Genomic DNA, 144,179 nt, shown 5'->3' with positions numbered 1-144,179 from the left:
TGGGTTAGGGTGACACGTGGATGTAGTGACAAAAATAAGAGTTATAATTATATATATATTTTGAATGTGAAACTGAAAAGACTTACTGACAGATCGTGTGGTAGGTTAAAAATGACTACAAATTCTTTGCCATTTCTTCCGTCAAAGTGACTGATATGGTTTGGATGTTTGTCCCCTTCAAATCTTGTGATCCCCGGTGTTGAAAGGGCCTGGTGGGAGGTGTCTGGATCATGGCGGCGGATCCCTCATGAATGGCTTAGTACCATCCCCTTGGTGATGAGTGAGTTCTCACTCTTTTCCTCCATGCAAGAGCTGGTTGTTTTAAAATGTGGCATCTCGCCGGGCGCGGTGGCTCACGCCTGTAATCCCAGCACTTTGGGAGGCCGAGGCGGGCGGATCACAAGGTCAGGAGATCGAGACCACGGTGAAACCCCGTCTCTACTAAAAATACAAAAAATGAGCCGGGCGCAGTGGCGGGCGCCTGTAGTCCCAGCTACTCGGGAGGCTGGGGCAGGAGAATGGCGTGAACCCAGGAGGCGGAGCTTGCAGTGAGCCAGGATCGCGCCACTGCACTTCAGCTTGGGCGACAGAGCAAGACTCCGTCTCAAAAAAAAAAAAAAAAAAAAAAAATAAAATAAAATAAAATGTGGCATCTCCCCCACCCCTCACTCTCTTGTTCCCTCTCTTGCCATGTGATGCACCTGCTTCTCCTTCACCTTCCACCATGATTGGAAGCTTCCTGAGGCCTCACCAGAAGCAGATGTCAGCACCACACTTCTTGTACAGTCTGCAGAACTGTGAGCCAAACAAACCTCTTTTCTTTATAAATTACCCAGTCTCCAGTATCCCTTCACAGCAATGCAAAACCGACTAATACAGTGATGGAGTCTTCTTCCCTTCTCCTTGAATCTGGGTTGGCTCCATGCTTTGGCCAATAAACTGTGACAGAAGTGACACTGCATAAATTCCAAGCTTGGGCCCTAAGATCTGTAGTTTTCACCTTTGTTCTTGGAATGCAGCCACCAAGATGGAGAGGCCACCTGGAGCAGAGCCAGGGAACTCTGATTGATAGCCCTTGCTGAGCTCCCAGCCAGCAGCCAACATCAACTACCAGCAATATGAATGAATGTCCCAGCCTTCAGACAATCATAGCCCTCCCAATACTACGTGGAACAGAAGAATCAGCTGGCTAAGCCTAATCAACCCAAAGAGTCATGAGAGAAAATAAACGTTGGCTGTTACTTAACTATGGCAAGTATTGTCTTTATAGTTTACTAATGTAGAGGAGCAGCACCCAAGTAGCTTCCACCAAGGAGCCCCACCCACATCTGGACCTGATTTAGAGATGAGATCCTGGACCTCAAGCCTGAGTCTGACGCTATAATGGGATAGAATGAAAGGACTTTGCTTAGGAGATAGATATAAATAACTTGTGGCCATAGAGAAGACTGTGCTGGATTAAAGATGGCCCCACATTCTCTGACACTCTTCCCATAAAGAAGCCAAGCCATGTGGAAAGGTCATATGGAAGACCACCAGGAACTCAGTTCCAGCTGAGCCCCCAGCTGAAAGCCAGCACCAACTGCCAGCTATGAGGTGAACCATCCTGAAGATTCCAGCCCAGGTGATCCTCCAGGTGACTGCAGCCCCAGGCAAAACCACAAGAAGCAAAAGAACCACCCAGCTGAGCCCAATCAACTCACAGGATTCAAGAGATAATGAATGGATGCTAGGCTTTAAGCCACTAAATTTGGGGATAGTTTGTTGCATAGCAATGGGTAGTTGAAACTACAGGTGGGAGCAGAAAGAGGAGTCAAGATTGACTCCAAGATGGTGGGCCTGAGCACTAGCTGACTGGTGCTGTGGCTGGATCAAGGAGGAGAGAGTGGGGTTTTATTCAGGGGTGGAAATCAGCATTCAAGGTTGAATATTTTAAGTTTGATATGTCAGTTGGACATTGAGTTGGTGATGGAGAGTAGACAATTTAGCATCTGTTTGGAGTACTCAGGAGTCATCACTGTGCTGATGCTGTATTACACCATGGGCTGGGTGAAGTCTCCCAGAGAATGGACATAGCTGGATCAGAGAAGGGCCAAGGGCTGAGCTCAGGACACACTAACTTGGAGAGGTTAGAGGAGGAGGAGGAGAAGCCACCTGCATGGACTCAGAGGGGAGAGGGCAGAGAGGAGAAACTGCAGTGGGGGGTGTCCTTGAAGCAAAGGAAAGATTTCAAAGAAAGGCTGTGACCAAAGGTGCTGAGAGGGTGAGTGGGATGAGGTTGAGAATTCACACTTGGAGCTGGCAGGGAGATCATTACTGACCTTGACAGCAGTTTTAGTAGCCCTGAGGTTGTGGAAGCCAATTAGACTGGCTTGAGGAACAGGTGGGAAGTGAAGAAGTGGAGACAAGTGAGGAAGATCAGCAACACTTGCAAGAAATGTTGCTAAAGGGACACAGAGGAACGGTGCAGCAGCTAAAGGGACACGGGAATGGGGCAGCTGCTAAAGGGACACAGGGGAACGGGGCAGCTGCTAAAGGGACACAGGGGAACGGGGCAGCGGCTAAAGAGACACAGGGGAACGGGGCAGTGGCTAAAGGGACGCGGGGGAATGGGGCAGCGGCTAAAGGGACACAGGGGAATGGCGCAGCGGCTAAAGGGACACAGGGGGACGGGGCTCTCAAGGCCTGCATGGTGCCTCACACCTGTAATCCCAGCACTTTGGGAGGCCAAGGCAGGTGGATCACCGAGGTCAGAAGTTCAAGACCGGCCTGGCCAACATGGTGAAACCCTATCTCTACTAAAAATATAAAAATTAGCTGGGTGTGGTGGTTCGCACCTGTAGTCCCAACTACTGGGGAGGCTGAGGTGGGAGAATCGCTTGAACCCAGAAGGCAGAGGCTGCAGTGAGCTGAGATCACACCACTGCACTCCAGTCCGGCCTGTGCAACGCAGCGGGACGCTCTCGTAAACACACACAAAAAAAAAAAAGAAGAAAAGAAGTGAGGAAGGATGGTAAGCCCTTTGGAGACAGGGAAGTGACTGAGGAAGTGAGTGAGGGGAGACACCACCTGGCACAGGACACTCCAAAGACGTCCCTAAGAAGGGGAGGAGGAGAGAAAAGGACTGAGCACCTGGGAGAGAACGCTCAGGAAGGAGAGAACACGGCATGGAGACAGACAAGTGCGTGGAGGGAGGTGGTCCTGGACAGCTGGCATTCCGGGAATGTGGATCCCCCCAGACAGTTGGGGCACTGACCTAGAAAAGGGTGAGAAGGGGGCACCACTGCCCAGGAAAAAGGCATGATCAGGAACTCTGTGCTCTAAGATTGAGAAAGAAAATCTGGCCCAAGTGCTCACCATTGGGCAATCTCAGGCTTCACTGTTTCATTCTTTCAAACTTTCTGCAGGTTTGAAAATGCTCAACATGTAAGTTAGTGGGGCAAAGAAAAGGAAATTTTGCCCAATCCCTGCAGGCAAAAATCTTCAGGTAAGAAAAGGGACCGACTGTGGCTCTGGGTCCCGCTGCCCGGAGTTGACCTTCATAAGCCCTGGAGGATCAGGCTTGGAGATGGCGGGGTGTGGTCTTGACAGCACTGGGGACCAAGGTCTCTGGGAGCATCCGTGGGGGTGACCCTGACCCAGCTTAGCGCAGAGGGAGTGGAAAGCGCTGCCTCGACAAGACGAGGCCTCCTGGGAGCAGAGCCCGGGAGGCAGCTCGTCTCTGGGTGGGCCGGTGTGCCTGTTGGACACTAGACCACGAGCCCTGAACGGCGACCCCAGTGACAGAAGAGGCACGACAGAGGGGACTGACTGCAGCCCGTGTGGAAATCAGATACAACGTCCCCAGCGCTCAGACTGTGTAACACTTGGGTTCTTGGCGGGAGGGGCAAAGGACATTTCAAGAGAGAAAAATATAGCACTTCAAAAACGTGTGGGGTACCTGTTTCAGGGAGCAGAAAAGTTGTCTTTTTCAGGCATCAGGTAGGACGAGAAAAGCAGTAGCAGAACCCGACGGACCCACTGCTCAGCCAGCAGCTGGCGTTGGTGGCGCCAACAGCTTCCCCTGCCCATGCAGGCCTTGGGACAGCGTGCGAGCTGCCGTCTCCTGTCCTCTTGTGATGTCCAGCGCAGCGTGTAGCCGGCCAGGGGGCAAGCCTGACGCCGTGCTGGGGCAGGGTGGAAGCGGTGAGGGCTGGACCCAGGTTTGGCTGCCCGGGAATGAGATCCAATAAGCTCTGAAGGTGGAACTGGAAAGATGAGGGTGATGTAGCCAGAGGGAGCTGGTGGCTATGAGTGGGCAGGGTAGGGAGTGAGTGTGCACGGGGCACAGGGAGGCTGGTGGGATACTTCCGTCTCAGGGAAGGCAGGGCCACTCTGGGAGACCCAAAGAGGCTCAGCAGGGGGCCCTGTTGGACAAAGTACATCAGGCAGCCAATGGGGCATTTTAAGTAAAAAAAAAAAAAAAAAAAAAAGCGCTCAGACGAGCTTTGTGTATCAGACAGGCGGTGTGCACAGGGAGTGCAAGGGAGGTACGCCAGCAGGGAGATGTCAGTAGGGCCAATGATAGGCATGGCTACGTGAACTAAGTAACAGACTGTGGGAGAAGAGCCTTGGGATGAGGAGAAGCTTGGGAGCTGGGATCCAGAGCCGCCAGCACAGCTGCTGAGCCAGCCCCACCATTCACCTGCCCTTGGCATAGTGCTGTCATGGTGCAAGCCATTGGCCCTCAGTGCAGATCTCCGGCCAGGTCAGCTGGGGCAAGGGCACCTGGGGCAGGGGACATCAGCGTCAGGGTGCTTGCAGGTGTCTGCTGCTGCCCCTACTGGCCATGCAGGAGGATTGCACCTCCCTGCACCTGGAAACCAGGAGCAGCCGCTAACTCACCTTGACCAATGAGGTGTGTGCATGATCCTTCCTAAGGGCCCGAGAGTGACTCCGTCTCTCCCCCTCCAGCTGCAACTACAACCCATGACACACCAGGTGAATAACCATGGGTCAGCCTGAGCCTCTCACCAACATGTGAAGAGTGAATGACAGAGAGATCTCTGGTGTTTGAGCCACCGAGACTTGAGGTGTGTTTGTTACCACATGCAAACTAGCCCATTCCTGACTGATACATCCCCTCTGTCACTCCTCCACAGGCATATCTGCCTCTGCCTTCAAAAGGAAAGAGGGCACTGCTGGAGCAGTCAACCTTTATTTTTCTTCAAAACAGTGCCATCAGCAAGATTTCTTTAGCAAACACTTAAAATAGCATTTGCAAAGGACATGCCATGTCCTGTTTGAAAGGCTTTACTTACTACTGACTCCCTTAGTTCTCACCACAGTCCTATAAAGGAGTGCTATTCTTATCCCTATTTCAAAGTGGGAAAATTCAGGCACAGAGAGAAGTAATTTTCCCAAGGTCACCCAGCTAGTAAGGGGCATAGCCAGGATTTGAACCTGGGCCCTCTGGCTCCATACTTAATAGTGGTTCCACTTAACCACTGAGATCTGCTGTCTCTTGGGAAGTGAGAGCTGGTGGTAAGAATTTCAGGGAAAGGTAATTTCATTTTGTTCTTCATGAAACATGAATAAGTGCTTATCTGTCCACTGAATAAATGAGGTGACTTTGCAGGCCCGTGCTAGTCCCTGGAGGCCTCCCGCCTCCTAAAGAAGACAGGAGGGCTTCTGGTCTTCACCAAGGTACTCTCCTGGTGGACTCGAGGCAGGCAGGCTAGTGGGTTTCCTGTTTCGATGTGGTTTAGAGAAAAAGAACAAAAGCCCCTTATCAAGCTGTGGCTTTACGGAACTTCCAGCCAATCAGCAACAAAAGACCCCAGAAGCTCCTGCATTAGGAAGCTAGGGACTTCCCCGGGACCCACCCTGTGCAGTCACCCGTCCTTCATTTTAATGCGAAAAATCATGCCTGGGGTGGAGATTTAAAATGCAAATGTTACATGTGACGTATGAGGAAGCATGTAGAGCCGCTAGAGAAACCCCTCCTATGCCTGCCCTGCTGAGACCCTTCCCTGTGAAATTAACCCACAGACTACTCTCAGGGAGTGGCCGCCCGCCCTCTCCTTTTGTGGTACTGACTTCTTGTGCACAAGCTAAAATAAAGCTTCCTCGTCCTCTTTGCTGCTGTGTCTGGTGATCTCTCTTGATTTCTGTCCTGGGAGATTACCAGAACCCAGGGCAGCAATAACAGACTCAGATCCTACCAACTCCCAGAATGCTACAGCCAGGAGGGAGCCCAGAGACTCCTCTCACGCCTCGATAATTCAGGGATAAGGACTGTCCTGGGCCAGTCATTGCGTTCTCCGGGCCTGCTCAGTCCCTCCTACCTTGGCTGCTCATCCCAGGTGAGACAACCATAGCAACAGCTCCCAGCAATCTCTAGTCATCGGGCTCAGCTGCTGCTGTCAGAGTGGCCTCCACCCCACAACTGAGGGCCTCTCTTATGACACCTATAGAAGAGGACCCACCACCAAGCCTATGCCAGGGTTGGATGGGCCCCCAGAGGCTCTGGAGCAGCCCGCAACACAGCCCAGGAGCACAAGGCAGTCGATATATCGTGGGCCAGAATGGCTGATAAAATATGGAGGGCAGAGGGAGGCAAAGGGCAGTGGGCGGCCCCCAGCAGATGCACAGCCAGCCTTCGTGCCGCAGCTGCCAGTGCTTGGTCCTGCCATGATGCAGGCGTGCCCCAAGGACCAAACAGCCGGCCGAGGGTGTTGTGCAGCTAGGCCAGCTGAGTGAGGCAGCTCTGGCGTCTCCCATCATGGCTCACTTCTCTGTTTCCTCACTCTTTTTTCTTCCTCTTCTTCTTCCGAGACAGGGTCTTGCTCTGTCACCCAGGCTGGCATGCAGTGGTGCAATCTCTGCTCACTGTAGCCTTGACCTCCTTGGACTCAAGCAATCCCCACACGTAGCTGGGACTACAGGCACACACCACCACACCTGGCTAATTTTTGTATTTTTGCAGAGACAGGGTTTTGCTGTGTTGCCCAGGCTGATCTCAAGCGATCCGCCCACCTCAGCTCCCAAAGTGCTGGGATTACAGGCGTGAGCCACTGCGCCCAGCTGTTTCCTCACTCCTTTCCTGGGCTCACAATTCCACTAAAGCAGTGACATGGGAAGTCAGGTTTCCAGCTCTGTTTTCTGGAGGACCTGGGCTAAGAGCGGAGTCAAGAAAGATCAGGGGCTGCCCAGAGTCACTTCTGTGACGCCGACAGAGTTTGGCGGGCCAGCCTCCCGACTCCTGGTCCAGGCTCGTTCTGCTGCAGCACCCTCCCTCCCCAAACCCCTGACCCACATTTCCCAAGGGGCATTGCAAGACACACAAGGACAAGGAGACATGCCATGGAAACACAGCCATCTTGTTAAACAGTTTGAGAACCCCACACTCTAAAGCCCCCTGGAGATTTGCAACACACTCACATATATGACCTTCAGTTGACCCAGCAGCTCCCAAACTCACCACCTGCAGAAACCTTGGTGACATAATCCTTTGGAGGATGCCTCATCCAGGGCTCTGGGAACAGCTGTGGGAGTCTCTTCTGTGTGCCTGTGCCTCTGGTCTGCCATAACACATGGCTGCAAACGGGTGGCCTAGAACAACAGAGATTTATTCTCTCACAGTTGTGGAGCCCCGACGTCTGAAATCCAGGTGCAGACAGTCTTGCTCCCTCCAGAGGCTCTCGGGGGCATCCCTCCCGCCTCCTGCAGCTTCCCACTGCCCCCACATCCCTTGGCTGGTGGCTGCATCACTCTGAGCTGCCTCCATCTTCATGTGGCCTCCTCCCCTGTGCTACTGTGTCCCCTTCTGTCCCTTATAAGGGCAACTGTCCTCGGATTTAGGCCCCACCCTAATCCAGGACCATCTCCTCCCAAGATTCTTACCTTAATTATATCCTCAAAAGTCCTTATTCCAAACAAGGTCACATTCTGAGGTTCTGGATGGACATATCTTTTGGGGTCACTCTTCAACTCTCCACAGCCCCCATTTTCTTCCATCCCTTTTGAAGTTGCCTGCTCAGCCTCCTCCCCTGCTCTCCAGGGCATATGTTCAGCTACTTGTTCCCGTTACCTTTTTCTACCCTCTTTCCCCCTCTGTTAATAAAATCCCCTGGGACCTCCTCCCCCACCGTCCCTGCCATTCCCAGAGGCCATAGGGAAACTCTGGTCCAGCCACAGTGGTCTGGCCACACGGGGAGCCACGTGGTGACCTCCATCTCCAGCCAGGATGACACCAGTCTGCAGTGCCCAGCTCGTCGTCCAGACGGGATCATCCAGGCCTCACACCCCTGCAGCCCCTCACCCGCCCTCTTCCAGGTCCTCTTCAGGCCCTGGCATTTGCTCAGCGACAGTCCAGGCAGTTCAGGCTTCAGGGCACTGGGTGGGCCGCCAGGAGCTGGCTGCCACCCCTCGAGGTGTGTGCCGAGCAGAAGGTGAGAAGGCGCTGTGCTCCTGAAAGTGCCTCTGCAATTCCACTGAGCACGTCCTGGCAGGGGCCGCTACCTTCTGTTCTGTCCTGAGGGCCGGGGTTAGGCCACCGAGAATTCCAGCACTTACTCTTGGCCGTCACCGGCACTAAGTGGGGAGGCTCAGTGCACGGAATATTATTTCAACAGCCTTTAAGAAAACTAGCTCCACGTCATAAAACTCTTGGCTGGTACCTTTGCTCTTTAGCTTCAGACTTAAATGCCATCGGCGTGTTTCTCAGCAACATTAATTAAAATCCTTTTAAAGACCGGGCTGTTCTCCACACAGGAAGGCTCTCACCTGGGGAGCACTTTCACAGGTGAATTGGCTCCTTAAAAGCTTTTAAATTAATGTCATTCCCCATAATTCTTATTTTTCCAAAAAGTAAGTTTTTACAACTTCGCTGCCTTCCTCCCCAGCGAGCTGAGCAGTTGAGGGGGAAGTGGGGGCAAGGTGGCTCTGAAGAGGGGCTCTCCATGGGAGGCCGGCCCGGCCGCCAGCGCTAACGTGTGTGGAGTCTGCACGGGGGCATTGCTTCAATGACTCGCTTCCGGAAAGGGAGGGCTCCCCTGCTTGACTTCACACACTGTTTCTGTTCAGAAGCAATGATCCACAGAGGACTCCTCGGCCCCCACGTTTTGATCTTCCGTGGAGATACAGATACAGCCCAGGACTGGAGCTTGGCCCCCTGCTCAGCTCAACACGAGTGACACTCACCCCAGTAACTGGCACTGTGGGCACCACTGGTGTCCTGCGCAGGGCCAGAGACGTTTCATCTCACTCAGTCCTTTCAGCTGTACCGTGAGGCAGCTGTCGTCATTTCCTTTCAAAAATGCAGAGACAGGCTCAGAGAGGCCAAGTCATTTGTACCAGCTAACACAGCAAGTAAGTGGGAAATGAGAATTTTATTTCAATTCTTCTGGCTCCAAAGTCTGTTTTATTTTACCTAGGCTACTTTGTGAAAATTATGAAGAGCGAGTTAATTTCGATAGTCATTTAATAAAGATTAAAGGTAAAACAAAGAATGAGGGTGCCGAAATGCTTGGCTGGTGTTGAGAGCCCAGGCTCACACTGTCCGCCCCGCCCCGCAGTGGTTCTCAGCCACCAGCACCCCCTCTCCACCTGCTAGAGAGACCGTGAGAAAGGCAGGGCTCAGAAGGCTCTTGGGGACTCCGCAGCAAAGGCCTCAGAGGCTGGAGCAGAGTCCGGTGTGGCTGTAGCCCCAGCTGGCTCCAGGTGGATAGATCAGCCCAGGGACCTTCAGTGTCTGAGTCTGTGGGACAACAGGAAACCCAGGTGCAGCAGCCGCCAGGCACAGCATGCCCCAGGCACAGCACCCTCAGGCACAGCATCCCCCAGGCATAGTACCCCCCCCCGAGACACAGCACCCCCCAGGCACAGTACCCCCTAGACGTAGCACCCCCCAGGCGCAGCACCCTCAGGCACAGCATCCCCAGGCACAGTACCCCCTAGACGCAGCACCCCCCAGGTGCAGCACCCTCAGGCGCAGCACCCTCAGGCACAGCATCCCCCAGGCACAGTACCCCCCAGAGACACAGCACCCCCCAGGCGCAGCACCCCCTAGACATAGCACCCCCCAGGCGCAGCACCCTCAGGCACAGCATCCCCAGGCACAGTACCCCCTAGACGCAGCACCCCCCAGGCGCAGCACCCTCAGGCACAGCATCCCCCAGGCACAGTAGCCCCCAGGCACAGCACTCTCAGGCGCAGCACCCCCTGTGACGCAGCACCCCCCAGGTGCAATACCCTCCCCGCCATGGAGCTGCTGCTCTGCATCTGCTGAATCGAGAATGGCAGGAGGCACCACATCAGCCGGCTTCCATTGAAAGCAGAGCCTAAGATGCAGAGCTTTTCAGGCCATCCTCTGTTGGGGGCTGTGATCCCCACAAACAGGAGTAAGAGCAAGAGTAGGAGTGAAATGGGAAAAGTTCCCTCGTCCCCCTCGCAGGGTGTGCAATGGGGGTGTGACTCACTTCTTTATGCCCCGCTCTCAGACCTCTAGGGGAGCATATAGACGGGCAGGCTGTGGGGCTCTGACCCCAGGCAGTGTCTAGGGGTGAATGTTTTCAGCTCCTGAAGCCCCAGTGGGCATGCGTCAGTGTGCTCTTTTAGTTTTGCCATCTTTAGGCGGCTTGTGTTAACCAGCTCAATTACACCCTCTGCCTTGTCGCAAGGACAAAGGGCTTTCTGTATCCCAGGTTCTTCCTTGGTGTACCGGAAGGATCAGGTCACACGTGGGCTTGGAGAATGAGTGCAAGGTTTTATCAAGTGGAGGTAGCTCTCAGCAGAGGGGAAGCCAGAAGCAGGATGGAGTGGAAAGATTTTCCCGGGGAGTTGGGCTGCTCAGCGGCCTGGACTCTCCTCTGACTGCCCCAGCTAAACTCCACATCATTCTGCTTCTGCCCGTCAGTGGCCTGCCGGCATGCCGGTGTGTGTCAGGGCATTCCTCTCCACATCCAGCCACCCGTGCGTTCCTCCACTGATTTGCTCCTCTCGACATCCAGCTGCTTGTGTGCCTGCCTGCTGGGGTCTCAGGGCTTTTCACAGGCACAAGATGGGGGCGTGGCAGGCCAGGGTGGTCTTGGGAAATGCAACATTTGGGTGTGAAGGCAGGAGTGCCTGTCCTCACCGAGGTCCATGGGCACAGGCCCGGGGGTGGAGCCCTCATCAGGGACCTGCCCTTCTTCTCTACCCAGCACTTCCCTGCCCCTCTCCCATATCAGGAGGAAGAACCGGCACCAGGGCGTTTTGTCAGCTCACCCAAGACCAGCACTGCAGTGGGCCACAACCCAGGCGATGTACAGACGGGGCCCAGGGCCACCCGGCCGGGGAGGAAGGGTGACGGCTGACTCTATCTCCCACTGACCAGCACTTGCCAGAGGCCAGAACCCTCCAGTGGCACAAGTGTTGATTCCCAGGGGATTCCAGCGTCCTCACCCTGACATCAGTAAGAAGCCAGGGCCTGGGACAAATTACGGGACAGCAGGTGGATGCCCAGCAGGGAACCCAGGAGGGGGCTTGGCCACCACACTGTCACACCTTCCTCTGCATCCACGAGGACTCTCCCAGGAAGGTCTGTGCCGTGCACACATTACACTGCTGTGGGTTCTGAGGGGCTTGAGGAGGTGCTGGGCCTCGCATCTGCACCAACAGGGTTCAATGCAGATGAGGGGCAGGACGCAGGAGCCCAGGAAGGAGAGGGCGCCCGGAGAGGTGAACTTCCAGGGGCTTCAGGAACCCCAGGAGGCTCTGCACGTCCAGAGGCTGAGGAGTCAGCAGAGGCCTCAGATTCCTGGATCCCACAGGCCACAGACGAGGTCTCGCATGGAAACAGGAACCACTGCATTCCTGAATGAGCTGGCCTTGGAGGGGCGGCCCAGCCTGGGAGATGGGTGCTGTCCCCATCCCTGTACACTCTGATCTAAATTAAAACTTGAACTTCTCACCAGTTTAAAGCTTCTCTCCACCTCCAGCTCAGGCCTGACACACAAAGTCCTCGCACAGTGGTGCAGAGCAGAGGCGGCCGTCTCCTTCCACCCTGATGCTTCTCCTTCTCCACCCGCCACCACGGTTCTCTAGGGTGGGAGGAGTGTGGGAGGGGAGACAAGGGGCTGTTGTCGCCTGCACCGGTGACCTGCACTGACGTGTGCCCACACACTCACCATGGGGACCTCTGGCGCTGCCTGTCCTCATACTATCCCGGCTGACCGCTGCCCACCTGCCCCAGCTCACGCCCCCAATGGCCCAACTCTCCCATCTTTCCTGCCTTCCCCTTGGAAGGAGTCTTCAAGCTGGCTGGAACTCAGCCATTTTCTGGGGCCCCCACCCAGTAGCTTGGTCTCATCCCAGCTAGAGATGCAGAGAGATGTGGCTCCCAAGGTGGGCTTTGGAGGCAGGGCCTGCAGCCCAGCCAGGATCAATGCCAGCTGGCAACGGGCATGGCAGAGGCTAGCCGAGACCCAGAGAGGTGGGCCCGATGCTTCCTCCATCCACACCAGGCAGGGGCCACCCCGTCACAGAAGAGTCTGGACCCAGCCCAGAAAGACAGGGGGAAAAAACCCAGAATTGGCAGAGTTCACACAACTGGGCTGATCCGGAAGACATTCGGTTACGCTTGTGTTATCAGGCTCCGTGGAGCCTTGGTTCCAAAAATAAGCCTGCTTATGGAAAAATAATAATCATTTTTTGAAAGTTTTCATTAAAGTATAATACACAGACAGAAAAGTGTGCATATCATAAGTGTTGGGCTCAGTGAATTTTTTTCATGAACTAGGGATACCCATAAAAAATAGTTACTTTTTAAACTTTGCGTGTGTGGCCTCGGAGAATATTGTTCCACTGCACAGGAAATGAGGCTTCCTGCCAACAAGGGTCTTTAATCCCCTTGCAGAGCCCCTCACAGACACACACCGCCCAGAGAGGTCCCAGCCTCCAAGCGGAGCATTCGGGCCTCCAGGAGGAGAGCGGCTAGCGCGTTTCTTGATGGGGACCTAGGGGCCGATGTAGAACACACAGAATGGTCATGCATGAGAATTATCTGTGAAGCTTGCAAAGCCCTGGCTGCACCCCAGGCCAATTAACCAGAACCACGAAAACGGGACCCAAGCGTCGCATTTGTGAAAGCTCTCCAGATAGCCCCATAGGCAGCCCAGCCTGCGGACCATGACTTGAGTTCACTGTGTCATCTGTGTAACTGGTTTAAATACACTACACCTAGTTCCCATTCTAACGGTGGTTTAGACAATCTAAAGGAATCCTTTCATCTTATGCGAGAAGTTAAAGAAGGGCCCGAGGTCCAGTGGGCCCGTGTGGTAGCCTGCTCAGGCTGTCATGACAGCGTACCCCAGACGAGGGGCTTGAACAGCAGGTATCCTCACAGTTCTGGAGACCCGAAGTCCGAGATCAAGTTTGCAGCAGGAGTGGTTTCTTCTGAGGTCTCTCCCCTTGGTTGTAGACACCATCCTTCCCCTGTGTCCTCACTTGGGCATCCCTCCCTGGCTGCTGTGTCCTAATTTCCTCTTCCTATAAGGACACCAGTCACTGGGGCCCACCCCAATGACCTCACTATAACTTCATTACTTCTTTAAAGACCCTGCCTCCGAATACAGTGACACTCTGGGGTACTGACGTTAGAACTTCAATATATGAAAATATATGAATTGAGTGGGACACAGCTCAGCCCATAACAGCCAGACACATCTTACCTGGTGTCAGCAAAGGTGCCTGGTGTCAGGTCTGGAAATACGGGGTAGGGGAAGCCCCTTACAGGGGACGCTGTCTTCCTGAGAATGCAGTGTGATGGGCCGTCCTCTGGATGAGCTGGGCTTCCAGCACCCGGAAAACCAGACCTTACCAGCAGCCCCCGCTCTGGCTGGCTTTCCTTGGCTGCTTCGAAGGAATCTCCACACTTCACATGGAGGCTCTGCCATGCAGGTGAAGGTGAACTTCAGCAGATAGAGGCTGGGGAAAGGTTGGGGAAAGGTCGAGCCTGTTGCAATAGTCCTGGGAATAGGCCACTGGGAGACGCACTGAGGCGTGGGCTGTGAGGGTGTGTGTCATCCGTGGAGTCATTTGCAGATGTCTGCAAGCAGAAAGAGAGCCAGACTGCACGGAGGACTCACCATGGAGGCCTGAAGATGCCACACTTGACGTGCAAGGGGCAGCAGCCCAGCTCCAAGACCTTCTGGAAATGCGTCCCTGTCTGGACTCCATAACTGCAAAGGTGTTTTATTTCCTGGAACTTTTAGATCAAAGGACATTGTTTTAGGACTCTGAGCTGCTATTTCCATTTCTCTGGAGAAATTGTAAGAGGCAACAGCCAATTACTATCAGTGAGGGTCGAAGCAACAAGAAAGAAAAGGGCTGTTTTCCCTTCAACAGTGAGGCTCATCAAAGACCATAGAGTTTGCCAGTCTCACTCCTCAGGAAATGCATTGCTTGAAAGAAACTCTGCCACAATAGAAGGTACTGAACGGAAATTCCTTTGGCAGGAGGAAAAAGAATCAAGCCCTGTGAGTGAATTTGCACCAGGAAATATACTCTTACGTGCTCTTCGAAGCCACCAAGAAGAGAATATGCCCCACTTGCTGCTTCTAGGGAGGTGAAGGCCGTCTCTCCACTTACATCAGCTGGTGGGGGAGCCCCCTGGGTGACCTCACCTTGCCCAGACCACCCGTCCACCACTGCTTCCCTCAACCTTCTTCCTTAAGAATAGTGACACGGCTCAACTGGAATGTTCCGGATAAAAAGAGACGCTTCATGATCACTTCCACTCGCATTACTCCCCTTTCCCTTAAAAAAGAGTTAAACGTTGCCTGGGTTTTATGTGTAAGTGGATCCGAAGACCACCCACGTGTTGGGAAGCTGAGGTTGCCAGAAACATTCCCCGATTTCCAATATCTCCTTTCCTGGAGCTGAGAGCTTCATCTCACTTCTGGCGGCTTAGTGTTTTGCACAAAGGTATGAGTTCTCAAACATTTTTAAGCAAGAGAACCATTTGTAAAATAAAATTTTACACAGCAATTTCTAAAACGGGGTGGGGGGCACCCTCGTCAATCCCCAGTGCGTCGCTCCATCTGTCCATGGAGTCCCACCATGTGCCAAGCACTGCACAAGTCCCCTGTGTCCCTAAGGATACAAATATCTGAGACGATCTCATCGTGCACTTAAGAGTATTGACAGCCTCCAGCAGGAAAGATGCTGCAGCAAACAGAAAACTTTGATTCACTGAAATGAAATGTGTCGAAGGAGAAACAATGAGGAGAGATGGGGTGTGCCTCTGACCAACTACACTGTAAATGGGTCAAATTAATGCGACTCCAAAACCTTAACTAAATGATTCTGAAGATGAAAGAAGAAAGGGATAAAAATAATGCAACATTTCTGGAAAGAGGGGCAGTGGAGGAGGCTTGCCTTTGGGGATATTAAAACAAGTGAGAAAACAATCAAAACAGGAACTTCATGGTGTAGCCGACGACAGGTAGAGGATGCTCCTGAAAAAGACGCTTCTAGCAAAGGCTGAACACGTGGCCAAAGTCGCATTACGGACAATTAGACTGAGGATGGAATTTTCAATTAATAGTGCTTAAAAGTGTGACTCCTTGGGAAAAAAAGTCAGGTTAGAATGTCACTCCACACCATATCCCAAAGCAAATTCCAAATAGATTGACAAGCTGAACGTTGAAAAGAAGCCATAAAATCTTTCAAAGAAAATAGAGGTGAATATTTAACAGACTTTAGAGTAAGTCGGGTAAGATCTCTTAAAGTACTATATTGTCTTAGTCCATCTTCTGCTGCTATAACAGAGTACCTGAGGCTGGGGAATTTATTAAGAAAAGGAATTTGTTTCTGCCAGTTCTGGAAGCTGGGATGTCTCAGGCTCAGGGGCCACATCCGATGGGCTTCCGGCCAGGGCCTCGGGCTGCATCAGAGAATGGCCATTATAACAGCCCCATGCTCATGGTAACCAACCCACTCCTGTGAGAACCCATTGATCTACCAATCCACGAAGGGACTACCCACCTCCTAAAGGCCCCGCCTCTCAATACTGTTACCTGGATTCAGTTTCAACATGAGTTTCAAAAGGAACAAACATATTTCCCTTTGAAACATTTCATAGCAGGATAAAAACAAACAACAAAGGAAAATTTTATCTAAAATGGGAAAGTATTCATACCTCAAATAATAAAATTAAGCAAATAAGAAGTCAGGAAAAAATATGATCAACAAAGGTAACAGAGAGTTCATATCCTTACTGTAAGAAGGGTGCGTTCACACAATTATTTTTTTAAGCCAAGCTTTCCGTAGGAAAAAGAGGTAAAGACCTCATAGGCAACTCACAGAAGGAAAAAAGTAGAAATGGATGATGAATGTAAAAAGTGTATTAAACCACACAGACAAATATTTTCTTCTTTATACATTTTTATGTTTTCTAAATTTTGTAAATGACCATGTTATTTTCATAATCAGAAAAGAGTACAGCCAGTGTGAATTCATCTAGATAAAGCTCAAAGCTAATTTTGGAGCCAGGAGTCAGGACAGGGTTCACCTCCAGGGGCTGATCACTGCCTGGGGCGGGAGGATGCACCTGTGTTCTTTCTAAATCTTGATTTGCTGGAGATCACATGGGTGTGTTCAGTATGTCAACATTCATCACAGCGTACAGTTCTAAAGTATGTACTTATCTGTATTTGTATATGCTTTGATTGATTTTTAAAGCTTAGAAAACTCAAAACATGTACATGGCAAAAGATATCACCAAAAGTACAAAAAAAATGTGTATACATATATATTTAGATGGAGTCTTGCTCTGTCACCAGGCTGGAGTGCAATGGCATGATTTCGGCTCATTGCAACCTCCACCTCGTGGGTTCAAGCGATTCTCCTGCCTCAGCCTCCCGAGTAGCTGACAAAAAATAGTTTTAACGCAGATGACCAATAAGATGTTAACGCCTAAAATATACAGTAAGCATTTATGAAGCCACAGGAAAAGGCCAGACATCCAGCAATAGAGTGGGCAAGAGATATGAATGAGCAGAAGTGAGTCACAGCAAGTAAATCCAGCAAACCTGAAAAGATGCCTGAAGTCACAAGCAGTCAGGGGAAGGCATATTTGCACAACAGCGAGACATCATTACACCCATCAGGCCACGAAAAAAAATTTTAAAGAAAACTGTAACACACTTTGCTGGTAGGGAGATGGAGAAAGGTCTCTAACACACTGCTGAGGGGCGTGTTAAGATCCTGGCCTCTTTAGGAAGCTGCAACTGCTATTACGATTAAAATGCACAGAGCCTTCAGGTTGAATTCAAGCTAGTGGAGAAGCTGAGCAGATACCGCCACTTTGCATTTTCAGGGAAACATTTCTTCTCCTCCTGGTCTTCAAAGTCGTATGAGTTCCACTGTTGGATTTTCCTCATTTCTTCATCCTGGAAGGAGAGGCTGGCCCAGACCAGGGTCCATTCCCTGGTGCTGTCTGAGGACTCGTTCGGTCCTCGGGAGGCCTGGACCCATGCACAGGTCTCCTCTTGGGTCCCCTGGCTCCCACTCTGCCACTCTGTCCATCGTGTGCACTGCAGCCAGCAGGAGCCTCTGAAAACACATCTCAGATCATGACACCATCTCTTGGTTGCACTTGAATGAAACGTTCCTACCACACTGTCCGGGTCTGTCCCTACCAGCCCCTCCAACCTCCTTTCTCCAAACCCTCAGTGTCCTCCTGGCCCAGCTCTGCCCCTCCGACCTGTTTCAGTTTCTGGGCTGCACCGAGCTCTTGGCCACTTGGTGCCTCTTGTGGCCTCCAGTGCTGTCCCTTCCGTTCCCTGGGCGTGGAGAGGCCTCCATGTGTGCTCCCTGTCCCAGGAATATTCCCAGCACTTGCACGGTGATGATTCATGAGTCTGTCTCCCTGGAAGGCTGGAGCTCGGGAGCTGGGACCCTCCACCTCACCAACCGCCACACCCCAACCCCAACAGTGTCCTGCACGAGGAAGGAGCTGTAAGTACTGATGAATGGCACACTCGGGCCTCCTGCCCTCTGGCAGCTGAGATGTGAATGGTCAGCATTGTGTGCTGGGAGAGGGAGGGTGGGAGAAAGGAGGCAGCCCCAGCCATCCTGGTGTCTCCTGGCGGTGGCAGTGCAGGCCCAGGACCTCAGGCCTTCCCTCGCTGGCCAGGTGTCCTCCCAGCCCCTCCCATGCTGGGTGTCCAGACAACACCCTACAGGCCCAGAGGCCACTCTGGTCTTAGTCTTGGTCCAGGCCAAGCAGTGGGACTGTGACCTCTCCATCCCTCTGTTTCTTAACCTAGAAAATGGGCAAGGGGGAGGAAGAGGAGGACAATGACTCCCAGGGCCAGCTCCACAGATGTGAGACCTGGGCAGACTCACAGGGCCCGGCTGAGCCCACAGGGACCCCATGCTCTGTTGAACGCCTGGCCATCGCTGCCTTGGAAGTCTGAAGGCCTTCTGAACTGGGGGCCCCCACTTCCATTTCACCCTAGGCCCCAAAAACAGCACACCCAGACCTGAGAGCGCCTATGCAAGAGAGCTGTGAGCTGAGGGCTGAGGCGTGGGCTGCCAGGCTGCACCAGGCTTGCAGGGGCTGCTGGCCTGACTCCTCACAGTCTGAAGACACCTGAGGACTCCTGCGGCCATCGTCCACCCCCCGACTCAGGAGGCAAGTGGTGGAGAAGCCCAGAACCTTTTGCTTCTCTCCCCCACTGCTCTGGAGCCCCCTCTGTGCACTGAGAAAAGCCAGGCCACTCCAGGAACTCGCCCTGCAGCTTCCCATGGACACGCTACAGCTCCTGCTCCTCACGTTTGGTGAGCAGACTGTAAACCCCTCTCCTCTCCCAGGTGGGCCCTCACCAGGCAGCTTTATGACAGGGATGATGGGCCTCGAAGGGCAGAGAACTCTGTTGAATGTCAATATCCGGGCTCATTAGGAAGGAGATATTTCAAGAATTATATATGCAAACAGTGAAAAGGCAAATGGTTTTAATAATGACTTATTAAAAGGCCTTTCCCCGGACTGAGAGTCCCATAGCGCATAAAGCCCCCAGCACTTAGCGGGATGGATTTAAGCAGCAGAAGGCACACTCCGTGCAGTTCTCCCCACAGCTCTGCTGACACGGGTCCCCTCCTGGGGGCTCTGGTCTGGTTTGTTTTTCAGCCACCCGGGAGGCTCAGGTCTGGCTGGGTGCTGGGCTCCCATAGCTGCTTCTGGCTGCAGCTAGAGACGAAATGTGGACTCCAACTTCTTCCAGAGCCTTCTGAGGGCACATTATAAACCCAAGTCAGCCCTGGTGAGGCACCTCCTCTCTGTGCCTCAGTTTCTTGCGTCTGTGGCTGGGTAGGGGCTCAAGTCGTAGGCTGTGAGCCTTCTCCATGGTGGGTGCCCCCCTCCATCCAGATCGCTGCCAGCCATGCTTGGATGGGCCCAGGACATAAAGCAGAGGGCAGCACAGCCGGCTAAACCTGGTACTCAGGTGCCAGCCCCACAAGAGAGCCTCAGTTGAGGGATGAAATCCAAGATTATTTCGATACCTTCTGTTCTAACTTTGGAAAGCAGATGAGAGAAACACTTGAGTTGACCTCTGAAAGTACAGCCTCTAAAAGCGAGATCTTGAATTCACTTCACCTCCTTTCCATCATCTGCAACACTTTTTCTGCTGTGTGTTAATAGCTCTTGAGAAAAACGAGGTTGGCTCAGCTGGAGGTGGGATGGGCTCCCCTCGAGGACCAGCCATGGGAGGGCAGAGGAAACCCACAGGATACCGGGTGACTACCTGGGGAGTGGGGTGCAGAGGCAGGACACCAGCCCCGGGGCCCTGGAGGGGCCCAGAAGACCCTCACTCCTTGAGGGAGGCCAGGACGAGAGGCAAGGTGAGGGAAGCCAGCTCCTAGACACAAAGAGGGAGGCCAGGACGAGAGGCAAGGTGAGGGAAGCTAGCTCCTAGACACAAAGAGGGAGGCCAGGACGAGAGGCAAGGTGAGGGAAGCCAGCTCCTAGACACAAAGAGGGAGGCCGGGCAAGGTGAGGGAAGCCAGCTCCTAGACACAAAGAGGGAGGCCAGGCAAGGTGAGGGAAGCCAGCTCCTAGACACAAAGAGGGAGGCCGGGGGAGGAAGGGCAGAGTGCCAGATTGGAGCCCAGGTAACTGCCAAGGTGATGGAGCCCTGCAGGCGGCAGGTGTGGGCTCGGAGACCTCAGCTGGGCCAGAAAAAGACCCAGTGCAAGAGTCAGGAAGTGCTGATCTGGGCAGGGCCTTGGACAGCAGAATCCAGCGCCCATTCTACAAGGAGAAAATCAAGGGGCAGACAGGCGAGGCACGGCCCCCAACTCTCATGGGGAGTTGGGGCTGAGCTGGGGTCTGCACCCGGTTCCTATACCTCGAGGCAGAGCCCACTCCAGCAAGCCAATCTGCACAAGGCTGGACCAGTTAAGGAATGCAATGCAAGCAACTGGCCGCTCCCAATGTGAACAGCTTAGTGTGAACTCTGCTCCAAGCTGGACAGGGCAACGCCCAACCCTATTTAATCGATGTATAATGAAGTCGGGGTCCATCAGTAAGGCCCTCTGGGACCCCACCCTGACTTGCCCTTCCAGCCTGACCTCCTTGGGAGTACAACTTAGTCCCTGACTGCACCCCACACAACACACCCAACCCAATGGAGCCACTCCCCTGGGATCTCCCCGACTCCAACCACACTAGACCCAGCCCTGCTTCAGAGTGACCAATTCCCTCCCATTTGCCTAGGCCTCAGGGTGGAGAGGGGACTGTTTCCCTGAATGCAGGACTTTCCCTTTTAAAACCAATGAATTCCCAGTCAAACCAAGATGAGCTAGAGACCCTAGCCCTCTTATTCCAGCCTCATTCCTTCCTTCACATCCCCACAGCCCAGACCAGCCTGCCCCTTCCGGAGGGCCTTTCCCATGCACCCAGCCTGACTGTCCTCGTGGGACCTCCCTGCCGTTGACCACCTTCCTGCCTGACCCAGAGACACCCAGGCACAATGCTCCCAAATTACCCCATCTGCGAGCTCCTCTGTTGCCTGCTAGGCCCTGCGTGTTGCAGTGTGAAACATACAACCTAAAGGACGCCCCATGCCGGGACAGACCCTGGGAGGCAACCCTGCTGGCAGCGGGCCCTCTGACACACGTGAGACAAGGTGGAGGGCAAGGGCCTTCTGGGGGCATTTTGGGTCATTTACACTATTTCAGTATCCCAGCTCTGTGGGGAAGTTGTGGGGCCCGGAGCGAGGGTCTTCTCTTCCAGCAGGGCGACGGTTCAGAACGCAGTAGTTAAACAAAACATCGTGGAGACTTCTGTGAAGCATGTATTCATTTGAGGTCTCCTCCCACCCATCAGTTTGCTGCCCCCTCCGACCCCACAGACCAGCATTAGGGAGTGAGTGTACGATCCTCAGGAGCCAGTTTCCAACAGGCTGTCCTGTTCTGTGGGACCCTGAGCCAAACCTGTCTCAAGATCATGGTGCGCAGAGAAGGCTAGTGAACGACCTGAACTGTGCCACCATCAGCCAGCAGCCTGTGCTGGGAATCGCTGAGATGACCCTCCACAGTATCTTGGGACTGGCAACAGCTGGGAGGTACCACCCCTAGTCCTGAAAGGCAAGGGGCTGGGGGAGTAGCTAATGGCAGCTGGAGAGAGACCCACCTATCGTGGGTTGGGAGCGGAGAGAGGACCCACCTGTTGTGGGTTGGGTTTTTCAGAAGCAGGAGTTGAGACAAAGTCAGGATACAAGATGTTTATGAGGGTCCAGCACCTGGACAGGAGGGAGGGGGGAGGATTGGGTGGAGGGAGACGTTCAACTGTGGTGTAGGCCTGTCTGGAAGCTCCCAAGTGTGCAGTACCCATCCAGCATCCCACCTTGGGTCTCCCAAGACCCTCTCCCAGTCTCCGGGTGTGAGCTGGGCATGAAAAGCTTGACCCAGGCTGGCTGGGGCTCATCATTGGGAAGATCCTAAAGAGCTAACAGGTGGAAGCCGTATTCTGACCACTCCTCAAAGCTGCGAGCAAGTCCTTCCTGGCAGGGGCGTCTGGGTGGCACATCTCCAAGTCTGTCACACAGGCTGAGAGGAGCCAAGACCTCAGCAGAAGGGCAGAAGTTGAGACAACGTTTGGGTGTAGGTAGAAGTAGAAGGCAAATGACAGCAACAGACAGGGTGGGAGCCAGGTGGACTTGCCCAGCTCCTGCCCCCTTCTACTCTCTCTCTCCGGCTGCCAACCTGACCAGAAGCCAAAGAGCAGAGAAGCCACTGGGGTCTGGCCCATGCAGTCAGCCTCCTGCAACATGGAGCATGGTGAGGATGGAGGTGGGTCTGGACCAGCAGTAGACAGCCAGCACCCCGGTCAGCAAAGCATGGCACTGTCCCTAAAGATACAGGGCTTCACCAGTCAGAAAAGCATGGCACTGTCCCTAAACATATGGGGCTTTGTTTTCCTTTGATTATTATTACTTGCATTTGAAGGAGCGTGGAAAGCATGAGGAAGATTATAGAAGGCTAAAACACACACACATACACACACACACACACAACCATGCACACATGCACATGTATGCACAGACAGGCACACACACTTACCACATACACACACACCATGCATAATGCACATCACCCATACGTATGCATGTGCACACATGTGCACACATGCACACACAGGCACACACACCCCATAAATATGCACATGTATGCACACATGCTCATACAGGCACACACACACCATGCACTCACAAACAAGCTACACTTTGTTGCGCTGATTCTTTTACAGCTTTCTCAAATGTTTCTGTAGATGTTGGTGCATTTGAATATGTTACCACATCTTCAATTAATTTTAATAATATACACTTTTCGAAAATTACCTTCTTCAACTACATTTTCAAACTCTTTTAACTTACAATGGTAAGAATTGTTCTCTTCAAATTCTGGTTTATCCAAGGCTAGTCTTATGAGGAGCATTCGTGTTTTCTTACATTTCTCCTTGGTTAACGAGTTAGATTATCCATTCTATTTTTCTAGAGTCAGCTCTCAGGCTTCATTTATCAATTCACTTGTTTCCATTTTCAAATTCATTATTTCTGCTGTTATCTGTAGTCCTTACTTCTGCTTTCCTTGGGTTTGTCTTTTATTTCAAGTGATTTCTTAATTTCCTTTGACAGTTTTAAAACTGCGGAATTATTTTCTCAGTATAGTCCAAGCTATATCCAATAAGCTCTAGCATGTAACTTTTTCTTTTTTGTTCTTTTCGAAATACTGTGTCACTGCTGACTTGGTTTTTCTCTTTTATCCATGAGATGACTGTTTTAAGTTCCCAGGAAGTGGGTCTTCTGGTTCCAGTTTATTCCTGAATTGTTATTTTGACTGTCGTTACACTGTAGTTAGGAGATGTGACCTCTACAATCTCCAGCATTTAGAATGTATTGCGGATCCAGGGTCACAGGAAGTAAAGTGGGCTCTGTCGCAAGGATGGTTAAAACATAGACTTCCACATCAGTCTTCCATTATTTGCATACTCGAGACCCTGATGTGCTGGCTGATTTGCCAGGAAACCCCCGCAGCAGACTGCGTCCGCAGGGCAAGGCTGAGTAGCAGGGGCAGCACCTCTCATAGGAGCAGGGCTGCCTGCCCAGCCTTGAGGAAGGGGACCCAGACATTGCCTTTCTCAATACTGAGCCCCTGAACAGGATTTCTGGTGGTCTGGGGTCTGGGGCTAGGCTATCTGGACCGTCAAACTCTTCCCACTGCGTCCTCAGCCCCACTCGGAAAGAAAGGGGAGAAATGAGGGCTTTGCTTTAAAGAGTTCAACGGTCAGAATGTGTCCCCAGCAAACTGACACGCTGGAATCCTCATCCCCAGGTGAGGGCGGGGGTCTCACATTAGCGGTGATGAGGTCACAGAGGCAGAAACCTCACAATAGGATGGGGTCCCTTATCAAAGAGGCCTGAGAGACGACACCTACCAGCTGGAAGGCGGCTCCGCACCAGACACCGAAGCTGCTGGGCCTTCGACCTCGGACCTCCATCATCCAGAACTGTGAGCAACACATTCCTGATGTTCCTGAACCACCCCGGCTACGGTATTTTGTTACGGTAGCCCAAGTGGACCAAGATAGGAGCTAAAGGTAACTGACCATACCTCCAGCCCACCTGCAGAGCTAACGGACAGGTCCTCAGCTGCAGGCCTGGGGCAGAAGGGCTGCCAAAGGGGCTGTGGGAGTGAGGGGGGGACTGCATCCCTGTGTCCCCACTTGGCACAGGGGCTTTGATTCGCTGCTGGAGCTGCCAGGCTTTGAGTGGACAGGCCCGGCCTGGGGGCGGGGCAGCAGCGGCAGAAGCCACCTTGGACAGAGGACCAGGTCTCTCTCCTTTGTCCAGAAAGAAGTCCCTATGTCGGGTTCAAGGGAGGGGTGAGGCTTCAATTGAAAAAAAAAAATGTAATGTCAGGCTTGCTACCAGTCTTTGCATATGGATGTTTTGGCTAAATTTTACTTGATTTGGAGGGAAAAGTTAATGTGACATCATCCACGCTCTGAGTAATATGGAGTAATTATTAACTGTTAAGCCCACTTACCTTCGTCTCCAAAACCTTCCAGGGACTAGGAGATCGAGAGTGCCCACAGATGTAGTGCCGCCAGTTTCTCCTTGTGGTTCCAATCCCTCTTCAAATAATTTCTTTTTTTTTTTTGAGACGGACTCTCACTCTGTTGCCCAGGCTGGAGTGCAATGGTGCTATCTCACTGCAACCTCTGCCTCCCGGTTTCAAGCAATTCTCTGCCTCAGCCTCCCGAGTAGCTGAGATAACAGGCACCCGCCACCACACCTGGCTAATTTTAGTATTTTTGGTAGAGATGGGGTTTCACCATCTTGGCCAGGTTGGTCTTGAACTGCTGACCTCGTGATCCACCCGCCTCGGCTTCCCAAAGTGCTGGGATTACAGGCGTGAGCCACCGCACCAGGCCCGTCAAATAAATATTAATACTGTCTATTATATTTAGTTTTATGGAAGTGTATAACTTCATTATGGATTGAACATTTTATCAACAAAAAGAAATCCTCTTCATGCAGTTTTTCTTCTTTGAACTCAAAGTTTCTGGTATTAATATTGTGACTCCTATTTTGCTCTAGGTTTTATTTTCTTTTTTATTTACTTGGAAATATTCCCATGATTCTGTGTTCATTTTTCTTATTGTAAACATACAAAAAGTCTTTGGATTTACGTGCCCCCTGAGAGTCTTTTTCTTAAAATGTGTAAATTTATCCCATTTACATTTATAATTATAATTGATACATTTGGTCTTATGTTATAGGATCTTATTTCAATCTCCTGGTGGAATGCTTCCTAGGGTTTTCTCCTATTGTTGTTTTATATATTTTTAGGTTGTTTTCTTTCTCTCTCTCCTCTCCTATTCCTTGGAAGAATACAGTCATCATTGTTGTTCTCATTGCAATTCTTTTTTATATAAATATAAGGAAATGAATACGGGAAGAAGTTAATTCTGCTGAGTGGAGTGGGATGTCGAAAGGATCATGAGAAAGCTAAAGTGCAGTGGCCCCATCACAGCTCATTGCAGCCCAGAACTCCTGGGCTCAAGCAATCCTTCTGCCTCAGCCTCCCAAGTAGCTGGGACCACAGGTGCACAGCCCTACACCCAGATAATTTTTTTTTTTTATTTTGTAGAGATGGGATCTCTCTATGTTGCCAAGGCTGGACTCAAGAACTCCTGGCCTCAAGCAATCCTCCCAACTTGGCCTCCCAAAGCACTGGGATTCCAGGCATGAGCCACTATACCCAGCCTTAATTATTTTTACAACTTTAAAAATACTTCTTATCCTGTGTTTCTGAATGTTGTGATATACTGTCACAAAACAAAGTGAATAAATTAGCAGAATTACACTTATTCCAACTTCCCCAGCTACCTATTTTTGGTTGGTGTTCTCTGCACATTTTTTGCCATTTTGGTTAATCTGTTGTGATTTTTATCTTACTAAAATTATTAACATTTATTCAGAAAATACTTATTGGTTATTCCCTAAGTTCCAGGTTCTGTTGCTGCTGGTGGCTCAGTCATACACAAAACAAAATATGTACTCAGAATAAATAATCTGTCCTCACACAGATTGCAGTCTAGAAGGGAAGAGAGATGTTAGGTGACTAATTCCACAATAGACATGTAGTCTGCCTTGGTCTGCTCGCTGCTATAACAAAACGCTATGAACTAAGTGGCTTGTAAACAATAAAAATTTATTTCTCACAGTTCTGGAGCCTAAAAGGCCAAGATCAAGGCAGACTCATTGTGTGGCGAGGGCCATTTTTCTGGCTCATAAACAGTGTCTTCTTCCTGTGTCCTCACATGGTGGAAGGGACCAGTAAGCTCTTTTGGGTCCCTTTTAGAAGGGCACTAATCCCATTTATGAAGGTGCCATCCTCATGACCTACTCACCTCCCAGAGGCCCCATGTCCTAATAGCATCACCTTAAGGGTTAGAATTTCAATATATGAATTTGTAGGGGCCAGGGGGTCACAAACATTCAGATGGTAATATAAAACTTTTCAGTTTCTTTGAGAGCAACATATACCTTATCATTGGTGGCACTTTACAATCTCCATCAGCCATATGGAAACCTGATTAGATTAGTGATTAGGGAAACGTTTATGTTCTGATGTGTGTCCAGATTCAAGATTATTATTTGGACTTAATTTCACATTCAAATGAATTCCCTGCTCACCATCTGCCCTTTCTTTGTCCAATCCATGTTTAGCTTATGATTTGGATTCATCTTTTGGTTGGTTGAAATAAATCTTCATGTAGTAGTAATAGCTGTTGCTGCTGATGACATTAACTGAGAAAGTGCATACATGGGAAACAAGTTCTCCTACATGAGATATTATCTTCTGCTGCATTATACAAGCCGGAACTTTGGCTAGGAGAAAATCGTGGGTTCACAGACTCTTCACCTGAAGAATTACAAATATTGGCCTTTCTAACACAATGCTGAGATAATTCTGAGGCCAGCCTCACAAGTTCCTTTACTAAATGATCCTTTTCTTATCACTAGGTGCTTGTGAGGTTCCACGCATCATACTAGAGGTGTGAACACTGCACCCAAGGGTGCCTTGGATCATCCCTGAGATGCAGGCTCTGCACCAGCAGGTGTCTTGGATCATTCCTGAGGTATGAGCACATCATCAGGAGGTATGTTGAATCATCCCTGAGGTAAGAGCACTGCACCAAAGGGGTCTTGACTCATCCCTGAGGTGTGAGAGCATGGCACCAGGAGGCATCTTGGATCATGCCTGAGTTGTGAGCACTGCACCATATGTCTTGGATAATCCCTGAGGTAAAAACACTGCACCAGGAGATGTCTTGGATCATCCCTGAGGATCAGGCACTGCACCAGAATGAATCATCAGAAGAAGGAGCACTGCACCAAGAGGTGTTTTGGATCATACCTGAGGCATGATCCTCCTTGAGGTGTGAGCACTGTAACAGGAGGTGTCTTGGATCTTCCCTTCAGTGTGATCACTGCACCAGGAAGTGTCTTGGATCATCCCTGAGGTGTAAGCACTGTAACAGGAGGTGTCTTGGATCCTCCCTGAGGGGTGAGCACTACACCAAGAGGTGTCTTGGATCATGCCTGAGGTGTGATCACTGTACCAGGAGGTGTCTTGAATCATCCCTGAGGGGTGAATACTGTAAGAGAAGGTGTTTTGAATATTCCTGGAGGTAAGAGCACTTCACCAGGAGGTCTTTGGATAATCATACCTGAGGTGTGAACACTTCACCCTTAAATGTGTGAACCTTATATAAAGTGTGAACATTTCACACATTATATCATGCCTGAGGTGTGATTCATGCACCAGGAGGTGTTCTGTATCATCCCTGAGGTGCAGGCACTGCACTAGTAGGTCTCTTGGATTATGCCTGAGGTGTGAACATTGCACCACAAGGTGTCTTAAATAATCTCTGAGGTGGGAGCACTCCACAAGGTGTCTTCATTCATCCCTGAGCAGGGACTACTGCACCAGGAGGTTTTTTGGATAACCCTGAGGCGGGAGCACTACACCAGGAGGTATCCTGGATGATAACTGAGTTGTAACCACTGCACCAAGAAGTGTCTTAAGTAATCCCTGAGGTGGGAGCACTACACCAGAAGGTGTCTTGGATCATCCCTGAGGTGCAGACACTGCACCAGGAGGTCTGTAAAAGTATGCCTGAGGTTTGAGCACTGCACCAGGAAGTGTCTTTTATCACCCCTGAGTTGGGAGCACTGCACCAGGAGGTGTCTCAGATCATCACTTAGGTGGGAGCATTGCACCTGCAAGTGTCTTGAATCATGCCTGATGTGTGAGCACTGCACCAGCAGGTGTCTTGGCTCACTCCTGAGGAGGCAGTACTGCAAGAGGAGGTGTCTTGCATCACACCTGAGGTGTGAGCACTGTACCAGGATGTGTCTAGGATCATCCCTGAATTGAGAGCAGTGCACCAGGAGGTGTCTTGGAGCATCCCTGAGATGGGAGCACTGCACCAGGAAGTGTCTTGCATGTTGCATCATCCCTGAGGTAGGAGCACTACACCAGGAGGTATCTCGGATCATTCCTGAAGTGGGAGCACTTCACCAGGTGGTGTCTTGAATCATCCCTAAGGTAAGAGCATTGCACCAAAGGGGTTTGAATCATCCGTAAAGTGGGAGCATTGCTCCAGGAGCTGTCTTGGATCATCCCGGGGAAGAGAGCACTACTCCAGGAGATGTCTTGGGTCATCCTTGAGGTGTGAGCACTGCACCAACAGGTGTCTTGTATTATGCCTGAATGTGAACACTGCACCAGGAGGTGTCCTGGATCATTCCGGAAGGTTGAGCACTGTACCAGCAGGTATCTTGGATCATCATACCTGACATGTGAACATTTCACCCAGAAGTGTTTTCTTATATCATGCCAGAGGCGTGATTCATGCACCAGCAGGTGTTTTGTACCATCCCTGAGGTGCAGGCACTGCACCAGTAGGTCTCTTACATTATGCCTGAGGTTTGAGCATTGTGCCAGGAAGTGTCTTTTATCATCCTTGAGGTGGGAGCACTGCACAAGGAGGTGTCTTCATTCATCCCCGAGAAGGGACTACTGCACCAGGAGGTTTTTTGGATAACCCTGAAAAGGGATCACTGCACCAGGAGGTATCTTGAGTGATAACTGAGTTGTAACCACTGCACCCGGAGGTGTCTTAAGTAATCTCTGAGGTCGGAACACTACGTAATGAGGTGTCTTGGATCATCCCTGAGGTGCAGACACTGCACCAGGAGGTCTGTAGGACTATGCCTGAGGTTTGAGCACTGCACCAGGAAGTGTCTTTTATCATCCCTGAGTTGGGAGCATTGCACCAGGAGGTGTCTTGCATCACGCCTGAGGGGTGATCACTTTACCAGGAGGTGTTTAGGATCATCCCTGAGGTGAGAGCACTGCACTGGGTAGTGTCATGGAGCATCCCTGAGGTGGGAGCACTGCACTGGGAAGTGTCTTCCAAGTTGCATCATCCCTGAGGTAGGAGCACAACACCAGGAGGTGTCTTGGATCATTCCTGAGGTGTGGGCACTTCAGGAGGTGTTTTCAATCATCCCTAAGGTAAGAGCACCACACCAAAGGGGTCTTAACTCATCCCTGAGGTGGGAGCACTTCACCAGCAGAGGTCTTCGATCATCCCTGGGGAGACAGTACTACTCCAGGGGGTATCTTGGGTCAACCTTGAGATGTGAGCACGGCACCGAAAGGTGTCTTGTATTATGCCTGACATGTGAGCGCTGCACCAGCAGGTGTCTTAGCTCATCCCTGAGGAGGGAGTACTGCATGAGGAGGTGTCTTGCATCACACCTGAGGTGTGAATGCTGCACCAGAAGGTGTCTAGGATCATCCCTGAATTGTGAGCACTACACCAGGAGGTGTCTTAGAGCATCCCTGAGGTGGGAGCATTTCACCAGGAAGTGTTTTGCATGTTGCATCATCCCTGAGGTAGGAGCTCTACACCAGCAGGTGTCTTGAATCTTACCCAAGGTGGGTGCACTTCACCAGGAGGTATCTTGATTCATCCCTAAGGTAAGAGCAGTGCACCAAAGGGGTCTTGGATCATCCCTGGGGAGGGAGTACTACTCCAGGAGGCATCATGGGTCATCCCTGAGATGTGAGCACTGCACCAAGGGGCATCTTGTATTATGCCTGAGTGTGAGCACTGAACCAAGAGGTGTCTTGGATCATTCCTGAAGGTTGAGCATGGTACCAGCAGGTATCTTGGATCATCTCAAAGGTATGAGCACTGCACCACGAGGTGTCTTGGATCTATGCTGAGGTGGGATCACTGCATCAGGAAGTGTCTTGAATCATCCCTGAGGTGTGAGCACTGTAACAGGAGGTGTCTTGGATCCTCCCTGAGGTGTGAGCACTGCAACAGGAGGTGACTTGAATCATCCTTGAGGAGTGAGCACTGTACCAAGAGGTGTCTTGGATCATGCCTGAGGTGTGAACATTGCACCCAGAAGTGTCCTATGCCTGAGGTGTGACCCATGTACCAGGAGGTCTCTTGTATCATCTCTGAGGTGGGATCACCACACCATGAGGTGTGTTGAATCAGGCACAACACCAGGAGGTCTCTTGGGTCATCCCTGAGGTGGGAGCACTGCACCAGGAGGTGTCTTGGATCATCCCTCGGGTGTGAGCACTGAAACAAGAGGTGTCTGAAATCATGCCTGAAGTGTCAGCACTGCACCAGGAGGTGTTTTTGATCATCCCTAAGGTGCAGGCACTGCACCAGAAGATCTCTTCGATTATGCCTGAGGTTTCAGCACTGCACCAGGAAGTGTCTTTTATCATCGCTGAAGTCTGAGCACTGCACCAGGACGTGTCTTTGGACATCCCTGAGGTGTAACTGCACGAGGAGTTGTCTTGCATTATTCCTGAGGTCAAAGCACTCCATCGCAAGTGTCTTGGATCGTGCTTGATTGTGCCTGACCCGCAAGTGTCTTAACTCATCCCTGAGGAGGGAGTACTGTAAAGGGGGTATCTTGGATCATCCCTGAGGTGGGAGCACTGCACCAGGTGGTGCCTTGGATCATCACTGAGGTGTGATTACTGCAGCAGGAGGTGTCTTGGATCATCCCTGTAATGTGAGAACTGCACAAGGTGTTTTCAATCATCCCTGATGTGGGAGCCCTGCACCAGGAGATGTTTTGCATCATCCCTGGGGAGACAGCACTACTTCAGGCGGTGTCTTGGGTCATCTTTGAGGTGCGAGCTCTGCACCAAGAAGTGTCTTGAATTATGCCTGAGTGTGTGCACTACACCAGCAGGTATCTTGGATCATCTCAGAGGTATGAGCATTGCACCAGGAAGTGTCTTGGATATCCTTGAGGTAGGATCACTGTACCAGGAAGTGCCTTGAATCATCCCTGAGGTGTGAGCACTGTAACAGGAAGTGTCTTGGATCCTCCCTGAGATGTGAGCACTGCACCAGGAGGTGTCCTGAATCATCAGAGGAAAGAGTACTATACCAAGAGATGTCTTGGATCATGCCTGAGGTGTGATCACTGTAACAAGAGGTGTCTTGAATCATCCTTGAGTGAGCATTGTACCAAGACATTTATTTGATCATCCCGGAGGTGTGAGCACCTCACCAGCAGGTCTTTGGATCATCATACCTGACGTGTGAACATTTCACCCAGAAGTATCTTATATCATCCCTGAGGTGTGACCCATGTACCAGGAGGTGTTTTGTATCATCTCTGAGGTGCAGGCACTACACCAGTAGGTCTCTTGGATTATGCCTGAGGTTTGAACACTGCACCAGGAAGTGTCTTTTATCATCCCTGAGGTGTGAGCACTGCACCAGGAGGTGTCTTAAATAATCTCTGAGCTGGGAGTACTGCACAGGGCGGTGTCTTCATCCATCCCCGAGAAGGGACTACTGCATCAGGTTTTTTGGATAACCCTGAGGAGGGAGCACTACACCAGGAGGTATCTTGGATGACAACTGAGTTGTAACCACTGCATCAGGAGGTGTCTAAGTAATCTCTGAAGTGAGAGCACTACACCAGAAGGTGTCTTGGATCATCCTTAAGGTGCAGACACTGCACCAGGAGATCTGCAGGATTATGCCTGAGGTTTGGGCACTGCACCAGGAAGTATCTTTTATCCTCCCTGAATTGGGAGCACTACACCTAGAGGTGTCTTGGATCATCACTTAGGTGGGAGCATTGCACTTGCAAGTGTCTTGAATCATGCCTGATGTGTGAGCACTGCACCAGCAGGTGTCTTGGCTCATTCCTGAGGAGGGAGTACTGCAAGAGAAGGTGTCTTGCATCACACCTGAGGTGTGAGCACTGTACCAGGATGTGTCTAGTATCATCCCTGAATTGTGAGCACTACACGAGGTGACTTAGAGCATCCCTGAGGTGGGATCACTGCACCAGGAAGTGTCTTGCATGTTGCATCATCCCTGAGCTAGGAGCACTACACCAACAGGTGCCTTGAATCTTCCCTGAGGTGGGAACACTTCACCAGGAGACATCTTGAATCATCCCTAAGGCAACAGCCCTGCACCAAAGGGGTCTTGGATCATCCCTGGGGAGGGAGCACTACTCCAGGAGGTGTCTTGAGTCATCCTTGAGGTGTGAGCACTGCACCAAGAGATGTCTTGTATTCTGCCTGTGAACACTGCACCAGGAGGTGTCTTGGATCATTCCTGAAGGTTGAGCACGGTACCAGCAGGTATCTTGGATCATCTCAAAGGTCTAAGCATTGCACCAGGAGGTGTCTTGAATCATTCCCGAGGTAGGATAACTGCATGAGGAAATGTCCTGAATCATTCCTGAGGTGTGAGCACTGTAGCAGGAGGTGTCTTGGATCCTCCCTGAGATGTGAGCACTGCACGAGCAGGTGTCTTGAATCATCAGAGAGAAGAGTACTACATCAAGAGGTGTCTTGGATCATCCCTGAGGTGTGAACATTGCACCCGGAAGTGTCTTATCATGCCTGAGGTGTGACCCATGTACCAGGAGGTCTCTTATATCGTCTCTGAGGTGGGATCACTACATGATGAGGTGTCTTGGATCAAACCTGAGGTGCAGGCACTGCACAAGGAGATCTCTAGGATCATCCCTGAAGTGGCAGCACTGCATCAGAAGATGTCTTGGACCGTCCCTCAGGTGTGAACACTGCACCAGGAAGTGTCTTAAATTGTGCCTGAGGTGTCAGCACTGCACTAGGGGGTGTTTTTGATCATCCCTAAGGTGCAGGCACTGCACCAGGAGCTCTCTTGGATTATGCCTGAGGTTTGAGCACTGCACCAGGAAGTGTCTTTTATCATCCCTAAAATGTGAGCACTGCACCAGGATGTGTCTTGAGTCATCCCTGAGGTGTGTGCACTGCATCAGGAGTTATCTTGCATTATTCCTGAGGTCGGAGCACTGCATCACAAGTGTCTTGGATCATGCCTGATCATGACTGACCAGCAAGTGTCTTAACCCATCCCTGAGGAGGGAGTACTGTAACAGGGGGTATCTTAGATCATGCCTGAAGTGTGAGCACTGCACCAGGAGGTGTCTTGAATCATCCCTGAGGTGGGAGCACTGCACCAGGAGGTGTCTTGGATCATCCCTGTGGGTTGAGCACTACACCAGGAGGTGCTTTGGATCATCCCTGAGGTGTGTGCACTGCACTAGGAAATGTCTTGTATTATGCCTTAGTGTGAACACTGCACTAGGTGGTTTTTTGGATCATTCCTAGGTATGAGCACTGCACCAGGAGGTATCTCGGATCATGCCAGAGTTGTGAGCACTGCATCAGATGTTTTGGATCATCCCTGAGGTGTGAGGACTGGATTAGAAGGTGTCATGGGTCATGCCTGAGTGTGAGCACTGTACCAGGTGGTTTTTTAGAATCATCCCTAGATGTGACCACTGCACCAGGAGGTATCTTGGATCATGTCTGAGTGTGATCACTCTACCAAGGGGTGTCTTAAATCATATCTGAGTTGTGAACACTGAACCAAGAAGTGTTTTGGAGCATCCCTGAGGTGTGAGCACTGCACCAGGAGGCTTCTTGGATCATGCCTGTGTTGTGATTACTCACCAGGGGGTGTTTTGGAACATCCCTGAGGTGTGAGCACTGCACCAGGAGGTGTCTTAGATCAACCCTGACTTGTGAGCACTGCACCAGAAGGTGTCTTGGATCATTCCTAAGATGCAAGCACTGCACCAGCAGATGTCTCAAATCATGCTTTAGGTGGGAGCACTACACGAGGGGTGTCTTGGAGCATCCCTGAGGAGGGAGCACTACACCAGGAGGTGTCTTGGATCATTTCTGAGGTGCAGGCACTGCTTCATAAGGTGTCTTGGATCGTGGCTGAAGTGTGAGCACTGCACCAGGAGGTGTCTTGGATCATCCTTGAGGTGTGAGCATTGCACCAGGAGATGTCCCAGATCATCCCTGAGGTGCAGGCACTGTACCAGGAGGTGTCTTGAATCATTTCTGAGGTGCAGGTGCTGAACCAGGAGGTGTCTTGAATCAGCCCTGAGGTGTGAGCACTGCAGCAGAGGTGTCTTGATTCACCCCTGAGGTGTGAGCACTGCACCAGGATCTGTCTTAAATCACTTCTGAGGTGTGACCATTGTAGCAGGAGCTGTCCTGTATCATCCCTGTGGAGAGAGTACTACACCAGAAGTTGTATTGGATCATCCTTGAAGTGTGAACACTGCATCAAAAGGCATCACAAATCATCCCTAAGGCTTGAGCGTTGCACCAGGAAGTGTCTTTGATCATGTCTGAGGAGTGAGCACTGCACTAGGAGGTGTTTTGGATCATCCCTGAGGTGGGAGCACTACACCAGGAGGAGTCTTGGATCATCCCTGAGGTGGAAGCAGTGTACCAGGAGTTGTCTTGGATCATTCCTGAGGTGTGAGTACTGCACCAGGAGGTATCTTATAACATCCCCGAGGTCGGAGCACTACACCAGGAGATGTGTCAAACTTGACAAGTAGGCACTGCACCAGAAGGTCTCTTAGATGATGCCTGAATTGTCAGCACTGCACCAGGAAGTGTATTTTATCATCCTTGAGGTCAGAACACTGCACCAGCAAGTGTCTTGGATTGCGCTTGAGATGTGAGCACTTCACAAGCAGTTGTCTTGGCTCATCCCTAAGGAGGGAGTACTGCGCCAGGGGGTGTCTTGGATTATGCCTGAGTTGTGAGCACTGGACCAGGAGGTGTCTTGGATCATCCCTGAATTGTGAGCACTGCACCAGATGTCTTGGATCATCCCTGAGGTAGGATCATTACACTAGGAGATGTCTTGGGTCATTCCTGAGGTGTGAGCACTGCAACAGGAGGTGTCTTGGATCATTCCTGAGGTGTGAGCACTGTACGATGAGATGTCTTGGATCATCCCTTAGGTACAGTGATATGATTTTGTCATGTCCCCACCCAAATCTCATCTTGAATTGTAGCTCCCATAATCCCCACATGTCATAGAAGGGACCTTGTGGGAGGTAACTGAATCATGGAGGGAGTTACCTCCATGCTGTTTTCGTGACAGTGATTGAGTTTTCAGATCTGATGGTTTTATAAGGAGCTTTTCCCCCATTTACTTGGCACTTTTCCTTCCTGCCATCCTGTAAAGAAGGATGTGTTTACTTCCCCTTCCACTGTGATTGTAAGTTGTTTGAGGCCTCCTCAGCCCTGTGGAACTATGAGTCATTTAAACTTCTTTTCTTTATAAATTACCCCGTCTTGGGCAGTTCTTTATAGCAATGTGAGATCAGACTAATAAACACCCTCATGATTCAACTACTTCCCACCAGGTCCCTCCCATGACACATGGGGATTACGGGAACTACAATTCAAGAAGAGATTTGGGTGGGACAAAGCCAAACTATGTTATTCTATTCATGGTCTCTTTAAAATACCATGTCCTCACACTTCAAAACACAATTATGTATTTCCAACAGTCCCCCAAAGTCTTAATTCATTCCATCATTATCCCCAAAGTCCAAATCTAAAGTCTCATCTGAGAAGGCAAATTCCTTCTGCCTATGAGCCTGTAAAATCAAATATGAGTTAATTACCTCCAAGATACAATGGAGGTACAGGCATCAGACAAATACACCCATTCCAAATGAGAGAAATTGGCCAAAACAAAAAGGGTCCAGGTCCCACCCAAGTCCAAAATCCAACAGGGCAGTAACCAACCTTAAAGTTCCAAAATAATCTCCTTTGACTCGATGTCTCACATCTAGGTCACGCTGAATCAAGAGATGGGCTCCCATGGCCTTGGACTGCTTCACCCCAGTGGCTTTGCTTTCACAAGATGGCATTGAGTGTCTGAGGCCTTTCCAGGTGCATGGTGCAAGCTGTCAGTGGATCTACCATTCTGGGGTCTGAAGGACGGTGGCCCTCCTCTCACAGTTCTACTGGGCAGCATCCCCGTGGGGACTCCCTGTGGGGGCTCCAACCCCACATCTCCCTTCTTCAATGCCCTAGCAGAGGTTCTCCATGAGGGCTCTGCCCCTACAGCAGACTTCTGCCTGGACATCCAGGCATTTCCATACATCCTCTGAAATCTAAGACTCCCCACAGGTCCAAGACTGCATGTAAGCCACCAAGGCTTGGGGCTTGCAACCTCTGAAGCAACAGCCTGAGCTCTATGTTGGCCCCTTTAGCCACAGCTGGAACTCACTACCACCAAATCCCTACACTATACAAAGCAGCAAGGCCCTAGGAAAAAACCATTTTTTCCTCCTAGGCCTCTGGGCCCGTTATGGGAGGGGCTGCTGTGAAGAACTCTGACATGCCCTGGAAAGAGTTTCCCCATTGTCTTGGTGATTAACATTTGGTTTTTCATAACTGATGCAAATTTCTCCCGCTGGCTTGAATTTCTTCTCTGAAAATGGGTTTTTCTTTTCTATCACATCATCAGGCTGCACACTTTCCAAATTTTTATGCTCTGGTTCCCCTTTAAACATAAGTTTTAATTCCAAACCATACATTTGTGAGTACATAAAACTGAATGCTTTTAATAGCACCCAAGTCACCTCTTGAAGGCTTTGCTGCTTAGAAATTTCTTCCGCCAGATACCCTAAATCATCTCTCTCAAGTTCAAAATTCCACAGATCTTTAGGGCAAGGGCAAAATACCACCAGTCTCTTTGCTAAAACGTAGCAAGAGTCACCTTTATTCCAGTTCCCAAAAAGTTCCTCATCTCCATCTGAGACCACCTAAGCCTGGACTCCATTGCCCACATCACTATCGGTATTTTGGTCAAAACCATTAAACAAGTCTCTAGGAAGTTCCAAACTTTCCTGGAAGATATCTTCCTGTCTTCTTCTGAGCCCTCCAAACTGTTCCAACCTCTGCCTGTTACCCAGTTCCAAAGTCACTTCCACATTTTTGGGTATCTTTATACCTGCGCCCCACTACCCAGTATCAATTTACTATATTAGTCCATTCTCATGCTGCTATAAAGAACTGCCTGAGAATGGGTAATTTATAAAGGAAAGAGGTTTAAATTACTCACAGTTCTGCAAGGCCAGGGAGGCCTCAGGAAACTTACAGTCATGGCAGAAGGCAAAGGGGAAGCAGGCACGTCTTCATGTGTCTGGAGAAGGAGGAAGAGAGCAAAGAGGGAGGTGCCACACACTTTCAAACGACCAGGTCTCCTGAGAACTCATTCACCATCACAAGAACGCAAGGGGGAAATCTGCCCCCATGATCCAATCACCTCCAACCAGTCCACTTCCCCAATACCGGGAATTACAATTCGACATGAGATTTGGGTTGGGGACACAGAGCCAAACTATATCAGTGCTTAACCTCATTTGAGTTGTCACAGGCAACCAGGAGGCTTGAATAACCCACTGCTTCCAGACTAGATGGCTTTCTGTGTGACCCCAAGAGAGACTCACAGCCTCTGCTGATTCCTATGTAAAGTGTGGGTTGGAACTGGATGGTATTGTAGGCTCCTTTAGCTCCATATGATTCTCATGTAAAATTCCACCCAGCAGTCAGGCAAGAGGTGCACTGGGGACAGGAGGTGGAACCTGCAGGTTGTTGATAAAATCCTGAAATCCCTTGGCTCTGTGCTTCAAACAGGCACCTTCTCAACATCTATGACTGTCTTTGAACTGCTCATAAAGAGCGCTGATTGATGTGACACTTCACATGCCCACCATGAAATTAGGAAGGCCCTTAGATCTCCTTCAAACCCGTGGTGCCGGTGCCTTTGCCCCATCAATCAGAGATGAAACTGTGATTGCATTGCAAGGAGACGAGGCCATCCTGGAGTTCTGCCATGAAAGAATCACTGGGACTCAAAGGAGGGGAAAACAAGGGAAGGGGAGAAGGAAAGAGAAGCTGCTTCCAGAAGGAATAAATTTGTGTGTGTACTTTGATCCTGCTATGATTTTTATTTGTTTTAGCCACATCCTTTTCACTGCACCACTCAGCTAAAGGTGCTTTAAATTAGATGGCGCTAGGAAACCCTCTTCCTCCCCCCTCCTTCCCCTGCCTGCCACACAGGCCCATGGTCTTCAATCAGTGTGAGATGTATAATCATGTCATGCTCAAATGTAACTGGAATAAATTGAGACAAATAAACTCAAAGGCACCACATGCATTTAGAATGCTCTTTGCCAGGGTTTCCTAAAGTGCTTGCAGGCAGCTAACTCTCAATGCAAACAAAAAGTGGCAGTGTTTACCCAGCTTTGCTTTGGAGCATGTTGAGAGCCTCTGACTCACAGATTGCTGCTGACTGAATCTGCACATACATCGGTGTTCACTGTCCCCCAGCTAGCTTTCTTTCCTCTTCCACACTCCTCCCTTTCCCAGGTGTCCAGGCTGAACAGAGACTTGTTTGGGGTCCTCTGTTCTTCTCCTCTATCTGTCTTCAATAGGATAGCACAAAGATCACAAGGGCCTTGAGAGCAGAGATGGGAAGTGAGAACTGTGTCTCACTGTAAGGACCCCAGGACCTTTGTTCAAACAAAGCAAAGCAGCGCCTGGCATGGCCGGCCTGTTCTGCTCAGCATTCAGGAGAGAGCTGCCTACCAGAAACCTCCTCTTTGGTGCTCTTGTTAAAGAAGAAGATGCCTCAGGGCACCTTTAAGGGAAGATCTGAAATGAACCTCTTACCTTCCAAAACCTTTTTTCTTGGTCAGTCTTGTTCCATGACCAGTCGCGTGACTGTGGATTTACTGGCTCTCTGGACCCTCACCCTCCTGTCAGAGTGCCATCTTATCCGTGTCTCTGCTTGAGGGACACCCATGTCAGCTCTCTGCTCCTGCATTGCCAGGCATAGCCATGATGGTCTCAGAGCCATTGGTCCCCAGCATAGAGGTGAGCTTCAAACAGTAGCATGATGATGAAGGCGGTAGGTGCCTAGTAGCTACGGACTAGTAGCTACGGATTATATCCGTTTCCAATGATTAACAAGAAGCCTCTTTAATTTTAAGGATGTACTTTTTTTTCAGAAATAAGGTCCCACCCTGGCACCCAAGTGGAAGTACAGTGGTATAATCACAGCTCATTGCAGCCTCAACCTCCCAGGCTCAAGCGATCCTCCCATCCCTGCCTCGCAAGTAGCTGGGACTACAGGCACACCATCATGCCTGGCTAACTTTTTAAATTACTATTCTAGTAGACATGGGGTCTTGCTATGTTGCCAAGGCTGGTCTCAAACTCCTGACCTCAAGTAATCCTCCCACCTCAGCTTCCCAAAGTGCTGGGATTACAGATGTGAGCCACTGTTCTGGACCAAGTATGTACATTTCTAAATGACACCCGTTTTCCTGTGATTTCGTTAGCTTGGCTCTATGAACTGCTAGCTTGCCATGCCTCCCTGTCATATCCTGACAGTTTTCACAGTCTGATGCCCCATGGGTCTCTCTCTCTCTCTCTCTCTCTCTCTCTCTCTCTCTCTCTCTCTCCTTTCTTTGGCTGCCAAGAGTTCATTTTCTCAGCCTGTGACAGCACCTCAGGTTCCCCAGTTTCTTATGGGGCATCACACCTCCCCTGCTACATTTAGTCTGTTGAGAGCACAATTCCAGGTAATCAACTTCTACGGCAGAAGTGACAGAGCCTGAGCAGCCTCTCACTAGATTTGGAAGAACTAGAAAGCAGGTCTTGGTGGCCCACCGCCCAACCCCTAACGCCATGCTATGGCACTTCCTGCCCCCTGAGTTTCATTGACTCCACACCCGGCACCCAGCCCTCAAGTCCATTCTGGGAGCATCCTGTCCCTCCCCCAGACAGACACATGCACTGGATATCCTTTCACTAAAACCATCTGGGACGGGATCCAGTCTGGAAGGTAAATCTTAGAAACCTTTCCCTTGTCTTCTTACACATCTCTTTTGAATTCTTACATCTCAGATCAATTCTGCTAGTTAACACTTCCCAGGAAAGTCACCATCGCCTCTGACATCAGAATGTATCAGGAGAGAGTCTGTGGCAGGGAGAGTAACGTTCCTCAGCGTTCGACCCAGTCTCCACATTGTCCTGTCTTCTTGCTACGTAGCCAGAGCAGGGGCATGTGACTGGTTCTGCACCAATCTGGGCAAGTGATGTGTGTCACCTCTGGGCCAAAATATAGAAGAAACAGTGCGTAAGCCTCCAGGGGTCCCTTCCCCTCCCCTACTCTCCCAGATGGTGGGGTCTCGATCAGCCTGGGTCCTGGGTGTCTCGGTAGAGCAGAGTCCCTGCCGACCTCCACAAAACATGTAGCCTGAAAAAGAAGTAAATCTGTGCTGGGTCAGTTTCCAGGACACCAGGATTGGCTCCAATGTGTTCCTAATATCAGTGATTTCCATGTCGTGGCTAAAAATACCTTGCCCTCCCCGAGGATACAAAAATACTCTCCTATATGTCCTTCTGGAATTTTTCAGTCTTTCTTTATTACACCTAAATCTTTAATGTAGTTGAAATGTATTGTATGTACGGAATGGCAGAAGGATGTAACTTTTTAGGTGACATTGTTTTCCCTGTGGATAGCCAGTGATCTAAAATCCTGTATTCAATTCTCCCTACTTATTTGAAATGCCCCATGGATCAAATGATAAAGTCTGCCACATACGTTCTCCAGATCTGGAATCTCTGCACTAACTGGAATTACCTGCCTGTTGTCAGTGTCAGTCCTTTTGGGAAAGTTACTTAGCGTGTTCACCAATTCTCCTCGAGCCAGTGCCTACTCGGGACGTGCATGACACAAAAGGGCAGGGCTGTATTCCAGTGAGTGTGTGTAGGAAGGCACGAGAACCCTTGCAGGGAGCAGACACTGCGGGCAGGTCAGGGAGGGCCGGACGGACCAAAGTTTTCCTGACAAAGGTCAAGGGGACTTGCCAAGCCCACCTGATGAACAAAAATTGAGAGCAGAAGAGGGCAGAGCCCATCAGCCCCTGAAAATCTTCAGCTCTAGGACCAAGAAGCAGAGTCCTGGAGGCACCATCCCTCATGCCAGACAGCACTTGAGAGTGTTGACAGGCACAAGCCCAGGGTCTAGGCGCGGTGGCTCACACCTGTAATCCCAGCACTTTGGGAGGCCGAGGCGAGCGGATCATGAGGTCAGGAGATCGAGACCACCCTGGCTAACACAGTGAAACCCCATCTCTACTAAAAATACAAAAAAAAAAAAAAAATTAGCCAGGCGTGGTAGGCACCTGTAGTTCCAGCTACTTGGGAGGCTGAGGCAGAAGAATAGCTTGAACCCAGGAGGCGGAGGATGCCATGAGCCAATATTATACCACTGCACTCCAGCCTGGGCGAAAGAGCGAGACTCCATCTCACAAAAATAAAAGAGAGAGAGAGAAAAAAAAAAAGAGCAGCACAAGCCCAAATCAGACCCGCACTGCTCTCCAGCACCTTCCAGACACTGATGGAAGCCTGGGCCATGGTCCTCGCGGGGGACTGGGCATGGCAAGAGCAGCTGCAGGTGCAGCTGTTTCTGGCCAGTATCCCAGGAAACCCCATGCTGGCAGCTCACAAAGCTGACAGTATGGACTGACGACTTTCCTTTTCAAGATCAGCTGTGTCTTCTCTTCCTCAGGCCACCACCCTTTCCAAGGGTAGAAAAAACCCTTGATGAGAACAGGCAACAGGACATGCTGGGCAAGTTAAATCACTTAATATTTCAAAATATTATTCGACCACAATAATTGTAGTTGTCTAAGAGAATCTGCATTTGTGTGGTTCCTTAAATTGTACTTTTTTTTAATGTAATTTTTTTTTTTGAGACAAGGTCTCACTATGTTACCCAGGCTGGTCTGAAACTTCTGGGCTCAAACAATCTTCCTCCCTTAGCCTCCCAGAGCATTGGAATGACAGGCACGAGCCACCACGCCCAGCCAAATTGCAGTCTTTCTTCCTGTCTTTAAAATTCACTTGACTTCCCGTTCAAAATGGCAGACTGAAGCGTTTACATCTTCTGCCACAAATCCCATTAAATTAACAAAGTAAATATGGAACTATGAATACATTTCCTATAGCACTAGAAATAGAGAATGGTGCCTAATTCTGGAGGATGTTAGTAGAACCCATCACACCGATGCCAGAATAAAACGGAGGGAGAAGCCAAGGGCAGCACCAGCAAGCGACGGGTTTTCCCTGAGAAGCCTCGGCAACAACTCATGTGTGGCAACATTGGCGGCTTTCAGCAGGAAGGGCCATGGGGCTGTGATGGGACTCACAGCAGAACTCCTAGAATAGATACAGAGAGCTTGGCTGAACCACCCACCCCGCCCCCGACCAGGCTTCAGCTAGCTCCCTAAGTCATGGGGTGATCTGCCTGGGAGCCACAGTAAGAACCTGCGGCCACAAAAAGACACAGGGAGTGCCCCCAGTCACCAGCTTGACAAAGGAAGGAAACAAAGGCGTGGGAGGGTGGCAAAGTCACACCAGGATAAAGCCTCCTAGGACATCCTAACATCCAGGACATTCCAGTAATTTCACTTAGTAAAAAGCGACACAAGAACTGCAGTTCGGGAACCAGGGGATCCCACAGGGCCAACCTCCCCCTTGGCCCCACTGAGCTATTGGCTGAACAAGCACAAGCCCCAAGCTCCATTCTAAGCAAGGGGAAACACATCCTGCTCCTTGGAAGAGCCTGAAAATGTACTATGTGTCCAGCGGAGCCCAGGGCAGCTCCCGTCCACGAGGCTCGAGTGGCACCCATGAGCCAGGTGTCAGCGCTCACTTCCTTCCCCTGGCCGAAGCACCTTCGAGACAGGGCAAACTGATCACTTGTGCCCAACAAATGAAGGCCAATGGGTGGCCTGAGCCCCCAGTCAGCACCACCCAGGAACCTGGACACTCAGCTGCTGGGGTTCATACACCTGCTCAGGACGGAGGGCACGCATGCCCATTGGTACTGCCCGCCTGCCCTTGGGGGCTGCACTGTGACCAACTCCAGCCTCCCAGGTCATCTGCCACTCCAGCCATCCAAAAGAACCGCCAAGAAAGGGGAGCTTCCGCCAGCTCTTGAGGTGGGAAGTGACGGGTTCTGAATTGCCTTTGAGGAAAATATGCACCAAGAAAGGATTGGAGTAGACTGGCTAATTCCTTTGCTTGGGCTCTCAGGCGACGAGGGGTTCTGGAAAGTCTGAGTTGTCAGGGAGGTGTGGATTCGAATCTCAGCACTGACTCTGACAAGCTGTGTGACTTCAAACAAGAACCTACCCGCCGTCTGTCCAATAGGGACAGAAATGCCACCTGGCCAGGCCCTTCAGGGATGTGACCCCAGTGGGCCCGGCCTGGAGCAGATGCTGTGAGATGGCACCGTGTCACGTTGGCATGGGCTGCAGCCCCTCGTGAACATTTCCTTTCGGTCCTTGTTAGCTGGTGTCTTTGGGTGAGTTTCATGGTGCTGTCTCATGGTGAGTGTCAAGCACGGCAGCAGGGAGACCTCTCCACCCACCCCACTCCCCAGGATGCCAGGCTCCCCTCCCACCAGTTGTACAGAGAAGACGTCAGCCCACAGAACCATGTGCTGTGTAAGCTCCTCACTGCAAACACCCCCAAAGGTCAGAGACCGGGGGACCCACAGGAGAATGAGAGGCCTCCACCTCTGAGGTCAGGCCTCTGACCATGGCTCTGTGTGCTGTGATGCCCTGCATGGCTCTCCTCCCCCAGGAGGCCCGCCCGGCTCAGTTCTGTCTATGGGGAAGGCCACAGAGCTCTGGGGGCTGGCTTTCCTCAGCCCCGAGTAATTACAGACATGTGTCTGCACATGTCACCGGCCAGACTCCCACGACCCTGCAGTAGATCCTCATTAACCCGGGAACTCAAGGACTCTGAGAGGAGCAAGGGGCCGAGAGGAGCAAGGGGGACCGGGGCACTGGCAGGGATGGGGAACCTGCAGAGAGGCCCAGCCAGCCTGTGCCCACGCTAATGGGCAAGGTATACCACCTGCCCTGCGAATGATGAAGGGGGAGCCTGCTGCGGGGCCAGGGATGGCTGCGGGGCCAGGGATGGGCGCGGGGAGCCTGAGCAGAGCAGGTTGGGGAGCCAGAGAGAAGAGTTTATGAATCGGCATCCAGCCCCCTCCCCTCTCCCTCCTGAGCACGGCTATTAAACCCCTTCTGGCCTCCAGATGCGCAGTCTGCAAGCTATTTCCCTTTTGTTATTTCAAGCTCAGGGCCTTGATCTTTTGCCACTTTGGAAGAAGCGGAGAAACAAAGGGATCTGGTGCTGTTGCTTAATAGCGCGCGGGCTTGGCCCTGCTGGGCCGGCATGTGTCTGATGCTCTGTGCCGTCACTGCAGAGCCATCCCTTTGATGGGAGCAAGGCAGGGACCGAGCCCAGGAGCCCTCTAAGAGCCGCTCAGCAGCTCCCTCTCCCGTTCCCGCAGGCCTCACCTCATGCAGGGGGAGCTGGCCCACTGTCTTCCTCCTTGCCACGGTGGTGGCTGCTTAGAGACAAGAGATTGATAATGGAGAGCCCTCAGGGTCCCCGAAGGATCGGAGCACAGTGCAACCAGTCACCAGGGCTGCTGGGCCCTCGACTGCACTTCACTCAAGCTGAAGGTGCAGCGTCCCCCGCAGACTGTGTCAGTCCCCCACCCCCTTGCAGCATGTCAGGAAGAGCACTGAACTAGAAGTCCGCAGGCCTGCGTTCCAGTTGCCTGCATGTCCCGGACAGGCTGAACCTCTGCTTGCCTGGTTGGCCTCTGTGGCACTGGCTCTGAATTCAGGGCTGGGCCCAGATGGGGACGCAGCAGACACTTGCTGAGTGATGAAAATCCCAGCACTGCCATGAGGAGCCATGTGACCGGGGCCCGTTCCATTCATTCTTCATTCCCTCCCTCCTGTATTCACACACCCCATAAGCACCCTGACCGCCTGCTCCATGCCAGACAATAAATGGATTCCACCCCGACCTCAGTTGTAATTGGTGTAACAAGGGCTGTGACAGACCCTGATGGAAGGACGTCAGGGTGTCCCACCAGACGGAGGAATGGGCGTCAGGATGGCAGCTTCCCCGGCTGACACCCACCCTGAGCCCAAAGAACGGAGGGAGTTTCTCAAGTGAAGGAACAAGGAAGACCGGTCCAGGCAAAGGATGAAGCCTGGGGGTACCTGGAGACACAAGAGATTGAGGACATTTGGGGACCACTCAGGAGCCCGTGTGGCTAGAGCAAAAACCTCAAAGAGACAGAAAAGAAGATTTACTAAAGGGGACTGTGCATCCCCCTGAGAGCCCAGGAGCCAGGCAGGGTAGACAGTAAGGAGGGGACCCACCTGCAAAGTGTAAGAGGCTGACCGGCCAGCTGGGGGGCTGCAGGCAGCAGCTAGTGCAGAGGCTGCTGTACCCCAAAACGGGAGGGGGGCCACAGCTGAAGAGGAGAGGGAGGCAGCTCTGAGAAGAAGAGGGAAGAACAGTCACCAGGACCTGGGACTGCACACCCCTGAGCAGACAAGGTGCCTGGAAGGAACACGAGCGCTATCTGGGAGGGGCTCTGCTTTGGGGGCACTTAGTGTGCCATGACTGAAACAGGTGGCAGGAATGACCAGGCAGAGCGCAGGCGGATACAGCCAGCCAGTATCAGACGTCAGGAGCACTGTCTGGGCCAGAGGCAGGGGAGGAGGCCACAGCAAATGCAGGGAAGCGAGGCCTGGGGATGGAGGGACCCAGGGCAGCCTCCACACTTGAGGGTCAGGCTGCAAAGTGGAAGGGTCCGCAGAATGCCAGGATACGGTCCTGGAGACCGGCGTGGCCCATCCTGGGGAAACACAGTCACCTGTCCCCCTGCTGCTGCTGCGTGTCCCATCGTGGGGAAACACAGTCACCTGTCCCCCTGCTGCTGCTGCGGGAGGGGAAGGTCTCAAGACACACGACCATAGGCTCCCACCACAGAAACACTCTTGCCTACACCTCGGTCCTGCAAACCTGCTCCTCACCCCACACTGTCCCAGGCCTGAGGGTGCAGGCTGTGGCTACATTTTCCTGAGCCACAGGCTTGTGCGGTGGGATCCACAGAAAATGCCTGTCCAGATGCCTTTGGTTTGCACAAGGCGCTGCCACTCTCAGATCAAGGAGGACAAAGCCCTGGGCTGGGAGTGAAAGGCCTGAGCCAAGTGTGAGCTCTGTCTCTGGTACAGCAATGACCGTATCTTTCAGCCTCATTCACTCTGCTGGGTGTTAAAACACTTGACCACACCCACAGAGGGCTGATGCAAGTATCAGTTGGGTATGGAAAGGAATGCTTTGTTCATTGTTACAATAACACGAACACTAAGGATGTTAAGAATGTTTAAGTTCATTATTACCACCACCATCACTATCATCGCCATCATCATCACCATCACTATCACCATCACCATCACCACCATAATCACCATCACCATCCCTGTCAACCATCACCATCACCACCATAATCACCATCACCATCACTGTCACCATCACCACCACCACCATCACCACCATCACCATCACCACCATCACCACCATAATCACCATCACCATCCCTGTCAACCATCACCATCACCACCATAATCACCATCACCATCACTGTCACCATCACCACCACCATCACCACCATAATCACCATCACCATCACTGTCACCATCACCACCACATCACCATCACCGCCACCACTATCACCACCATCACCATCACCACCAGAACCATCATCACTCTCATCATCGCCACTATCTACCCTGCACTTAAAGCCCTGCTGCCACCCTATCCTCTCAAATAGTCTTCCTGTGACAGAGCATACGCAACTCTCTGAGTCAGCCCATCTCATTTACAGACAGTTTTGCTAGTAGAAAGCTATTTGCTTCTTTTGTTTGCTTGTTTGTTTGTTTCCATTGTAACTGGCCTTCCCATCTATATGGTCTGTTGAGTGTTGCTAGAAAAGAATACCTGAGGCTGGGTAATTTAATTCTTAAAAAAAAAGAGGTTTCTTTAGCCCATGGTTGTGCAGGCTAGGAAGTTCAGGGGAATGGCAAGCTTCCCTCCACCTCCCTCTGGGAGTCAGGGCAAGGAGACCCTGCCTCCCTTCTCCCCCTGTGGTCAGGGCACAGGGCGATGTGACGCAAACTCCCACTTTGTGTCTTTTCAAACACAGAATAGAGAAGGGGGAACAAGTGTTCTGGAGTCCCAGGCCTGGCTATATTACTTAGACTTGTACCAACCTGGCCATATCATTTAGCTTTTCAGAGTCTGAATTTCCCCAAGTGGTTATGATGAGAATTAAAGGAGGCCATGTGACTGCCAGATACACAGCCTCACCCCCAAGAAGAGCCTAAAATTGTGCATCTCCCTGTGAGCTCCACTGAGAGACAGCAGGCTCCAAGGAGGAGGCCCACAGGGAGAGCAGTGCCTACTGCTAGGGTCGCCTCTGGGGCCCAAGGTTGCCGGTGGCTGGGCCCCCAGATGGCATGGCCACAGGTGACTGGGAGTTCTGTGAGGTGGGGTGGGTGGGACCCCTGGGACCAGTCGTACCTGGCCTGAGTATAGCCTCCCCACAAGCTGTTGCCAGGGGCCCAGCTGACCCTCACTGGGTGCCAAGCCAGGCCTCTTGAAACGGCAGCAAGTAAAGAATCATTCAAGCTAAGAAGGAAAGCCAGGGCTAAGAGACGGCAGCCCCCGTGTGCAAAAGGGCAGGGTGTACAGGTGCCTGGCCAGCTGGCTTCCAGTCCAGGCCACATCACTAAGTACCAAGAGATTGACTTACCCACCCTGGGCCTTGACTTCTCCACTTTAACAGCAAGCCCAGACCAGCACTGCCCATGTACCAGAAGTAGTGTGTGCCTGCATGTGTGAGGAAGTGTGTACACAAACCTCCAGGGAGGGGCTCTCTGATTTTCAACAGGTCACCAGGGACCCAGCACTGAAAACTGAACACAGACTCCAGTGGTAGATAATCCCCAAGAACCTCCAGGTTCAGTGGCCCAACCACCATGGCCAGTGCAGAATCCCTGGGTGTGAGGGGGTGAGGGGGCACCTCCAGAGAGCAGATCCAACCCCCAAGCAGCAGGGCCCCTGCAGGACGGTAAGAACACCCTGACTTCTCCTTTGCTCGCTCTGGATAAGAAAGGCTACAGGATCTTTGTCTAAATAGCACAACGAGGCCAAGGGTGGAGATGAAAGTGCTGAGTTGGCATTGTAGGAATAGTTCCTGATAGGCCAGATCTCAAAGTTGGACGTTTGATTGATGAATTCCTCCATGTAAAAATAAATAGCATGACGACCCAGCTCTCCACAAAGAGCAGAGTGGGAGGAGAAGCTGCAATGTGCCCCCCACATGACGAGCCCAGGACAGCATGTAGGTCTGCGTGTGTGTGCAGTGCGTGTCTGTGTAAGTAAATACACCAGCGTGTGTGTGAAATGTGTTCTCACATCAAGCGTTCCGACCCTCCGTTTGCCTGAGGAGGCAGAAGTGCTCAGAGTGAAAATCAGATGCAGACATGTGTATGACAGCAAGTCCAAGTCTAATTAAAACAAGCTTCCCACCTCCCCTCTCCAGGAACTGAGATGACCCCTGCTGGATTCTCAGTAGCTTCTGTAGGTTTGGTGCATTTTTAAAAGGAGCTAACCATTATCCCATCAAGTACATCGGACGAAGTGTGTATGTTTCCATTTAAACCCCCTGAGTCTAACATGGTATTTAATTCTGTGAAAACCACTGAAATCCTGCAGGATTCTGAGGAAACAGTCTATTGATTCACGTCAGTCCTTCCCGAACCTCAGACAAAACGAGAATTCTTTCCCGATGAGCCTCCCACCCCCGTAGCAGGGCGGACGCTTAGATGAAGCAAGAGCTTTGATGTGAGAGAAGTGCCGTCGCTTGAGCCAACAGACACAGCTGCCCCTCGAAGGGACCAAGGAGATTTCCCATTAATGAGCTCTGGTAAATTCCAGGACTGAGGCAGGGTTTTATTTCACCCTGGATGGTGAAAGAAAGAAAGAAAAATGGCATAATACTGCACACTTACCAACATGTCATACATTCTTACACAAATCGCACCGCAGAACATACTCCCTCTTATCCGCTACTACCAAAAATAAAGACAAAGACAAGGTCAAGGATGCTGAAATCACCAAAAACCGCCAGCCCATGACAGATACTCTGGAGAAAACCCGCTGTAGGGGTGCACAGAGAACAAAGTCTGAACTAAAAGGAGTCGCGGGGCCCAGGCATACAGGACAAGGACTTTTGCTCTCTCTGGTTTGGGGCAAATGGAAAACCCATATGAAACTCCTATCACTCCAAGATGGGCAAATAAAAGAATCCCAGCACCTTAAGCTATACAAAACTTCAAAATGAAAATACAGCAAAGTAAAAAAGCAGATAAAGAGAGCATTTCAAAAGATGGTAATATATTAAATAAAAGTTGAGACAAAAATTGTTCCTATATTCTCAAGTAAATGAAAGAAAGCATTTTAAAATTTAGACATGTAGGTATCTTTTTCATCTGGCTAATTTTGTAAGTACCTTATATATGTATATATGTTTATTTATATACACAAAGCACATATAGTTATATAAATATGTTTATATAATCATATAAATACATGTTAAGTACTATATATATATTATCTTACCTAATCCTTAAATTGAATAGCCTTATTTCCATTTTACACATGAAGAAACTGAAGCACCTGAAATTGAAGTCAATTGATAATTATAACAATAAATATAAATGGGACAAATACACTATTCCAGTTTCTATTTGCTGGGTAACAAACCACCTTAAAACTTAGCAATATAAAAGCCATTTTATTTATGCTCACAATTCTGCAGGTTAGGAGTCAGGGCAGGCACAGACAGGAAAGCTTCTCTCTGCCCTACCACGTTGGCAGTCTCACTCTGCTGAAATAGGAGATAGCAGGGACAGCTCAACTGGTGCCACATGTGTGGGCCTTGATTCTTCTTGACATGGCATCCTCTGGGGATTCTCAGTAACCTCTGTAGATTTGGTGCATTTTTAAAAGCAGCTAACCATTATCCCATCAAATATGTAGGATGAACTGTTTATGTTCCCATTTAAACCTTCTGAGTCTATGAGGGTATTTAATTCCATGATATCCAGCAGGATTCTGGGGAAACAGTTTACTGGTTTACATCAGTCCTTCCTGAACCTCCAACAATGCAGTTCTTTCTCGACGAGTCTCCCAGTCCTGTAGCTCTGGATGGATGTTTAGATGAAGCAAGAGCTTTGATGTGAGAGAAATTACCAAGGTGACTTATTTTACTGCCAGTCTAGTAGTGATCCTAGCACCTGGGATGGTATGGGTGGAAAAGCTAGGAGCTGGACAGCACTTTCTCTCCCTCTCCCTCTCTTTCCCTCTTCCTCTCTCTCTCTCTCTCCCTCCAAGTGGCTTCTTGACATGGCTATCTTGGGTTCATCATAGAACTGTGGCCTCAAGGTAGTTGGACTTCTCACATAATGGCTGCCTACCCTCATCCCCTTTCAAGTGAGCACCAAGATACCAAAGCAAAAGCACCAAAGTTTCTTCAATCTAGCCTTAGAAGTCATGCAGTATCAAGTATCCTGCATTCCATTGATCAAAACAGTCATAGAGCCTGTCTAAATTCTGAGGGAAGGGAACCATAGACCCCAACTCTTGAAGAGAGGACTGTCAAAGAAGTTGTGGCCATCTTTAATCTGCCACACTTACCTTTTACAAGAAAAAAGTCACTCAGAAGTCAGGAAAGGCTGTAATGCTCTAGAGGAAACCAACTGAAGAAAATAAACAATGCACTCCTAAATAACTAATGGGTCAAAGAAAAAATCAGAAGGGAAACTAGAAAATACTTTGAAGTGAGTGAAACAAAAACACAACATACCAAAACTTATGGGATACAGCTAAAGCAGTACTTAGAGGGAAATGTCTAGCTATAAATGCTAGAAAAAGAACAAAGATCTGAAATCAATAACCTAACCTTCCACTTGCAAACCCCAGTGGTAGATAATCCCCAAGAAAATAAGAAAAATAAGAGCCAACCCAACTGAAAACAAGCAGAAGCAAGGAAATAATAAAGATTAAAGCAGAAATAAGAGAAACAGGGAATAGAAAAACCAATGGGGAAAACCAATGAAACCCAAAAGCTGGTTCTTTGAAAAGGTCAATAAAGCTGACCAACCTTTAGCTAGACTGACTAAGAAAAAAGAGGAATGACTCAAATGACTAGAATCAGAAATGAAAATGGGGACGTAACTAACAACCCTGAAGAAATAGAAAGTGTTGTAAAGGAACACCATGAACAATTACATACCAACAAATTGTATAACTTAGATGAAATGGACAAATCCCTGGAAAGACACAAACTGCTGGAGCTGACTCAAGAAGACAACATGAAAAGACCTATAACAAGTGAAGAGATGGAACTAGTAATGCAAAAATTACCCAGAAAGAAAAGTCCAGGCCCACCCAAGCTTTATCACTGAATTTTGCCAAACATTTAAAAAATTAATACGAATTCTTCACGACTCTTCCAAAAAATAGAAAAACCACAGGAACATTTCTTAACTCATTTTATGAGGTCACTATTACCCTGATGCCAAAACCAGAAAAGACATTACAAGAAAAGAAAACTACAGACCAATATCTCGTACGAATATAAACAAAAAAATTCTCAGCAACATACTAGCAAACTAAATCTGCAACGTATAAAAAGAGTTATACACACACCCATGGCCAAGTGGGATTCGTCCCAGAAATGCAAGCTTGTTTCAACATCTGAAAATAAAGGAATATAATACATCATATCAATAAAATAAAAAACAAAAGTCATATATTATTCTCAATAGAACCAGAAAAAGCTTTTGACAAAATTCAACACATTTTCACGATAAAAAAAAAAAACTCAACAAACTAGAAAGCAGAAGAGAACTTCCTCACTTAATAAAGTGCATCTACAAAAAACTTACAGCTAAGTTTGTACTTGATTGTGAAAGACTTAATGTTTTCTCCCTCGTATCATCAAAAATGATACCTTTTGTGCTTCAAAGGACACTATTAAGAAAGTAAAAATAACTCAGTGAACTGGAGAAAATACTTACAAATAATACGTCTGATAAAAGACTTGTATTCAGAATACATACCCTTCCAACTCAGTAATAAAGACAAATAACCCAATTTTAAAATAAGTTAAGAAGATTAAATAGACATTTCTCCAAACCAGAGATACAAATGGCCCATAAGCACATGAACAGATATTCGGTATCACTTGTCAGGGAAACACAAATCAAAACCACAAGGAGATACCACTTCACACCCACAAGGATTTCTAGAAATCCAAATGTTCATCAACTGACAAATGGATAAACCAAATGTGGTCTGTCCATACAATGGAGTATTATTCCACCATAAAAAAGAATGAAGTATTGATACATACTACAATATGGATGAACCTTGAACACATTATACTGAGTGGAAAAAGCCAGACACAGAAGTCTGTATATTACATAATTTCATTCATATAAAAGGTTCAAAACAGGGAAATCTATGGAGACAGAAAGTAAATTCGTGGTTGCCTAGGTCCATGGGGAAGGGTGAAGCTAAGGAGATGGTAACTAAGTGTTGGGGGTGGGGGTGGTCCTTGTTCTTAGAGCTTCCAAGATGGTGGCGGGCTGCTCCCAAGATGGTGGCAAGCCTCTTGTTCGCTAACCTGGAGTTCTTGGCCTCACGGATTCCCAGGAATGGAATCTTGGACCATGTGGTGAGTGTTATAGCTCTATCAGAAGCCGTGGGTCACGGAAGAGAACCATGGAACCCAGTGACTAGTGTTCAGCTCGATTAGGACAAACCTAGGCACTTAGCCATGTAGGAACAATGACAAGCCTTTAGCCCGATCAGGAGCGGCAATGGGTGCCTCGCTGGGTCAGAAGCACAGCGGACACCCTGCTGGATCCAGAGGGGTGGAAGTCAGCAGCGGGTCTGCAAAGGCGGCAAACAGCAGTGATGGACAGCGAGCGAAAGCTCAGCTCGAGCCGTAACAAACACGGACCAGAAGAGTGTGCAGTTGCAAGATTTAACAGAGTGAAAACAGAGCTCCCATACAAAGGGTGGGGACCCAAAGCAGGTTGCCATTGCCTGCTTGAATGCATTGGTTTATATCCCGATCATTGTCCCGCCCCCTGTGCTTTCAGGCAATAGATGACTGGCTATTTCTTTACCTCCTGTTTTTGCCTAATTAGCATTTTAGTGAGCTCTCTTTACTACCTGATTGGTCAAGTGTGAGCTAAGTTGCAAGCCCTGCGTTTAAAGGTCACCTTCCCAGCTATGCTTAGGGATTCTTAGTTGGCCTAGGAAATCCAGCTAGTCCTGTCTCTCATAAGGAGGATCAAAATGTTTCAAAATGAACCATGACGACAGTTGCACAACTCTGTAAATGTACAAAAAACACGTAATTATATTATTTAAAGGGGTGCATCTTAGTCTGTTCAAGCTGCTATACCAAAATATCAACAACTGGATAGCTTGAAAACAACAGAAATTTATTTCTTACAGCTCTGGGAAGTCCAAAATCAAGGCACTGGTAGACTCAGTGTCTGCTAGGGGCCCACTTTCTGGTTGATACATGGCACCTTCTAGCTGCGCCCCCACATGGTGGAAAAGAGGAAGAAGAAGCTCTCTGGGGCCTCTTTTAAAGGGGTACTAGTCCCATTCACCTAATCACCTCCCAAAGACTCCACCCCTAACACCATTACCTTGGTGATTAGGTTTTCAATATATGAATTTTGGGGACAGACAGACATTCAGACCACAGCAGGCTAAGTTGTATGAGATAGCCGCTTAGACATATGTATGTGAATTATATCTCAATAAAGCCATTATTTTTTTAAAGTCACAGAACCTTTCCAGATTTGTGGGGAGCTGGGAGTTGACCCCACCTCCTGATAGAAGGAATGTCAAAGACTTTGAGGCCATCTTTAATCTGCCACACTAAACTTTTTAAAGAAAAAAATCACTCAGATTCAACCTTCTTGAAAATCAGTACTGTGATTTAAAAATTACAGCCCCTGCCGGGCGTGGTGGCTCACGCCTGTAATCCCAGCACTTTGGGAGGCTGAGGTGGGCAGATCACCTGAGGTCAGGAGTTCAAGACTAGCCTGGCCAACACAGTGAAACCCCATCTCTACTAAAACTACAAAAATTAGACAGGCGTGGTGGTGGGCACCTGTAATCTCAGCTACTAGGGAGGCTGAGGCAGAAGAATCGCTTGAACCAGGGAGGCAGAGGTTGCAGTGAGCTGAGATCGCACCACTGCACTCCAGCCTGGGTGACAAGAGCGAGACTCTGTCTCAAAAAACCAAATAAAAGAAATAAAAATAAAAATAAAAATTACAGCCCTTAAACAAGGCTCAGCAAACTGCCTTTGGTCCAAATCCAGCCTCACTTCCTGCTTGTGTAAATAAAGTTTCACTGGAACACAGCCACACCCACTGTGGCTTTCTCACAATACAGCAGTGTTGAGTATGTGTGTCAAGGACCGAATGGCTCACAAGGCCTAGAATATTCACTATCTGTCCCTTTACAGGAAACACTGCTGATTCCTGCCCTAAAACAAAACAAACAAAAAAACTCAGAAACGCTGAAAGTAAAAGAGTGAGCAAAATGTGTGGCAGATTGAAAAAAAAAAACAAGTCTCTGCCCACATAAAACCTTCATCCCTCACCGGGGCTGGTTCTCCTCCAGCACCTTCACTGCCCCCAGCCAGCAGCCACAGTGGGATGGGAGCAGCTCCAGACGCGAAAGTGCAGGGCTTGGCACAAGGCGGGGACGGGCGTCTGTGCATCAGTAGAACGATGGGCCTCGCCCAACCGTCAGGCAGACCACTTCAGCCAGTGGTCAGAAGCCCACCCTACCTTCCGCAGTGTGGTTCCAGCCCTAAGCCCAGTTACAGCCTGTCGTGAATTGGGTTCCCCAGAAGTGGTCCCTGGCCTGGGGATGACTGCAGGTTTGCAAGTGAGAGCACCGCTGTGGACAGGGTGCGCCCTGCCGGGGAGCTCCCGGGTGCTGCCAGCACTCCTGGATGTGGCCCCATCTTTCCCACACCCGGCATTGTCCTCACATCGCCTTCTCCTCGTGTTTGTGCCTGTCCTCTTCTGTCTCTTACAAGGACATTTGCCATTGGATTCAGGGCTCACCTTCATTCAAGATTATCTTAAGATCCTTAATTTTATCTTGCAGACCCTTTTGCCCATGAGGTCACATCCTCACGCTCTGGATACACATCACTCTCGGGGCCGCCATTCTAGCCGCCTCACCTGCGAGCAGCAGCCTGGACCTAGAAGCCGTGTCCCCTGTGCTGCCCAGTGGAGTCCAGCACCTGGCACCCAACACCCAAGCAGGGTGACCACCAACCTGGCTGAGGAGACTGCCCTCAAGATGATCACAGCACATCAGGCAGGGCTCCTGAGCCAGCCCCGCAACACTGCCTCGCTCCCAGTACGGCCAGAAGCGTAGTTGAGGCCAACCCCTGAAGCAGCCAAGGCGTCCTCTAAGCCCAGAAGTGCCAGGGATCGGGGGCTGCCCAGTTCCAGAGAGGGTCATTACACTCCCGACCCTCGGAGGGGCCCCCCGCCTCCCAGCTCCAGACAGGGCCGTCACACTCCCAATCCACAGAGGGCCCCCCTATGCCTCCCAGCTCTGGACAGAAGCGACTGCCCAGTTTCACCGACCTCCACGCCGCTGCCTGGGGTCTTGCTCGAACACAAGAGAACACGGGTCTCATTGAGGGCTCCTCTGTCCCACGTCTCCTGCTCCTGGACACCCAGGCCTGCCCTCACCACTGCCGCTGGACACCGGGCAGGGATCCTGGCCACTCTTCTGGAGGGCCAGTCTGACATTGCAGGTGCAGCCACTTCACTGTTTGTCCCTCACAGTGTGCCAGAGGCCCTCCTCCCTGCAAGAGCCGCTCCCAGGGCCCAGCCCTCCCCTGAGAGGTGCTGATGACAATGGAGTGTGGAACCATCTGCCAGCCAACCCCAGGTGGCCTCTCGGGGGTGTTCTGCCCCCTGGGGCCATGCATGGTGTGGCCCTTCCCAGTGCTGTCATGTCTGAATGTGGCCCTGCAGACCTGCCCCCACTGGGCCTGAGCACATCCCCCGGGGCCTGATCCCAGGAGCTCCGGGAGCAGCTCGCACACACCTCCATGGATGCCTCCCACAGCGGGAGGGACAGGAAAGGCCAGCTCCATGTCCCACATCTCACTCTTCAAGCTGGGAAAACGATGCTGTTACCTTGGGAGGTGAGACCCTCCAGATGGGAACCTTGAGGCTGGGAGCCGGTGCGTTCCCAGAATTTGGGGGAATATTTCATTCCCTGCGTACAGTGTCTGGACTTACATATCACCTCCTCCCAGGCACCCAGGCATCACTTCACAACCCCATGCTCAGCAAGCCCCAGAGAAAACTCCTCAATAAACTATGAGTGTTAATGCCGGATGCAATAAGATGTGATTAAATTTTACACAAGGGAGGAGTGTAGGTACTTCAGAATCGTAAAAATAGCTTTTCCACAAAACTGTCAGCATTAGACACAAATATGGGAGCAAAGGGGCACTCGGGCTTATTCAGATTGCTCAGTTTGCTTATACTAAGTGTGCACAACATAAAAAAACACCTGCTCCACTTTTAAAATCGGTCTTCTCCGTTGTGCACAGGAAAGTTATAGTTTGCAGAGGTTTTTTGTATTTTAATAATGCCACCCATTTTGTGGTGTTTAAAGAGTGAGAAGATACAAGGCTTATTTAAAAAGTAAAAGTATCTAGGCTCCTCCCAAAAGAAATCAAGATGAAAAAACACCCAAAGGAGGGCAGCCAAGTGAGGATTCCTTCTGGAATCTTCTGTGCTGACCCCCACTTCAGCAGGCCGTGGCAGAGAAGGTCCTGGGGTGGCGGGGAGGTGGAGGGTGGGCACAGCCCCTGCCTCTCTCCGCTCCCTGAGGCGCCCACCTCCAGAGACCCCTTTCTAGTAGGTTAAATGGGTGCTCGCTCTCCACCACCTGCCCCAGCAAGCAAGCCGCAAAGCCGGCACCGGGCAGGCCCACCCAGCTCTGTTATCGGAAACTGAAGAGAACCCACTGCCCCAACCAGAGCGAACTAACAGAGACTCTCAGAGGGGCAGCAGGTCAGAGGTCAAGTGCAGGGGCCCTGCACCCACTCCCTCACTGTGGGACCTCGGGGTGTGACTGAAGCCACGGACTCACTGAAGCCACTTTCTCACGTAAAAACTGGGGACCTGGGTCCTACCTCCAGGGTGGCTGAGGGAAGGGCCTCAACACGGCTGCGGTTACTGCTGTTCAGAGATGCAGCTGACGAAACACACTCTGGGAAGAGCAGGCCAGCTTAGGGATGAAACCAGGGTGGGCTCCTGCAGAAGACGGTGGAAGGAACAAAAGCATTTAATCACCCGCCCCAGAAGCCCAGTGCAGGGAGCAGCAGGGGACTTTTAACGGCATCAATCCAGAAAGATAAAGAGCCAGGAGAGGCTGCGGCAGCCGGGGTTGCACAAGCGGAACTCCCAGCAGATTCAAGAAAGCTGACTCCTCAGCCAGGAGCCCACGCGGCCCAGAAGTGGCCCGGCTACCTGCGGGAGGCCTGGGAGGTGCAGGCGCGAGTGGCTTCACTGCCTCTGGAGGTCAGGAAGGAGGCCACGCGGAGAGGTGGTCAGAGGCCTGTGTAAGGCGCTTCAGGCTCGCTCCGTCCTGACTGTGTCCAAGCAGAAGATCAGCTGTTTCATTCCCTGGAGAGGGTGACACTGAGGGTCAGCGGACAGGGCGAGCAGAGTAAACAGATCTCACACACACTGTGCACAGACCCGCACCTCCAACCCAGCGGGCTCCGCAGGGCTGGGTCAGACTCGCGCCTCCAATAAAGAAAGACCTAAAGATGGGGCTACATCCGCAGCCCTCCGGCCCCAGGCGCTGCTCTAACACCCCACCCAGAACAGCACCCCTACCTAGGGTGGCCAGGGCAAATACAGGACCCAGATAAATGTGGATTTTAGATCAACAACAAATCATTTTTTAGTATAAGTATGCCCCATGTAATATTTAGAACATACACTAAAAAAAATTCCAAATATAATTGGGCTTTCTGTAATTTTTGTCATTGTTAAATCTGGCAACTTTACCCCTACCCAACACACACACACACAGACACGCGCGCGCACACACACACACACAGACACACACACACACAGACACACACACACACAGACACACACACACACACAGACACACACACACAGCTTATACATGTTTTTTTCCCATCTCTCTCTTAGGTGAGAACAGACAGCCAAAGAGCACCCCAGTTTTGAGAAAAGCTCTGACAGAGAACAAAAGCGGGGCCAGGAGCAAGTTACAGGAAAGACAAAGCTGGAAGAAAAGCCGAGGCATTTTTTCCAGCATCAAAGGGCTCAGTGATGCCCTGTGGGCGGCGTGCAGAGACCCACTCAGAGACTCGTCCTGTGGCAATTCAGGTCCCTGGGTGCAAACACAAACTCCTACAGTTTCCAGAGAAAAACAAGGAGGTTTCACAATGGATTGGGAACTAGGAAGATACTGGGACCTCTCAACCACAACCTCAGAAGCCAGAAACCAGCCAGGCACGGTGACTCACGCCTGTAATCCCAGCACTTTGAGAGGCTGAGGCACGCGATCGCCTGAGCTCAGGAGTTTGAGACCAGCCTGGGCAACGTGGCAAATCCCTATCTCTCCTAAAAAAAAAAAAAAAAAAAAAAATACAAAAAAATTAGCCAGGCGTGGTGGTGGGCCCCTGTAATCCCAGCTACTTGGGAGGCTGAGGCATGAAAATTGCTTGAACCTGGGAGGTGGAGGTTGCAGTGAGCCAAGATTGCACCACTGCGCTCCAACCTGAACGACAGAGTGAGATTCCGTCTCAAAAAAAAAAAAAAACAAAAACGCCAGAAACCAAGGAGCAATGCCCGCAAAATTCCAAGGGAAATGATCTCCAATCTGGAACTCTAAGCCCAAACTGTAGAAAAGAAAGAAATTTTCAGAACTGTGAGATCTGCCCAAGTCACCACCTATGCATCCTTTCCTTTCTCAAGAGGTTCCTGGAGGATAGGAGCCGCCAAAGAGCCAACAGGTCAACCAGCAGAGAGGGAACCTGGGGGGCGGAATGGGGACCACTCAGCCCCAGCCAGCAGCAGAGGGGCTGCGGGGGGCAGGGACATCCCCAGCCAAGACCACCACCCAACAGCCTCCTTCCCTGGAACAGGGTCCATGGCGTCAGGAGTGCACTCTTCACGGAGAGGAAACGGAGACGTGGTTTGTAAGGACATTTATACAATTATGGGAGAGGCTGGGTTTGTTGTGGTGATAAACACATAAAAACAATGCAAATGAAAACATAACTAACTCCAGAGAAAACAAAAAGTTGTTCAGGTAAGGAGAAGTAATATTATTCTAATGGCTTGGCTGTGAATAGTAAACACCAACTATTCATCTTGGTGAAACGGTGAGATGCTGCTGGGAAAATGGAGGGATGGGATGTGTGTGTGTGTGTCTGTATGGGTGCATGTGTGTGTATATGTTAGAAAGAGACACACAGAGTGGCCGGGCATGGTGACTCATGCCAGTAATCCTGGCACTTTGGGAGCCTGAAGCAGGCAGATCACCTGAGGTCAGGAGTTCAAGACAGCCTGGCCAACATGGTGAAACCCCGTCTCTACTAAAAATACAAAAATTAGCCAGGTGTAGTGGCACGTGTCTGTAATCCCAGCTACTTGGGAGGTTGAATGAGGCAGGAGAATTGCTCGAAGCCAGGAGGTGGAGGTTGCAGTGAGCCGAGACTGCGCCACTGCACTCCAGCCTGGGCAATGAGAGCACAGCTCCATCTCAAAAAAAAAAAAAAAGAAGAAGAAAGAAAAAAAAGAAAGAGACACACAAAGAGACAGATAGAGAGCAGAGGACAGAATGTGGGTCAAGGGTGAAGAGAAAACTGGAGCTTGCCCTGAAGGAAGCCAACAGACGATGCCCAAGGTGAAAAATCAGAAGTGGCAACATGAACATGTTATTCTAAGATATCCAGGCAAACATGAAAATAATTGGCTGAAAGACTAAAAGCGTTTGCCCCTGGAGAAGGAACTGTAGGACATCCCTGTGGAAGGGCTGCTGTTTTGCCTTTAAATTCTCTGCATGTATAACTGATTAAAAGAACAAGTAAATGTTTAAAGAAATAAAGTTTTCAAAAATGTAGGTAGGTGTGGAGTGAGAGCCAGGATAAGGATTGAGCCTTTTCAGCAATGGCTATGATTTAATATATGCCTTGGCAGGAAAGTGCAAACGTCTGGGGGTGGGTGTTGGCAATTGCACTGGGGAGGGCATTAGCCCTGGACCTTCATCTCACACACACACAGCCCTAGCACCCTCAATCACACAGATTCGCAGTGAAAATCGTTTGTAAGTACTGGCAGCTTCAGGCCAAAACCTCAGCGGCCTCCCTAAGTTCCTCCTATGTGGAAGGCTGAGGCCACCTGTTCCAGTTTCTTTTTGCTGCTGTAACAAATTACCACAGTTTAGTGGCTTAAAACAATAGGAACTTATTTTCTTACAATCTGAAGCTCAGAAATAAAAAATCAGTCTCGCTGGGCTACAATCAAGTTGCCAGCAGGGCTGGATCCTTGTGAAGGCTCCGAAGGAGAATGCGTTGCCCTGCCTGTCCCTGCCTGGAGGGCCTCCGCAGGATAATCTCCCCATCCCAGAATCCCTGACTCAGTCACATCTGCAAAGACCCTTGCTATGATCCCACTGTCTGTGTCCTCCCAGAATGCACGTGTTGAAACATAAACTCCCAATGTGATGGTGTTAGGAGGCAAGACTCTGGGAGGTGACAAAGTCACAAGCGTGGAACCCCATGGATGGGATTAGAGCCTCATTAAGGGGGCCCCAAAGCACCGCACTGGCCCTTCCACCGTGTGAGGACACAGTGAGAAGGTGTGTCACTAGCCTGCGAAGCAGAATTGGGGTCCTCTCCAGACACTGCCTCTGCCAGTGCCTTGATCTTAGACTTGCCAGGCTCCAGAACTGTGAGAAATACATTTCTGTTGTTTCTAAGCCACTCAATCTGCAGTGTTTTGTTATAGCAGCCAGAATGGACTAAGACAGAGGTCCCCAACCCCCCGGCCGTGGACCGGTACCCGACTGTGGCCTGTTAGGAAGCAGGCCACACAGCAAGAGGTGAGCGGCAGGTGAGCGAGCATTACTGCCTGAGCTGCCTGAGCTCCACTCCTGTCAGATCCTTAGATTCTCATTGGAGCATGAACCCTATTGTGAACCGCACATGTGCAGGATCTAGGTTGTCTGCTCCTTATGAGAATCTAATGCCTGATGATCTGAAGTGGAACAGTTTCATCCCAAAACATCCCCGTTCCCCTCGGGTCTGTGGAAAAATTGTCTTCCATGAAACTGGTCCCTGGTGCCAAAAAGGTTGGAGACCACTGGACTAAGACATCTTTTGCCATCTAAAGTTATGGTCACAGGATCCAGGGATTAGGGTGAGAATATCTTTGGAGGTGGCCACACAGCCCACCGCAGCCCTGCTGTTGGTGACGTGGCAACAGAAGCCAGAGGTCAGAGTGACTCAAGGAGTGGGAGGTCCACGGATGAAGGAACACAAGGCATCTGCAGAAGTCAGAAAAGATAAAGAAATATATTTTCCCCTTAGAACCCCTAGAAGGATCCACTGTGGACTCCCGACCCCAGAAGCGTAAGAGAGAAAATGAGTGTTGTTTTAAGCCACTGGCTGTCTGGTAATTTGTGGCTGTAACCCTGGGAAGCGACGTGGCCTTGGGGTAGCGCCTTCCTGCAGCTGCCTTGGGGCACTAAGGGGCCTGGGAACCGAGCAGGAACCAGGAGACAGGCTGGGCTGTGCCTGTGGGTGGTTCTGGCTCCTGAGTCCAGGGGTGGCTCTGGGTGCCAAGCAGGGTCACGTGTCCGAGTCCCAGAGTCCACCAGGAGTGTCCAGGCATCTGGGACACCTGGCAGCGGCGGGAGGCCAGCTCCTTGGAAGCCACAGTGACCAGCGCACACAGGTACTGCACAGAGGGCAGATGTGAGGGGCACTCAGTGTGGCCTCGGTCAACACACTACCTGGTCTCAGGCTCTCAAAAGTCATTTTAAGCTGAAGGGGGTCAGTGAATCACATCTGAGGGTGCAGGGGCCTTGGACCCTCCTGGCTAACAGAGTTCCTTAGGAGGGCAGAACCCCAAACAGAACCGCCTTGGAAAGTCCACCCAGTCACTGCGGGGTCTGGGCAGGGGTGGAGGTGCAAGGTCCCCAGATAGTCTCGGAGATTTTCACGCCATCTCAGCAGCACATTCAGAACTCAGCCTGCACCGGCTGCAACAAGAAGAAAGAATTATGACTTGTGACTTTGGAAAGCGAGAAGCTGCCCGGATTCCCCCTCCATGAGACATTTGGGGTGGGAAGTTCAGGGAGAATTTCAACTGCAAGACCAAGGTGATTTAGAAGGTAAAACATTTGCGTTTGTGTCAAATTTCCACACCTTCCCCCTCTGGATGCCGCCGCCCCTGCTTCCCACACAGCACGGCTCCCCCCACGGCCCGCCTGATGACAGCCGGCTTTGGGGGCTCACGTCTGCAGGTTAGAGCCCTCCCCACCCCGGCAGCCCCCTAGCCCCCTCGGGGCTCCACCCAAGCCCTTCCTCAGGCTGGATCAGATCCCCAGGCCACCCCGGGGTGGAAACTCGCCCTCCCGCTTGGCCCAAGCGCTCACACTGCCTCCATTGTCCGGGCAGCCCAGCTGGCCCGAGGCCAGCCTCACCCCAGCTATTACAGATTTTTCAAATCCTTCCATTTATGTATTTGGTTTGGTAGCTTTAGGTTGATGATGTACTTAATTTCACCACTATATTGAGTTTGAATGAGCTGAAAGGAAAAACATGCAAATAGAGAACAATGCCTGGCCAGCCCCCGCGAGCCCAGAAGACAGGTGTTTCCCATCGACAGTCCGCTGCGCGCCCTTGGCCATTTTCCTCCTGGAGCTAGGTGCACCCCAGGCATTTTCTTTTAGGCAGCTTTGTGATCAGTGCAGGTCCCAGGGCCCAGCGGGACTCCCTTTGGGACTGCTCTTTCTTGGGATTTTAAATACAGCAGGGTTAGCAGGAGGTAGCAGGAGGGTTCCTCTGTCACATAAATATCTGATCCTCAGGGGTGGCAGCCTCCAAGTTTTTCCCACTCCTGGCAGACACAGAATAGCACGAAGATCTGTGGACAAAGAGGGCAATCTGCTCCTCAATCCACCCCTCCCTCAGTTTAGAATTTGACTCTGTCTACAGTTTTGCAAAAGTGGTTTTGTAAAGGTTGTAAAAGGATAGAATAGCAAAATAAAATGGTCCAGTAAGTAAACCCAGGTATTTTAGAGAAGTTGCTTCTCTCTAGGCTTCCTTTGATGGGGGGCCTTGCTTCAGGCCAGTGACAGACGCTTGCCTCGGTGGAGGGCCGAGGCGGTCACCTCTCCAGGTTCAAGACCTGAGCGCACTCCAGCCACACCAATGGCCTGAGTTCCAGGGCACTGTGTCCACACCTCAGCCATAGAGCCAGCTGCCTGGGTGGGTGACCACACAGCTCCACAGTGCCCATGCTCGGAAGGGACCCCGCACATGGTGGCCATAGTTCTGTGGTCACTGTCTTGAGATTCTTCATAATTTTCTTTGAATTTGTGTTTCGTAAATAAAGTCTGATGGGCCAGTAGAGCTCGCAGCTCCCAGCAGCCCCACCTTCACAGGATGTGTGCTCTGCCCTCACCTAGCACCTGGGCGGGAGGGTCCGGATCAGGCGCACACAGCCTGCCTCCCACCCTGAGTGCCAAGTCACAATATAGGCCGGGCTCCTGTGTGGGCCATGCATTTGCACAGCTCTGCTGTGGGGGTGGGGAGAGGGTCTGCCACCCAGCCCAGAGGCCTCTGCGCTTGGAAACAGCCACAGAAATCCAAGCAAGCCCTGGCCTCAGGACATATGTCTACAAAGCCCAGCCTAGGCTCTGCCACCTCAGCCCAGAGTCCCCTGCACTTGGAAACGGCCCTCCCATCCAAGCAGGCCCAGAGAAGAACCACCGAGAAGACCTACAAGACACCCCATCCAGACCATCCGCATCCCTGTCTCCACCCTGAGCTGCATGGCACTGCATCGCACCCCTTTGTGGCACTCACTGTGATGAAATGGTGCACACTGAATTTTTTTTTTTTTTTTGGCACAGGGTCTCCCTCTCTCACCCAAGCTGGAGTGCAATGGCACAATCTTGGCTCATTGCAACCTCTGCCTCCTGGGTTCAAGCAATTCTCCCTCAGCCTCCTGAGTAGCTGGAATTATAGGCACACGCCACCACAGCCCAGCTAATTTTTGTATTTTTAGTAGAGACACGGTTTCACCATATTGGTCAGGCTGGTCTTGAACTCCTGACCTCAGGTGATCCACCCACCTTGGCCCCCCAAAGTGCTGGGATTACAGGCATGAGCCACTGCGCCTAGCCCGAATTCTTTACAGACACATACGGTGAGAGAAGTCCAGCTGCATCCAGGCTCTGCTAGTCACTTGCTCAGTGACCACAGGGAGTTTCTTAACCTCTCTGTGCATCGGTTTCCTCACCAAAAAGACAGAGGAGACAGACTCTCTGCGTCAATGGGACAATGCATGTGAAGAGCCTGGCCCAGCACCCAGCTGACACCTCATGGGACTCTGGAGCGACTTGTTCCTCTCCTGCACCTGCATGCACACCTGTGCTTGGCTGCACACACACACACTCATGTACACACACACGCATCACACTCATGCACACACATGCACACATGTGCACACACACACACATGCACACGGACACACTCATGCACACACACACACATGCACGTGCACACAGAGATGCGTGTGCAGACATGCACACACACTCATGCACATGTACACACTCCGTGCACACACACACATGCACACAGAGATGTGTGCAGACATGTGTGCACACACACACCCTCTCGGTGAACACAAGCCATACTCTACACTTGTGTTTCTTACAAAGTCCAAACGTGGGCCTTGAAAATCCCAGGCAGGAAACAGATATTTGTTAAATAAATAAATGAATAATACACTCTTTACATCATGATTTTCTTCCTTCTGATAAGAGGAGATTCTACTCTTGTCCTGCTTTGTAACTGCATCCTTTACTAATCTGAGACTTAACATACATATTTTTGTTTTATTTCTAATACAGTCTAACTTAACCAACAACCCCAGGCCAGAAGCTGTCCACAGGATATTTGCTGTATGCTCAGAGGTGGGTGACCTCTGAAGCCCCCGCAGAACTGAGCATACAGTAAAGGTGTCAGAAAAGTGGTTGTGCCAATGAATAAGTGAATGGATGAGTGAATGGATGAGTGAATGAATGAGTGAACAGGTGAGTGAATGGGTGAGTGAATGGATGAGTGAGTGGGTGAGTGAATGGATGAGTGAGTGGGTGAGTGAATGAGTGAGTGAATGGATGAGTGAATGGATGAGAGAATGGATGAGAGAATGGATGAGTGAATGGATGAGTGAATGTAAGAGTGAATGGATGAGTGAATGGATGAGTGAATGAATGAGTGGATGAATGAATGGATGAGTGAATGGATGAGTGAATGGATGAGAGAATGGATGAGTGAATGGATGAGAGAATGGATGAGTGAATGGATGAGTGAATGGATGAGTGAATGGATGAGTGAATGAATGAGTGGATGAGTGAGTGAATGGCCTGGTGTCTTCATGGCCAATAGGATTTGTCTCCACACCAGCTTGGAGCTCTGTAGAGGGTGGTCATGAGGCTGTCTGTCCTCCATGAAGAGGGGTTGCTGACAGGCTGATGGTGTCTGCCCTGGTGTGAGAGGTGGCTGTTGGGTCATTGATGGGCTGGTGGTCTCTGTCCTAGCGTGGAGGTGGCCGTGGGGTTGTTGACAGACTGACAGTGTCTGTTCTGGCATAGGAGGTGGCTTTGGGGTCACTGACGGGCTATGGTATCTGTCCTGGCATGGGAGGTGGCCGCAGGGTCACTGACGGGCTGGTGGTATCTGTCCTGGCATGGGAAGTGGCCGTGGGGTCACTGATGGGCTATGGTGACTATTCTGGCATGGGATGTGGCCAAGGCAAGAGAGGGCTTCACGTATGCCAGCCCAGAGAGCCCTTCTAATTTTAAAGATAAGAAAACTGAGGCCCAGAGAGAAGAGCGAGATCCTAAAGATGAGCCCAGATTGGTTTGAGTGGAGAAAGAAGAACGAGCATGGCACGCACTCCAGGAACTCCATAGCCCGGGGGTGAGACGAACATCTCCAATCTGAGCTCGGTAATGCAAATAAGAGGCAGCGGATCTTGTACGGCCTGGGCCGGTTTCCGCCACCCAGTAGTTACCATATTGCAGGGAGCTGGGTTCGATATGAAGGAAACGGTCAATAGCTCTTTCAATACCCTAAACCCACTCAGGCTGCCAACACCGCATTCTGCAGGGTAGTTTCCATTCCCTTAGTCAAAAAAAAGAAGAGAAATCACTTCATGTGAAACTACAAATGAGATTAATATAGATTTTTAAAGTTTATTTTGCTCTGACTAGGACCCCAATAACTATATATATCTGTTAAATAAATGCAGCCCCGGAGTATTATTTCATGAAGCTTCGGAGTCCTCTAAATTCCTTGCCAGCCCCAGCCCTGTGAAAAGAACAGAATTCAAGAACCACAAGAGCATGCACTTGGCGGGGCAGCCACGCCGGTCACAGGGCCCTTTGTGTGACTGCACATACTTTGGCTTGGGGCGGAGAAAACACTTCTGCCAAAAGGGTTATTATTACCTGAACCGTGATTCACGCGAGTGTTTCCCGGGAGGGGTGTTTTATTATGATTTCTCAGCTCTCAGCTCCTTCTTGCCCCCGAAGTGGGGCTGGGCTGCATTCCTGTGATACTGGGCTGTTCATAAAACACAAACGGTCCATTCACTGTGCCCCAGGGGCCGCTGGAGGATGACTCCTACCTCCCACCTGGCCCTCCAGCCACAGTCCTCGCCCCAGGGGAGCTGGCCTGGGGGTCCCCATAGTGAGCCTGGCTGCAGCGGCCGCCTCCTGGCATCAAACCTCTTTTCCATCTGTCCTAAGTGGCCGACCTTCCACAGTCACAGAAAACAGCCATTATGGATGGCACTGCAGGACCCTCATTCCACAGGAAGGAAAGGAGGCCACCTCTGTACCGGATTCCAGGACTGGGCACATGCGTGTGGTCAGGTCCCCTCAGTGTGTCCTGGCTGTGCCGACGGCACCATCGGGCTGGGCTGCTTCCGCCTTGCCCAGCCCCTAATGATGTCAAAGGAGGACACGGACCATGCACTGAGAAAAGGAATCTTACTCACAAGTAAGGTTTGCAGGAGGGTCAAACTGGAGAAAGATGGCTCACAAGGAAACATACACCGGGCATTTAAAGATGAGACACAGACCTGGCACAGTGGCTCACTCCTGTAATCCCAGCACTTTGGGAGGCCGAGGCGGGCAGATCACGAGTTCAGGAGTTCAAGACCAGCCTGACCAACATGGCAAAACCCCGTCTCTACTAAAAATACAAAAATGTAGCCGGGCGTGGCGGGCGCCTGTAATCTCAGCTACTCAGGAGGCTGAGGCGGGAGAATCGCTTGAACCCGGAAGGCAGAGGTTGCAGTGAGCTGAGATGGCACCACTGCACTCCAGCCTGGGTGACAGAGTGAGACTCTGTCTCCAAAAAAAAAAAAAAAAAAGATGAGACACAGACAAGATTCCATAGCTATCAAGTTTACAGCAGGTCTACTCCTGCTTTTTGGTAGAAAAATGGCCATTTTTAACATGATTCTCCTACCTGGACGGTCAAGCAAACGTTCCTACACCCAGCATTGCAGGCGTCAGAGAGACTTACAGGAAGGGTCCAGGTTTCTTTATTTGGGGGCGTGGAGCTTACGCCCCTGGAGCTGTGTGGGCCTCCAGCCTCACCCACCTCCACAACTCACTTCTCACAGCCCCGTCTCTCTGCCCCACAGGAGCGAAGCGAGACCCACTTTCTTCCTGAAGCAAGAACCCTCGTGCAGGAGCGCAGAGCCCAGTGGGAAGGGGCTTCCTATGCGGCTGCGGGCTCTGGGGAGGCTGAGGTGGCTCCCTCGAGTTCTGCCGCTCTCCCCAGAGATGATGGCTTCTTCCAGGAAACACGGCCCCACAGCTAGCTCGCCCAGGAGGAGGCCACTCATCCATCCGAAACACAGTGCCCTCCCTCTCGGAGGAGGCTGGCCTTGCTTCTCTTCATCAGGACCACACCCTCCCAGGAGCCACCTGAGCATCGCTGCCCCTCGCCCAGCCCCATCTCACCCTCAGACCTGCATGTCCCACACGGCGGCTGCCAGTCACAGGAGGCCACCAGGCACACGATACAAGGAAGCTGTCACAGATAGGCTACCAGTGTCAAAATCATACCACATGTCAAAGACTCGGGGTGAAAAGGAAGCACGGTATCACATTCACAATTTTACATTAATCATAGATTGAGATAGCATTTTAAACAGAGAGTTGAATAAAATACATTGTTAGAATGGATGGCCCCTGTTTCTTTTTCCTGTTTTAATGCAGCATAGACACAGTAAGAAGGAGCCACAGCAGGTGCCATTAACAGACGTGGCCTGCATGTGTGTGCAGTGTTCACCACTGTCCTAGACCGTCCCGGCCACACTCAGCTCCGTATTCACCCCCCAGCTTGGCACAGAGCACCTGCCCCTGCTGGTGACTGGGTCCAGAAGGTCAGAAACTCCCTGAAGTGAAGATTGGCCTCAGGGAGCCTGGATCGGAGGCCTCATGTCCAGCCAGCCTCCGCCCTGGGACAGTCCTGAGACCTCCTTGGTCAGCCCCTCTCCTGGTGCACTTAGGGACCCACCTTTCCCCCAGTCCCCACGCTGCCAACCCAACTTCCTCCCCAACCCCCTGCCCCCCCTTCATCAGAAAAACAGGAGCCTCTGCTGGAACCCCCTTCTGAGTGGCCCCTTGAGGACTAGGCCTTGCCTGGAATTTCCCAGTCCTCTGTAGAGCCGCCCCTCCCTGAGTGCAGGGCTCAGAGGGGCTTCCTCCACCAGGCCTCCAGACAGCACCCCACTCACTCCATCTCTACCCCGTACCCTGCTTCCTAGCTCTTAACCCCATCTGATAGTCAATCTTCAGTTATTTTTCGTGACGCCTCTGTCCTTCCACTAAAATACAAGCTCCCTGCAGGCCCAGACTTTCACTGCCCTTCACAGCCTGGAAGATAGACAGTGAGAGCCCCATGTGGCCCGTGTCCCCACATCCCCATGTGCAAAGGTGCCTGTGTCTCAAAGGCCAAGGGGCTTTTCTGTCGCAGGCCTCCACCCACACTCACCAGTCTCCCTAAGCTCCATCCACTCCCCTTCCCGTCTCCATGCTTCCCCATCCTGGGTCTCTCCCCCAGCTCACTCAGGGTCTCAGCCCTCTCTGTGTCTGCCTCTGCTGCCTTCTCCTCCATCCTCCCGTCTTCTGAGTGAAGCTCCCTAAGTGGCAGTGTCCCCAGGGCCCACCCACTCCCTGCGGCTCTGTCCGGGGAGCTCGCTGATGTCCATACTTGAGCCCCTGGGATCCTGAGGAGTGTTTCTGAGGATATTAAACTGGATTGGGGTGGACACATTATCATGAGCTTACGGGACAGGCTGAAGTCAGCAGGTATTTCAAACCCTGCTCTGGCTGTGGCTTCTCCCGCCTGGACAGGTAGTGTCAGCTCTCCAAAAGCTAAGGTCCTCACGCATCAGGATACCAGCTGCCTCTAGGGTGCCTGGGCCAGCACCACCCTCACAAGAAGCCAGGAGTCCACTCCGGACCAATGGCCACATGAGACTCTTGGAGAGCCAGGGGAAGGGTGGGGACAGGCTCACTGTCTCCTTCTCTCCGTAAATGCCCCCGCCTTTCTGTGGGATGTTGGTGGTTATGGTGCCAGGAAGGGAAGCACGTGGGATCTGCCACCTCCTTGACACCCTCTTCCTTCCAGCTGCATGGAGAAGCAACGCACCTGTTCCCAAGATGCCAGTGAGCACACACAAGGTCAATAAGCTCACCCAGTTCTTGATTCCACACAAAAAAATCCACACATTAGCCTCTCTGCCCCCCACTGTTCAGAACCAGCCTGGTCCTCTGGAGCAGAGGCACCCGAATGTCCCGTGGGCACCACAGCAGGACCCGCACGCCATTCTCCATCATCCCCCAAATCTGATCCTCAGCAACAACCCCTCTTCTGTCTGCTTTGCTGTCCAGTCCAGAACCTTCTCTTCTTCAGCACCTCTCAACCCTCAGTCAGACGGTCTCCAGCCTTGCTCACTTAGCTCCTACATATTTCCGGAATCCCCCGCCCAGCCCTCTTTACTCTGCCCTATCCCAAACCTGGCATCTCACCACGACTGTGGCAGCCTCTCCCCATCTGTCACTTCTTTTCAGAGGCTCCTCCCCAAAGGGTCCTCACAGAGACCTATGTCCAGGGTAAGGCACCGTGAACGTTGTCAGAAGCAAAATGGAGTTGCTTGTGTTTAAAAAAAACCCTGACAAATAGAGCCAGGGAAGGGCATGGAGAGAGGTTTCTCATGCACAAATGCCTGACAACAGAAAGTATCACAAAAGACTGCAAAAACCACCACCTAGGCCGGGCGTGGTGACTCACACCTGTAATCCCAGCATTTTGGGAGGCCCAGGAGGGTGGATCACTTGAGGTCAGGAGTTCAAGACCAGCCTGGCCAACATGGCAAAACCCTGTCTTTACTAAAAATACAAAAACTTAGCTGGGTGTGGTGGTGCACACCTGTAATCCCAGCTCATCGGGAGGCTGAGACAGGAGAATTGCTTGAACCCCAGAGGCGGAGGTTGCAGTGAGCCGAGATCACACCACCTCACTCCAGCCTGGGCGACAGAGTAGGACTCTGTCTCAAAAAAAGAGAAAAGAAGAGAGGCGAGGAGAGGGGAGGGGAGGGAGAAAAAGAAAAAGAAATGAAACCCACCAAGAAATCCACCACCTTGCACAAAGGCCGTGGCACAAAAAAATATCTGTGAGGACATCTGCCCAGCAACTGCCTGACCAGCCGTGGACTGGCATCACCCTTGTGACTGATCTTTGTAGCCATGGATAATTATCCCAAAACAATGACATGATCCTCCTCGTTTTAGTGGCCAGTGTCTTCTCCCTCCCTGAGGGCGCACATGGCTTACTCTGGCACACATGCTCCCGCTGCAGTGCTCCATTCCCAGACACATTCCATTTTCTTTCAGAGTCTCCCTCTGTGCGTTATTTCGGTTAACAGGGCCTGGTGCTTTTGGGGCTATACCATCCTGTGAGCTCCCGTTCACCCACAGGATAAAAGTCCAAATGTTTAGTTAGTTTTTGAATCAGAAACAAGTCTCTCAATATCTCAAGTCAGGAATTTACTATGAATCTATGTACCACAGAACTTGAAGTATAATTAAAAAAAAAAAAAAAAAAAGACTTTGTCTTCCTTGAATGTCCTCCTTGCTAAGTAAGCTCAGATTCCCCCAGGAATGAGATACATCAGTGGAGAAGAGAACTTCTCTGCAAGGAACCAATGGTAAGAAAAGGCCCGAGGCATCAGCTCCAGCACCTTCCATCCAGACACTGTCCTCCAAGAAGACACTTGGCTACTCATGCCAAATTGCACAGATTAACGCCCACCACCTCTGTCTGGAGCAGTGGAGAGCAATGTTCTTAAAACCTGCATGAAGAGAATCTGAGTGATTAAAAGATATTCTATGCACAAGAAAGGGTCTTCTAAGTGTTCAGTCCGAGCCCTGGTGAAAAGAACAAGATCTGGACTGATGCCCAGCGTGAGAGCCCTTAGGATGTGCTGCCTGGAAGGTCCAGCCCTTTAATCATAACAATTAGGAAACTGAGGTTCAGAAAGGGCAGCTGGTTTTCCCAAGCCACTACAGCTGCCTAGTGGCAGAATCAGATTGCAGCTGGGGCTTGAGGGTGATTCCCTTTTGTCCTCTATTTCACTGGGTTTTTTAGTAACATAGGTGGAGGCAGAATGGAAGAAACTGGAATATTCATCTGCTTTTGCTCAGCTTGGAGCAAGGGAAGGAGGAGGACGCCGAGGAGGAGGAAGCAGACATGGACATGCCGGCAAAATAGAACCCGGTTCCTTGATTTGTACGGATATGTGGTAGGGGTAATAACCAGGCACATATTTTTCCCCCAGTTTTGAAAGAGGTGGTAGGACAATGGCCCGGGATGTGGAGACTGCCATGCATGAATCAAAACCAGTGTTCCCTGGAGCGGCCCAGTCTGGGGAAGGGCTTGCCTGGCCTTTCTGTGTCATCACACAGTCTCTGCCTCCCTTTGACCCCCAGGTGGTGGAAAAGACCCTCTCTGTGAATATGATGTGGGCAACTGTATGTTTCCCCACGAGAATGTCACTAGAGGGACAGAGAAGAGCCGAGAATCTTGTGAGAGCTGCTCAGGCACGCGGAGTTTGTCTGCGAGTCAGCACCCTGCACATGTTTGACGTGTGAATGAATGGTGTGAGAGCATCCAGGAACCCAGACAACATCATTGTTCCCTAGAGGCAAATGGCAGGGATTGTCTTTGTGACAGCAACAATGAGAGGAGAGCAAACAGGGATCCCCTCTCTTCACCCATGTGGCTGCGGCCTGTGTCACAGACAGACAAGCACTCAGGAGCAGAAATGTATGTGGGCAGAGAGAGGGCCAAGGGTTCAGGGACTCTGCAGGTCTTGCCACCTCCACATTTCATCTTCAGAATACACCGACCGAGCCTCCCCGCTGTGCGGCACAGAAAAGGAAGTGAAATAAAAAGGGCTAAGGTCGTTTTCAGCTTCCTTCTGCACCTGGAAACCTCATCGCTGCCTCCCTTCCTAGGATGGCTCAGGTTAGATGAGCAGAGACAGGAAGCCTGCGGCCTGCACGGGCTGCCGGGAGAGCAGAGCCTGCACCTTGCCCACCTGCACGCTCACCTCCTGCGCTTTCCCCATCTGCTTGGACACTTAAACAGACCTTCTGGGAGGGACTTCCGGTACGAAAAACAGTCACTGGACCAGCTCAAAGCCGGAGCCAAATAGGAAGGGGGACGCACAGGTTGCATTTTTCGGGTATTAATTGTGTGAAACGCACAGGGTTGCGATTGTTCTGTTCCTTTCCTCGCATCAGCCCTCCTAGGGCTGAATGAATGTAAACATACAAAGCTGCATGGGAAATTCTGGCCAAAATATTTACATAGAGGTTTATGAGCAAAAGAGCCGTGGTATGGCTCAGATCTGTTGCCACTGGCCCGTTGAGTCCTTGCTCAGATTCATTTCAGCTTTAAGGCAGCCTTCTGCTCATTCTCTAATTTCTTCAACCTAATTACTGTGTAGCACTTGGTGAAACACGATTGCATTTTAATTTTTCTGATTATCAAGGCAATGCATGTGGATATTAGCTTCCAGAAAGGTGAAGCAGACCTACGTTCCCTTTTCCTCTGCTAAGTACAACTAAAAGCCCTGGACATTATATGTAAACCGAACATGATAACACCCTGGGCTGGGTGTGGTGGCTCATGCCTGGAATCCCAGCACTTTGGGAGGGTGAGGCAGGAGGATCGCCTGAGCCCAGGAGTTCCAGACCAGCCTGGGCAACACAGCAAGACCCCATCTTTACGAATAACAAATAAAAAATGAGCCAGGCATGGTGGTACACTCCTGTAGTCTGAGCTACTTGGGAGTTGAGGCAGGAGGATCACTTGAGCCCAGGAGTTCCAGGCTGCAGTGAGTTATGATCGTGCCACTGCACTCCAGCCTAGGTGACACAGCAAGAATCCATCTGAAGAAAAGGAAAGGAAAGGAGAGGAGAGAAGAGGAGAGAAGGGGAAGGGGAAGGGGAGGGGAAGGGGAGGGGAAGGGGCAGAGGGGAGGGGAGGACCCTGAAAGGTAGAGAGAAGAAGGTGGACCAGCTAGGAACCTTAGGATCCAAGGAAGGACACAATGGTGGGTTCCCTGGCTTTTCTTTTTGTCTCATATATCCCAGACTTAGAGATAAAGAAGTCTGCCACCCAGAAATGTCAACAGGCACAGACCACAAAAACTCCAGCAAAAGCTTGCTCTCTTTAGCCAAAGAATCAAGAAAGGTGCAGTCTCACAGGGCAGAAAACTGAGACAATAACTGTTCTCCAGCCAAACACTGCAGGGAGGACTGTGGACCCACCTCACACTGAGAGCAAGGGCCGAGTGGGGAGCCCCAGACTTCCACCCTCAAGAAGCTTTAATGAGGCACACCTCTCCCTCCCCAACCAGGAAGGGGAGATCTTTAACATAACCCAGGGAAAACAAGGCCACCCCCACCCTAGCATCAATGGTGCCAGGGCAGTGTCAAAAAGGGCCAGCTAAGAAGAAGGATTAGATAAGATCGAGACCCTCATAGCATAAGATGAAATTGTCCAGGTTGCAAGTAAAAATCCCTCATCATACCAAGAACCAGGAAGATCTCAAACTAAACAGGAAAAGACAGCCTGTAGATGCGGACTCTGAGGCAACAGAGATGCTAGAATTGACAAAGATTTTAAAGCAACCATGATAAAAATGCTTCAAGGAGCAATTACAAACATGATTGAAACAGATGAAAATTGAAAGTTTCAGCAAAGAAACAGAATATACCTTCTAAATGGAAATTTATGAATTAAAAAGTAATAACTGAAATATAAAGCTCAGTGAGTAAACTCAACAGCAGAGGGGAGAAGTCAGAGAAAAAGGTCAGTGAATGGAAAGACAGCACAACAGAAACCACCCACATTAAACGGTGGAGAGAAAATGAACTGAAAGACAGAGAGGCAGAGTCTCAGGGGCCTGTGGAATAGTAACAAAAGACCTCCTATTCATGTCACTGAAGTCCTGGAGGGAGAAGAGAAAAAGGGAGAGGCTAAACATTCCTATTTTTTGAAAATGTAATTGCCAAAAACACCCCCAATTTGGAAAAAGACATAAACCAACAGATTCAAGAAACTGAGAAAACCTCAAACTGGATAAGCCCAAAGAAATACATGCCAAGATACATCATAGTTCTGAAAACTAAGGACAAAGAAAAAAATCTTGAAAATAACAGAAGAAAAATAACGTCTTTTAAAATTGTAACCGATTTCTCATAAGAAACCAAGGAGGCCAGAAGGAAGTAGCAAAATATTTTTCAAGTGCTGGGGAAAAAAACAAACTGTCTGCCCAGAATCCGATACTCGGGGAAACTATCCTCCAGGAAAGAAGGAAAAATTGAAAATAAGGAGAATACGTCATCAGCGGACCTACCTAGAAGAATAGCTAAAGAAAATGCTCTAATCAGAAAGAAAATAATGAAAGACGGAAACTGAGAACATCAGGAAGGGAGAAAAACACACATAAGAAAATATATGAATCAATACAATAGGCTTTCCTTCTTTTGAGTTTTCTAAATTATGTTTGATCGTTGAAATGAAATCATAACACTGTGCAATATGGTTCTAAATAGATTTGAAGGAAATATTTTAAAGCAATTCTTTCAAAAATGGAGAGTGGTAAAGGAAAATACAGAGAAGCAAGGCTTCTACCCTTCATTCGGTTTAGCAGAGAGAAAGCAGTTCAACCATGTCTGAACTTGGCATCCAGTGCCAGGACAACAGTGGCCGCACTCACACACTACGAAGGGTCAAAATCTCCATCCTAGGGGCTCATCAGGCCCCTCTCCACCAGAGGAGGCAGAGCCCACATTGCTGGGAGGAATCCCTTTTCCTGGCAGAGGGTTTTCTACCACCTCTTCAAATCAGGCGGAAAGCCACATGCCTCTTGCTGAACATCGCCTGGGAAACAAGAAACTAGGGCCGCCTGAAATTGCCCCCTGAATCTAAGAGGTGGAGTCTGTCTGGGAAATGACTAGGGAACACGTAAAAGAGTCATCTCTGCCTGCCTAGGCTTTGTATTAGCCAGTCACTACTATTAGCTCCTCGCTGGCCTCACTGAGGCTATCCTGACACCACGGATTCATGGGCCCCTAAGCTGAGGCCAGGGTATGGGTTCAGGGTATGGTCAGTCGAAGAGTTTCCTGTGCAGGTACTGCTGTGGCGGGAAGCAGAATCATAGTCCAAATGAAGAACAAGAATGTGAGAATAAGGAAGAGTCAGTGCCCCAGAGTCATGAGTAGGAAGGAGGTCATGTGAGGCATGGATGTCCTAAAGGGATTCAGAGTAATTGTATGAAGAGGGGTCTTGGGAAGTTAGTAGCTGAATGGGAAGGGAAAGGGTGCAGAATCTTGGGTGAGCCCAGTCAGTGGCTCCCCAGCCACCAGCTGGCTTGTGTACAAAACAAGATGGCTACCTTGCCTCAGAGAGGTGATTTCTGAACTCACACTCTTCCGCTATGGGGATGGGGTAAGGCGGGATCAGTTTCAAAGACTCTGGTGTTCAGACAGCAAATTCTCTTTTAAAATAGGCCGGGCACAGTGGCTCATGCCTGTAATCCCAGCACTCTGGGAAGCCGAGGTGGGAGAATTGATTGAGCCCAGGGGTTCAGGACCAGCCTGGGCAATGTAGCAAAACCCTGTCTATTCAAACAATTGTAAAAATTAGCTAGGTGTGGCGGCACATGCCTAGACTCCCAGCTGCTCCAGAGGCTGAGGCAGGAAGATGTCTTGAGCTCAGGAGTTCTAGGCTGCAGTGAACCATGATTGTGCCATTGCATTCCAGCCAGGGTGACAGAGCCAGACCCTGTGTCCAAAATAAAATTGTTAAAAATAGGGGCCATGAGGACAAAATGAATCTGAATTTTTAAGAGGTGAGCTGAGAGAGGATGCTAAATCACAAAGCATCCCTGGGTTTGATAACAGGTCTGAAGACAAGATTTCAGAGGCGGGGGGGGGACAGCGGGAGGAAATACGGCATGGAACCACAGATCTGTCTGTGCTGGGAGAGCACACCTGGAAGGTGAAGCCTGGTGTCTCCTGGACATCCCCCCATGCACCTTTTCCCCTTGCTGATTTAAATCTGGATCTTTTCATTGTAATAAACAGCAACTGTGAGCATCCAGCTTTTCCTGAGTCCTGTGAGCCTTTCTGGTAAATCACTGAGCATGAGGATGGTCTTGGAGGCCCCCTGTACCCAGAGGTGGTTTATGAGGTCCCAGACTGGCTGAGCTCTGTCAGTGCAGAAGCACTTCCTCTGGCTGCCCCCACTGTCACCTGCTGAGAGGTCACATGTGCTGCCCACTCGTTCATCCAGGACTGACCTCCTCCAGTGGGCCAGGTGATCCCTTCCTGCCCCTCCACAGCAAGGTCTCACCCTGCTCAGGATCCTGGGCCTGCAGGGGAACCTGAGGCCGCAGAGGGAAATAGGGCTGAGAGGGCTTGAGAACCACTGCTGTAGAAGTATTTAAACAATTGTTTATGTCCAGCTATTTTCATTTCTTTACATCTACTTTTGTTTTATCAGAGTGGTACACGCACACACACATGCACCACAAAAGCCAACTTCCCAGAGGTACAAATGAAGAAATATCCCAGAATGCAGTCAAGGAGCTTCAAGTGGGCAGATCTGCAATGGACCAGAGCTCAAGGCAGTGACGCCCCCACCATGCCCAATGCACAGGGAAGGCGGGCGTCAGAGAGGACTTTAGCTCCACATGGAGGTCTGCAAGCCCAGGCTGAGCAGGACTGTCTCCGCTCCGGCAGGCTCACTGTGGTGCCCGAGCTGCCTCTGAGCTTGGCCTCCACCCTGCAGATTCTTTGGGGAGGCCCTGGAACAGCTGGGGGGCTCTCATCCTCTCTCACCTAACAGGCCAAAGAACCATCCAGGCCCCAGTGTTAGCTTGGGGTGGCCCGGCAGGTTGAGGGGCTCCCATCCTCCTGCAGAAGAGTGGCATTAGACCTGGACGTCAGACACAGGGCAGGGGCACATTTTCCACCACTGGGTCTCCGGCAGTCTTTGAGGGCCCTGCCACAACCACAGTGTCTAGAGCAAGGCTTGGCACACAGAGATGCCCATCCAACCACAAACAGAGGAGGCCACTGCAGAGAGAGGAGGCAGAAGATGCCCAAAAGAAAGAGGGCTCAGGAATCCCAGAGCTGGTCGTTCCTATTTCCTGTGGCTGCAGGGAGCCCAGCCAGCCTCCTGCAGAGAGCACAGCTCTGAACGCCTGGGCACATCACAGCCACTTCATTTTTGGTCCCACAAGACCGTATGTTTTTAAAATCTCCCTGTGCACACGGAGGGGACTGAGACATTTTGAGAACTTCCTTCAAAGCAAGCAACTTCCTCCAGGCTGGGACAATGCAGTGAAGGGGCTAAGCTCAAGTCTGTGAGGACTCCAGGCATCGCGGTCAAAGTCATGAAGAAAAAACCGATTTGATTTAGTCCCCATCCACCTGTCACTCACTCACTCTTTCATTTATTCACACCCCTTCGAATCAGAGGACCTTCCGGGGCTCCAGCATCTACCCAGTTCCCGTGGCTGGATCGGCCGCTGGAATGGGAGTCACACCCACACCCCCCTTTCAGATGGGGGTCAACCCTGGGACAGAGGAATTCCCCATTCCAAATCCTCCTACAAAATGCTGCAGGCAATGTATCAGCAGGCAGGTCCTGCCAAGGGGGCATCAGTGCAGTGGGGGTCCGTACTCTCCCGGGTCCATATGCTTCGGGAAACATCTGGAGGCTGACCGGTGCGAGGCTGTGATGGGAGCCACGGGGGCCAAGGGCGCCCAGGAGGAACAACTGCCCGGGTCACTGCCTTCCTCCAGGACTTTCTGAGAGGCGGCACTGGGGCCCCGGGGGAGGGAGGGAGTTGGCAGGAAGGAGAAATTTGTCAAGACTGACGATGGCCAGAGCGAGTAACCCTCAAACTGTGGTCAAAGTGCGGCCTCTCTCACCTTTCCATAATTCTAGACACTTGGTAAGAATGTGGACTCCACCTCAGGCCTGTGCCATGTAAGCCAAAGGTGCAGCCAATTGGAAGCAACTTCTGGACCAAGCAGCGGCGGGGAGGGAGGCCCCTCCTAACAGAAACCAGCCCCCTGGACTGCACGAGGCACCCCTGTCCTCTGAGAGTTGACTCAGACCATGTGCAGGATGCTAGCGTTCAACCTGAACCGTACACCAGGAGCCCTTGTGCAGGGAGTCATCTGTCTACCCTTCCCATCCCTGGCCCCCTAGAATGCTCTGGAAAAAATTCTAGCATCCAAAGGTACCTCCTTGATGAGGCCCAGCCTCCTCATGAGGGCTGTGGGCCCCAGGACACTGACACCTCACCAAGGGAGCCAGAATCCCTGGCCCAGGGCTGAGCCCCGCTCAGGGACCTACAGGACAGCCCAGCAAGATACTTGCATGGTACATCTCCTTATCTTTCCGTGGGTCCCTGAAGGGAAAGTCCCAGGAAGGCAGGATCGGGGCTGTCCCTTTTGCCCAAAGCCTTCTGCTGTGGCTGGCGCTCGGGAGGTGCGTATGGGGTTGTGCCAGCTTCCTGGAACTGCCATTACAGGTTGCCACACACCAAGGGGCTCCAAACAGCATCCTCTCACAGTTCTGCAGGCCAGGTCCAAAACCCAGGTGTCAGCAGGCCTGCTTCCTCCCGGAGGCCCTGAGGGAGAGCCTGCTCTGGCTGCTCCGACATGTGGGGGCTGCCAGCAGCCCTCGGGGTACCAACCTCGGCCTCATCCTCACAGGGTCTCTTCCCTTGTGTCTCCAGGTGCCCTCTCCTTTCCCTTTTAAGGACACAGACACTGGACTTATGGCCCACCCTACTCCGGCATGACTCTAGCTTAACTTACATCTGCCAAGACCCCATTCCCAAAAAAGGTCACACTCACAGGTAACTTGGGCTAGGACTTCACACACCCTCATGGGGCCACAGTTCAACCCCCTACATGATCGGCTGAAGGAAGGAACGTGGTCCCAGCCCCAGGAGGAACCTTCTCAGGTGCTCAGCCTCCCTGGACCTTGCCAAGGCCGCCTCAGTGGCTCCTGTGCAGGAAGAGTGAGTGCAGAGGGGGGCGCTGAGGAGGCTGCAGGGGCCGTCCCTGAGCGTCCGTCCACTCCCCGTCTGTCCACTGCCTGCACCTGCACTCAAACAATGGAAGGAAGCGCTTGGTCACTATCCATGACCGTGTCCCAAACACAGTGTGGGAATACATGCAAGGGGTTGGACGTGCCTGTGAGGAGTGGGTATGCGGAGGTGTGTGCATGGGGTGTGATGTGTGTGTGGTGTGTGTGTGTGGGGTGTGTGTGGGGGGTGTGTGTGTGGCGTGTGTGTGGTGGTGTGTGTGTAGTGTGCAGTGTGTGTGCTGTGTGGTATGCGGTGTGCAGTGTGTGTGCTGTGTGGTGTGCGGTGTGCAGTGTGTGTGCTGTGTGGTGTGCAGTGTGTGTGCTGTGGTGTGTGTGTGTGGTGTGTGTGTAGTGTGCAGTGTGTGTGCTGTGTGGTGTGCGGTGTGCAGTGTGTGTGCTGTGGTGTGTGTGTGTGTGGTGTGCAGTCTGTGGTATGTGTGTGTTGTGCAGTGTGTGCACTGCGGTGTGTGTGTATACTGTACCAGTGTGTGGTGTGTGTGTGTGTGGTGTGCAGTGTGTGTGGTGTGTGGTGTGCAGTGTATGCGTATGTGGTGTGTGTGTAGTGTGAAATGTGTGCGGTGTGGTGTGCAGTGTGTGTGTGGTGTGTGTGCAGTGTGCAGAGTGTGTGGTGTGCAGTGTGTGTGGTGTGTTCTGTGTGTGGTATGTGGTGTGCAGTGTGTGTGGTGTGTTTGTGTAGTGTGCAGTGTGTGGTGTGTAGTGTGTGTGGTGTGTTCTGTGTGTGGTGTGTGATGTGCAATGTGTGTGTGGTGTGTTTGTGTAGTGTGCAGTGTGTGTGGTGTGCAGTGTGTGGTGTGTGCTATGTGTGGTATGGGGTGTGCAGTGTGTGTGGTGTGCAGTGCGTGTAGGTTATGTTGTGTGTGGAGTGTGTGCAGGCATGAAAGCTGAAGTTCTGCTGTATTCTGCTTACTAGGGGAGAAGTTTGCAGTCAGTGGACTCGCTGGGTTTTATAAGACGAACCAGAAAATAACAGGTAGTTTCCCCAGCACGAGCAGGGGAAGGAAGAGCTCTATTTTTCGGGATTCTGAAGGAGAACCCTTCGCTGAGAATTGCAACTACTTCCATTGAACCAGATATTGAGCGTTCGTTTCTCAAAACAATGTCAAATATCCCACTAGTTTCATGTTGTCCTCTTCTTTTACTTTTATAATAAAAGTTATCAAAAAATTAATGACGTTTTATTACTTAGATACGAGTGGGTCCTGAAGGAAAAGTGGATTAGTTAGCTCGGCCTACCATGACCTAGTGCCCCAGCCTGGGAGGCTGACACACAGAAATGTATTTTCTCACAGTTCTGGGAGCAGGAAGTCTGAGCCCCAGGTGCCATCAGGCTGATTCCGATGACAACCTCTTCCCGGCTTACAGGTGGCTGCCTTGCTGCTGGGTCCTCCCACGGCCTCTCCTTTGTGAGCACATGGAGAGGCACACACAGAGACAAAGACCTCCCTCATCTCCTCCTCTTAGAAGGGCACCAATCCTGTCGGATCAGGGCCCCGCCTTTATGAACTTATTTAACTTTATAACCTCCTTACAGGCTCCATCTCCAATACAGTCACATGAAGGGTTTAGAAACTCAACATATGAATTTGGGGGACACAATTCAGTCCATAACAATGTTACCCAGCAAAAGGGGCTCGCTGCCTATGTCAGTCCATTCTTGCATTGCTATTTTAAAGCAGGGGTGTCCAATCTTTCGGCTTCCCTGGGCCACAATGGAAGAAGAATTGTCTTGGACGACACATAAAATACACAAACACTAATAATAGCTGATAGGCTTTAAAAAAAAAAAAAAGTCCCTGCGGAATTTTCGTGATATCCGCCACCACAGATGAGCAAAACGGTCCTCACACCTGGCAGTCCTAACAATGTGCTTGTCCCTTTCAGAGGGTCTTTTAAAATCGGCAAGCAGATCCCAACTTTGCAATCACTGATATAGAAAATGCACGTATCTAAGTAATAAAATGTCATTAATTTTTTGATAATTTTTATTATAAAAGTAAAAGAAAAGAGGACAACATGAAACTAGTGGGATATTTGACATTGTTTTGAGAAACGAACGCATCAATATCTGGTTCAATAGAAGTAGTTGCAATTCTCAGCGAGTTCTCAAGGTGCTCCTCAGATATTTTGGTTCTAATTTTATTCTTCATGTGCTTTATCCTTGAAAACAGCTGCTCACACACACACCACACACACACACCACACATACCACACACACACACCACACACACATACCACACACACACATCACACACACACACACCACACACAGCATACACCACAAACACATTATGGTGCTGCCAAAAAGTGACGACATGAGTAAGACATGATTGTGAAGTGAGGGATATTTGTCTCTGGGAAGACAGGTCTATAAAAGTCCAATAAAGAAGCAGGATGAGATTTTTGTTTAAGTTGAATGTCACATTGCAGCTCTATGCATTCCATTTGAAAATTGGCAGGTAACATATTTACGTCGGCTGAAAATGGAGTTGCAACTATACCAAAATATTATTTTTCCAGAAATCTTAAAACCTGTTTTCAAATTCCTTTATCAAATCAAAAACAAGGCAGAATATTTTTTGCTGTTGACAAGACCGTGTTTAGCAAACATGTTGAAATCTGTAAAATTGTTTGCCTTAATTTGAGCTTGCCATAATTTCAGTTTTATTTGGAACACTGTTATGGTTTGAAACATTGTATTGATAAGTTGGTTTTCACCTTGAAGAGTCATGTTTAACTCATTTAAATGAGTGGTCAAATCCACTAAAAATGCTAAATCTGTAAGTCAGTTCTCGTCATCAAGTTCTGGCACAAACTTTGTTTTTGATGCCATAAATAACTTGATTTCATGTCGCAATCATAAAATCTTTTCAACATTTGTCTCGACTTTACTTCCGAAAAGTAAATGATGTTGCCGTAGTCAGCATTCATACTTTTAAGGAATTCCTGGAACTGGCGATGTTTCAATCTCTTGGCCCCTATGAAATTCACAGCCTTGATGACAATTTGCATGACGTTATCCATTTTTAAAGCTTTTGTGCCTAAATTTTCTTGATGTACTACACAATGACACTTCATCTAATGTGAGTTTCGGGCGGCAACGGCATCATTTTCTATTAATTGTGCAAGTCCCTCTCTTTCACGTACCATCGCTGGGGCACCATCAGTAACTATACCAGGTATGTTCGCAATGGACAAAGAAAATTGCTTTAATGCGTCTTTTACTGCTTCGCATAAATCTCTTGATTTAGTTGTGTTTTTTAATGGCACTAAAAAAGTCATTTCTTCATTATATGGCTTTATTATTTCTTCATTATACGGCTTTATAATGATGACATTATATTCGTCATCAATGCCTCTAATAAAAATGGCAAGTTGTGCCACATGTGTAGCATCAGTGCTTTCATCCAGTGCCAAAGCACAAAATTTAAAATTAGCAGTTTTACGCTCTCTTTTGATACACTTTCCAATTTCTCCAATTCGCCTGGCTACATTCTGGCAAGACAAACTGATTTTATAAATATCTTCTTTTTTATCAGGGCAAATTATATATGCCATGCCTCCCATACGTTGCTTAATAAACTCACCATAAGTAAATAGTTTTGATTTTTTGCTATTAAATTTGCTATCGTATAACTACCTTTTACAACAGACTCCTTTTGAGTTGCAACTTAAAAAATATTTTTTTTGAGCAGACAGACATTTTTTCAGTTCTGTTATTTTTGTCCTTACGACACATTCCTCGATACGCACCAAATTTGGCAGCATGTCTTTGCATATAATGCCTTTTCAAATTATAGACTTTGAAAACTGGCACAAATTCCCTACAAATTGAGCAGAGTGCTTTACTATTTGCCTTGACAAAAAAGTCGTCATCTGTCCACTTTTCGTTGAACAATCTTCCCTCATCTGTATTTTTTTATTTTTGGGGGGTGGGTTGTTTTCTTTTGAGACATTGTAGAAGCCATGCTGGAATTTTAAAAAATAATAATAGATAAGCAATTCTATTTACTTTTATTATAAAAATTAATAGACAGGAAAATAGAAAGCAAGGTTTAATAACCAAATAAAATACTAATACTTACAGGTCTTCTAACTAATATGAAACACCTATCATTTACAAAGGCAGGTTGAAATATTATCAAAAATCATTGCTCAAGTCGCCAGAAGCACATACAATGCCTGATGGTGTCAATTCAACTGTCCGTGCTTGGAAGATAACACACTGGAGGCCACACATCGCCATAAAACTGAAGCCACACTTGCGTGCAGAGAGTGAGAGCATATGGTGCACGCGGCCTATGCCTAGTACAGAACACACACTTGAGTTCTTAGGCACAATTCATTTTACACGACATTGCAACAGAGTCCTCTTGTTCTTTATTAATTTTAACGTTGTTTTTTGTTTGTTTCTTCTGACCAAAGTGTTTGCAATTGTAATGTGCATTAGGGATAACACTCCAGTATTTGTGGACGTGATATACTCTCATTATTCCATTCTGTTCCGTTGTCATCTACAAAGTTCATGCTTGAGAACTGTGCAATAGGGTTTAAAAAAATCGCAAAAAATCTCATCATGTTTTAAGAAAGTTTACAAATTTGTGTTGGGACACATTCAAAGCCATCCTGAGCCACGTGCGGCCCATGTGCAGCAGGTTAGCCATGCTTGCTATAAAGGAATACCTGAGGCTGGGTAACTTATAAAGAAAAGAGGTTTAACTGACTCACAGTTCTGCAGGCTGCACAGGCATGGCCCCAGCATCTGCTTGGCTTCTGGTGAGGCCTCAGGAAGCTTTCACTCACAGTGGAAGATGAAGTGGGAGCAGGCAGGTGGCATGGTGAGAGCAGGAGCAAGAGAAAGAGGGAGACATGCCACGCCTTTTAAACAGCCAGATCTCACAAGAACTCACTCACTATCTCAAGAACGCACCAAGGGGATGGTGCGAAACCATTCATGGAAAATCCACCCCATGATCCAATCACCTCCCGCCACGCACCACCTCCGACACTGAAGATTACAATTCAGCATGAGATTAGAGGGTACAACATCCACACTGTATCACTGCCTGATGCGCTAGAAGCCAATACTATGACATGGGATTTTGAGAAAAGAAAAGCTTTTGATTGCAAGTCAACTAACAAGGAGATAGGAGTCGAGCTCAAATCTGTCCCTCTGTGCTAGCTTTAAGACAGTACTTTTCTTAGAAAAAAATTTCCAATAAACCTTTTCTGGTTTATTGAATTCTAGGATTATCAGAGATTGGTAGAGGAAAGGGGAGTGCTGGACAGTCCCCGGGCATGCACAGTCATCTCTTCATGCCTCCTCATGGGTCTCATGTGCAAACTCTGCGGTGGATGCCAGCAAGCTGCTTCTGTTCAACCCTAGCTGCCATATTGCTTCCAGGTGATTTCAGCCAGTTTTGTTATCTTACAAGCAGAGAGAGTTTCAGCGTTTCAGCAAGTTGTCTCTTTTCTTATCTGCCATTCTGCAAACTCAAGAATTTCTGTTAGTCATTAGTTTAACTCTTTGGGGCACGGTCTCAACAAGAAGTAATTTACGGAAATATATATTAAGGCAGATATTACTTTTTTTTTCTTTTTTTTAAGACAAGAGTCTTGCTCTGTTGCCCAGGCTGGAGTGCAGTGGCATGATCTTGGCTCACTGCAACCTCTGCCTCCTGGGTTCAAGTGATTCTTGTGCCTCAGCCTCCCACATAGCTGGTATTACAGATGCCCGCCACCATGCCCAGCTAATTTTTGTATTTTTAGTAGAGACGGGGTTTCATCATGTTGGCCAGGCTGGTCTCGAACTCCTGACCTCAGGTGATCCACCCGCCTTGGCCTCCCAAAGTGCTGGAATTACAGGCATGAGCCACAGCGCGCGGCCAGACATTACTATTTAAAAGGACGTAAAGCACTGCAGAGAAAGAGACCTGAGGAGCTTGGAAAGAATTCAGAACATGGCACACCCTAACTCCAGGATGCTGAGGCGGGGGGTGCGACCAGCTTCTCAGTAGCACTCGGAACGGCCTGGAAGTGTGGCTCCTGGGTGTGCACCTGCAAGAAACACCAAGGAACTTCCTGGCTCCCTGTCAGGGCCCCGAGTTCTCACATGAGGGCTGTGAAGAGAGAGTGTCTGAGAAACAACACTGGCCTGGTCCCTCTCACAGTTTCCCTCCCAGGGCATCCCTCATGGCCTCGGCACCACACGCTGAGCGGCTGAAGGAGGCTCCCAGGAGTGCACAGGCAGACTCTAGGAAGCCCAGAGCCGAGGGGACCCCAGGCAAGGAATGGCAACCAGGGGACCCAGTGCCGCCTGTCCTGAGTGTCCCACACTCCGCGAATGCACTAATGCAGCAAATGCGAAAGATGGCGGAGGGAGACTGGGTTCCATCAGGCGGTCACCCGGGTGCCAGCCATCCACCTACACTGCGAGCCAGCTGTCCACCCATTCAACTTCCTTCCCTGTCAGTTAGCATTTCTCCCAGGAAAAGTGGAGCAAATGGTATTCTGCTGGTGAAACTGGTTTGCAAATTGTCAACGCCAGCCAAGGAAAGTCCACAATTCACCCCTATGCTGCCCCTGGCATTTGAAGAGCGTTCCTGACGCAACAAACCAGTATAGGGCACCTCCATGGCCCCTGAACCTCTGGTCAGTGCAGGCGGGCTGGCATCTGCAGCTCGGCTTCTCAGCACTGCTGCTTGAAGGAGGTGGTGATGGTTCAGTTTGCTGAACATGGAGCAGGTTTATTTGCTGCTGGAATTTCCCAGGCACTTAGAGCTAAAATAATTGCATTTACATGGTATTTGTTTACAGAGAATTCCACTCATGTTTCATTGAGTGCCCTCCTTTTAACCCAGTGGCTGAACCACCACCCACCAGGCTCCTCTTCTTCAGTTAATGCTGTTTCCTCTTCCCTGAGTACAGTTTGGGTCCCATAAGATGGCATCAGGTACAGTGCAAGGGAATTTCAGTGTAGGGTAAGGGTCAAGAAGGTAGTCTACCATGTATTAGCTATGCAAACTCCGCCAACCACTTAACCCATCTGAACCTCAGTGTCCCCATCTGTAAAGTGGGGATAATAACTCTGCTAACTACCTCACAGGCTATTATGATAGTCACATTTTAAAATCATTGACAATACTCTAAGGCAAACCACTACTAAAACAACTGGTCTGGAATTATTTCATCAATCTGCTTCTGGTATGACAGAGTCACTTTTATCAGACCAAACTCCCTGCCCAAAATAAGAAGAAACACTGGATAAAAGGCAAAGGTCCCCGGAAGAAGGAAACTGCACTGAAGTGAACCTGACATTATGTGCTGCTTTCACCCTCCAGGTACTTAAAAATTCCTAAACAGCATGGAGTTGAGAGGATGAGAACCCAAGCAGAAACTGGCTACTATAAGTGAGAGAAGTTAAGCAGTTGCATTAGTCTCACAGGACTGAGGAATAAAAGTGGAGTTCAAGGTTATCAAGTCAGCTAAGAGCTGAGAAACTTAAGCAACAAGGGAGGGAAATGCAGGAAAGTGAGCCCAACCCTCTGTATCACTTATCTCCTCAAAATCATTGCTGATTTGCAAACAGTAGCCCAAAGGCTGAGAGAAAGCAAAAGTCAAGTGCCTGAAAAGCCAAGCAGAGCTTTGAGCACTCTCACTACGCTGTGGCAAAATTAGAGTTGGAGCATCACATGTGAATAACAATAATCCAGAAATAGACTTGGACTTACAAAGACTGAAAATCACCTCAAGGCAGCCCACTACCTGCCCCTAATCCAACTGCCTGTCATAAGCAAAAGTAAACCTTCTCTAGAGGAACACAACATCATTCATGACTGCACAATTCATGATCACAGTGTCCAGCATGCAGTTGAAAGTTACCAGACACACTGGACACAGCACTAAGATAAAAAATCTACAAGAGAAGACTATTGTAGAAACAATTGAAATGTCCATCAACAACAGAATGAATAAATAAAATGTGGTATATTCATATAATGGGTTGATAGATAGCAATAAAAAACTGCTGCAGAGAATAGCATGGATAAATCTCAGGCATGATGCTAAGTTAACAAAGTCAGACACAAAGAGTTAATAGTATGGGATATATTTATAGAAAATCCAAATACACACAAAACTAATCCATGGTGACAGAGGTAAAAAAAAATTGCTTATCTTTGAAGGAAATATCAGATACAAGGGACATGATGCAGACTTTGGGGTGCCAGAAACTTAAAACATCTTCATCTGTGTGATAATTATTTGGATATGGAGATACAATAGATATGTATACAGATATGCATGTGTGTGTGTGTGTGTGTGTGTGTAACAATTCATCAGGCTAAATACTTAGGATTACTATATACATTATACCTCATAAAAAAAAGTAAGAACTAGTCATTCTAAATAAATAAATAGGTCCAATACATGACTTTCAAAGCAGATTTGACATAGTTGAAGAGAGAATTAGAGAACTAGAAGATAAGTCCATAGAAAATTAAATACAGAAAGAGAAATACAAATAAAAATATAGAAAATCATGTTAAAAGAAATTTGGAGCAAGAAATATTTAACATGTGAGCAAAGAAAAAATAAAGTAACTACAATAAATATAAATTTATTAAATATATCAATTAAAAGACAGATGGATAAAAATACAAAGTCCAACTCTTTTATATTTATAAGAGACAGATCTTAAATATAAGGATACAGAGAATGTGAAAGTAAAAGGATTAAAAAAAGAAAAGATATACCATTCAATCACTAACCAATGGAAACACAGCAGAGCTACAATAACCAAATTAGACTTAAGAGAAAGAAACATCATGACCAGCCTGGCCAACATAGGAAACCATGTCTCTACTAAAAGTACAAAAAAATCAGCTGGGCATGGTGGTGGGTGTCTGTAATCCCAGCTACTCAGGAGGCTGAGGCACAAGAATCACTTGAACCCAGGAGGCAGAGGTTGCAGTAAGCCGGGATCACGCCACTGCACTCCAGCCTGGGAAACATAGCAAGACTCTGTCAAAAAAAAAAACAAAAGAAAAAAAAAAGAAAGAAACATGAATAGAGATAACGAGGGATATTTCATAATAATAAAAGTGTCAACCCACCAGAAAGTTATGGCAATTCCTAATTTATATGCACCTAATAATATAGGCCTAAAATATGCAAATCAAATATTTATACAAAAAGAAAAATAGATGAATACACAACCAAAATGGGACATTTTAACAAATATCTCTCCAAAATGGACTGAATAAGCAGACAAAAATATCAGTAAACACATAGAAGATTTGAGCAACATGTTGAAATCTCAACAATTTCAAAGAATTTTCAATTTCAAAGAATAGAGATCATGTTCTCTATTTTCTGACTACAGTGGATTAAGCTACAATTGTGGGAAAATTAAAATTCCCAAATACTCTTTTAAACAACCTGTGATTCAAAAAAGAAACGATAATGGAAATCAGAAATATTTTGAAATGAATGGACATGAAAATATAACGTATCAAAACATACAAACATATGAAATTAAAGCTGAAGCCATGCTTAGAGGGAAATTTTTATCAATTTAAATACACATAAGAGAAAAGAAGAAAGGCTTAAAACCAATTATCAAAGTCTCCATTTTAAGAAAACAGACAAAAACAGCAAACTAAACACAAAGAAAAAAAAAAAAAACAAAGCTTAAGGGCTTATCCAGAAGACATTTGTGAATGTAACTTCTGTCTATTTTTTTGTATGACCTTTCCTGTGGTGCTGAAGCTTCTGTCTAATGGGGTATACCTGCAATGAAATTCACTGTAACCCACAATGTTTTGGAGAGATTTATTTCAGTAAAAAATACTGCCAGCTTAAACTGAAAAGGATAGAGATAGAACTAAATGAAAGGAGGTAGTTTGACCCCAAAACATATACTGACAAGAAGGCTGTGAAAACTACTCCACTCCAAACACACACATTTCACCAAAAAAAGAAAAGAAAAGTTGACTCGGGGTAGAACCAAGAGCTCAGAGAGCAGAATGAAGTGCTAGGAAGAGTCGTTTCTGGGCCTCGAGACCTAATCAAGGAACTTCTAACATTTCCCCAGCTGGATTTCAGAATTGTTATGGACCAATGACTACTTTTTCTCTCTCGTGTTTCCCTTTTACAAAAGGAACATCTATAATGGCAATATTATGCCTGTCCCACTGTGGTATATTACGCAGTGGGCAGACAATTTGTCTCTTTAGTTTCACAGGCCTGAAGATGGAGAAGCATTGTACAGCAGGAACTGTACTCGAAGAGCTTCATCCCAAAGACAGCAAACTTGGGGGTGTTTGACCCACGCATGGGAGGAAAGAGAAGGTGAATATAGCTACAGGGGTGTTTTAGACTGTTTGGGCTTCTATAACAAAATACCATAAACTGGATAGCTTAAAAACAACAGAAATTTACTTCTTGCAGCTCTGGAGGCTAGGAAGTCTGAGATCAAGGTACCAGCAGATTTGGTGTCTGATAAGCGCCCATTTTCTGGTTCATAGACAGTACCTTCTTTCTGTGTCCTCACATGATGGAAGGGGTGGGCTAGCTATCTGGGGCCTCTTTTATAAGGGCGCTAGTCTTCATGACCTAATCTCCTCCCAAAAGCCTACCTTCTAATACCATCGCCTTGTGGGTTATGATTTCAACATATGAATTTTGGAGTGACACAAACATTCAGACCATAGCAAAAGGGATTTGGGGTCAGGAAGATTTGGGGTTCTTTTTATGGAAGATAGTTGAACCTACAGTCAAAGAAGAAAGTTCACTCTGCCTCTCAAGGGAGGAACTGAAAAGCTATTATGGCCGGGCACAATGGCTCGAGCCTGTAATCCCAGCAGTTTGGGAGGCTAAAGCAGGCAGATTACTTGAGGCCAGGAGTTTGAGACCTGCCTGACCAACATGGTGAAACCCCATCTCTACTAAAAATACAAAAATTAGCCGGGCGTGGTGGTGCATGCCTGTAATCCCAGCTACTTGGGAGGCTGAGACAGGAGAATCGCTTGAACCCAGGAGGCAGAGGTTGCAGTGAGCCGAGATCACACCACTGCACTCAAGCCTGGGCAACAGAGTGAGACTCTGTCTCAAAAAGAAAAAAGAAAAGTTATTCTGGCAGCTGGTATGGATACAGGAAAGATGAAAAAATGAGGCCAGACCTCATCTCTGAACTCCAAAATGGTACATCCTACTAACCTAGTCCATATTTTTCACTGAGTGTCTCAAAGGTACCTCAAATTCAGCATGTCCAAGACCAGGCCTCCAATGGTAACTTGCATCTCAGTGAACAACGAAACTCTATCCAGTGCATGAGGCAGAAATCTAGACCTCATCCTGATAGCTTCCTTTTCACCACTACACATTATCCATCCAGTCAGTCACCAAGTTAAGGGGTTCTTTTTTTTTTTTTTTTCTTTTTTTTGAGACAGAGTCTTGCTCTGCCGCCCAGGCTGGAGTGCAGTGGTGCCATCTCTGCTTACTTCAAGCTCCGCCTCCCGGGTTCACGCCATTCTCCTGCCTCAGCCTCCTGAGTAGCTGGGACTACAGGCGCCCGCCACCATGCCCGGCTAATTTTTTTGTATTTTTAGTAGACACGGGGTTTCACTGTGTTAGCCAGGATGGTCTCGATCTCGTGACCTCGTGATCCGCGTGCCTCGGCCTCCCAAAGTGCTGGGATTACAGGCGTGAGCCACTGAGCCCAGCCCAGAGGCTCTTAATTCTAACATCAGCCTCCTTCTACTCCTTCCCCTCCACCATTCGCCACCACCACAGTCCAAGCTGCCAGTATCAAGGCTGAACTCCAGCAATGGCCGGATTTTTAGCCTCCCTCAGACATCAAGGCCAGTTCCTGCAGTCAGAAGGCTCTTTCCAAAATGCAAGTCCCATGTAACTTTCCCTGCTTAAACCTGACCCAGCAATGCTCCATGGTCTCTATCTTCTGGCCTCTCCAGCCTCATTTTGCTCCTCTCTCTAGCCTTCTGCCCTCTAGCCTCGCTGGCCTATCTCCTCTCAGCCCCTGGAGTGGGTTGGGTGACTTCCCACCACAGGCCTCTGTACAAGCTACTCCTCTTCCTCCACTCTCCAACTTGCCCCTCTCCTATAGCAAACTCTCCCTGACATCAGATTTTGGCTAAATGCAGCTTCCCACAAGGAGCCCTCCCACTCTCACGTTGATGCTTTCCTCATTAAACAGCATCCTTTGCTTGGGGTGCCCCTTGATAAGCCCCAGGAAAGCAGGAGCCAGCTCCTAGCACAGGGGAAGGTGCATGGAGACAACAAATGCTTGTTGAATGACAATGAATCTCACTTAACCCTTGAAATAAACTCAAGCAGTGGACATTCTTGATCTCCCTCTGTAGATAAAGACACAGGCCCAAAAAAGTAAAGAGAAATGGCCAAGATCACAGAGCTGGGGACAGGTCCCTCTCACTGAAAAGGAACAGAAAGTCTAATTCACTTCTGATTAACAAAGAGAAAAAAAAACTATTGGGAAAGTACATTTTACTTCAAAACTTATGATACAAAGAACAAATGGAGAAATAAAATGCTGTGACTGGGTTCCTTCTTGTTTAATACCTTTCCCCTTGTATTTTCTCTTTCTCTCTTCTGCCTAATTTTTCCCCTCTCCCTGCATTCAGTAGCTGACTTGTATCCCTTTAAATACTTCCCAAGGAAGCAGCCTGAACAGCCTTTCCCACAGATTTGGAAATGCTCTGCAATAAAAACGTCAAGGGTGAAATAAGACAATGCATTTTCTCAGCCCTACATCAGGCCAAATTACATAATAAAGGACCAACATCTGAACAATAAAACTCAGGATGAGAGTCACCTCTAACTTGCTGGAACCCTGGTTAAGGTCTGGATTAAATGGAGTGGGGGCTGGAGCTAAAGTTGTGATTCTCCAAGGACTTTCATAGGGGCAAAAATCTGCTGGGCCCCTTCCCAATCTCCTCACTTACCTAGTCCCCACTCCGGCCAGAATGATACAAACCTTGCAGAGGCTCTGATGAACTTCCATCAGTTCTCAGTTGATTATTGAGAAATTGGCCTCTTGTGCTAGAATTAAAAGCCTGCATTGTTCCTGCTCGGAGTTCCTCCATCGTAAGACAGATGCCCTTAGGCCCCAATATCCCTAGGGCTGTAGAAGCAATCCCCTTCCTGGCTTTCCTGTAGGAACCATGTACCTGCTAGACTAATCAGAGGTTTGTAACCACACACACCCCAAACAGGCCAGCTCAGGCCAGCAGCACAGCCAAATCCTGGGAGGCCAGGCAGCACTGGGCCAGTCCCCACTTGACAGTGTCAGGCCAGGCAGAGCCTGCAGGTCTAGATATCTCACACCCAGGCACAAGGTTGGTGTCCAGGGCTTTTCTCATCACTGTGTCTTTCATCACAGCAGGACCGACTTATGCTTCTGGTTGGTAGCTTTTTAAAGAATTTTCTTACTTAGGTGGAAGGACTGAAAGACTCCTCTCCCAAAGTACCGGAAAATCTCCCTTCTCTTCAAACACCAATTTGCACTTTGTTGCTCCCTCAATGACCAGCACACTTTTTCCCCTGGACTTTTATGATGTTAGAAGACAGTGCAAGTATCAGACATCAGCAGGATGGCCAGCTAGTGCTTCCTGGCACTTCCCCACACACCCCTAGAAAGGGAACAAAACAACAGATACCTGTATTTCCACTCCAGTGACTGAGAAGTTACACTGGAGAGCACCAGGGGAGTGGTGAAATCCCTGTGGGGCACAGAACCCCGGGATAGCACCCTAGAGAGGTGAGTGAGGTATCCTGCCTCTGCCACACTGTCTCCCCCACCAGGATCTGCTCAGAGTGAGGGGACTTCTTAGAACAAAAGCCAATGTGCCATTCCCAACCAACACCCTAGAACCCATTTGCAAGGATGGGTTCCTACAAAAGCTGCCTTATAAAATTCAAAAAAGCAACTGTTCCATTAGATGTGCAGGTATGAATGTAGGGATATGAGAAACATGACACACGAAAAAGCAAGGAAACATGATATCCCCAAAGAAACACAGTAAGTATACAGTAACAGACCACAAAGAAAAGGATATTTATAAAGTACCTAAAAATAAATTCAAAATAATGACCTTAAGGAAACTCAGTAACATACAAGAGAGTACAGACAAACAATTCAATAAGATCAGGAAAACAATTCACAATCTGAAAAAAAATTCAACTAACAAATAGATATCATAAAAAATGACCAAAAAAATTCTTGGAACTCAAAAATTCAATTAATGTAATAAAAAATACAGTTGAGAGCTTCAACAACAGACTAGATGAAGCAGAAAAGAATTTCTGAACTTAAAGACAGGTCTTTTGAAATAATCCAACCAGAGGGAAAAAACGAAACAATATTAAAAAATGAAGAAACTTACAAGACTTATGAGACACCATTAAATAAACAAATATTCACATGATAGGAATGCTACGGGGAGAAGAAATGGAGGAAAAAAGCACAGAAAACCTATTTAATAAAATTATAGCTGAAAACCTCCCAAGTCTTGGGAGAGACATAGATATCCAGATCTGAGAAGCTCAAAGATGCCCAATAAAACTCAACCAAAAATTATCCTCTTTGAGGCATATTATAGTCAAAGTCAAAGAGGGAATTCTAAAAGCCGCAAGAGAGAAGCATCAATTCACAAATAAGGAAATTACCATTAGACTGTCAGCAGATTTCTCAGCAGAAACCTTTCAAGCTAGGAGAGAATGGGATAATATATTCAAAGTGTTTAAAGAAAAAAAAAAAACTGTCAGCCAAGAATACTATATCTATAAAAGCTGTCTTTCAGTAATGAAGGAGAAATAAAAAACTTCCCAGACAAGCAAAACCTGAGGGAATTCTTCACCACCCAACTGGCCTTACAAAGAATGCTTAAGGGAATGCTATACCTAATAACAAAGAGACAATAATTACTATTGTTAAAACACATGAAATCATAAAACTCACCAGTATAGGTAAATCTATCATACTTAGAATACCCCAGTGCTGTAATGATGCTATGTAAATCTTTCAATCCTCTAGTTTGATATTTAAAAATAAAAAAGGTCAAAAACATCAACTACAAAAGATAAAGATGTAGATTAAGGCAACTAAAATACAAATTGTAGGAGGATGGGGGAAAGTCTAGAGTACTTTCATATCACCAAACTTAAGTTGTTAGCAGCTTAAAATAGTGTATTATATCACGAGGCACAGTGGCTCATGCCTGTAATTGCAGCACTTTGGGGGGCTGAGGCAGGAGGATCACTTGGGCCCAGGAGTTCAAGAACAGCCTGGGCAACAAAGTGAGACTATGTCTTTACAAAAAATGATCCAGGCATGGTGGCATGGGCCCATAGTCCCAGCTACTCAGGAGGCTGATGCAGGAGGATCTCTTGAGTCCTGGGAGATCAACCTGGGCAAGAGAGCAAGACCTTGTCTCAAAAAAAAAAAAAAAGTGTACTGTAACTACAAGACTGTTTATGTTAGACCCATGATAACTACAAAGAAAAAAATTACAGCAGATACCCAGATGAGAAAGAGAAAGAAAACAAACCTTAACACCAAAAAACCCACCAAACTACAGCTGTAAACAAAAAGAGAAGAACAAAGGTCTACAAAACAACCAGAAAACAATTAATAAAATGGTAGGAGTAAGTCTTTTTCTACCAATAATAACTTTGAATATAAACAGATTAATTCTACAGCTAAAAGATATAAAGTGGTTGAACTGATTTTTTTAAAACAGATCCATCTATATGCTGCCTACAAGAGACTCCCCTCACTACTAAAGACAAACAGACTAAAAGTGAAGACATGGAAAAAGATATTCCATGCAAACATAAACCAAAAACAAACAGGAACAGCCATATTGATAATCAGACAAAATAGACTTTAAGTCAAAAACTGTAAAAAGAGCAAAAGAAGGTCACTATAAAATAATAAAGGAAGCAATTCATTAAGAGGATATAACAACTATAAATATATATGCACCAAATATCACAGCATCCAAATATATAAGCAATGATTATTAGATCTAAAGGGAGAGATAGTCTACCACAAAAAATAGTAGGGAACTTCAGGGTTCCACTTTCAGCAGTGAATGCAGATCATCTAGACAGAAAATCAACAACAACAAAAAGTTGAACTTATACCACAGACCAAATAAACCTAACAGACATTTACAAAACATTTCATCTGACATCCGACAAAATACACCTTCTTTTCAACTGTACGTGGAATGTTCTTCAGGATAGATCATATGTTAGGCTACAAAACAAATCTTAAACTTAACAAAATAGAGATCTTATCAAGTAGTTCTTCAGACCATAATAGAAGTCAATGACAAGGAAAACTAGAAGTCAACAAGAAGAAAAATTTCAGAAGTCTTACAAGTACATGGAAATTTAACAACATGCTCCTAAATAACCAATGGGTTAATAAATAAATGAAAAAGGAAATTTTTAAACTCCCTGAGATCCAAGGTGGGAGGATCACTTAAGACCAGGAGTTTGAGACCAGCCTAGGCAACATAGTGAGACATTGTCTCTATAAGCAATTTTTTAAAAATAGCTAGGCATGGTAGCACATGGGAGGCTGAGGCAGGAGGATCACTTGAGCCCAGGAGTTCAAGGTTACAGAGAGCTATGATTGTGCCACTGTACTCCAGCCTGGGCAACAAAGCAAAACCCTGTCTGTAAAAAACAAAAACAAATTATAATAATTAAAATTCCTTAAGACAAATGAGAATAGAAACACATCATTCCAAAACCTATGGCACACAGCAAAAGCAGTTCTAAGAGGGAAGTTCATAGTGATAAACCTGTGTATCAAAAAAGAAGAAATATTTCTAATAAATGACCTGCCATGAACATCTAGGAACTAGAGAAGAACAAACTAAACCCAAGATTGGTAGAAGGAAGGAAATAATAAAGCTTAGAACAGAAATAAAATAGAGTGTAAAAAAAGGACCAATTCAAAAGATCAATGAAATAAAAAGTTCATTTCTTTGAAAAGATAAACCATATCAACAAACCTTTAGCTAGGCTAAGAATAAAAGAGGATAGAAACAAATATATAAAATCAGAAATAAAAAAAGAGACATTACAATTAATATCACAGAAATATAAAGGATCATAAGAGACTATTATGAACACATATACAACAAAAAATTTGTAAACAAAAAAGAAATGAATACATTCCTGATATAACCTATCAAGATTAAATTATGAAGAATAGGAAATTTTAACAGACCAGTAACAGGTAAGAAAATTGAATCAGTAATAAAAAGTCTTCCATGAAAAAAATAAGCAAGTTTTTTAAAAAGCCCAGGACCTGATGGCTTCACTGCTGAATTCTACCAAATATTTAAGGAAGAACTAACACCAATTCTGCTCAAAATATTCCAGAAAATTGAATGGGGGGAAAACTTGCGAACTAATTATATGAGGCCAGCATTACTCTGATTCCAAAACCAGATAAGAACACAACAAAAAAGAAAACCACAGGCCAATATCTCTGAGGAACATAGATGCAAAAATTCTCAAAAAGACACTAGCAAACTAAATTGAAAGGCACATTTAAAAGATCATTATGATCAAGTGGGATTCATCCCAGGAACTTGAGGATGGTTCAACATATGCAAATCAATACATGTGATATACTACATTAACCAAATAAGGCAACAAAATGATCATTTCAATAAACACGGAGCATTTGAAAATCCAACATTCCTTTATGATAAACACTCTTAGCAAATTAGGTATAGAAGATATATATACCTTGAAACAATAAATACCATTTATGACAAATCTACAGTTAACATCATACCAACTGGGGAAAAGATAAAATCTTTGCCTCTAAGATCAGGAAAAATAAGGATGCCCATTTTCACCACTCCTATTCCACACAGAACTGTAAGTCCTAGGAAGAGCAATTAGGCAAGAGAAAGAAATAAAAGACAATCTCTATGGAGTCTAAAAGATACTGCTTGAAATCTAAGGTCCTTTTTAGTATCAGTGACAAGGCAACATTGGTTGCAGGGCTTCCCCTGAGATGACCATCTCCCAAACTAAGATCAAGAAAAGCAATGCCTCCAACTCCCCAGAGCGTCAGGGAAGGCCACGTGAGTAGGTCAAATCTTCATCTCCACCTGGCAGTAAAAGGTGGCCCTTCCCCTCCCCACTGGGTTTGTGTCAAAGGAAGCACAGTAAAGCCTAAATGTCTACCACTCCCCATACCCAGGAGTAGTAAAACATCTTTCTTCATCCTTCTGGGTGTCAACAGAGGCCAAGAGGGGAATTTGGACTTCTACTCCTCCTGACACCTTCTTAAGTGACAAAGTGTCAGAGGAAGCTTGTAAAGACAGGAGATTTAAATAAGATCCTGAATACCCAAAATGTCCAGGATACAACTGAAATTCACTTGTCATACCAAGAACCAGGAAAATAATCAACTTGAATGGAAAAAAAAACAGTAAATAGACACCAATATCAAGATGACACACACACATGGGAACTACATGATGAAGGTTTTTTAATTTGTTAATTAATTTTATTTATGTATTTATTGATTTTTTGAGACAGAGTCTCGCTCTGTCACCAGGCTGGAGTGCAGTGGCACGACCTCGGCTCACTGCAACCTCTGCCTCCTGGGTTCAATAAATTCTCCTGCCTCCACCTCCTGAGTAGCTAGGACTACAGGCATCTGCCACCACCACACCCAGCTATTTTTTTTTTTGTATTTTTAGAAGAGACAGGGTTTCACCGTGTTAGCCAGGATGCTATCGATCTCCTGACCTCATCATCTGCCTGCCTCAGCCTCCCTAAGTGTTGAGATTATAGGCGTGAGCCACTGCACCCAGCCAATTAATTTCATTTTTAATTGACAAATAATAATTGCACATATTCATGGGGTACACAGTGATGTTTCAATACATATAATGTGATCAGATTAAATAACATACATAAAAGATAAACATCAAATGTTTATCTTTTTTTGTGTTAATAATATTCAATATCTTGATGAATATTTTAAAGCAGCCATCATAAAAATGCTTCAACAAGGAATTGGAAACACACTGGACATAAATTAAAAAAAAAAATAGAAAGCCTTGGTAAAGACATGGAAATATGAAAAAGAAACAAATGGAAATATTAGAACTAAAGAATACAATAACCAAAACAAAGACAAAAACTCACTGAATAGGTTCCACAACAGAACGGGGAAGACAGAGGAAGGAATCCGTGAACTGAAAGAGAGAACAATACAATCAATCTAAACAACAGAGAAAAAAAAACTGACTGAAAAACGAACAGAGCCTCAGGGACCTGTGGGATTATAACAAAAGATATAACATTTATGTCATGAGAGTCCTGGGAAAAGAAGAGAAAAAGGGAGAGACTGAAAAAGTACTCAAAGAAATAATGGCTGAAATTTCTCAAATTTGGCAAAAAACACAAACTTACAGATACAAGAAGCTGAGCAAATGCTAAATAGGATAACTTCAAAGACATTCACATCAAAGATAATCATAATGAAACTCCTGAGAACTATGAACAAAGAAAAATCTTGAAAGCATTAAGAGATAATTGGACGGGCACAGTGGCTCATGCCTGTCATCCCAGCACTTTGGGAGGCCAAGGCAGGTGGATCACCTGAGGTTGGGAGTTCGAGACCAGCCTGACGAACATGGAACAACCCTATCTCTACTAAAAATACAAAATTACCCAGGCATGGTGGCGCATGCCTGTAATCCCAGTTACTTGGGAGGCTAAGGCATGAGAATTGCTCAAGGTGGAGGTTGCGGTGAGCCGAGATCATGCCATTGTACTCCAGCCCGGGCAAGAAGAGCAAAACTCCCTCTCAAGAAAAAAAAAAAAGGATAATCAACATCTTACCTGTGTGAAAGAAGCAATTCAAATGACAGTAGATTGTTCATGAGAAACCACGGAAGCCAGAAGGAAATGGCACAAAACTTTTCAAAATTCTGAAAGAAAAGAACTGTCAGTGAAGATATCCCTCAGAAATGAAGGGGGTGATCAAGACCTTCTTGGACTCAAAAAAACTAAGAAAATTTGGCACCAGAAGACCTGGCCTAAAAGAACGCTTAAGGAAGCTCTTGAAATGGAAAGGAAATGATAAAAGAAGGAATCTTGAAACATCAGGAATGAAAACAGAACAATAAGAAGAATAAAAACAAAATGGGTAAATACAAGAAATCAGGCTTTAGGAAAACATTTTACAAAACATGTATGTTTTTTCAGGCCATTGCAATGGTTACTATCAACAGATGCATGGATAATGAGTACTTGGAAAATCACTAATTCTTTTTAGGTTGTTTGAAAAAGCTAATTTAGAAGGGGTTTATTTAGGTTTTGTAAAGAAAAAAATGTCTTCCTGATTACTTTGTTTGCTTTTCAAAATATCATCATCCTTATAAGAGTCAAATTTCTCACAGAGATCATTACATACTCATAAAAACTCAAATTTTATTCCTGAGCTTATTCCAAATACAGTTTCCAGATTTAGCAAATAAAAAATACAGGAGGCCCAGTTAAATTTAAATATTGCATGGGACATAATTATAATAAAATGTACGGTTTATCTGAAAGTCAAATTTAAGTGGGCATCATTTAATCCTACAGGATTTCCTGTAGGATTTAAATCATCAGCATCTATAGAACAGAAGCTCTTCCTGATTAGACAGAACAACTCTTCTGGAACCTCCTCCTCTCTCAACAAGCCCTGCCAAGGGACCGTCCATCCTACTATCATCAGTGTTGGACAATAAATAAAAGTCCATCTTCAGAAATGCCTCATTGACATGATCCAGTGGTTTGAATGTATGTGCCTCCCCACCAAAAATTCATATATTGGAACCTAAGACCCAAAGTGATGATATTAAGAGGTGGGGTCTTTAGAAGGTGATTCAGTCATGAGGTCTCCCTCCCTCCCTTATAAAAGGGCTCCAGGGCTGAGCACAGTGGCTCATACCTGTAATCTCAGCCAAGAGGCTGGGAGGCTGAGGCAGGAGGATTGCTTGAGCCCAGGAGTTTGAGACCAGCCTTGGCAACATAGTGAGACCCCATATCCACACTCACAAATCATTATTTTTAATTATGCTGGTGTGGAGGCACATGCCGGTAGTCCCAGCTCCTCAGCAGGGCGGAGGTGGCGGGGATCACTTCAGCCTGGGAAGTCAAGGCTGCAGTGAGCTGTGACTGCACCACTGCACTCCAGCCTGGGTGACAGAGTGAGATTCTGTCTCCAGAAGAAAAAATAGGGCGGTGGCTCCAGCAAACTAGTTAAGCCCTTTGCCCTTCCTCCCCCTCTGCCATGTGAGGACACAGAAACGAGATGCCATTGTAGAAGCAGAGGCCAGGCCCTCACCAGCCACGGAACCTGCCAGTGCCTTGATCTTGAACTCCCCAGCCTCCAGGACTATGAAAAATAGCTTTCTATGATTTTTAATTACCTAGTCTCAGGGACTGTGTTACAGCAGCAGGAATGGACTAAGACACATAGATGAGGATATTGTGGGGGCTTTTTTAAAGTTTTAACTCAGAAAGGTAAAACTTACCTGCTCCTAGTGGCCTTAAGAAGTAGGAGGCTTCAGAGCTACTCAGGCAGAGATCAGCTACGGGTCTCTGCACAAGAAGGACCCACTACCCCCACCCCAGCACACCTCCCTACCCTGGCTGTTGACCTCCACTTGTTCACTGATCACCTCTGCCGGCCCCTCCAGGCATGAAGATGACAAACCTGTACTCAGACCCTTCCCACAAATGTTTGTTGCTAGGCATGTCTAAGATTACAGGCCTCTGGCGAGAGACTGAGGTGGGGTCACCGCTCAGCTGGGAGGGGAGGGAAAGGCTTCCTGACAGAAGCAGCATCTTAAGTGGAGCATCCAAGAGAGAGGACGGGCCCGGCAGAGCTGTGCAACGAGCAGGCCGTGTGGTCAGGGGAAGTGCACAGCTCCCTATGGCTGGGGCCAGGAGAGAGGGCACAGGGCTGGGTGGCCACAGCAATGGGTTGGGAAGGTGAGGGCCAGTGGATTGGCAACGCTTCTCAGGAAGGTTCCCCAGTCTCTCCCCAAGTCCTCCATCCTGTTGTTACCTGGTTACTGGGACATCAAATGTGGTTTGCACACCTGGAATTCCGGTTGGGTTTTACAAGCCATGAAATGTGAGCTCTCAGTGCAGCACAACCTCTCCCGCCCAGGCCCCTTGGTCCTCTAGAGCCGCCCTGGAGCCCAGAGCTCACCACAGCTTGGCTCAGAGCCCAACTGCGCCTTCTGACACAGTGTGGATATCCCATTTGGGATTTCAAATCCATAAATGCACATTTTCTAAAAACCCCTTCCCAGGGATGCTGGATGGCCAGACTCCCAGATACAAGACCTGAAGAGAAAGCAGCCTGGGAGAGCCACAGGCAGCCCAGAGCACGTGGATGGCAGGGTCTCTGCAATGGGCTCCTCTCAGCCCAGGGCACGCGGATGGCTGGGTCTCTGCAATGGGCTCCTCTCAGCCTGGGGCACGCAGATGGCAGGGTCTCTGCAATGGGCTCCCCAGAGGCTATTTTAGTCTACAAAATAAATTCATTTTTGTTGAAAAACATCATTTACTCATTCCTTCACTGACTGGCATTGATAAAACACCTACAATGGGAAGGTTCTGAGAGGGACAAGGACACACAGCAAACAAACAGGCTGCCTCATTCCAAACCCAGGCCGCCTGCTTCTGTAGAAAGCATCCGTTACTCTTCTAATCCACTCTATCTTAGTTCCTCAACAAACAGGCTCCTCTTCCGCTCAGAAGGCACAGGGCACAGCATGAGAAAGGCCCGGGCTTGGTCCTGGCACCGCCAGGGCAGGGGGGCCACCACAGCCAGCTGTGTCTCCTCACCTCCCCGAGCCTCAGTGTCTACAGCGAAAGCCGAGGCTGAGCTAGACTCCACTGGCCGCTCAGGGTCTGAAGATCAAAGCCGGAATACATTGGAACTCAGGTTTCCAACTGATAATCTAATCTTCAGGGGACCCACCTTGTGTATGAAGTTCTCTTTCCTGTAGGAAACAGTCAAAGAATAGCTTAAATACCCGAGGCCTTGATTCCGTTAGGCCTGAAACATCTCCCGACCGCCACCAACAGAAGTTGGAGTACCTCAAGGTCACAGAGTGCTTCTCTCCTAATTTTTTAAATGTACATGAAAGTGAGTCATACAAGAAAAGCCTGCTGGGACCGTCCAGGCCATGCACTGTGTGGAAGAGGCAACTGCGTGATAGAAATCCTGCATTTCTGCAATGCCGAGAGACACACGGGTCCGCATTTTACCACCTCTGATGCCAGGGCGCGTCACACCAGCAACGGCGGTGTCAGCTGTGATTGGCGTAGTCAGTGATGTCATTTATCAACACTGGTATCCTGGATGCAGTGAAGCGTGGGCCAGACATGATGCTCCGCGTCTGAGCTGCATTGTGTCATTTATCCCTCACAACATCCCACAAAGGACATTGCATCGGCAGCCCCACTTTGCAGATGAGGAAACAAACTCAGTCAGCTACACTCAGCTACACAACGCTCCTAAGGCCCCTCCACTAGGGCATATTAGTGCCATAATCTTAGCCCCGCTGGCTCCGAAGCCTCAAGCTCTAACGAGGATGCCATAGCACCACCCTCATTCAGGGTCCTCGGTGTGGCGGGGAGTGGGGAGAGAGGAGGAGGAAGAGCCACGACGACCAGTGCTCACTGAGCGTCTCTTAAGACACAGGCATCGTAAGGCGCCTGCCTGCTGGCCCATCCAGCTGTCCTAACAACCCTACCAGGCGGGCACTATTATGCTCCCCATATTAAAATGAAATTAAGAAAACAACCCCATTTACAATAGCATTAAAAGGAATAAAATACTTAGAAATAAATTTAACAAAAAAGAGCAAGACATGCATCCCCAAAACTATAAAACATTACTGAAAGAAATTAAAGAAGACCTAAATAAACTGGAAGATATCTTGGGATAATGAATTATTAGACTTAATATTGTTAAGATGGAAATATTCCCCCTAACAATCAATGGATTCAACACAATTACTATAAAAACCCAAGAAATTGACAAGCTGATTCTAAAATTCATATGGTAATGTAAGAAACCCAAAATAGCCAAAATGATCTTAAAAAACAACAAACTTGTAGTACTCATGCTTCATGGTTTCAAAACTTATTACAAAACAACAGTAATCAAGACAGTGTTGGCCAGGCGCGGTGGCTCACGCCTGTAATCCCAGCACTTTGGGAGGCCGAGGCGGGCGGATCACAAGGTCAGGAGATCGAGACCACGGTGAAACCCCATCTCTATTAAAAATACAAAAAATGAGCCGGGCGAGGTGGCGGGCGCCTGTAGTCCCAGCTACTCGGGAGGCTGGGGCAGGAGAATGGCGGGAACCCGGGAGGCGGAGCTTGCAGTGAGCCAGGATCGCGCCACTGCACTCCAGCCTGGGCGACAGAGCGAGACTCCGTCTCAAAAAAAAAAAAAAAAAGACAGTGTTGTATTGCCATAAGGTTAAAAATATATCAATAGAATTGAGAGTCCAAAATAAACTCTTATATTAATGGTCAATTGATGTTTTTTGTTTTGTTTTGTTTTGTTTTTAAATGGAGTGTCCCTCTGTCGCCAGGGTGGAGTGCAGTAGTGCACTCTTGGCTCACTACAACCTCCACCTCCCGGGTTCAAGCAATTATCCTGCCTCAGTCTCCCAAGTAGCTGGGATTACAGGCACCCATCACCACCCTCGGCTAATTTTTGTATTTTCAGTAGAGACGGGGTTTCACCATGTTGGCCAGGCTGGTCTCAAATTCCTGACCTCAGGTGATCCACCTAGCTCGGCCTCCCAAAGTGCTGGGATTACAGGCTTGAGCCACCATACCCAGCCATGGTCAACTGATTTTTGACAAGGGTGCCAAGACAACTCAATGGGGGAAAGAATAGACTATTCAACAAAAATAGTTGCTTGGACAACTAGATATCTGCATACAAAAGAATGAAGTTAGGCCCCCTACCTTATACCATATATACACATTAACTCAGAGTGGATCAAAGACATAAAATGTAACAGATACTAAAAGACTTGGAAGCAAGCATGGGAGTAAATCTTCATGATCTTGGATCGAGCAATGGATTCTCAGATCTGACACCAAAAGCACAAGTAAAAGAGAAAAATAGACAAATTGGACTTCTTCAAAATTAAATGCTTTTGTGCTTCAAAGAACATCATGAAGAAAGTTAAAAGAAAACCTACAGAATGGGAGAAAATATTTGCAAATCAAGTATCTGATAAGAGAATCATATCCAAAATATATAAAGACCTCTTCTAAGTCAAGAATAAAAAGACAACTCAATTTTAAAATGTGCAAAGGATCTAAACATACATTTCTCAAAGAACATATATAAACAGCCAAAGAGCACATGAAAAGATGTGTGGTAGTATCACTCACTAGGGAAATGCAAATGAAAACCACAGTGAGATACCAATTCATCCCCACTAGGGTGACTAAAATAGAAAAGACAGACAATAACAAGTGTTAGCAAGAATGTAGGGCAATCAAAACCCTTGTGCATTGACAGTGGGAATATAAAACAGTTCAGCCACTAAGAAAATCAGTTCAGCAGTTCCTCAAAAATTAAACATTGAGTTAATGTATGACTCAGCAATTCCATTCCCAGGTATATACCGAAGAAAACTGAAAACATGTATCTATAGAAAACTTTGTACCCATCATAGAAGCCTTATTCACAATAACCAAAAAATAGAAACAACCCAAATGTTCATGGATGGATAAATGGATAAACAAAATGTAGTGCCTCCACACAGTAGAATATTATTTGTCCATGAAAAGGAAAGAAATTCTGACACATGCTACAACATAGGCGAACCTTAAAAACATCATGCTAAGTGAAAGAAGACACTCACAAAAGGCCACATATTATATGATTCCATTTACATGAGTATAAATGGGATAGGTAAATCCATAAACACTGAAAGCAAATTAGTTGTTGCCAGGCCTGGCAGGGACAGAACTGGGGAGTGAGTGCAAATAGGTATGAAGTTTTTTGTCGGAGGTGATGGAAATGTTCTGGAATTAAGATAGTGGTGATCAACGCACAACTTTGTGGATATGCTAAAAATTGTTACACTTTTAAATAGCACACTTTAAAATGGTGAACTTTATGGTGTGTGATTAGATCTCCACAAAGGCATATAATTCTCTGCCACTGATGGCATGGCCTTGCTCAAGAACTCTGGAGGTGGTCCAGGCATGGTGGCTCACACCTGTAATCCCGGCGCTTTGGGAGGCCAAGGCAGGAAGATCACTTGAGGCCAGGAGTTCGAGATGAACCTGAGCAACATAGTAAGATCCTGTCTCTGCTAAAAACAAAAAATTTAAAAATTAGCCAGATGTGGTGGTGAGCAACTATAGTCCTAGCTTTCTGGGAAGCTGAAGCAGGAGGATCGCTTGAGCCCAGAAGTTCAAGGCTGCAGTGAGCTATGATCGTGCCACTGCATTCTAGCCTGGGTGGTAGAGTAAGACCCTGACTCACAAAAAAAAAAAAAAAAAACCCACAAAAAACAACAACAAAAAAAAAAACCTCTGGGGGTGGGAGGTGCTGTACTGTGTGTCTTGTACTGTGGCTTCGTCTTGTCCAAGACTCCTCAAAATATTTGTGTATGTCCTTTACCCCAGTGCAGTACTCACTTAGTGGACACTGATCCTTTTGAGGAATGGTTGGCAAAACCAAGACTGCCTTGATCCCCAACAGCTGTCACTTGTCCACTGACTCAAGTCCCATCACAGTCCTCCCTCCCCCACCAGCCCACCCCTGACAGTGTAACTGGAACAGTATTTCTGAAATACAGATTGGGCCGCATTACTCCCTTTCTTGAAGCCCTCCAGTTGTTCCCCATAACCAGTTCTAGTTAAATGGCCTCATATTAGAATCCACTGGGAAGGTTTCTAAAACTATTGAGGCTCAAGTTCAACTCCCAGAAATTCTGATTTTACGGCTGTGGTCAGCAGATAAGAGACTCCGGGGGATGTCCACATCCTAATTCACAGAAGCTGCGATTATGTTGTGCTAACTGGGGTTGCTGATGGAATTAGTGTGGCTATTCAGCTGCCCTTAAGAGAGGGAGATCATCCTGGATGATCTGGTTGGCCTAGTGTCATCACAGGGTCCTGAAAAGTATAGGAGGGCGGCAGAGTGGAGGTCAGAGTGATGTGCTGTGGGGAGGACCCCCAGCCAGGACTTTGTTGCTGGCTGTGAAGATGGAGGAGGGGACTACAAGGCAAAAAATGTGGGCAGACTCCAGAAGCTGGAGAAGGCAAAGAAATGGAGTCTCCCCTGGCGTTTCCAGAAAACACACGGCTCTGCCCACATCTCGATTTTGGCCCAGTGAGGCTCATGTGGGGCTTCTGACCTACAGATCTATAAAATAACAAACCTGTGTTGTTTTAAGCCACAAAGCTTGTGTCATCTGTTAATAACAATAGGAAACTAACACACAGTTGATCCAGACAATGCCCGGACAACAGGAGTTTTTTAACACACCTCAGTCACTGTGCAGCCAGAATTAAGAACCACTGACCAAGGGCAATATTCCTCAGCTTTCAGCATCCACAAACACAGACTTCTCATTTTAAATAGACATTTTTAATGATCACACATTTTTATAAATAAAGCATTTTTTCATTACTGTCAACCACCTCACTTTCATGTCTGAGAGGGATGAAGGGATGACCTTTCTGCACCCTTCACCAAAGCATCTGCGTCTGGTTCAGTGATGGCTAAGTCCAGCTAAAGCACAAGTCTCACTGCCAGGCAGTTTCTTTCCTTATCCTTTTTTATTCCTTTGTTTAAACTAAATCAGAAAATTTTAGCCTACCATTACAGGTTTTCAGAAATGACACCCATCTGTGAGACGTTCTGAACATTTGGATCAAACGTGAATGCTAAACCTTTGGAGCTATCCCTGAGGAAGACTTACAGCGCCATCAGACACCACACCGGCCCCCCTCGCAGCCTGACTGGGACAGAGCGGATCAGGAGAATGGCAGCAGATGGACTCCTTGTTCACTCTTTGTAGCATTTCACTCTAGAAAATATTTTCTTCATGTTCTGCAGCCGCATTTGGACATGATTTTGAAAATATGCCAATAACATCAATTTCTCCAACAAAAGGCAGTGAGTTGGAAAGAACCCTTGTACGAAATCCTGGTACTAGCCAGGCATGGTGGCTCACACCTGTAATCCCAGGACTTTGGAGGCTGAGGCAGGTGGATTACTTGAGGCCAGGAGTTTGACACCAGCCTGGTCAACATGGCGAAACCCCATCTCTACTAAAAACACAAAAATTGGCCAGGCGTAGTGGCTCACATCTGTAATCCCAGTTACTCAGGAGGCTGAGTATCACTTGAATCCGGGAGGCAGACACTGCAGTGAACTGAGATTGCGCCACTGCACTCCAACCTGGGTGACAGAGTGAGACCTGTCTCAAAAAAAAAAAAAAAAAAAAAAAAAAAAAAAAAAAAAATTCCCGTTACCTGACATCACCACCAACTGTGTTCTCTCGCCTTGAAACAGAAGGTTCACGCCACTCCAGGTACTGGATCCATCAATGAGGCACACCCCAGGAACAAGCCACATGGCTCTTACTGCTTATTTGATTGTGTGACTGAAACTTGAACTCAGAAATGATCTACACTTAACAAGGTTGAGACGCTGGAGTTTTCCTAGTGTGGAGGAGGGATTCCAGAGGCGTAGGGAGATGGGAATGTTGGACTGGGTTTAACATGTGTGACCCGCACACCTATCTCTCAACTACACACTCCAAGAAGGCCCCAAAGCACTCCTGCTTTCACTTGGGCGCCGAGAAATGCCTGGGAGCACCTGCACCCCTGAGAAGCTTTACAACTGCTCTCCTTGGCAGGCAGGTGCGATGGTGGGGACGCTGCCACTGAGCTGGGCTCTCTGATTTCAATGGGAATGATAGGGTTCCAGAGGAGCAGAGACCAAATGCCAGTACTTGACCAGCAAAGCCCAGGGGGCTACGTCTGCCAAGGGAGGGAGCAGACACACGCCGGGGATCAAAACACCTTGGTCCACAGGGCTCTTTGCCAGTGGCTAATTGAACATGGTGTCCCTAGGAATACAAGAGGACTGACTGATGGAAAAAAAGAAAAAAACTTTAGGTCTGGGAGCCAAAAACCTGACTGGAGTCACAACTGTGGATAGCAACAGCCTCTGTCCCAGTTCCCAGACCTAGCTCAATTCACAGGCCAAGATTCTTGAAAGGAAGACTGGGTCCCCTGAGGAAGAAGCCTGTAACACTGCTTCAAGCACATGACACGCCTCCTCCTCCAGCCTGCAGATCCGTTCCCCAGTGCTCTGCTGGGACCCGGGAGCACACCTTCCTTGCCAGCTGGCACAGGGCTGATGAGCCTGTCGGTGGGCGGCTCTGGAGGGACACTGGTAAGAGGAAGGGGTTTCTCTTCCTAGTTCCACTGTGCTTTCCTTCCTTCCAACTCCCTTCGCACTCACAGGTATGCGGGACGCCAGTGGGGCTCACCTCCAGCAGGTTTCAGCAGCACCCAACAGGGAGCATCCTGGCTGAGTTCTGCGGCTGTCCCAGCTAGCTTCCCAAAAAGTTCAGCTGCCCCACAGGCAGCCGCCCAGCATTTCCCCAGGAGCCCAGCCTTCTCCAGCTTCCCAGCAAGTCCAAAAGCATCCCCTGCAAGCAGCTATCCTGCAAATGTCTTTGGCATCCCAGCAAGTAACTTCCTGCCCACAGCTTTACCCTACCAAACATGAAGCCCTGGCCCAGGGAAACCCAGTGAACTTCTCCACCCTGGACTAGGCTGCTTTCGATTATTCACTCTGCCCTTGAGAGTGGCTGAGGGACACAGGTCTAGAGGTCCTGAGCATTTCTGTGCACTGTCATCCCACAGAGCAGCTACTGAACATGCGTGAATGCCTGGTTAGAAGGGGCACCTCCCTAGGTTTGCTGCAGTCTCCCCAACTCCCAACGATTCAGGCCTAGTATTTCTGCACTATAACTCCTACATGGCCCCAGCAGGTCTTACCATCAATGGCACCGCCCACCAGCTTCCGTGCTTCAGGGCACGTGGCTCCTGGCGGTCCCAGGGAAAAGCTTCCCCACACGGAACTGGAACGTGTGAGACATCCCCGGATACAAGGGACCAAGCTCAGGATGCCCCAAGACGTGCTGGGACTGTCCTACCAACCACTCTCTCCTCAGAGTGGCGTGGGCCCAGAAACAATCCTGACATCCAACCAGGTCACAGCACTGAGCTGCACACAGAGCCCTTCAGTCATTCCAAGGTCTTGCACAGCAAAACTTCAGCCAAATGGACTGAGAGCTCTTCCCTGTATCCTATTGCCTCCACACCCCATCCCTACCTCCAATGATGGCCGACCCCATTTCTGTTCTCAGCCACTCCACATAATAAACAAAAACCCCCAAGTTAAAGGTGGCCTAATGAGGCAGGCATTTCCCTTGGAAGTTGAGTTGGAAGCCAGACAAATCCACCCAGAGTCACATGAGGCCAGCAACATCCATGAAAAAAGGTAAACCGTCCCTGTGAGCCACAAAAAGACCCTGGCTAAATTCCCCTAATCGAAGCTAGGTCATGTCCATGCCCTATCCATCCAATCAGGAAGAAGGGAATGAGGGCTCAGGCTATGTGGGTTTCCCTCAAGGGACTGGAAAGAGCATAGTGGGGTGGCTCAGGAGTCCCTGGCAGCTGGTAGAGGTGGCGGCTTCTGCCACAGGCACTGACAGTGACATGACTCTGGCAAGGGCTCTGGGCAGGCTGGAATATGCCACGTAGCTCCTGCAAGCTTCCCACGGACCCAGCACCATGCATGAGCAGCACCCAATGTGGACGTCTGAACAGAAGTTCAACTTCTGACTAAGGCCATCCCCACAAAGGCTGCTCTCAGATCTCCTCTCTGGCATGCGCTGTTAAGTCAAACAAGGACAGTGCACATTCCCTGCACACCTAAGGTCCTCCTCCAGCCAGAACTTTCTAGTGCAGAGTGAGGTGGAGCCCTTGGCTGAAGGTTTCCTCACACTGGCTGCACTTGTAATGACTGGATCTCTGGTGCACATTCCGGTGCTGAATGAGGAGGTCTCTGTGGCAGAAGGCCTTCCCCTATATCTGCATTCATGAGGTCTTCCTTGGGTGGGAGTTTGCCGAGGGTGAGAGGCTGGACCTGCAACTTAAAGCTCTTCCAAACAGGCTGTACTGAGTGGCTTTTATGCAGCGCAAGCCTGGGATTTGGCAGGAGGTTCCTTCCGTTCATTGAACTCCGAGCAACATTCTGGGTGATGCACATTCCAGGGCTAAATCATCAAGCATTTTGAAAATTCCATTCCATTCCCTCCTGCCAAAACCCCCCAAGTTAAAGGTGGTTAGGGTTAGGGTATGGTTCTCCGTTGAGAATTCTGCTGTGAGATGAAACAGAACTCCATTAATTTATGTTATTTATGTTATTTGCTGCTTTTAGGATCCTCTTTTTGTCCTTGACCTTTGAGAGTTTGAGTAGTGTATGCCTTGGGGTAGTCTTATTTGGGTGGAATCTGTTTGGTGTTCTAGACCTTCCCGTGCCTGGATGTTTAACTCCTTCTCAAGCTTTGGGAAGTTCTCTGTTATTATTTCTTTGAATCTACTTTCTACCCCTTGCCCTTGCTCAGCTCCCTCCTGAACACCCATGATTCTCAGATTTGGTCTTTTGAGGTAATTTTCTATCTCTTGTAGGCAATCTCCATTCCTTCTCATTCTTTTTTCTCCTCTGCGTATTTTCAAAGAGACAGTCTTCAAGCTTACCGATTCTTTCCTCCGCTTGGTCCATTCTGCTGTTGAGAGCCTCTAATGAGTTCTTCAGTTCAGCAAACGTATTTCTCAGTTCCAAGATTTGTTTGATTATTTCCATCTTTTGTTAAATTTCTCTGATAAATTTCAGAAGTGATTTTCTGTGTTCTTGGTGATCCCTGAGTCTCCGTAAAACTGCTATTTTGAATTCTTGGTCAGAGCGCTCACAAACTGTCTTCTCGTTAGGATCACTAGGTTTTTGCTTCGTCGTTTTTGAAGAGGTCACAGTTTCCTGTTTGCTGTTGTTTCTTGTGGGTATACATCTGTCTTTGCATTGAAGGATTATTTATTCCCGTTTTCTCTGTCTGGCCTGTTTTGGTTTTTACTGGATATTTTTGCTTAGCAAGTCTTTACTACTAGGTCACTGCCTCCTTTTCAGCTCCACATGGCACATTAAGCCCAGGCTCACCTCAACTCCAGTACATGATGGAAGCTTTGCCTGTCCTGAACTGGGAAAGTCCCAAAGGGATTATCCCAGCAGTGTGAGAAGGCTGGTGAGGGGTTTGTGCCCAAGGGACCTGGGAAACATACCTCCTCCAGCGTGCTGCTGCTGAACAGCTGCTCTGATTTGGCATCTCCTATGGCTGTTACAGAGCAGTCTCTCCCGGGCTGGGGATGGTAGTTCCCCCTCCTCCATTTGTCACTACCTGTCCTCAGAGATTTCTCTCTTCAGGCAGTCATGCTGCTGCCTGGGTTAATGCAAGGACAGGTCTCCCGCCAGGGATTCTAGCATGGTGGGAAAGCTGATTGACCACCTCAGTCTCACTTTTCCCAGTGTAAAAACTGGTGAGTCGGTGATATGGTTTGGCTCTGTGTCCCCAGCCAAATCTCATCTTGAACTGTAATTCCCATAATCCCCGGGAGTCAAGGGAGGGACCAGGTGGGAGGTGATTGGATCATGGGGGTGGTTTCCCCATGCTGTCCTCGCGCTAGTGAGTTCTCACGAGATCTGATGGTTTTGTAAGTGTGTGACAGTTCCTCCTTCACACACACACTCTCTCTCCTGCCACCTTGTGAAGAAGGCACCTGCTTCCCCTTCCATCATGATTGTAAGTTTCCTGAGGCCTCCCCAACCATGCAGAACTGTGAGTCAATTAAAGCTCTTTTCTTTATAAATTACCCAGTCTCAAGCAGTTCTTCACAGCAGTGTACTAATACAGTCAGGGAAAGATTCTCCACTCAACTGTTGCTAGGCAGAATCCGGGGAAGGGGCATCATGGATGCAGAAGTCTGGTTCTCCTACCATCTGCCTGGAGTTTTTTCACTTCTCTGTGGCCCCAGAATCTGTCTCATTCTCTTACTTGAGTCCTGGGTTGTTGCTGGTGAAAATTTCACACTGTATATTTATTTTGGTTTTCTGTTGGAGGTGTGAAGCCCGCTTGATTCTATACCGCCATTTTAAAGCTGAAAATCCTCCAGGGCTAAATCAGAGCAGACCTTTGGCGGAACACTTTCTGCGCATTTGTAAGGACTTTCTATAGTGTGAACTCTCTGATGCTGAATGAACTTAGCGATATGGCTACAGGTTTTCCAACCTTTACTGCATTAATGAGGCCTTTCTGTTGTGAACCTTCTGGCAACAAAGAAAGGTGAGTCCTTTGCTGAATGCTTTCCCACGTCAGCTGCACTCACAAGGCTCAGCACCACAGTGGACTCCCATGTTCAATGCAGCTGGAGTTGCAGCTAAGAAACTTCCCATACTCACTGCACTCATGAGACCTTTCTCCAGCACTGGGTTCCCCGTCCTCGGGTTCTCTGGTGCTGAACTGTGCATTTGCAGCTCACGGCCCCCTCACATGCCATACTTTCCAGGTGAAAGCTTCCCCCAGCTTCGGTGCTCCCGCGTGGCTCCCCTCACCGTGATGGCCTCTGCTGCTGCTGAAGAGGCCAGTGCTGGGTCCCATCCTTGCCTCACACTAAGGGCTTCCAGGATGTGTGGACTCCACAGCTTTCCACGAGGCCCTGCCCTCGGCCCTACTGCAGTGATTCTCTCCGCTGTGCTGCTTCTGGGCTGGTTTAAACTGAAGCCAAAGCCTCTCCCACAGGCCTCTCAGGGGTATGCTTTCTGCCCGGGCTGTGCTCTCCGGCACTCAATCAGGGGCAAAATGCTTTTCAAGACTGAGCATTTTCTCTTCACTTCTCCCCATGGAAATGACGATTATTCAGCTTTTGCTCGCACACACTTCCCATCAGCCCTCCTCCTGCCCTCCATTCTCCTAATAGGGTACTATCATAATATGGTTACTGTTTAGTGCTTATATTTTAGGACTATATAAATACTATTCATAACTAAATTATATAATAGTATTACTGTGGTAACTTTTTCTTTCCTACCCAATTTGTTTTCCTTGGAGTTATGTCCCTTGGTTTCCTAGGTACTTGTCAATAATTCAATCTCAGCTCCTATGTAAACCCTCAATATGTTCAGAGGCAACAGGTGTTCTAACAGTTAAGTCATCTCTGGAGCCGACACCAAACCCAACCTGGCTGACTTCTATGCTGAGTGCACGGCTGCCATCCTGGAATCTCCTTTTGCTGTGCTCCTGGGGAGTCACCTTGCTCTTTGCGTTGGATCTCCCATTGCCTTTATGCCATGCTTTCTCCTTTTGGAGTACATTCTCTAGTCCTTTTATTTAAAAAGCTGTGTAAAGGCCGGGCGTGGTGGCTCACACCTGCAATCCCAGCAATTTTGGAGGCCAAGGCGGGCAGATGGCTTGAGTTCAGGAGTTCAACACCAGCCTGGCCAACATGGCAAAACCCTGTCTCGACAAAAAAATCAGCCAGGCATGGTGGCATATGCCTGTGGTCCCAGCTACTTGGGAGGCTCAGGCAGGAGAATCACTTGAGCCTGGGAGGTCAAGGCTGCAGTGAGCAGTGTTTGTGCCACTGCACTCTAGCCTAGGTGACAGACAGACCCTGTCTCAAAAATAAATAAATAAATAAATAAAAGGGTGTGTGGAATATACATTTTTCAAGAGCCTACAAGTCTTTTGGCATGACTTTTAATCTATTTGGAAATAATCTTCCTTCAGAATTCAAGAAGGCCCACATTCCCTGTTTCCTATGTGGCATCTGAGGACTGCAAAGCTATTGATTCCTAATATTCTGCATGTGTACTGTTCATTCCCTCCAGCAGTTCCCCAGTGTTCTGAAATCTCACACTCATGTGCCTGGATGTGCACACTGATATGGAATGGAAGAAGGCAAGGTGCTTTCCCCTTCCATTGTGTTGGCACTAGGTTCGCTGAGCCCTTGTAATCTGCAAACTTACAGCCTTCATTCTCAGAATTCTTTTATTCGCTGGGATGCATTAAAAGACGTGTGAGGGCATGTCCTGGGCCACGTTATGTATGGATAACTTTAGGTCTTTCCTTTTAGGCTACTGAGATTCCTCAAAGAAGTATCTTTCTGTTTTATTTCTTGCTAGAGGATACGACTGAGCTATGGATTTGAGATACTGAAGGCTGAAAGCGGCATACCTCCTCCGGTTTTTCACTGGTTTGAAGTAGGCACAGTTGCCCAACTGTGTGGAATGGGGAGTCTAATGGCTTCTTAAACAGGCCTCAGCTTCTAGTTTCACCTTATCTCACAACTACTTCCAGAAGTACCTAGAAGTGCCAGTTCCAGAGCCTCTGGGAGCTCTGCAAGACAACTCGGACATTCAGATGTTCTCATTTATTTCTTACAATGTAGATTTCTCAGGGGTTTCTAAGGCAACTACCATTCACCTATTTTCTGGAGAGCTTCCCAATTTCGTTGCTATTTTTAATCCTCCTAGTGGATTTATGCTCTAAAGAAAAAAATTCCCTGTCATATCAATGGGATTTCAGGAAGCAGCAATGGTAAACAGTTACATCTAGCTGTACAGGAGGCTGGGAAATGAAGCCTTTATTCCGGGAATCCGAGTGTCCAGCTAAAAACTGTGAGTTGTATTATCACAGATGGAGAGAGTGGATGGTGAATGGAAACTAGCAATCTCTGCCACATAAATCCAGCTAGTTTCGAGGCAAAGAGAGACTGAGATTGTTCGTGATACAAAGCCTTCTTTGCAGGAGAGTAGGAGAGATGGCAGAGGTTCCGGGACAAGGAATGAAGAGGCAGAACACACAAGGAACCGCTGACAGATGGATGCATGTCTTTATTTAGTTCGTTCATTCCAGGTTCATCCCGAATCTTCACATCTCACCCTCCCACTGTGAAAACAGGTCCCATGTAACAACAGGGGGCCAAAAGCAACAGGCTTGCCCACAGTCTCCATCACCCCCCACCCCACGGAACACTGTGGGGACAATGGCACCTTACTTGAAAGCCACGGGTTTCAAACATTTTTAGGGGCACAACTCTCTTCAAACTGGAAACCACGAGCCACTAAATAAAACAGGCTGTCAGGGAGTTTCAAACTGGGCAACATTTGGGGTACGTCCCTGGAGCCCGAAGCTCCCTGAGAGCAGGTGAAAAGTCCTGCTTCAGAGTCCTTCTTTCTATCCAATCACTTGAAACGTTCCATAGAAAGAAGAAAGAAAGAAGAACTCCCTTCTTCTTGAAATGTGCACACCAAGATTTCACACGACCAACACTTCCACCTGTTGAAATAAACAGTCCACAAAATTAAGGCATTTGAGGGCAATTAGAGGGAAATAAAGCATTTATTAAAGTTACAATGGCATATCAAAAATGTCCATTATGCTTTTGAAGGCTCTTAACTAGGCACAAGGGCAGAAACAGTCATCATCCCGGCCACTGCAGGCAAACACGTGTTGATTACCAAAGCAGAAAGGGAGACAGAGGGCTGGTGGTGAGCATTCTCTTCAGCAGGTCCCCAGGCACCAGGCCCCCTCCAAGTCATGCCTCACATGCCCAACAGCAAAGAGAAGCAGTGGGAGCTGTGCAGACACCGCAGGGCAGGGCAGGGCACTGCCGGCTAAATTACAGCAGCAACTGTATGCACGAAACAGCTTCTTCATAAACACCATTCTCAAACTGGATTTATGCACATTCATACACTACCTAGTATATCTAAGAGATCTTGAAATCAAAGCAACATAAAAAAGAGAGACCCGCCTGCATTCCAGGCACTGAGCAATGACATGTCAAGGCAACAGAAGTCCCCCTCCTGCCCCCATTCACTTCTCCATCCCACTGTCTGCTGAGAATTTATAGTATTTATTCCACACATCACTGTACTTCAAAATCTGCACATTCCTCTCCGTGGGATTCTCCTGGGATGTGAATCCCACCACCGTGCATCATGTACGCATCTAAACTATTTCATTCCACACTGAGAGACTCGGGTTTGGAGCCGGAGGAGGGAAGTGAGGCATAAGTGAGAAAGGAGGTCATATGGCCCAAACAGATACTTCCAGAGTCCAATCCCAGCTGGCAGGGATCCAGGCCCCTGGAGGCCAGGCCTGCTTGCTGAGTACAGACGGCCAGTGAGGAGGCGGAAGCTGTAGCCCCAGAGCCAGAAGACCCACACTAGTGTCATCGCCACAGGCTCCCAGAGTCCAGGTGAAGGGGCAGTCCTCACCGAGAAGGCACACCAGCTTCCTGTGAGCGTGTCCCATGGATCCAGGGGTGGCTAGAGGCCCATCACCATGGGTGTTTGCACTTCCTAAAACTGCACACAGCGACCTCCAAACTCGTTCTTGGTTGGCAGCAGTGGAAATGCTGCAGTGCTGTTCGCCAGTGTACAGGCTGTTCAAGGACCCAAGAGGAATTTCTCACCAATACGTAAACATGCACCACAGCTAGACTGCGGTTCCCTGACTTTGGGATTTCAGAGACAGGCGAACTGAAGAAGAAATTCTGGGGCTGACAAACAGCAACCAACATTTTGTTTTGCAACCAAGAGCATTTCAAAAAGCAAAAATATTGCCCTCTACTTTTACCTTCATTACATAAAAGGACATTTTATCATCCAAATAAGGAAGAAAATAACCTCAAAACAAAAAACAATCCTTTAAGTTGAACAAATGTGACTTCATCAATTATTTACCATGTTGTTCTCATACACCTCACCTGCACAGAGCGCTCTGTCCCCTGTGCTATGCTATGGGCCACAAGGACTCTGGCCCATTGGGGCCCACAGTCCAGCCTGGATCTCCCAGGTCACAGGCTCATCCAGCCCTGTCATCACCTCAAATGTGTTTCCACTAAGAAGAGGGACAAGTCACCAGGACAGCAGTTTACACGCACATGGGGACTGCTTGCGTCACACACTGCTTCCCATGTGACCCCATAAAACCCTGCCGGAAAGGCACAGCAGGAAGCCTTGTCCCTGTCTAAAGCGGAGCCGCCTCTGTTAACAGGGACTTGGCCAAGGCCACATGGATGGCAGCGAAGCACAGGCCACGCATCTCTCAGACAGACTCTCCCTTAGCTCAGTTCTATGTCTGCTGTATCTTCCTCTCTTTCTCTCAAGAGCTTTTCATTTGAAAAATCAATTCATGGAAAAAGGAAAAAGAAAACTTACTTAAAACAATTGTTCCTTCTCTTTAAAATTACCTGTTTAACAAGTACATTTTAACTAAGTTTTCAAATGCCAAAAGAAAACACAAAAAAACAAGCATTGTTGCCTTAAACACTTTTCTGGAACAAGGCAGAATACAAATAAATAAATAAATAAATATATAAATAACGTGAGTGATACAGAGAGTCACAGAATGTGGGTGATATTGATGGGTTTCTCTAAAACCCCTCACCCGGGACTCCAAAGCTGAATTCTCAGAGGTGTCAGCGTTGTCCCCACTCCACCATGGCCCAGCCCAGCCCATCTGCTGACGGCAGCCAAGGCCCAGGGCCCAGGACTCGGTTCCACGGCCAGCAGCTGCCCTGGCAGTGGTGACAGTCAGATGCTCCTGGGATGCAACCAGGGGCAACCTTCAGGCTCCTTTCCCCTGGCCACCGAGCCCCTCTCCTGGGGAGCACTCCGGGCCAGCCAGGCAGCAGCCTCACTGAGACGGGACTTGCGCGCCCCAGGGCCTAGGAAGGTGATTTCCTAACGTGCTGAGGTGGAAAGTGCTCCTCTTTCCTGTTCTGTATCCTGTCCTTGCCAACAGAAGAAAAAGGGAGCTTTAGTGAAGGGAGTGTCACTAAAACCAGGAGGAGTGACCTTAGCTACCCACCCTGTTTTCAGATTCATATTTGGCAGCTTTGAAACAAGACACTGAACCTCCAAATTGTTTGGATTCTGAAAAACTTGGCAAAGGCCGGCTTGAACAAAGAGGAAGTTGAACATGTCCTCTGCAAATGAAAAGCTGAGACCCTAGACACCTGCAGGCCAGCCGGGCCAGGCCACAGGCCAGGGAAGGGCTGCGAGAGGCCCCCTCCTCCAGCTCATTCTCTCCCCAGACACATCATTCCCTGGCCGGGTCTGAGTGAGGTTCCTCTGCAAGGATTCAGTCCATTCCTCCTAGAAAGACCAGGGGCAGTGACCTCGTCCCTCCAAAACAGACACTGGCTGTGCAAAGGAGCGTGACGCCCACGCTACCACACCTGGGTCCTTGCCTCTGTGCAGCCTGAAGGTCACACCAGCGCACTCATGCATGGGACTCCCACAAGGCAGCATTCCCAGGTGCCGCTTCCCAAAAGTTCCAAGAACTGAGCCACCTCCTGTACCGGGCAGGGCTGGGGAGGCCTCATCCTTAACAGGCCCCTGCAGGAAGCACTCAGTAGAGCAGACAGAGCATGTCATGTGTCTACAACACGGCTCACCTTGAGAAAAGTCACCCTCCTCTCCTACACTGAGCCCAAAGGGTGGCAGGAAGAAGAGAGTCGAGGTGGGAGGAGCTAAATACTAAGCCAGTAAAGAGCCAGAGTGCAGGGAGCTAACAAGCCTCCCTGAAAGCCCCTATCAGCCTACCAGGGTGACGAGCCACTGCCTACGCCCTCCAGTGACAAGGCCCAGCCCACTGTGGTGGCTCCAACTTCCATATCATCATCCTTAACTCCCTATAGCGCCTGCCCCAGCCACAGCCCAATTTCTGTCCCAGTCCCGCTTTGGGTGCCACAGAGAACATGCCCACTTCCTCCCCCAGGCTGAAGCCCCCACAGCACCTGGCCGCGGCTGTCCTGGCCCTCCCCCGCCACTCACCTGCGGATCCTCTCCTATCTGGGGAAGACCCTCCTGGCTTCAGCAGGACCCAATCCCAAGCTCCCCTCGGGAACAGCACACAGCCCATATTTACACAACCATTGCAGCTTCTAATAGTGTCACCTCAGCTGAGGAAACACCTCCATTTACCCCTCTGAATCCCCTGAGGACTGTTCTTCCCTTCGGAACTGCATCTGCACACGCACGGGTCAGCGGGGGCGACCCACAGAGCCCATTTGTGACACAGGGGGCTGGGGTCTAGAATTCTATCCTCAGGCTGTAGAACGCAGTAATGGCCAGACCCTGCCTGCCGGCGAAGAGACGCAGCGATGCTACTAAGTAAATAAAATGATATCGTTGTTCAATTTTTACAAATTGGAATTCTCTTATTACAGAAAATCTAAACACAGATTTGAAATCTGCTCCTTCCTAAATCTATCTGAAGTCTAGAATCACCATGGATCCACACAATGGTCCTCACGGGCTTCAAATGATGAAATGTGATTCACTGGAAACAGCAGCAACCTGGGAGGGCTCTGAGGCTGCAGCCACCAGCCCACCTGCCAGTGACCCTCAAGCTGGCTGTGCAGCCCTGGGTGAGGGGAAGCCCCACCCACGCAGCCAAAGCTACAGCAGTGATCACCCAGGCCATGTCTCTCTGGGGAAAGAAAGACTTCTGGCCTCACTGCCATCCCCTTGCAGAGATTCTAGAAGCAGCTACCAAGACAAAAGAGCAATCAACCAACCGCCAGATGTTTTGTGCACTGGACAGCATGCACCTGGAGGCTCAGAACCACCCAGAGGACTGGCTGCATTTTTCACTTTCTGGTATGTGTGGGGGGTAGAAGACAGCGCCTCGGGCATTTCCTCGCCTGTTAGAACTGGCAGTGAATGCTGTTGGAACGGTCCTTGGTCCCAAGGAAGGCAGTCATTTCCTGGGGAGTTTGGTGTGGGCCTCCTAAAATCAATCACTGGATGCTCCCTAAGGTGAAGTGGCAGAAAAATCATGACACCTGATGAGAGGCACAGAAGGTATTGGAACAAGTGCTGTGCAGCCAGGAAACCACCCTTGAAGGAAGACAATCGCTATGAGACCTCCACCACAAAGCCAGAATACTGAAGTGGCAAGGAAGGGGCATGTATGACAAGCATGTGTTACCCCAGGAAAGGGGAAAAACCCAGCAAGTTCATGTCTGCATTTCTGTCCTCTACTTTGCTTACAAAACTCCCTTTTCATTGAGATACTAGAAGGCTTTAATCGAACAATCAAATTGAGAAGTAGAAAAATAAAGAGAAGCACAGTTCCAGAAGTGCTAGGAGTCCTCCCTATAGGGAAATTCGTAGGCCTCCAACCTCAGTCCCTACATGTACACATTCCATGGCCCGTTACATTAATATGCAACTGAAAATCCAGAAAAGAGAATTTGGGAAAAACAATAATAACTTTTGTATGAGCCTCTCAGCTGACAATGACCCAAGGACTGTTCGGCGGCCCAGGCACCTGAGGAGCAATGACAGTCCACGACGACATCTTCAGTAGCAACAGCCATCAGGATACCACCAGCAGCACAGCACTCAGGGTTTGGTGTCCACCTTCTCTGCAGATCACCTTCTCCCTTGCTGGAATCAACCGCAGCACTCGAAGTCTACTCATGAAGTAGAAACTTCTTTATGGGGTCTGGCAGAGGCAGTGAAGGAATCAGATGAAGCCGGTATTTGCCAAGAGCTCTTCTCACAGCCACACGGCACAGACACAGCAAGGTTCTGGGAACACCTGGAGGCCGTGGGAAGAAAGAGAGGGATAGCGGAAGGTTCATTCTATCCTAGCTCTAGAGAGCAAAGGCAGCCAGGACTGGCAGCCAGAAGTGCACAAATGCTCACGACCAACTTCCAAATGCTCAGCGAAACACAAAGTCATGGCTTTTCCTGATGGATGAGGAGAGCAGGCCCAAGGGCGGAAGGTCTCATTATCTGCTCCTTCTGTCGGTGGAAGGAGCCAAACCTTTCCAGCCTCGTTAACCCAGGGCATCTGCTCCCTGGGTCACAACTTGACCATGTTTAATGCACTAGAGAAAGAAATCAGAGTGGACCACTGAAGGCCCCAGCAGGTGCAGGCCGCTGACGCCCAGCCTCTGTCAGCCTCTTCCCTTAGTCAATCCCTGAAGCGCCACCAGAGCCTGGGGAACACAGGCCAAGCAGTGCTTGAGGGGCACAGGCTGACAACTTTGCCCCCAATGAAAAGAGCGCAGCCAAGTTCTGTCTCGATTAGCGAGGAAGCTGAGGAGTGGAATGGTCATAAATGCAAGCTGCTTTTTCTATCAGTCTAGTTCCCAGCTGACCACTCATTAACTATTTGCGGGAAGGCTACACAGGAGCATGCTTTAATCACTGGTTTAGGGAAATCCAGTAACAAAAACACAATGAATTTCAAGTCCTTTGAGAGGCACGGAGAAGGAAGAGGTTATCAACTTGGATGTCTCAAGACCCAGACTGGGAGCGGTGGGAGGGGCTGACACGTGGGCAGGAAGTCAAAGACGACACATGAGGTCAATGTCTGAATCCCACAGAGAGCCTCAGACAACAAGACCTAGCTACGGATCGATTCCAATCTCTCATGTGATTAATGCATTAATCGCTAACAAAATCTTTGTTCATAAATAAGCAGACTAGGAACTTCATTGTAACAAAACTTAGGCTTATCACACAGTCCTAAATAGCGAAACTTCAGTGGAATTGAGAGGAGAGTGAGGAACCCTAGAAAGCCCCGCTTGCAATTTGTTTTAAGGGCTCACTTAAAAACCAGCATAAAAGAAGTCACTGTCTATAAGAATCTGGGGCCACAAATTAGAGCAAAAGGATAAAGAGAATATAACTTTAGACTAGGGCAGTGGCTCATGCCTGTAATCCCAGCACTTTGGGAGGCTGAGGCAGGCAGATTACTTGAGTCCAGGAGTTCAACACAAGCCTGGGCAACACAGCAAAACATCATCTCTACGAAAAATACAAAAATTAGCTGGGCATGGTGTGCACCTACAGTCCCAGCTACTTGGGCGGCTGAGGTGGGAGGATCGCGAGAGCCCAGGAGGTCATGGTTACATGGTTGTGCTTGTGCCACTGTACTCCAGCCTGGGTGACAGAGCAAGACCCTGTCTCAAAAAAAAAAAAAAAAAGAGAGAGAGAGCAGCATAATTCAAGGAGTTCTGACAATACACATGTACTTTTAGAGATTCCCTGATACCAGTTCTTGGTATTCAGGAATTTAAAAAGAGAAGATCAATCTGAACAACCATCTGGAAAACTGCGAGTGCTAACTGAAGATTCTGGCCAAGTGCTCAGTTGGAGGTTTTTGTTTTTTGTTTATTGCTACATCTTGATTCATTCAATCAACCCAGCCCACAAGTCAGAGCTGAACTCAAGCCACTTACTTCTGGCCTCTTTAAAGACCTGCAAGGCCTCAGGGTCCACCTTTCTTCTTCCTCTCGACTCTGGGCCCAACGATTCCCACTTCACTAGATTCAGGTTGGCTCCAAACTCCACCAGCAGGCTCACAAAGGCTGCCTCACAGCCGTGACGCAGAACAGCATCCATGACGCACCCAGGGGAGCCCCTGTAGAATCCCTGTGTGTTGACAGGACCGTTGCAGTTGAAGTCGGGGTTCGCTCCTGCCAGGAGGAGCAGCCGGAAGCACTGGAGGTTGTGGTAGGCTGCGCTGATGTACAAGGGGCAGACCACCAAAGAAGTGAGCCGCCGGGAGAATCGGGGCTGGATGTCAGGAGTCAGGTGGTGGTTGACGTCGACATCAGCCCCATACCTGCAGGCAAGAAAGGGAAAGTCAGACCGTGCAGGGGACTGACCACAGCCCATAGATACCACAGATCCCACAGCCACCCTGAGCAGAAGGCCTTGATTCAGTGACACCAGCTGCTACAGGAGACTCCACAGATCAGATAGCTTCATTACGTCCTGCAAGATAAGGCAGAGGAAAGAACTTGGAATCCCCGCACATATAAAAATTCCTAAGGGAAGTCCTTCAAACCTTTAAAGGTCCAATAATCCCAAGGCTATTTAAACTATTTCAGAGCAAAGACAAAGAAGAGAAACTTACAAATTCATGTGATGAAATTGGCACAATAACCCCAAAACCGGACAACGGCCAAAGCATAAGAAAAACTCCCAGCTAATTTCATTTATGAGTATCAACTTTTAAATCTTCAATAAAATTTTAACCGAAGAGAATCCTTAAGTATATTAAGAAAGCAACATACCATGACCTCATGGAGTTATCCCAAGAACGCACAGGTAGCTCCAATATTAGAAACTGTATTAATATAATCCATTGTAAAATGAGGCTGAGGGGAAAATCCTCTGATTATCTCTGCAGATGCAGAAAAAAAAAAGAAAAAAAGGTGGGCATATGACAAAACTCAAGAGCTATGCATGTTTAAAAATGCTCAATAAAACAGAAAGTGATGGCTTTTCTTTAACATGATAAAACATACTCCCTCAGGCCAGAAGTCAGCATCTCATTTAACAGGGAAAGGCTTGAAGCACTCTGGCTAAAGTTGGAGCAAGACAGCCTCCTGCTTTCCAGCCTCCTATTGAACACTGGTGTTAAAGGTACCCCGTGCAAGCAGGCAAGAGAACGAAATTAAACGCATAAAACTGGAAAATAAGAGGTAAAAATTTCCTATTTTCAGAGGATACAATGTGTCTGAAAAGCCCTAAATAATATGGAAAAACAATTAACAAGCAATGAGAGAAATGATTGAAGTAGCAGGTTGTCAAACCAATAGCCTTCATATAAAAAGTAGAAGGGAAAATTCCATTTATGATAGCAAAATAAATTTTACAATGACATATCTAAGCATAAACTTAACAATAAATGTCTAAAATTTGCATAAGGAAAATGATAAACTACTACTTAAAGTCAACAAAAGTAGACCTAAGAGAATGGAAAGACATAGCACAGTACTGATTGAGACTCAACATTAAGAATCCTCCCTAAATTTATTTTATAAATGAAAATGTCATTACTAGAACTAAGTAAGTTGATTACAAACATAAATAAATAAAAGTAGCATCCCTGAAGCTACATTAGTTGATTTATAAAGTTCATCTGTAAGATCAAAGAAGATGAAAAAGTCAAGCAGTAAAGGGGGCAGGGGTGAGAGGTAGCCACACCATAAGTGAAGTTTATTATAAAGGCTAAAAATAAAACTGTGGTATTGGTAAGTGTTGCGGGAAGTCAGGGACCCTGAACGGAGAGACTGGCTGAAGTCGCAGCAGAAGAACATAAATTGTGAGGATTTCATGGACATTTATTAGTTCCCCAATTTAATATGTTATAATTTCTTATGCCTGTCTTTACTGCAATCTCTGAACATAAATTGTGAAGATTTCATGGACACTTATCACTTCCCCAATCAATACCCTTGTGATTTCCTATGCCTGTCTTTACTTTAATCTCTTAATCCTGTCATCTTCCGAGGAGGATGTATGTTGCCTCAGGACCGTGTGATGATTGTGTTAACTGTACAAATTGTTTATAGAGCATGTGTGCTTGAACAATATGAAATCTGGGCACCTTGAAAAAAGGAACAGGATAACAGCAATGTTCAGGGAATGAGGGAGATGGCCTTGGACCCTGACTGCCTGTGAGCCGGAGGGAACAGAGCCATATTTCTCTTCTTTCAGAAGCAAATAGGAGAAATATCACTGAATTCTTTTTCTCAGCAAGGAACATCCCTGAGAAAGAGAATGTGCCCTGAGGGCAGGTCTATGAACAGCCCCCTTAGAGGCATCCGTGTTTTACAGTCGAAGCCGAAGGGATGAAATAAGCCCCGGTCTCCTGTAGTGCTCCCAGGCTTATTAGGAGGGGGAAATTCCTACCTAATAAATTTTGGTCAGACAGGTTGTCTGCTCTCAAACCCTGTCTCATGATAAGATGTTATCAATGACAATGCTTGCCGAAACTTCATTAGCAATTTTAATTTCGCCCCATCCTGTGGTCTTGTGATCTCACCCTGCCTCCATTTGCTTTGTGATATTTTATTACCTTGTGAAGTATGTGATCTCTGTGACCCACACCCCATTCATGCACTCCCTCCCCTTTTGAAAATCGCTAATAAAAACTTGCTGGTTTTACGGCTCTGGGAGCATCACGGAACCTACTGACATGTGATGTCTCCCCCGGACACCCAGTTTTAAAATTTCTCTCTCTTTCTCTTTCCCTTTACTTCTCAAACCAGTCGAGATGCTTAGGGAATAGAAAAGAACCTACGTTAACCATCGGGGGCGGGCTCCCCTGATAGGTATGTGAACAAAATGGCAGAATGATGGAACTTTAAGAAAAATCTCAAAATGGGCCAAATTGCATATAGAAATTTCATATATGATAAAGGCAGCATCTCAAATAAGGGAGAGTGTAGACGTTTTACTGTTTTTGGGGGTAACTGGACATCCATATGGAAAAAGGTAAAAGTATATCCATTCACCACAGCATATACCGGAATAAATTCCAAACTGACCATAACTTAAAATGTAAAATATGAAACCATGCAAAAACTAGAAAAAAAAAACTCCAAGTAAAATTTGCCTAATTCTGACACAAAATCCACAAAGAAAATGCTTTTAACATGAAAATTTTTAAAACAAGAACTCTTGCATAGCATAAGAATGACAAAACAACATAAGCAAAAGTAAACCAAGCAATGAAAAACTGGGGAAAAATGTTACAAAGGGGTTAATACCCTTTACATATAAAGAGCTTCTAAAAGAAAAAGATCAATAGCCCTACAGAAAAATTAAGAGAGATGGGGTCGGGCGTGGTGGCTCACACCTGTAATCCCAGCACTTTGGGAGGCCAAGGCGGGCGGATCATCTGAAGTCAAGCGTTCAAGCCCAGCCTGGCCAACATGATGAAACCCCATCTCTACTAAAAATACAAAAATTAGCCAGGCGTGGGCGTGCCTGTAATCCCAGCCACTCAGGAGGCGGAGGCAGAGGAATTGCTTCAACTCGGGAGGCAGAGATTGCAGTGAGTTGAGATGGTGCCATTGCACTCCAGCCTGGGCAACAGAGCAAGACTTCGTCTCAAAAATAAATAAATAAAAATAAAAATAAAAAAAATTAGAGAGATGGACAGCTACAAATGGCTCTTAGCCACATGAAAAGACGCTCAGCCTCACTCGGAACAGAAATGCAAACTAAAACTATTCTGAGATATCACTTCTCACTTATCAGATTGGGAAAAATCCAAAAATTTATTGACCAGGCTTTTAGGAAACAGGAAATCTCATTCATTGAGCAATGGAAAGTGAACTTTCCTCCCGTGGAGGGGGAAATCTGTCAATCGCTAGTAAAATTACATATGCATTTACCCTTCGACCCATCAATCACACTTCTCGGAATCTATTTCCAAAATACATCTGCAAAACTATGAAAAGATATATGCACAAGGCAATTCATTAAAGCACTATCCATAACAGCTGGAGACAGTACACCATCCACGTGTCCACTAACGGGACTGGCTGAATGAACCTGCAGCTCATCTGCACTATGCAGCCCTGTGCAGCTCTGAAAAGGAGGAGGGTCGCTGTACACTGCTCCGGAACGGCCTCCGAGCACAGGAAGAGGGAAAGGAAGCAGCACAGTGAAAGCATACAGTCCACTACTCTTTCTATGGGGGAGGAGGTTGCAATGTGCTTATGGTAAACCATGGAACTTTTTTTTTTTTTTTTGAGACGGAGTCTTGCTCTGTCGCCCAGGCTGGAGTGCAGTGGCCGGATCTCAGCTCACAGCAAGCTCCGCCTCCCGGGTTCACACCATTCTCCCGCCTCAGCCTCCCAAGTAACTGGGACTACAGGCGCCCGCCACCTCGCCCGGCTAGTTTTTTGTATTTTTTTTAGTAGAGACGGGGTTTCACCGTGTCAGCCAGGATGGTCTCGATCTCCTGACCTCGTGATCCACCCGTCTCGGCCTCCCAAAGTGCTGGGATTACAGGCTTGAGCCACCGCGCCCGGCCCAAACCATGGAACTTTTTAAATGGCTATCTACTAGGGAGGGAGAGAACAGGATCAAGGAGACAAGGACACAAGCTAGATTTCCAAAAATTTATACCATGGCCAAGCGTGGTAGCTCATGCCTGTAATCCCAATGCTTTGGGAGGCTAAGGCAGGCAGATCACTTGAGGCCAGGAGTTCCAGACCAGCTTGGTCAACATGGCAAAACCCAGTCTCTACTAAAAATACAAAAAAGAAAAAAGAAAAAGAGCTGAGCGTCATGCACACACCTGTAGTCCCAGCTACTTGGGAGGCTAAGGCATGAGAATAACCTGAACCCAGGAGGCAGAGGCTGCAGGGAGCCAAGATTGTGCCACTGCACCACAGCCTGGGAAACAGAGCAAGACTGTCTCAAAAAAAAAAAAAATTATACCTTGTTTTACAATTTGACTTTGGAACCACATAAATTTTTTATGTTGTAAAACAAAATTAAGTAAAAAGTAATCCTTAAAAACTGAAAGCAGCAGGATGTGGTGGCTCATGTCTATAATCGCAGCACTTTGGGAGGCCGAAGCAGGCAGATCACTGGAGATCTGGAGTTCGAGACCAGCCTGACCAACATGGCAAAACCCCGTCTCTACTAAAAATACAAAAATTAGCTGAGTGTGGTGGCAGGCACCTGAAATCTCAGCTACTCAGGAGGCTGAGGCAGAAGAATCGCTGGAACCTAGGGGGCAGAGGTTGCAGTAAGCCGAGATCGTGCCACTTCTCTAGCCTGGGTGACAGAGCAAGACCCCGTCTCAAAAAAAAAAGAAACACATGAACTCAATCAGATATCCAGCTGGTGCCATGATGTGCTGCCCACTAGGGCATCTTTCTTTTCAGGCACACTAAACATCCAGACTCCCATGATTAGCACAGACCACTCCCAGCATCAGGTTCACCCGGAAGGCCCCAGGCCAGGATGCACAGCTTGCCGGCAGGGCAGCGTCACACAGCTCTTCACATGGGCATGCACACAGCCATGAGTGAGGTAACCCCTAGGCTGCCCCTCCTGATCCCCACTGACAGCCCGATGGAGGAAACAAAACTCACATAGGGCAGGTGCAGGAGCCACCTGACGTAGAAGCCTCACTCTCCACCAAAGCCAATCTCTAAATGACTCCATTTACTTTACTTGCCCTTGTCACTGTACTCAGAGATGACCAAATATATGGCTCTCTATCAGACATTTAGGGTTCTTCCACGCCAAGTGCAAACTCCCATTTTTACTCTAAAGAGGGATCAGTCAATGAGGGGGCCCTGGCTCAGAGTCAGAGTCCTGACAAGGTAGGAAGGCCACCTGGCATGAGAGGTGAGCGTCCAAACAGGTCAGGAGCCATGTATGGGAAGGGGCAGTAAAACGAGGCTAGCTGGTGCCACACAGCGGACAACACGGACAACACAAGCAATATGTGGAGGGCAGGGGAACCGGGTTTCTCACTGGTGAAAGGAGAATAACAAATGCGGAAAGGAAGAAAACTAGGATGAGTCTTGTGGTGTGAGCCTGGATTTAAGGTAGCCAGGTGAACTCCTATCAATGTATAATAAAGATATATAAACAGAAATGTGGAATGTACATACAACCTTAGCTTGGTCCAATAGGAGGGTGTGAAAACAGTGATACCCCAAAAGCAACAGGCACTTCTAGTGTCCAAAGGCAGGTTTCCACACACCATTCTTCACTAAAAGAAACCAGGACTCCTTGGAGAAATGACTTATTCCAGGACTGAGGCAGTCAAAGCACGAGATGAGCCAAGAACATCTTGTTACAGGAGAAAGCAAGGCGCTGCTCACAGAACGATTAAAGACATGTCAAAAGGACAGAGGTGGCTTGAAGCAGCTATCAGTAGCCAAACTGAGACAATATGAATATCAAAATAAGTAACAATAATAACGAATTATAACTCATTGAATAAATCAGAAACCATGAGTCTACACTAACAAATAAATGAACAAATTAAAAATCTGAGACGAACAGGACATATACACGGTTGTAAAGCGCCCCTCCACAAAATACTACTTACAGAGAGAACAGGAATAGCTTTACGGTAGCGAAACACAGCAGGCGCCACCTTAATCAAATAACGGAAGTGAGTATCGGCAGTAATGGGCACACGGAGATCATATGTAGCCTGATAGGATGGAAATGTGAATCTCACTTCGAGATTCCTGACCAAAACGCACGACGTGACTCTAATCTGAATCAACGTTAGAGTCGGCACCTGTTTTCTTGAGCTTTCATCAGCCCACACGGTCCCGCAATGTCTCACAAGATGTGTCACCACCGAAGTATTTCATTTGTAATAGGAAAGGGCAATATGTGGGAAGCAGCGATGACAGGGCCAGAACACACAGGGTGCAGGGAGGACAGAACGGCGTCACCTTCCGTGCTGCACTCACACCGCTCGCCAACAGGTAAGGCCAGCAACCACACTTTCTAACCATCTCGGCACCATCCTAAGTGTCCAGAGAAACGTTCCCCTGGAACCAAAACCGCTGCTTTCAGGCAGCACAGGCCTGAGGACGAGCACGTGGACCAACACACTCACATGACAATGAACTTCCTCTACAAACACAAACACCACCCACTCGCCAAGACATTCTAGGAGTGACAGGGGAAGCATTCTGAAGCACACAGAGCCAATGAGAAATTGATACTTTACTTCATACACCCAACCAATTAAGCAAAGGAAAACTAGATCTCAAGCAGTGATGGTTTTTTTCTCCTTATTCTTAGGGAAAATCTTCCAAAACGTTTGTAATTTTGGGCAATATGACAATCTGGTATTAGCTGAGTTATGGGACAGATAGCCCTTCATCCACTCATAAAAATATACTGGATGAGATCCAGTTAATTTTAATCCTGAATATTTTCCAAATTCCTCTATTGCTTTTAATATCACTGGCAAGGAACCACTGGAAGAACTCAATAAATCAATATAACTTTTGCACATACAGAAATACCACTCTGTACCTTTTTTCTAAAATATGAGCAATACATATCAAGGGAATTTACAAATAACAAAATGGAGGTGACTTACAGAGGGACAGAAAATTACAAGAGTGAAAGATGAGAGCCCTAAGGGGGAACTGGCACAGGGAAGGCAGAAGCTAAGTTATTTCCAGATAACATCACTGTTCAGTAACTTAACCACATCACTCTACTTTCCAAAAGTTAATTATCTTGGAATTTAGAACATAGAAAACTTTTTAATAGAATAATACATGTTCTTGGTACCACCTTGTAAAAGTAATGTCCTGTGCTCCAGTGAGGGAGTAAGATGTCTCAGTAACGTTTTCGCAAGAAGGGCATCTGTGGCTGGGCACAGTGGCTCATGCCTATAATCCCAGCACTTTGAAGAGGCCGAGGTGGGGGGATCACAAGGTCAGGAGATCGAGACCATCCTGGCTAACGTGGTGAAACCCAGTTTCTACTAAAAATACAAAAAAGTAGCCGGGCGTGGTGGCAGGTGCCTGTAGTCCCAGCTACTGGGGAGACAGAGGCAGGAGAATGGCGTAAACCCAGGAGGTGGAGCTTGCAGTGAGCCAAGATCGTGCCACTGCACTCCAGCCTGGGCAACAGAGCGAAACTCCATCTCAAACAAAAAAAAAAAAAAAAAAAAAAAGAAGGGCATCTGTATATGTACTTTTCGGGTAGCCTGCAGGTAACTCAAAGCAGTTGTGCATCATGAATTGACTGAAATACCCAAAGGGATTTCTGGAACCAACATGGAATTTCACTGATTGATCCTACTCAAAAACATTTCCAAATTAATAGCTTGCATTCTCCAAGGTGCAAAGACATGGGACTGAGGTAACTTAGATAATCAGGTTAGAAATCCTTAAAAAGAGGGAAAAGCCTCACAGCTTTATCACCCTCTAACATAACAACCTTACCACTCTCATTCCTTTATCCCCCAAAAAGCCAATTGTGTAGCTATTTAATTTATAAAACCCTTCAACAGGAAAAACACATTCTCAGTACCTAATTTAAAGACCATGTTCTATGCTGGGTAAAGGGAATCCCAGGTCCCTGCTCATCGGGGCCACCCTGCAGCATGTAACAACAGAACCCTTACCTAATCCTTTTCAATATGGAAAAATTTCCCTGAGAACCAGCCACCTGAACTGCACCCTGTCCAAACACAAAGCCATTTGGTCTCCAGAGTAAGACGGGGAAAAAAGCATCTTTGCTGGAAAGAAGTCACTAGAAACATGAAAAATAAAAACAATCTGGTTCAAACAGAAAAAAAGAAAAGGTAACCATTAGTATGATTAAAATAAGACCGTAGGCCAGGTGCGGTGGCTCACGCCTGTAATCCCAGCATTTTGGGAGGCCGAGGCGGGTGGATCACAAGTCAGAAGATCGAGACCATCCTGGCTAACACGGTGAAACCCCATCTCTACCAAAAATACAAAAATTAGCCAGCCATGGTGGCGGCACCTGTAGTCCCAGCTACTCAGGAGGCTGAGGCAGGAGAACTGCTTGAACCCGGGAGGCGGAGGTATGCAGTGAGCCAAGATCGGGCCACTGCACTCCAGACTGGGCAAAAGAGCAAGACTGTCTCAAAAAAATAAAATAAAATAAGACTGTAAACCTAATACAATGGAAGGGGAAAGCAAAAAAATATATATATATATGAAGAAAAGATATCAAATGGAAATAGTTACAAAACAGAAAGATAACAGAAACAAACCCTAACATCAGCTATAGCAATAATGTGAACTGTATTAAAAAACAAAACTTGGCCAGACGCAGTGGCTCACGCCTGTAATCCCACCACTTTGGGAGGCCGAGGCGGGCTGATCACGAGCTCAAGAGATAGAGACCATGCTGGCTAACACAATGAAACCCCATCTCTACTAGAAATACAAAAAAAGAAATTAGCCGGGCGTGGTGGCGGGCGCCTGTAGTCCCGGCTACTGGGGAGGCTGAGGAAGGAGAATGGCGTGAACCCAGGATGCAGAGCTTGCCGTGAGCTGAGATCGCGCCACTGCACTCCAGCCTGGGCGACAGAGTGAGACTCTGTCCCAACAACAACAACAACAACAACAACAAAAAAACTCCTAGACAAATAGTTCCACACAAGCACAAATAGAACTTCCGAAACTCCCTAGGATTAAAACTAAATATTACATAACGACATGTAAATGGGCCTTAAATAAAATTAAAAGTACTCTTGTTTTGATAGAGCATAATACCTAAGCAGGAACTTTTATGAGCTCAATTAGCATCAAAATTTTCAAAGCAAAACCTATTCAAAGTACAAGGGGGAAAAAATGGCAAAATCACAAATGTGATCAGAGACTAACAGGCTTCTTTAAATTTCTGGCAGATCCAATGACAAAAATGTTAAAAAAAAAAAAAAAAAAAAAGAGAGAGAGAGAGAGAGAGCGCGAGCTAACCTAACAAAGTGTAATGTGTAAATAAAAGACCCATGCTCATGTACCTGTTTCAAGCATTCACGACAATGTAGTCTGATATTAAAAAATAATAATAAGTCAGCACTGTGGTGCATAGCTGTAGTGTCAGCTACTAAGGAGGCTAAGGCAGGAGGATCACTTGAGCCCAGGAGTTTGAGGCTGCAGTGAGCTATGATCACCCCACAGCACTCAAGCCTGGGCAACAAAGTAAGACCCCATCTCAAAAACTAAACAATAATAATAATAATAATTTTTTTAATTCAAAGAATCCCCAAAATGAAAACTATCTGAGCATAATACAATAAAAAGTGTTATTAAAACCTTATCTTCCATAACTCTAAGAACAAAGAGGAAATCAACTTCAATTAGAGCTATTTAAACAATAAGGAAAAAGCTCAGACAGGATGGTCAAAACGACAGTAAAAGGTAAAACGTTGCAAGTTTGCATTCTTAATCAAGAAAAAATGAATAAGCAATCAACTCAAAAGGGAAAAAAACAAAAAATTAGAAAAAGATAAAAGTAGATATAAAGGAACAGGTAAGCAGAAAGACAAAGAGAACTGATAAAGTCAAGAGGCAGCTCTTCAGAAGACCAGCAAAATAGGCGAGTCATCTAAAGAGCCGAATTCTAAAGACAGAAAAACTGCAAATACAGAGAAGAAAAATGAAGTGGCTGCAGGAGCCAGGCGAGCTCCGCAGGACTGACCTAATAAGGGCCTTCAGGATGTCGGCCCGGCCCACGCGAGAGGCATGGTAGACGGGGGTGCTGCGATGGTGCCGGCTTCCGTTGGGGTCCGCGCCAGCTTCAAGAAGGATCTGGGTACTCTCTAGGTGCCCGTTCACCACAGCCACATACAGGGCCGTCTGTCCTTTTACGTCCACCAGATCCACCTCGGCCCCCTTCCGGATGAGGAAGTCCACACAGTTCCCATGGCCTGCAGTGGCCGCGATTCGCAGCGGTGTGCAGGGGAGCCAGCCACAGCACCAGACAGACTTCTCATTGATGCGGCTGCAGGAGGAACACGAGGGGCTCATGAGAGGCAGCCGCAGGACAGGGACGGGCTGCACTGCCCCCTCACCCTGGCAGCATGGACACGGTCCCCCTCTGGTTCATAACACCTCCACCTGGGCTCTGCCTTCTGAAACGCTCTCACACATTTCCCCTATGGGACCTGGGCATGGCAGGGCAGGCATTACGAGCCCCATTCCAGGGACAGGAAACTCAAGGCACCAGCGGAATGATCAGCACCAAAACTAAGATCTCTAGTTCTTTATTTCCCGACTGCCGTCCGAAGTGCCTTCTTCTATAAAGGTGGGAAGGGTCTGCCTGGGAGGCAGTGCCGAATGAACAGGAGTGTGGGTGAGAGCCCTAGTCTGCTCTTCCCCAGTTACCATCTGTGAAGGCTTGAGGCTGGGCCTCTCTCTGGGCCTCAGCATCCTCACCAGGACTAGCTGACTATGTAGGCCCCCAAACTCTAACACTGCACAAATCAAGGCCTGAAGGAATCACTAAGGTGGCACGGGAGCTACACCCCTGGCCAAGAGCAGCAGAGGAACCTGTCCAGACTCAGCTCTCGGCAGATGTCACAATCAGACTGCAAATGCCTGCCCCACCCACCGACCCAGCAAGGCAGCGACCATGAGGGGTTCACAGCGAGCTCCCAGTGTCACTGAGAACAAAGCTCAGGGGCCCAGAGCACCAAACCAGGGCCCAGGAACATGCAGTGGAAGCAGCTCCCAAGCCAGCCCTCGGGGCTCCTCCGCCAGCTGTGTGTAGGCTCTGACTGCCCAGGAAAGTAGAGGAACACTCCAGTAACTCATCACCGAAGAAAATAGCAATGGGAAAATGTAAAGAACCAGAGATGCCCGGAGCCTGAGTAAAAGGAGGAGAAACAGTGCTGGGAAATGCGATGTGGAAAGACTTGGGCTGAGACCTCACCGAACTCTATTTCATTCTGTTACATCTGCAAGTTGAATTAAGGTTTTCTTTGGGCTTGAGTCACCCACTTTACATATCTGTGCGTAATCCATTAATCTTCCTATGACAGTCCTTTCTGGAATTTTTCTTTTACATACTGATATCTGTTCTGATTAAATACTGCTAAGACACTAGAAGGAAATGAAGAAATACATTCCTGTACTGTTAGAAATCCTTTTCTTGGGAACTATGCAAAGAAAAGTTGTGGCATTAGTCTCGGCACAAATATGCAGGCACTGCTTCTATCACTGCACTGGCATGTGGGTCCTGAAGGGAAAGCGGAAACACAACAGCAGCATGGACAGTTCCTGGCTGCCGCTGAGTTTAAGCTGTAGCTGGGACTCCCGACCTTAGACCCGCAGAACAATCAGAGAACACTCCGGAAAGCAGGCACCGGAAAGCAGGCGGACTCTGCTCTCCCAGCAGCCTGAGCGGGGAGGGGGGGCAGGCGTCACCTGCCGCGAAGGAAGGGCTGGAGATGTTTTGTGGGGACAGGCAGAGTTTGGCAAGGCCAGGGCAGGGGACCACGGATGAGGGGAACAGTAAGGAGAAGGCTGATGAGGTAAAGGGCCTAAGGCTGAGGCCCAGGTCCTGCGGGCAAATGACTGAGGGCCTGAGAAGCTAGAGGAAAGGGCACCAGGGAAGCTGGTGAAGCAGGGTGACGCATAGAAGCGCCTGCAATCGAGAGCCACGAGAGACCCAAGATGGGGCAGGGCCACCACTGAAGAGGGAAACAGTGGTACCTTCAGGAGTGACATCAGAAGGCTGAGGCCCACAGAAGGCCAGAAGCTGCCAGAAGACACTAAGGTCAATGACAGAGCAGGACCTGAACTCAGGGCTCCCTGCCCACACTGTCTGGCTGTCTCCTACAACTCTGCCCATGCTGCCTGATTCTCCTTTATCCCCGTCCTCTAAAACTGGAACACATCCTTCCCAACATCAGGGTCTGCATCTGCACAGGGACTGTGGGGCTCAGCTTCGTGCAGACCTGCAAGGCCCGAGTACCCGGACCAGCCCGGGGGCAGGCCACTCACCTCCGGTAGCTCTCCTCTTGCAACAGGCTCCTGAGGGTCTGGAGGTCCCCGACGTAGGCTGCATCGTGGAGCCTCGTGTCCTCACAGTGCTCCAGCGGGTGATCACAAAATTGCTCCCTCAGCCACTCCTTCAGATTACGACCTGCACTGAAGAGAGGGGCTCCTGTTAGCTCGGGGAGGCCCTGCCAAGATTAATCAAAAGCGGGTGCCATCTGCAGCAAGCCTTCCCTCTCCCAGCTACAGGGCACCTTCAAATGCTCAAGAAATAAATCACAAGCTGGGCATGGTGGCACGTCTATAATCCCAGCTACTCAGGAGGCTGAGGCTGGAGGATCACTTGAGGTCAGGAGTTCAAGACCAGACTGGGCAACACGGCAAGACCCTGTCTGTAAAAACAAAATAAATAAACCACAGAAAATGGTAGAAACTTCCCCTTATTAAACTAGCACACTCCTGACACCAACCCTGACAAAAAATATTTTTAAAAGTTGATGGGGCCCAGGAACTATAACCCAAACCTACTGAAGAATAAAGAAGCAAGATCCTAAAGAAAATATCAGCATATTGAATCAATATTGTGTCAAAGAATCCACTGATAAGCCAAACCTGAAGAATACAGATGCAAGATCCTAAAGAAAATATCAGCAGATTGAGCCAGACAAGGTGGCTCATGACTGTAATCCCAGAACTTTGAGAGGCCAAGGCAGGCAGATCACGAGGTCAAAAGATCAAGACCATCCTGGCCAACGTGGTGAAACCCCGTCTCTACTAAAAATACAAAAAATTAGCTGGGCGTGGTGCCGCGCACCTGTAGTCCCAGCTACTCGGAAGGCTGAGGCAGGAGAATTGCTTGAACCCGGAGGCAGACATTGCAGTGAGCCAAGATCGCGCCACTGCACTCCAGAGCCTGGTGACAGAGCAAGACTCCGTCTCAAAAAAAAAAAAAAAAAAAAAAGAGAATACTAGCAGATTGAATCAATATTGTAGCAAAGAATTTACTGAATAAGCCAAACCTACTGAAAAGTACAGAAGCAAGATCCTAAATATCAGCAGACTGAATCAATACTGTATCAAAGAATCTAGCAAATACCTTAATACTGGGAAACTATGAAGGAGAACCACACTACACTACAAAAAAGACATACGGCAAAATCCAAGGGCTGAGCAAATGCTGCTATCTGCTACACAGGTGACTCCCTACCATGCTGCCCTGGGCAACGGCCACAGGGAGGCCTGCCTAAGAAACTCCTCAGACAGGTGCACTTGACCATAGAGAAATCCCACCTCAATAAAAACAAAGGTTAAAAAATACATGTACGTAAATACAAATCCAGCCCATTTAATGAAGACTATAAAACTCAAAGACAACACAAAAGAACAGAATAAGCCGAAAAAAACACCAAGTACTTGGATTAAAAGATTCAGTATTTAAGGAATTTTAAATAAAGTGCAACCCATTTCTTTGGTGTTTTGTTATCAGATGTCACAAAAAATATTCCAAAGTTTATATGAAAATATAAGGGAGAAGAACTTTTTTGGTTTAGTAAGTGTACAGAGAAAGGACCTACCCTACCAGGTAACAGAACGCTCACCAGAATAAAAAAGATAAATCAAACCATCAGCCGCCCAGAAAGACCTCAGTATAAACAGCTTAATACAGGCAGCCTTCATTTCACTGCATTTCACTTTATCAAGCTTCACAGGTAATTGTGTTTTTTTACAAACTGAAGGTTTGTGGCAACCCTGTGCTGAGCAAGTCTTTTGGTGCCATTTGTCCAACAGGATGTGGCCATTTTGTGTCTTCTGGGTCACAATCTGGTAATTCCTGCAATATGTCAAACTTTTTCATTATTATTTTATCTGTTTATGGTGATGAGTGATTTGTGATGTTACTATTGTAATTGTTTTGGGGTGCCACAAACTGTGCCATATGAGACAATTAACTTAATCCATCAACGTGGTCTGTGTTCTGACTGCTCCACCAACCAGCTGCTCCCTCTCTCTCCTCAGGCCTCCCTGTTCCCCAGACACCATATTGAAATTAGGCTAATTAATAACCCTACAACGGCTTCTGAGTGTTCAAGTTAAAGAAACAGTCACACATCTCTCACTTTAAAATTAAAAGATGGAAATGACGAATCTTAATGAGAAAGGCATGTGGAAAGCTGAGAAAGGTTCAAAGACAGGCTTCTTGTGCCAAACGACCAAGTTGTGAATGCAAAGGAAAAAGAGCTTGAGGGAAATTAAAAGTGCTACCCCCGTGAAGACACAATTGATAAGAAAGCAAAACAGCCTTATTGCTGATACAGAGGAAGTCTCAGTGGTCTGGAGATACGATCAAACCAGCCACAACATTCCCTTAGACCAAAGCCTAATCCAGAGCAAGGCCCTAACTCTCTCCAATTCTATGAAGCCTGAGAGAACTGAGGAAGGTGCAGAAGCAAAGTCTGAAGGTAGCAGAGGTGGGTTCACGAGGTTTAAAGAAGCCATCTCCATCACACAAAAGTTCAAAGTCAAGCAGCAAGTGCTGATGTGGACGCTGCAGCAAGTTATCCAGAAGACATGGCTAAGATAACTGATGAAGGTGGCTACTTGGTGTTTTTTCTGCTTATTCTGTTCTTTTGTGTTGTCTTTGAGTTTTACAGTCTTCATTAAACAACAGATTTTCAATGTGGAAGATGCCATCTAGGACTTTCATAGCTAGAGAGGAGAAGTCAATGCCTAGCATCAAACCTTTAAAGGACAAGTTGACTCTCGTTAGGGGCTAACGCATCTGGTGACTTTAAGTGGAAGTCAGTGCTCATTCACCATTCCAAAACTCCTTCTGCCTGTGCACTATAAATGGATCAACAAAGCCCAGGTGTCAGCACATCTGTTCACAGCATGGTTTAGTGAATATTTTCAGCCCACTGTTGAGACCTACTGCTCAGAAGATTCTTTCAAAATAGTACTGCTTGCTGACAATACGCCTAGTCACCCAAGAGCTCTCATGGAGATGTACAAGACTCATGCTGTTTTCATGCCTGCGAACACAGCCATTCCGCAGCCAAAGGATCAAGGAGTCATTCTGACCTTCATGTGTTAGCATCATTTAATACATTTTGTCAGGCTATTGCTGCCATAGGTAGTGGTTCCTCAGATGGATCTGGGCAAAAATGAACTGAAAGCCTTCTGGAAAGGATTCACCAATTCAGATGTCATTTAGAACATCTGTGATTCATGGGAGGTCAAAATATCAACAAGAGTTTGAAAGAAGTTGATTCCAACACGCATGGATGACTTTGAAAGGCTCAAGACTTCAGTGGAGGAAGTAACTGCAGATGCAGTGGAAATCACAAGAGAACTAGAATTACAGCCTGAAGATGTGACTGAACTGCTGCAATCTCATGATCAAACTTGAATGGATGAGCAAAGAAAGCAGTTTCTTGAGATGAAATCCACTCCTGGTAAAGATGCTGTGAACACTGTCATAATGACAACAAAGGATTCAGAAGGCCACATACACTTCGTTGATAAAGCAGCAGTGGGGTTAGAGAAGACTGACTCCAATTTTGAAAGAAGCACTACTGTGGGTAAAATGCCATCAAACAACATCTCATGCTACAAAGAAATTTCATGAAAGGAAGAGTCAGTCGATATGGCAAACTTCATTGTCATCTAAGAACTACCATAGCCCCCAGTAAGTCAGGAGCCACCAATACTGGAGCAAAACCCTCCACCAGCAAAAAGACTATGTCTCACTGAGAGCTCAGATGATGGTTAGCATTTTTCAGCAATATTTTTAAATTAAAATGTGTACATTTTTAGACATAATGGTATTATTGCACTGTTTTTGTTTTGTTTTTTTGAGATAGAGTCTCATTCTGTGGCCCAGGCTGGAGTGCAGCAGCAGATCTCCGGTCACTGCAAGCTCCGCCTCCCGGGTTCACGCCATTCTCCTGCCTCAGCCTCCTGAGTAGCTGGTGGCGCTCGCCACCACACCCGGGTAATTTTTTGTGTGTGTATTTTTAGTAGAGACGCAGTTTCACCATGTTAGCCAGGATGGTCTCAATCTCCTGACCTTGTGATCCGCCCACCTCGGCCTCCCAAAGTGCTGGGATTACAGCGTGAGCCACCGTGCCCTGCCTATTACACTCTTAAAAGACCATGGTATCATCATGTAAACGTAACTTATATATGCACTGGGAAACCAAAAATTTCATGTGACTTAGTTTATTGCAGTGTTCACTTTATTACAGTGTTCTGGAACTGAACACGCACTATCTCCAAGGTATGCCTGAATGTGATAAACTGGCATCACAATCAGCGAGAATGGAAGAGTATTCAACAAATGGCGTCTGTACAATTAGATACTTATTAGGAAATAATTGAGTTATTCAACTCACATCATAACCCAAAATAAACTCCTGAAGATTTAAGAGTTTTGTAAAAATAGTTACACAGATTCGTGTGTAAGTAAAGAGCAAAAACTCAGACTGCTTGGATTCAAGTCCCTGCTCTGCCATGCTGTCCTAGTGTGAGACCAGACAGGCAGGTATAAAGCACCCCCTCCATAAGGGGGCTCTTTCCAGATGCTGACATTGTTTTTGTATTAAAATTAAATCTCTTTTGAGTACTACTGTACATGAGACTCAACCACAGGTACAATGGGGGTGATCAGTAAGTGTCCATGGTCTCCGGGGTTTGAGAGTCCATTGAGTTGCTCATGCTGATCCCACAACCAGACCAGCCGCAGATCAACAAGCAGGCATGAACAGCTTTTTAGGCCACCATCCCAACCTTCCTTCAGTAATTATCCTCCCCTGTAATTACTACACAGTTGCAGTTACTATAGGGTGAAAAAGTCCAAAGTCGGAGTGGGAAAGATTCAGGTGTAGGGTAACAACCAACAGGTAAATGGCGGCCACAGGACTTTTGTTGAGCCCTCTTCTGGGCCCCCTCTCCTGGCCTCTGTGCTATCCATTCCCGGCCCTGCTCAAAGCAGACTCAATCTTTCCCCAGCTCCAGATTTAAAAGCAACTTCAAGTTTGTGTTTTGCTGATCAGCTACTCCAAGGACAACTTAACTGCCCCAGAGAGCACTTAAGCTTCAACTGAAAATCTGTTGCCCCTCTACCCCAGCCCTGAAACACACTGAATAACAAAACAGCAGTACATGAGGACATAAAAAGGAGCCCTCAGCCGAGTGTGGTGGCTGCCGCCTATAATCCCAGCACTTTGGGAGGCAGAGGCGGGAGGATCACCTGAGGTCTAGAGTTCGAGATCAGCCTGGCCAACATGGTGAAACCCTGTCTCTACTAAAATACAAAAATTAGCCGGGCATGATGGCCAGCATCTGTAATCCCAGCTACTAGGGAGGCTGAGGCAGTTCAAGTTCAATCGCTTGAACCCGGGAGGCGGAGGCTGCAGTGAGCCGAGATCAGGCCACTGCACTCCAGCCTGGGCAACAAGAGCGAAACTCCGACTCAAAAAAAAGGAGTCCTGTGCAGCTGACAAAGCCCGTGTTTCTTCCCCAGGACCCCTCTCTATACTGGGAAGTAGCTGTTAGTCCTCTTTTTCCCACAAACACCTATCATTCCGTCTTTCACTCTCACAAGAGATGACATCCTAGACCCTAAGGTCCTGGCTGTCTCTGAAGTCAAAGTCAATGCCAACCAAAGCCCAGGATGGTAGATGCTTTGTCTGGCTTGTTCTGGTCACTGCAGTATTCTCTGCTGGGTCTAGCCAACAGCAGGTCTTCAATACAAGTCTGTTAAATGATTGGAAGGAGGTGGGGAGGGAAGGATGGATGGAAAAGCCTGTCTGCACCAGTCTCCAAGTCAATCTTTTGAGATTTTTAAGAAATTCATTGGTTTATTACTAAGAAGGAGAGGGACCCCTCCAAAGACAAATATAGGCATGTAAAGAAAGCCCAGAGCACATGAAACTATTGGCGCTAATGGCAAGCTCAGAAATCCGGCAAGAAGGAACTCCCACCACATCACTGGGAAAGGGGAACCTGTCCTGACCGCTTCCTTCACATCTGCACGGTAGGGACACTTCAAGGTGGAGACTCTAAGTAGGACAGTTATTTCGGAAGGTGGGTGTGGGCCTTTCTGGCTGCCTCCTTTGCTGGTGGGCCAAAGGCCCCTGGACATGCTGTGTCACTGACGAGCTCGCTGGAGACGGCGTCCCCGTCGTCCCTGGTCTGTGCCTGTGGGAGGTGGGAAGGCTGCCCCGCTGTGCCACCAGACACGCCATGGGCGGCAGAATGGTGAAAAGGTGCCTGCCCTCCCTACGGCTACCCTCTGGCTGGCTTTCCTGATCCGTGCGCTCAGAGCTGGAAGGTGGCCCACGTCCTACTTTTGCGGTTGGGTCATGTCAAATCCATATCGGCTAACCGGAGGGAAGTTCCACCGGAACGAAAATCTAGCGCGGGGACGGCACTCGAGGCCGAGGAGCGGGCAGCGCGTCCGTGGTGGGGTCGCCCAGCACTGCGAGCCGCGCTGACCCCCACCCCCGGCCTGCGGGGCGCGGCTCCCTGGCTCCCCCGTGGACCCGGCCAGGACGGGACCAGGACGCAGGGCCTCGGCAGGGACGCCGGAGCCAGCCCTCCGCCATCCCCACAAGCCCCGCGGCCCAGCGGCCGCGCGCACGTTACCTGCGGAGCCCGGCCCTGCCCGCCCGTCTGGGCTGCCGCCCTCCGCCATGGGTGCTTCGGCCTCCGCGGCCGCCCCGGGCCCGCGCGCGCCCCTCGGGCAGGAAGGAGAGCGGCCCGCGACCACTTCCGGCGCCGAGAGCGAGGGGGCCACGTCGGGGTCGCGGCTTCCGGCGGGCGCGCGCCGGCCTCACTGGTTTCCGGGGCCGCGCAGAGGGCGCGCCTCCGCTTCCGGCCTCGCTGCGGAGCCGGGTGCTGGCTGGTCTTGATGTCCGGCTAGGACTTCGCCAGTAATCGACTCTCAGGATGCCAGCCGCGCTGTGGTTTCCCCGCATAAGAAGCCAAGGAGTCAGAAAGCGCGTTGCCTGGGGAAGCAGCCTGGGAATTTCGGTCGGGCGGG

At 48.4% G+C, this 144,179-nt stretch overlaps 1 protein-coding gene across 4 annotated transcripts; it reads right to left on the bottom strand.

The window, feature by feature from the left end:
- Positions 1-39,950: 39,950 nt before the first annotated feature.
- On the bottom strand, positions 39,951-143,922 carry ASB1 (ankyrin repeat and SOCS box containing 1). Of its 4 annotated transcripts, XR_012421639.1 has the most exons (7): positions 143,783-143,922; positions 137,144-137,285; positions 134,838-135,140; positions 124,091-124,476; positions 122,167-122,439; positions 58,071-58,226; positions 39,951-57,854 (listed from the first exon to the last, which is right to left on the bottom strand). XR_012421639.1 is itself a non-coding variant. In XM_045368047.3 (5 exons), the coding sequence occupies exons 1-5, from the start codon at positions 143,829-143,831 to the stop codon at positions 122,312-122,314; spliced, it is 1,008 nt and encodes a 335-aa protein (XP_045223982.1). In that variant the 5' UTR covers positions 143,832-143,922; the 3' UTR covers positions 116,687-122,311. The 4 variants fall into 4 exon arrangements, 2 of the variants coding, with proteins under 2 accessions (XP_045223982.1, XP_065382435.1); XR_012421638.1 differs by lacking the exons at positions 39,951-57,854; positions 58,071-58,226 and adding an exon at positions 116,687-117,156; XM_045368047.3 differs by lacking the exons at positions 39,951-57,854; positions 58,071-58,226 and having other exon boundaries at positions 116,687-122,439.
- Between the last annotated feature and the right edge of the window lie 257 nt (positions 143,923-144,179).

The sequence above is a fragment of the Macaca fascicularis genome, chromosome 12 (genome assembly GCF_037993035.2).
Source record: "Macaca fascicularis isolate 582-1 chromosome 12, T2T-MFA8v1.1".
Lineage (NCBI taxonomy): Eukaryota > Metazoa > Chordata > Mammalia > Primates > Cercopithecidae > Macaca > Macaca fascicularis.
The sequence above is the reverse complement of the archived record's forward strand: the minus strand, read 5'-3'. Positions and strand labels throughout refer to the sequence as shown.

Bases quoted from the DNA above. Each gene is read 5' to 3' on its own strand.
- ASB1 (XM_045368047.3), bottom strand. From the start codon at position 143,831: ATGGCGGAGGGCGGCAGCCCAGACGGGCGGGCAGGGCCGGGCTCCGCA. The intron at 137,286-143,782 runs GTAACGTGCGCG...TCTTCAGTGCAG, and splicing joins GGCAGGGCCGGGCTCCGCAG to GTCGTAATCTGAAGGAGTGG. The intron at 124,477-134,837 runs GTCAGTCCTGCG...TCTTGCCTGCAG, and splicing joins ATCCTGAAGGCCCTTATTAG to GTATGGGGCTGATGTCGACG.